The following is a 142769-nucleotide window of genomic DNA, read 5'->3' as shown; positions in this document are numbered from 1 at the left end:
TCATGCTTCGTTGCTCCTATCAGCAGCAACCAGTATTACTGTTGGGAAGCACCCACATCTGACACACTGACTGATGACAGTCTAATATCTCAAGCGTAGACATGGACCCTTTTTATTTATTACCAGATGATAAGTAATATTTGCTTGTCAGTCATAATGTTGTGGCTCAACATGCATATAAAATATTTAGTTCTCTACAGTAGAGCTCACTCAGTGTCACAACATTACCAAATTCTACCTGTTGGTCCACTCTGCCTGTTGTATTTAATGTCAGTCAAAATGTTCATGGCTAATAAATGACCAGGAGCTGCTGAGTTGATTCCTGCTGAATAAAAAAAAAAAAAAACAACCTGCATATATTCAGCTACACTCCTTCAGATGTGTTCGGGTGCAGATAATAAAGATTTCTCTTTTATTTGACAGCATGGACTCAGTGTTGAGCTTTTCTTTGCTTAGTAAAGAAGTGAAGTCTTGGTTATAACTTTACCAGCCACCTGTTGACAGACATACAGGACATCACTATTGTTGCAGCACTGAGAATATGAAAGATATTGAGGTCAGAACTGAAGGTGTGTGAGCTCCTAGGATGCTTTGAGCTCTTTGTGCAGGCTTCAGTAGTGGCTGCACACAGAGAGAAAGCAGCAGAATCTGACAGGTGGCGACGAGAATGATCCTACAGCAAATGTGTTCTACTGACTTGAGTAAAAATAAAGTTATTGTACAATGAAAGGTCTGAGGACTTGATTCAATGAGCTTTGTCGAATTGTTAATCAGATGAGAATGCATTGGCCTGAGATAGTTTTCCACAAACACGCTGGAGGGTCAGCTGTCAGTGGCAGTGCAGTCAAGTAGCTACACTTTCTTTATGCTCCACAGTAGTGGTGGAAAGTACCTAACTACAGTTCTGAGATTCATTTTTGCATGTCAGCATGGTATTCAACAACAAATCCACCCTTTGATTGTAATGTGGCTGCTCAGTGTATACTTTTACTAAATTACATTTACTTAACCTTTCATTTTAGGCTTTTTGTTTTACTTTACAGACAAATTCTACCTGGGGCTTCTATGTAAATCAGATCTGAGTCATAGGGATTGAATCAAGACTTTCAGTGATAAATCACATGAAGCTGACACTACATGTTTACTTTTGACCACTCAAACTTGTACAAGTTGTACACTTGCGTGACTAGCTTGTAAAATGTCCTGCCTGCTCATCTGTGATCATAGTAGATGTCTCTGATTAAGTCAATTCCTTTGGGAGACGGGGGACATTGGTGGTAGTAATATATAAGTATAAAGTACCTTAGGTTAAAGTGCTTCTATGGTGTAAATAAAATGATCTGCATGTGTCTTACCTGTCATATCATGTTGTTGAAATCTTTGTGCCATGCATGTACAGCAGGAGACGCCAACACAGAGAGATCATTAAGTAGATGGTGTGCCTAAACATGATGGAGGTGATGAGGAGATGATGGGTTGTGCAGCAGTAGATCTGAAAGAAAATAGGCAGAATTAAAATCTATTAGATTGTGATCCAAAGAACAGCTTCCACTGAGTGATTGGCTTGATTAACTGAGGTGATGTCGGGATTGTGGGTGGAGGGAAACCTGACATTTTTAGTTCAACAGTTAATCTTTGTTACAGTAGTTTCGTTGCAGCTTGATAGGGAAGCACAAGAGGGGATTTTATACTGAAAAGACTTGAAAGATATCCACTTAATCAGACTGCTGCTTTATATTCAGTTAAAATACACATTTTAATACATTTTGTATCACTAAACATGCCCCCCCTCCCCCCCATGAGAAGAGCTTGCAGAGAAGCCAGGCATATGCTGAGGGAGGTGTCATCACTTTTCGTGTGTGAGTATATCAGCAGCATAGTGTCTGCACACACATTAAACTGAACGTCTCTGCATTGTCAAACATTAACAAATGTGGCAACTCGAGTTTTGAGGCAATTAGCCCCCCCACTGTGTGCACAGTAAGACCCATAGCTGCACACTGGGATGAAAATGAGAGTTCAGTCGGAGGAGCGTGGTCTGCGAGGAAACAGAGACTTCACAACGACACAATGAAGCCTGATACAAGTCTGTCTTTTCTGCGTCTCCGCGCTCGGACGCTTTTCATGCTCGACACAAGCAGCTGCTGATGGTTGAAGCTGAACTTCTTATTAATGCTGCCAGTCACGATCAGCAGAATTATCTGCCCTCAGCCCACCACACTGAGGGCGGGAAACAACTCTCAATACGCAATCACTGTCCTTTATAATTTTCTTTCACAAACACAATCTTAATACTTCACCACTGATTGTCACTGGGTGGAAAACTCCCTATGCAATGGGGGGCCCCCTCATCCACTCTAATGTGTGGCTGACATGTAGGAGAAACGTGCTTCATAGCAGGCTGTGATGGTTAAGGATAGCTGGTGGACAGAGGGAATACTCTCTTACAACTTAAACATCACTGATGTATACAAACACAAACTTATACAGACATTACATTAACAAATGAAAAAAGTGAGGCAGAAGATAACTGGGAGGTCTGTGTGAAACCAGTTATCCTTTTTTTTAATAATTCAATAATTTCAATAAAGTGAATTTGGTGTGTATAATTACTTCACATAAAGACACAAAAGTTACAGGCTGAAATTCATTTAAAACAGAGAGGCAGGTCAGCTCTATACATCTGCGGTAAGAGAGCTGTATAGTGGTGAGATGACTGAGGAGTTCAAGGTGGAGGTGGGTCTGCGTCAAGGATCGGCTCTGAGCCCCTTCTTGCTTGATCTGGTGATGGACAGGCTGATAGATGAGGTTAGACAGAATACATGTGTGCAAATGGGAGGGAATCAAGAGGAACGGTGAGGTTACAGGGAGCAGAGGTAAAGAAGATGCAGGACTTTAAGTACTTTGGGTCAATGAACAACAGAGAGTGTGGAAAAAAGATGAAGGGGTGTGTGCAAGGAGGATGGAATGGGGGGAGAAAAGTGTTGGTGGGTGAAAAAAGAGTATCAGTGAGAATGAAAGGAAAGGTGTTGAAGACGGTGGTGAGACCAGCGATGTTGTACGGCTTAGAGAGAAATCTTGTTTCATGCGCAGTCTGTTGCGCTTGAGGACACGGTCAACAGTCAGAGAGGCTGACACTGTTGATACCCTAAAAATTTACATGGTCCTCAATGATCTTCTGCTGAATTTCTCTCAGTTTAATGGCATTGTTCTCACGGACCATATCAACAATTAGGGTCTCTTGGTGTGGGGAGAACATACCTGTCCTCCCACCCCCATGTGGCAGTCTTTCAATTCTACAAAAAGAGAACATGGAGTTACTAAAAATATAAATGGAATACTAGGCCTACAAACAGTTAGACCAACCCTCCATTACAATACCACAGTACATTGGTACAGTGATGTAGTGAAAGATATATTTACTTACAGTATACTGTGGTACAGTATATAGAGCTAAAATAATTATTTTCTCACATTCACTTGCATTGACGGTTTTTCAATCTAGAGGTCCACTGGGGTTTCACGGATGGATGGGACTTACCAGCTCTATAGTATGTCATGCAGTAATTGCGGTCAACATTTACATACTGTACTATAATGTCAAATAAAGGCATTTACCTGTGCTCTTCTCTAAATCTTCTCATTATGGTGGACACAGTGAATCTACTGATGTTTGGTTGTACCCTTTGTCCAGCCTCCCTCATGCTCATACCATGGACAAGAACATGGTCAATCACAGTAGCTCTGATTTCCTCAGATATTACTGTTCTTTGTCTTTGCTGACCACCTTGACCACCTCGACCTCCTCTCACGCGTACTCTTCCTCTCTGATTTCTATCCATTGTAAGGTCTGACAAACCAGTGCTCTCTGAACTGGCTTACTGGATATGTTCCCTCACATCATTATCCACAAGTGTGATCAGTTTTGAGTTGTTGTGTTCAGGTGGTGACACCTGTGCTTTAATTGTGTTTGACTTTTGTCACCTGTGCTCACCATTATGCAGCACAAAGAAAATGTGTTGGCAAGTTGTGTCTAAACAGGTAAAAAGTGCTTATTGTTTTGCCAAAAGAGTGATTGATTCAATCAGTGGGTTCAGGCAACTGAGCATTTGGTTCAGACAACAGGGTGTAGTGTTTTAGCTATTGAAAAAAACTGTAATATATTTTTAATAATTTATATTTTTTAATTGTTGTTGTGCCTTTCTGCATAATGTCCTCACAGCACGAGTGGCATCATGTAACCAGGTTTGGATATGTTTTCCAATTTTTAAGGAAGCCAAGATCCTATCACAAACAGAATTAAACTCAGTTAATTGACCATTATTAGCAAAACAGAGATCAGTGTGTACAATGGGTACAGAGGTCACATCAATCTGTCCAGGTCGTCAACATTCAGTGACAAAATGGGTAAGTCAAGAGTGAAAAGTGAGTCCAATGTGTGACCTCCAGTACGAGTTGGGTTGCACACATGCTGAATAAAGTTAAGACTCTATAGTGACAAAAAAATCCATTCGCGCTAGCATTTGACTTAAAACAACAGAGGAGACCAGCTCAGATTTTTGGCAGGCAGCACACAATGACACGTAAAACAGGAGACTCCTCACCAGTTTTGAACATAAAAACCTCAAAGCACAGTTTAAAACCAGTGAGGATGCAGGTTATATATTACCTGTAAAGTAATGCAATGCACTAAAAAATCTAAATGAGCAACAGAGATAAAATCATTTAAAATTATTTGAGACGGACCTCTCATTAAACAATGCCAGATCTTGCAGAAGGTGAAGGAGAACCTATAGCTACAGGAGGAGAACACTTTAACCTAACATGGTTCCTTCTGTCTCGTCTGTTACATTTGTAAACACCGGGCCTATTACCAAAAACTGTCTCCATGGGGAAGCAGGAAGTAGAGGGTGTAAAGACCGTTTAAGGAGAGAAACTGCACTGGAGAACTCGTGAAATTGTGGAATTGAGATCATCTGCGTGAGGTGTAAATAGTCAACCGCATGGATGGGCTTGTACCTCTACATGCTGAATGATTGCAGCCAGTAACTCAGCACCAAGTCTGTTTGGGTGGGTTCTATCTCTCCTATAATGAGAAGCACATTTCAAGTTGTCAATAAAAGCACGGTTAAACGAAGCCAAGGATCCTGATGAAACATTCTATGATGCCACGTATATGAGACAAGTATGGACTTGCCACACTGTTTGAGTGCATTAAAAACCAGGCCAGAGTCGGTTTTGGTTAGATGATAGTGCCTGTGAGTGACAGTGAAGCCCACAAAAAAAAAATTCTTTTGACAGATTCTGGGAGAGATGGCAATAAATTTTGGAGCTTGTCCAAAATGACAGCAACTGTTGCCTCTGATGCCCATAATAGCTTTGAAGAAAGACGTTGTCACACTGTCTGTGGGAGACAACAAGGGGAACACTCACCTGGAGTGACTGTGGCTCGCTGTGTAATAGCCAACTGGTTCGTGGGATTCAAACTCTGAATCAGGGAGCTTATATATTTAAGCGAGAAGTTTCGGACCTGGAAGAATATTTTCCTGGAGGCTTCTGGACTGACAGCGTTATGCACAGAGAGCCTATCCACAGAAGCGTGGAGGTCAAGTCTGGTGGACAAGGAAGCAAACAGCGAAGACTGCGCCAACAAAATGTGTTTGCCCTGGACACAGACCACAGATGCAAAGCCATAGATTTCCGTCCTAAGACAGTCGACCATTTGCATCAAATGTGAGTGAACAACTCACACTCTTCACAACAGACATAATAGCAGACCACCATGTCAGCCATCTTGAGCCATATTATACCATTTAGATGCTGTCTTTAGCTTCTAGTTTGTCATATTTGATATGGTTTGATATGATGTGGTGATAGTTTCTAGGTCCAGCGAATAATGTCACATGATAACAAGCTGCTGAGGCTGCTGGCAGGTGGTGGTCACTGAACTGAAGTGGTAACATCTGAAGCAGGTTCTCATTTTGAACATGCAAAATAAATCAATAAAGTCATTATTTACTATATAAAAGATGAAAGCGAGAGTTTAGAGCCACCAACCACTAACCAGGAATGCACAACAGTTGAGAACAGATAATATGAATACACATAGATCAAACATGGAAGTACAGTAGTAGTTTAAACATTCAGCCTAGTCTGGGGTTTTCAACATGTCAAACTTTTTTCATTAATCATTTTTCCAGTGCATCTTCACATGAAATTAAAAAGAGACACTGGTAATAAAAGTAAAAGGCCTCTATGCCATGAATCTTTACCACCACTAGCAAACTTGTAATAATTGTATGTATGGTTTCTCCTCCAAACACTATTAATACTATTGTGGTCAAACAGTTCTATCACCGTCTCTTAGTAACCTGCAGGCTTCTCTAAATGTTGTGTAGCAAGCTTCAACATGTAATAGCAGGAACACCGTAGCTCCCTTATTTTATTGTTCCACGATCCTTGATTCTCGCTCACTCTGGAATTTGTTTAAATTATTTAATCCAAAAAAGCATTTCTACAAATTGTTAGAATGATAATCTGGATTCATGTAACATTAACTTAAAAAGAGAAAACCAGTAAATGTAATGTGAATAATAACTAAACGTGCCATTAAAATCATGAGCTGATGCTTTTGAGTAATAACGTCTACATTAAAGACACTGACGACAGTAAAAATATACAAGCAGGTTGTAATAAACAAGCTGATGTTTGTATTTTTAAAAAATGGAGACTGTGGTAACTGTGCATCCTAATTATAATTTAGACAAATCTAATCTCCAAAGTCCAACTGACAAACTAACCACAGTCCATTGTCATTAGATGACGACAGTTCAGAGGGCGTCTCATGTCTCCAAAACCTTTTGAATACTTATTTCACCCACTGTGCACTACAGTGCTCATTTTCAGTTGGTTTATGTTGTAATGCATCACTGTAACTTCATCAAAGATTTGAATCTGACACTGAAGAAGTTGGTCATATTAGGTCAAGATGTCACCTTGCTGGGAGGAAATCTATTTCAGAAAGCTTTTAGGCCAGGTGATAGAGTCTCTCAGATCCCTACTACTGCCTCAGGCTAAAAGGTGCTCTTTTCACCACCATCCAAGTGGAAAATGCTTCTGCCAACTGCCCTGTCATTTCCACACACACACACACACACACACACACACACACGCACACACACTATGTCACTTAAACACTGTGGAGTTTTTTAAAAGAAGCTGCCCACCATCTATGGCTGCTTTCCTTCTTCGGAAACACCGTCATCCCTCATGAAAACATCTGCAAAGAAGAGATCCCTCCCAAATTTGGATCTACAGAGGAATAACATCAGCACACGCCTCTCTCTGATGGACTCGTGTTTGAATTATGGATGAGAAAACGTCTGGGCTCTATTCGTGAAGCAACGCTATTCTGAAAAAACATTTTCATTCACCTTAAAATAAACAGGAGTTCCTACCAACAGCACATAGCTGTTCAACGTGTAAACTGAAAGAAGTCACTGTCTAAAATGAAGTAATCAAACTATTTTCTATTTCCACATCCAGTAGAAGACTCTCTGTTTTACCCAGATAGGAAATATTGTTTAACGTGCTGAATGCAGTGCACAGCTGGGGACAATGTGAAATAGAGGCTGAATCCATTATTAACAGAAGAATGCATACATTTAATGATGGGTCAGATCAGGTCTTGTATTAACAGACTGAGCTGGGTCATAAATTGATTTAAAAGTAACTGCAGGTGACAGGTCAGTTTCATTTGTGGCTGTATGCAGGGGAGGTTATGAGGATAGGGTGATTTGCATGCTAAGCAGAGACGATGGAAGTATAAAGACAGCTGCCACCTCCCAGCTCTTCAGTGTTTTTCTGAGTGTCCACTTGTGGTACTGCAGCTAAATATCCTCCTGCAGCCTATGACTGTAGTAATAAATCTGACGTCAGTAAAACCTCAGACTACAAACATGATTATTTATCTCGCCTATATTTATATTTAATCCATGGAGGTTTCATTTCTGTAAAACTTTAAAAAGTGGGAGGAACATTTCCTGCCCACTGCCCACTGCCCACTGCCCACGATTTTGCCTTGGCATTGTGCAGCCTACCCCACATGGGTAAAAGAATTTGATGTGGCACTTTCTTTTATATGTGAACTGTGTGATTGCACGATTTTCTCCTGCACATGACAGCACATATTGATGTTATATTCCTAACTTAGCTGTATATTTCACCGGCTTACTTGTGTAAGAACGGCACCTCCAGAGTTGGATAGACTTCCTGATCCAACACCATTTAAATTCAACATGTTATCTTTTCTAGACTGACTGGGTGTAAACGTGGCCCAAAGCAGGTTTGAAGTCTAACAATATGATACATATGTACTGCAACTTTACAAGAGTTATAGTGTTAGATGTCCATGCACACATTGAGTTTATATGGATGGTTTGGAGAATCTGTGTCGAGACAAAACTACAGCTCACTACTCTGTCTCTCTAATTGAACTTAATAAAAATTGTTCTTGGAAGTTACACCCATAGTTTTGTATTGATGTTGTCAGTATTTCTATTCTCCTCCAACAGTCATTTTTGAAACTGCCAGTCAGAAAAAGTGTATATTAGTGTATGTACAGTAGCTGAAGACATCTATCTAGTGTTCCAGTACTGTTACAGCCTCGTTTAGCTCTGCACATCATTTTCTGGTAGATTCTGAAGGTTTATTTAAAAAGAAAACCTCCACCTCCACATTTTCTTTCACGCCTCCTGTTTTGTCAACTAAATGCAAATATGCTGAAAATGAAGTGCGAGATAAACTTTTCATTTGACTGCACAGACATTAAAGGGCAGCTAATGGCCAAGCCATTCACACCCATGTCCTGACAACATGAAGAAAATGAGCGCCGTGCAGCCCACGCAGCAGGAGATGAAGTGCGCGCTGTGTGGAATGTAATTCCACTGAAGAGCCGTCATGTTCGCACCAGCTGGGGAAGCAGCTTGTAGGTACGTTTTCCCTGGGTTAAAACTGACCTTTAAGTGCATTAAGCTGCTGTGCGCTCGCCACTGCAGAGGCACCATCTGTGTGGCCTTTTCCCCTGGCTAACCTTGAGTTAAGGAGAGCGGCCGTCGGGAGGGGAGCGGGCTGGCAGGGTGAGCAGGGTTTGAATGCTCACATCGTTTTAAAGAGATGACGCTCCTCACCTGAATCCACAGTGACAGCTTCCCTCCAGGGCAGAGGCATGTGCAGGCTCACTTGCCTTTCTTCTCTGAGATTTTTCTACTCATCTGACATCTCTTGTTATCTCTGCTCACATGTCAACCCTTCCACTTGTCATATTGTGCTGTCTGACTTTCAGCATGGTACACCTTATGTTAGGGTGAGTGGGCCTCCCAAAGTCTTTATGTAATCCAAGAGGATCACTGTGCTGCTGATGTTCATCCACTTACAGGCTAGGTACATCATGTAAATAAACAGCTCTACTTGGGCTTTGTTGTCAGTATATTTTATACATTTTTCAAATATATTACAAAAAGCATCACAATCACACAATTTTCACCAATTTCCTCTTCCCATTTCCTGCTTCCTGTTTTCGTCCCACTATGCCAACTGAGGCACTGCTGCCTCTTTTTTAACAGTTCATATGTATAAATACAAACTAAAAAGCAGTTGTGAAACATATATTGTGGACATCACACACATTGGCCTTTCTATAGTTATAAAACTCGTTGCCAACCAAACAAACTAAATGTCTAACCCTAACCTGATTCGAAGCTAAACTCTAAAACTAAGTCTTTTTCCAGAACTGCTTGATGTTTTGAGGACGTCACTTTTTTTATTTAATTTTTTATTTTTGGTATACACAGGTGCTTGTGTTGAACCCGCTTTCTACCCTGATTTGGAAAGTTCATTATTCAGAGGCACAGCTTTGTGCAAATTACTGTTTTTCTTATCTTTGGTTAATACAAGTTTACTTATTTCACAAAACTTCAAAGTGTCATTGGACAAGACACTGAACCCCAAAGTTGTAGCAGTTTGAATGTAGCAGGTGTCCACAACAATTTCCCCGTGAGATCAATAAAGTACACACACACACACACACACACACACACACACACACTGCTTGGAATACACAGCTCTCGTAGAGCATCCTGTCCTTCTCCCCTCCCCTCCCTGTGCTCCATGCACCTGTGTCAGATCACTTATAAGGTTTATCATTTCAACTCCACCAATGTGGAAACGTTAGGGAGAAGTTAATTAACACACACAGCTGTAGTCCATAATGATCCACTAGCACACTAGTCCATGCAATTATACACAACACACCAAAAAGATAAAACTAAACATGCAGCACAACTATTGGAATCCACGTTATCTTAATAAATCAACAGATTATGGATCATTAAGTGACAATAACTCCTCACTGACACACATGTAAAAAACTGCTAGAAGAGCCACCTGCTGTTTTCCAGTTTTGTCTTCAGACTACAGTGTAGTGGTGCAGAACCTTAGATTTAAACTGATGTGGACCAACGGTGTGTACAGATTTTAAAATGCATGTTTGGCGAGCTGAGACACATCACTATTCATATCTCCAGCAGACCACTTGTGTCCAGATTTCATTACTCCTGCATTGCTTCTGCTAACATACGCCATAAAGTCAGACTCTCAACATGCTTCATGGCCGACTGCTTGTAGCCAGCTGTGGAACTAGGGGCGGCGGGTTCACGCAGACCAGCATGCTCACAACAAAACAATAGCCACGTCTTTCATTGATATTCAGGGACACATCAGGACATATTTGACCACCTATTTTCTGTGGTGTAAATGCTAGGCCACCTCAGCAAGTGGTTTAAATGACTGGGTCACAACCCTCCGGTTGTTGGTCACATTTTAAACCAAGTGTAAGATGACAGAAACCTCTTTCAGGCAGAACTCCAAACTAACTTCCATGACACTTGAGTTGAGCCAGTGGGGCTTCATTAAGGTGACAAATAGAGTGAAACTCATGCGTAAGTTTCCCTTTTGGAAATCAGGAGGATGAGTTAGTGACAGTAATTTTCACCAGGGGGACCTGAGGCTGATGAAATGTGTGCTTTACTTCGTTTTTCACCTCAGTCTGTTTTACATTTTAATTCACAAATGGGAGAGGAGATGTCTGGAGGCAACATTGGCACTCAGTTTTCCTCTCAATATCCTTATCCACCTTTTTCAACATACATTTCCCTTGTCCTCACTGAACAGAGCCTCAACACATTTTAATGAGCCTCCTTAAAGTGTTTGTTCATTCTCAATCAATTAGTCATTAAGTCTTTATTGGTCCCATAGAGGTGAAATTTGGTTTGCAGTGAGAGGAATAAAATAAAGGCAAAAATAAAACCACAAAATAGCAACAATGGTCAGACACCCGTTATAGCTAAATACAGACAGATACTGTAGCAGATGCAATCTTATAATATCAATACAATATCTTCCCTGAACCCTTCAGACCCTACCTGCATAACTAATGTGATATGAATGTATATTTGCATCGTTCTCAACTTGCTTCTCTTCTTCATCTTTCTCATTTTACAAGTGAAAATAGATGAGACTAGTATTTTAATTAGACTGGTGCTCAAATCAAACTTCCACTGCCTTCATGTTGCCACCCACTGTGGTGCTCTGCATGTGACAATGAGGCTCTTGGTCTTTTAAGGCTGTTAAGTGAATGCCTGTTTGGAAAGCATTAATGACCTCCTCCTCATTATCACTGACCTTCCTCTATTGTTCCCAGAGCTGCCTCATCTCCTTGACGACTCAATCCATCTCCTGTTGTCTCTAGAGACTACATTTATTTAAGTCATAAATAACATCATCTAGTTGCTTTGGCAACAAACTCAGGCTGGCGACCTCTAATTGTGCCTTTTCACTGAATGCACAAAGTCATCATATCAGAACAATTCTAATTTGGTCAAAATGTTCCTGTGAAAGTTTTGCTCAGGATCAAGGCTAAATTTTTAAGTGTTGCTTTTGTCACGTTGGTCCAGGCGTCAGGTCAAAATCAGGTATTTGTACATTTTTGGGTTCTTTCACTCTTTAGTTTGTGCTAGACTTCCAGGCCTTTCAATGGATGCATTTCTTGAGGAGTTTTTGATACCAGCACACTTGTTAAAAGGCTTCATCTTGTTGATGAACTACAGATTCGTCCTGTGGGACGAGGAATGTAGAGAGGGAATCCCAAATGACCTGTGGTTTGAAGTGGAATAGACAGTATAGCGCTCACATTGAAGGGCTCATCCTCAAACTGCTGCTTTTGAATCTGTCAGCAGGGTAAACTTTCATCATATGTGATGTGTCTGCACCTGTGAGAAGATTCCCAGGTGCAGGCTGCTCCTTTAACTTCTTTCTCTGTGATTAAAGTAAGACTTTCTTTCTAAATTTAGCCCCTATTGTCATTATGTTAAGAGTTGTTTGATTACCACAGTGTACTTTTAATGTCACGCCATGCCTCCTGCAGGCTCTACCCAGTGGCCACTCCTCACTGCCAACCGAACAGACAACGAACAAACATATTTGCATGTGTGAATGCACAACTCGCAATGCCCAGACCTAATCCTCCAGACATTGTCAGAGTGAATATGTGACAATTTTCAGTACATCTGGCACAATGTGGCACAAACTGATTAGAATATGAGCCTGGACTGACATGCATATACTTGTTGTTAGAGGCATATAAAAGCAAGACAGAACCTCCAGTTTAATATAATTTCAGTTTTTGCTCTTTGCTTTTATGTTTGTTATAAAACCAAATAAACAAAGGGATGAAAATGGCCATTAAAAATCTCTTGTGGTTTCCAACCAGCACCGCACTATAAATGGGAACATTTAATGTGGACCAGCAGGCAACTGCAGTGTCCCAGTTACTCATAAGACAGTTTTATGTTGCTGTCGTGTTGTGATCGAGAATGATTGGACAGCTTAGTTTAGAACACTGAAATTTTGTTGAAGAGCACTGCTACTGCTGCTGTGTCCTGAACTGCAGGGAGCAATTGACAGCATGTGCCAGCCATCACTTGTCAGTCAGCCACTGTATTTCCATGGAAACAATCTTCAGAGGCCTGAAGCTGTCTGTTTCTATAGTTTTGTCCAGTAATAAAACTGGAACACTTGTTTGGTTTTTCCTGCAGTTTGAGGAATTGAAGGCATTTATAACACTACATTGTTCAGGTGTAAGATTTAGTCCAACACTGAGAATCCCACAGGCAGCTTCTGCCGGGACTTCATTGAATCGGCCCCCACACTGAGTACAGTGCTACGTTTACTGAAGCTTGTTAAAAGTGTGCTTTCTGCCTTCATGGACTGAGGTGTAATGAGCAGCTTGATGAATGTGAGAATGGCAAACGCAGGTGAAATGATAAGAAAGAGAGAGAGTGGGAGAGAGAGAGAGAGAGAGTGGGAGATAGGTTTCCATTATTTCCTGCAGCAGAAATAACCGCTTGTTTAACCTCTCCCTCTCCCTGTGTCCCACACAGTAATCTCAACTTCCACAGATACATTAGTGCTGCCAACGTAATCATGCAGTCATCATACGTTCACTAATAAAAGACATTTCACTTTAATAGATGTCTCGCTTCCTGTTTACTTCCCTTCTTGTTCTGTCCTTACAGCAGCAATTAATAATTTCTTGTAATATTGATGACTTTATAGGGTTGAATGCTGTTGGGACTCCACGGTGCAGCTGTTTTTTTTACTTTTAGGTCCATAATTATTTTTAAAAACTCTAATAAAAGTGTGAGTAAGTAGTCACTTGTAACTAATGTTATTTTAATCCTGCCTGTGTCCAACCCCACACTGTACTGGTATTTAACTATCAACATAGATGACTAAAAAAGCAAGTGTGAACCATTTCTGTCATTATGTGCTCATCAGTCTTCTCTCCTCTGCAGAGCAGCTCATGGAAACTGATTATACTGATGTGCCAGCATAGTGCACTGACTGAGGAATGAGTTCATTACATGTGTTGTAATACATCTTGCAAAGAGATGACACAGGGACGTGTGTGCTCTCCATCCCAGAAGCATAGCAGCTCATCATGGCTCTCATTAGAGCTGCCGTGTCGTGAAGCCGAGAGAGGTTACTTCCTGTGGAACAGCCAGCAGGATGGTTATAATGGTCTGAGGAATGAAGCCCTAATGGGTTTGACTTAACTATTCAGAAGGTGTTAATAGTATTCATGCCCTCAGTGCATGTTAGTGGAGATCATTCCAACCAAAACCAGATCTGATCCTATTTTTCCTGTTCTGTGGATGTGGTTTTTGGTGATCAGCCACTGTTATGTCTCATTTTAAAGCCAGCTTATGAATTATGTATGATTTAATGAATGGCTGCACCTTGTGAAGTATTGTAGAATAATTGCAGTAACCTCACAATGTCCTTCACCCTCCTGTGAGAGTCCAAAGTCTTGCATTAAGACCCAGAGCTCCACCTCTCTGCCACATCACAGAAACAAATGCTTGGAATGAAATAGACTGAATGCCACTGAATGTTCTCCCGTGTGGGCTCTGCAATAATTAGAGGAGTGCAGACCTTGTGCAGAGACTGCATTCAATTGTGTTCGTGCCCCGGCTCCACAGGAGCCTGGCTGCTCATAGAGAGGTGAAGGACCCCCAGCTGAAGGATTGATAGGATAATGGAGCCCTAACTCTCACTTGGCCAGTCTCAGCAGGGGTCTGAACAGTCCATTTTGGATTGCTGCAGTATGTGCTGCATTGAGCTTATTAACTGGGCCACTCACACACACTCCTGACAGATTTATATGGATCTGAATTGGCCTCCGGGCCTGTTTTGGGTTCTACTAATCAGCTTATTTCCTCCAGATTTCAGCAGTGCTAACCTATCACTGGAACAATCTTTCCCTGTGATGCTGGTGCACAATGTAGAAACAAACCAATCTATTTTTTTCTCATACACTATGGTTTTTAGAAGGAGAGTTTTCCAAATCTTGCCATTTGGGTTTATTTTCATAGCTGTGGCCATCATTTCTATGTGTCATGATAACACTCTGAACTTTGTGGGTTTGCTAAAATAGTTCCAACAGAGCTGCAGACATGAGCAGTCAGACTATCTGAAATATCAGATGTGTGTAGACAAGAGAACAAATGCTACTATAAATCACAGTTTGCAGGGTTTCTGCTTGTGTAGACTTGACCGTAGTTCTGACCGTAGTTTTTTTTTCACTGCAGTTTTTATTAACAGTAACAATAATGATAACATTATGCATTGTTAGATTTCCAAATGAAGTGGTTTAGATAATCTGGCTGAAACATGTTTCATAGTCTCACCTTTTATGTGGCTAAGATATCAACATAAGTACAACGTTATTTTATTGTATCTTTTCACCTTATCTGTATGCTCTTCTCATCTGTTTCTTTCTGGAGTCTTATGTGTGAGGACTGATCCTCCCTCTATTGTCCCCAACTTAAAATGACAATTTACCATTTAAACTACATTTACTTTGGCTTAATCAGTGCTCAAATGTTTTTCTCAGTAGCACTGTGGGGTGTCAAGTTGCTGTTAGGCGAACTTCAGTCAAACGGGATACAATAAAATCATCCCTTGGATTATTTCCTACTGTAGTTTCTGTGGTTACTATGGTTGTTCAGAGAGCTATGTTGTGAAAGGTAGCGTGAATTCATCATCAAACACATACAATAGCACAGAATTGTGTTTTGCTGCCACAGACATGAGCGAGTTCCGTGTGCGAGTTCAGTCGCAAAACAGTGGAGGTGGCGGAAGCAACTGCTTGCTGTCGGAACACACCTTTAGTTTGGTGATTTTGACTTTGCAGTGCCAAGGTCAGCAAGATTCATTGTCAGGGAATCGTGAATAACTGTACAAAATGCCATATTAATGTTTAATGGACTTTGTTTTATTTCATCGTGAACCACAGCGAACATTACTTTCATGACATTTGTGGGGATCATGAATCTAAGAAACGTTATTACAATCAAAGAGCATTTGGAGATAAGCACTTACCGCTGATCAGATATAATTAAAGAATTTTGAGTGAAAGAAGAGGCTTCTCCCTTTTTCTCTGTATTTCTGCACCTTTCTGCAGCTCAGGGAATCCATGCAGCACCCATTAGTCATGTAACAAGCTGGCAGCTGATAAAAAAAAAAGGAGATGTGGCATGGGAAGAAGAGAGACGGAAATCACAGAGAGAAAAGCTGCCATGATAGTAAATTTCAGAAAAGTGTAATTTGAGAAAGAGGCAAATAACTCCACTCATCCACTCATTCTGAGACGTCTTCCCCTCATCAAAGTGCATCTGGCATTGCCAGGCGCTGGAAAGAAATTGGTTTTCTGCTCTGGGACTGATAGTGTCACTGCTGGGCCTCATCCTGCCTGATCATATGATGAAGCTGAAATTGAGGGGTTGCTGAAGTTCATTTTGGTCAACAGGTGTTCAGACAATCATCTTTTCCAATGAAACATGGTGACAGTAAGAACTTCAAATGATGCAAATGCAGGACACTAGATCTGGGAGGAATGGTTTAATAATAATTTACAGATGTTTTTTACTTCCACAGATGCATATTTTAACCATGAAAACCACCGCTAACCCAGGAGAACATTAGACTCACCTGCATATTGCCACAGCACACTCAGTCAACCCTCAAAGCTTTTGGGTGAATGTTCCATGTACTGATGAGTCAGAAACTGTTTATCCTAAGCAAAACAACGTCTCTCTGGGCTTAATAAAGTTTTTTTAATCTTGAATCTTGAATCTTTTCTCTTCTCTTGCAGAGAATACAACCCTAGATCCGGTCTCTTCAGCTGAGGCTCATGGTTGCTCTCTCTACCCACATATCTGTGAAGATTTAGTCAGTCATTAAGTTAATGGCTATAGGACTTCCTTTAAGTTCTTGAAGATGTTTCACCTGTCATCTGAAAGACGCATCATTTCTGAACTCTGTGGTGTCATTAAGTTCGTAACACTTTGATGGGCAACATTGGTTGTTGTTATATCTGGCCTTCATGTGTTTCATTGGGACCACCTGAAGCAAATTGTGAAACTGCCTGGATAGAGACAAAAGAACCGCATCGTGAGTTGGTGATATGTCTTAGGCCACATCTTCTGTCCCACCTTCATGAATGGCAACCTTCTCATCTTTCTTGTACTATCTGTCTTCTCTGTCCAGAACAACCACAGGTGGTCATCAAAGTGTCAGCAACTTTATAAAAGAGTCCATAGGCCTGCTACTCTAGCCAGTCAGGCAGAACCAATACAAGTCTGTCAACATTTTCTAGAGAAACCAAAATGATTGCATTTGTATTTCCTAATGCCAGGTTCCCCAGGTCGGTGAAGAAAATGTATTTGGCCTATATGGTCCTCTGTTATTTGTCAGGATAAATACATTGCAACTACCATTTCCTGGGAATCACAATTTAATTGACTTAATACTATGATCCATTTTGTATTTTTATGATGCATATTGTCACAAATTTCTAAATATTGTTATTTTATTGAATATTGTTACACACCTACACATCATAGACATTGTATTACCTGCAGTATGGTAATATTTCTTATGGAATAATTACATGTAATTGTTTAGCAATTAAACTACCAGCAGTGACACATCATTGCAGTTTGAACATAAATTAATATTTTGTCAGATGGTCTCCCTCTTAGTGAAATGAATATCTTAAATTAATTGCAGAGTAACTCTTTAAGTAGCTGTGTGAACATTGTCAAACTATTTTCAGTAAATCGTTTAGTCAATGTCGGCTTTGTTGAAGTAAACAAGCCAAAGTTCAAACTGCTCTATTGATTATCCCCTGTTTGACATTAACATAACATTTTACTGTACATAATACTGCATTTAAGCTAGTCAGTTTTATTTTTACTTATAGCTTACCTAGCACAACCAATCTAAAATTCAAACAATGAGGTTATGTGCATCTTGTTGATGACGATATGTTTGTTTTAGAAAGAAAATGAGTTTCTGAGTGAACTATGTCTCCATGCCAAATTAAAATCGCACCCCCAGGCGCTCAGCAGCCTGAGCAAACTGAGCACTGCAATAGTTTCAAATCCCATTAACCTTTCTTCCATCTCAGCTCCATTATGTACAAAGACCAGCTCATGTTTAAATATTGACTCAGTATATTTCATCCAAATGATCACATTCCAGTTTTCCCTGGATGAAGAAGATGCTCCATTTCTCAGTGGATTTTACTTGGTCCACTAAAGATTAAATAAACTCAAGGAAAAAAAACGTTCAGTGTTGTTTTACAAGGAGATACTGTATGTAATGAACATGGGAAGGAGGGAAGCAGTAACCAAAATGTAATCCAAACAGATTTAATACATAAGAAAAGCCAAACCCTCTTTTGTCTGTTATTAAAAAAATACCTGCAATTTTAAATATTTACCATGATTTTAAATAAGTATGTCAGTCGTGCTCTACTCTTCATCCTGGCTGCTCAATCTGATAATACTGTCAGGGGTGAGTCTAGAATTTTTTTAAATGGGTGGCCAGAATTTGGCTCACACAAAAAGATGGGTGGAAAAATGGGACTAATTCGGAAATTAGTCCAAAAAGATGTACAAAAAGTGGAATATGTGTGTAGTTAAGTGAAAGAGATGATAATTACACTGCTTTGTTTTCTAAAATAATAGCAAATAGTCATAACTAGTACAAAAATCTAGTGGGACAAACATAAGAATACACTTGAATTATAATTTTACTTATTTTATTTTCTCTTTGTGCTGAATGTTCTGCACTGATTTATAATCATAAGCCAAATACATAGGTTCAGTAAAGACGTATGACACCAAGAGAGACAGTCAAACTAGTAAGTAATGGTATCTGGTTAATTATTATTAAAATAATCATCAGATGATGCCTTAAATAGATCATTACATAGAGCAGATTACTGTCTCTGCTGTTATAACTTTTCGTGTGCTACTGTGTACTGTGTTGTATCTAATTTTAGCAGCTCTTTTCTATGTGACAGTGTTGTACAGACATTGAAAACATTGGTGGTAGCCATCTGTTAAAGAAAGAAAAACTGACCTTGGTCACTGAGAAATGTAATGATATAAATGTAATAAACATAGTTCAAATCAGGCATAGCTTTTGAGTTGTGGTTCAACAGAAAAAAAAAAAAAAAAAACGAATGAAACTGGCCTGGCCAACCCTCCTCTGTGACTGAAGCTGTATGAGTCAAATGTAGTGAATTATTTTCGAATTTTAGAATGACAGTGAAGAAACTTTTACATTTACATCCTGCTCTGTAGCCAGGGTGGGATCAGCCGCAGCTTTGCGCATGGACGATCCATTGGCAATGTGGGTGCAGAGTGGTGTGGGTCTCCACTCTGCTCTGAATGCAGCTGCAGGAGGCTAATGTGACACTAACCGCCTGAGGTGCAGGACAAGTTCATGGCCATCTCGATCAAATAATGAGAAACAACGGGAGGGGGGATTCTTGTTTATATTTTCTGGACTTGTTTATTTTTTATTGCCAAGACAGAGCTTGGGGAAAGAGTGTCAGTCGGAGCTGCAAATTATTACTATTATTTATTTAACTTAATTATTTTTTTCATTTGAGGGCTTGCAGCAGCACCCTCCAAGACTTTGACACTGAACATGGACCACAGAAAACTAAGGAGAGAGTTGAATGGATTGAATGGAGGACAACCAAGGAGGACTCCACTGTTAATAATATTTTAAAAAAAATGCCAAAATGCATATTGACAAGCCACAAAGCTTCTGGGAGAATGTCCTATGGACAGATGAAACAAAACTGCAACTTTTAGTTTTAAGTCACATTAGCTCTATGTTCACACACGCAAAAAATTGAGCATACGAAGAAAAGAACACTGTACCTACTGTGTCCCATGGGGGGAGGCTTGGTTATGTTCTGGGGCTGCTTTGCTGCATCTGGCACAGGGTGTCCTAAATCTGTGCAGGGTGCAATGAAATCTCAAGACCACAAAGGCATTCTGGAGAAATACGTGCTGCATAGTGTGTGAGTGTTGAATCATATTTTAAATCATATTGAACATTTGTGGAAAAAGCTGAAACATACAGTGTGGAGAAGACATCCTTCAAAACTGAGACAGTTGCAGCAGTTTGCTTGTGAGCAGTGGGCCAAAATACCTGTCAACACTAGCAGTCTCATTAAGAGTTATAGAAATAACTCGACTGCAGTGATTGCTTCAAAAGGTTGTGCAAGAAGATGTTATAAATAAGGGGACCATCATTTTTGTCCAGGTCAGTTTTATTAGTTTGTTTTTTTTGATGCTTCTGCTAAACCAACTAATACATTTTTTGTAAATTTGGATTAATTATTCAATTTTTCAGTTTTACGTTAAACAGTATGTAGCCAATACCCAGCTAATACTCATAGTTAAAGCTATTGTTTTTTTGTGGTTTGTGTGTTTGTTTTTATCAGAATAATGCACCAAATTATTTCTTAATGTGTAGAGGTGCTGTCAAAGGCTCATGTGATCCAGACCTATTGAACAGTCTGACAGCAGAGCAGAGATATTTGCCTATAAAGTTTTTTAAGTGAGACTCACTCTTTTGACCAATTAGAGAAGCTGAAGGGCTGAAGTGAAGTGTAGCAAAACAGGGAGGGGAAGAGTAAGCAGAGCAGAGTGGATTGATTTCGAGTCTACTGCTAGCCTTATTTCTGCTAACTGTGATACCCTGACACTTCATTTGTTATCCATATAACAATTATAATTTAATGCTGGTTGAATGCCAACTATTTATTCTGTTAATAGCAGAAGCATCAGTATGTTGCTATGGTATCACGCTAACAACAAAACAGAACATGGAAACAATCCATTATATTTTGCCTGTTATATAAGTGAAGTCTTGATCATTATGTCACAGCCACAGGAGATGGCTAAACCAAGGTTTCGCATCCAAACAAGCACAAAAAAAAAAACACAATTTAGCCGTAAACATTTCTAGATAAGATCTGATTTTTATTGGAAACATTTCCTGTATCCTTCTGTAGTGGCCTGTCATATGACAATAAAACTCTGTTATGTGAACAGTAAAAAACACACTAACCTTTAAAGCTCTCTGAAAAACTGGTATTAAGTTTTGTGTTTCTTGTAAAAGACCACAATAAGTGAAGTAATACAAATGTCAGTGTCATTGAAGACATGTCCTTCAAGAAGTTTTTATGCTTTACAGAGCACAGTCTCAAGGAGCCTCTATGATCTCTACATCATTGGGAGAAGTGACAGCAGGACAAATTAAGAGATAAAACAGCAAGACGTTATGTCTCCTCCCATGTCTCCTTGTTACCTTTCAAATGGCGGCAGCTGTCTCGTGGGTCGGTTGTCTCTGATGAGTTGAGGTATGTGTGACATGTCTAAGAGTTGACTCGTAATTGACCCCAGCGTTCTTTATTGTTCTCTGGTCTCATTATAAAACAGGTGAGATGAAGGAGTGGCTGATGAGGAGCTTCTCCACTGAATCTTCTCAAGGAGAGGGTAATTGTCTGACCCTCACTAATAAAGAGCCCAGAAGGCAGAGAGATGGGAGTGATGAAGCCACAAATGAACTGAGAAGCAATGTCACCTCTGGGTTCATTTTGCAAAAGTTCACATTATGTAGTCTTAATAAGAAATGATACGTGGTGCTGTTGGTTAAACAAATACAGCAATGTATCAACTCATAAGTCTAATAAGTCAGTAAAGTCTTGTTAAACATATATTTAGAGTCAAATACAGGGTCAACGTTACCCCATTTCACAATTTCCACAATCTAGAGCAGCAGCTTCTGCCTTTTCCTAAATGAATGATTTGTCCTGCAGCTGACTGATGACCGGCAAGAGTTAGCATTAAGCAGACGTCAATGTAAGGCCCATGGCACTCTAAGCCTTTGGTCGGCTGTCAGTGAACAGCCTCCAAAGTGTGTCCCATACCATCAACTCTTGTCACCCTGGCTGTTTGGCTGTTCAGTTTAGCACAGTGACAAAAGCAAGCAAACAACGTAGGAGGAGGAAACACAAAGAAGACTCTTCTCTTTTTTCATCTGAATCTGTATCTAAACGTTCCAACATTAGAATTTTTTTTCTCATGGCCATCTGGAGTGAAGGAAATGAGAGTGTGGTGACTGAGAGTGGTGTGAAAAAGGTAAGAAAAAGGACCTTTGTCTTTGTCAAGAATCCAGACTAAATTAAATGTAATTTTCCAAACATCAGCTTCTGTCTTTCAACATGACCCCTGACACCTAGAGCTGCCACACATGCTCCATAATCTAAACTTGTGGCAAACTGAGCTGAGATCTTGACACATCGCAATTTATTCATGAGCTGCGCTTTACAGAGCTGTGTGCAGGGAAAGGGAAAAGCCATTAAATAGAAATGTGGCATAAAAAGCAGAGATGGTGAGAGCTGGCAGAATCACATTAGGAGGGGAGAATCTCTGCGGAGCACTGCTCTGTGAAGACTTTGGAGCTGAGTCTTGTATATCATTTGGGGGGGGGGGTGCTGTGTTTGGGAGTGGGCAGGCCACATCTTATGACATATTTTGCAACACAGCAGAGAAGGCGAGAGATACGGGGGGGGAGGGGGGCATGTGATGGAAGTGGAGGTGATGAAAGTGCAGAGAGAGAAAAAGAAAACATGAAGAGAAGATTAAAGTGATGACAGAGGGAGACCTAGGAGAGTGAGATCTACTATATTCCTGTAAGAACTGCCACCTTCTTCATCTTAATGTCAGCAAATAGCAGAGATACTGTCTTCTGTAAACATCTGCAGCAAATCTAAAGCTAAACCTCATTTAATAATAACCTCAACCTCATCATTATTCTTCCTTGATCCACGCTGCAAACAAAGGACCTCATAACAACACTGATAAAACACTGCAGGCATTTTCTTAAAAGCCCGTTCACATCAACATGAAAAGCAAAACCTCGGCTGAATGAGTTATTTTCACTGGAATTGCACTATGGTGAACTTTAACTTAGTCAGTTAGGTCAGTGCTGACCTTTGAGTGGATGGGGGGCTGGAGAGTGAATTTAAGCTGTCATACCTTATTGTCTTTGCACCGTCAAGTCTAATGAAGTCAGAGCTGGAAAAGATGTCACACAATACACTAGCCACATCAACCGGAAGCTTATGGATATTTTACTACAGCTTCCACAGTGTGGGTACACAGAGCAGCCATCTTGGATTTCCAGGTCAAGTTCGGTGAGGTTTTTCCCCATTTTTATTGCATGATGGTACTTTCTACTTTCCACACACAAACTGAAACTCAGCAAATGTAATATTTAAGGGCCATTTGTCAGAATTTGTCAATTCTTGCAAAGGGTTTATGCAGCACATTTATAATCCAGAGTGGTGATTCTTTTTTCCAAAGTGAAACCAGTTCGAGCACATACAGTGCATCGTGTATGCTGTATCATAAATAGGTTAGTTTTATGAATACATGAATTAGAAACAGTGTTACTGCAGAGGTTTTATCTTTACATTCTGTGTTTACTTACACACACACACACACACAGATAATAGTGTGTCGGGAGCTTTCCATCAGACTCCATCTGCAGCTCTGTTACACTGAAACACATTTCTTCCTATGGGATTTCATTCTCTGCCTGAGCGTTGTAAATAATTTATTTCTCCAATAAGAGAGAGAGTCATTAATATACGTGACACACAGAGCAGCTGTGATTTATTATAGCTGCTTGTTAATTGCACATGATAAAAGGTTGTTTACACCTTTGGCCCATTTCCTTTTGGCCCCAAAGCCATATTTTTAGAGATGATATTTTTCATCTGCCACCAGTTGCCGCTAAATTCAAATTAAATGCTCGACTCATTGTGCTTGGAAATCATAGAATATGTTACTGTTTGACCTTAGAGAGAGAGAACGAAGCTCGGGTATGTTGCAGCCAGTTGTTCACAGCAGCCACAGCAGTATTTACTGCACAGGGTTAGCTCAGGAAAGCAGAAGGCAACCAGTGCATCAGTTAACTTGAGCTGTGCTGCACAGTCTGCTAATGATTTAGAAAGCATCTTTCCTGTTGTAAATGCCATTGTTAATGCAGTGTGGTTGGGCTGGCTTTGTAGCAACAACCTTTTGAAGGAACATTTCATTTAACCTCCTTGGTGAATAGTCTGTTTTTTAAAAAGTGGGACAAAGCTAATGCAGAAGAAATTGAGGCCATTAAGCCCAAGGAGAGACAACACAAACTCATAACGGAAGCACAGTAAAATAGAGAAAGACTATTACAATTAAATGTTTTTCTTAAACAAAAAGGAAAAAAAACAGTTGAACCTTTACAGGTTGAGAATGAGGTGCTGAAAGATTCAACTACATACAACAGAAAGTGTGTGTGTGTGTGTGTGTGTGTGTGTGTGTGTGTGTGTGTGTGTGTGTGTGTGTGTGTGTCTCTGTGTGTGTGTGTGTGTGTGTGTGTGTGTGTGTGTGTGTGTGTGTGTCTCTGTGTGTGTGTGTGTGTGTGTGTGTGTGTGTGTGTGTGTGTGTGCATTTGTAGTGCCTTAAGACTAATATTTAGAACCTGGGGCAGGTGCAAAGATGACTGGAGAGCAAAGGAACGTTGTGCCTGGAAGGTCTCCACGCACCCAATCAATTAATTACTCCTGCTTGTTTTGAAATTAGCATAACAAATATAGCTGCTGCTCGGCACCAAGAAACCGAGCATGCATTCTGGCTGCAAGAGATATACTGTATATGTGTGTGGAATATAAAAAATGCAATGAAAAGGAAAATTAATGAGTTTCCCTTCAAATCCTCTGATTACGTAAAGGAGATGAACATGTTGCGCCACTACACAGCAACACAGCAGCAGTCAGGATTCAGAGCTTTAGCCAAACACGTCTGTTATGGTCTGGACCAAAACGTAAACAGAAACAGAGGAGACAGAACGTCTGAGAAGGCTAATAAAAGCTAGTGCCTCGTAACCTAGGGTGGGCAAATTACGGCTCATGGGCCTCATGGCTGTTTAATCCGGCTCCTTGAGCATTTACAAAATTGTCTTCCAAAGAATGACATCTAATCTAAAGACTGCATTCATTTATCCTTTTCCCTGCTATCCCCTGCGATTCCACTAGGCAATGCACGCCAAGACATTTCTTTGGTAATGAGTTTCACTCAGTATTTAGATAATTCACCCCCAATGCCAACAAGAAAAAAAATCGCGTTCATTGTTCAAGTTTCACTTCTTCTCCTCAGACGTCTCTCCAAGCAGTTAGAAGACATTGGGAAATGGCAAGATTGTTTCAAGATGAAGGTTTGTAAATGCTAAACAACTGGTAGATAGGTGAACATGTGGTCTGGACTCCACAGACAGACCCAGCAGTCAGTCATCTCTAAGGAAACTGGCTCTGGCTTTTGGACACAAACCTCTGGCACTGAAGATCTGGACTTGGATTTGGAAGTTAAAGAGGATTGTGTTTTAGATTTGAAGAGGGATCACTTTACTGGAGTTAGCTTTTTGCATTGTTTTGGCCTCTGTGCGTATTTTCCCTTCAGTTTTCAGTGTTCAGAGTTGCTGGTGGTTAAATTATTTGTTTTGCAGTTAATAAATGTGGGGACAATTACTTAAAATGAACCAGCAGCACTGACTCAAAGAGTCCAGCAGAGGGGGCTACAATGCTGATCACTGAAAGTCTTTGTTCAGACGATGCAGAATGCAGGACACACTGCGCATGTTGTGTGTGCATTTATCATGACCTCTGTTTTACACATTGTTCACTTTAGCACCTACTGTTTAAAACAATTGCATTGATACACCCACCGTGTTGACACAGAGGTCCTTCACCTCTCCACACCTCTACTAAAAAAATAAAATCTTTTAACAACCTCATTTAAAACGTGTGTGTATAAGTGTGTGTGTGTGTGTGTGTGTGTGTAGGCAAGTGATCGATGAGTCACTTAGCTGGAAGGTTGTCACCGCAAGGCTGTCTAAACAGTAACTAATCCACAGGGTCAAAGACCTGAAATGTCACCGTGTGAGCTCAGTTCTAAAGGCTCTGCAGTTTTGTAAAATTCAATCTCAACTTAAATCTCAACCTAATAAATAAAAAGTCTGATCATCTCACAGAGCTCTACACGGCTTCTTTCAGCATGCACACAATGTCAGACTGTTTATCCAGTACATTACTGGTGCTTGTGACGCCAGCGTTCAGTTTGGCACACTCAAATACTCAAATCACCCCTTCAGACTCCTCCCTGTGAACTTTGGATTTTTTTTTTTTTTTTTTTAATCTGTTGTCTGTCTCTCTGTACCATCTCAGACTGCCCATTTTATCCTTCTCATCTCAACCACAGACAGACCATCACAGAAGTGAGTGACCCTAATTTTGCAATAGAACAAGTGGTCAAGTGCTAAATGTAGGTTAGTACTTGATTTTTAAATTATATTTATTTTAGATAATTGAAGTGAGTTTTTCTATTTTGTGTAGGCTTCACTGTTATGTATGTAAGTAACAATGTGTCAGCTTTGAGTTCATTACCTGTGTAGGGTTATGTGATTAGTGTGCAATGCATTCTTTCAGTATGGTACAGTATGTTATGATGTGCTGTGCTGTACTGCCATTGGTACATTTTTTATTAGAATTAATTTCACTGCAGCATGCACTGGGATGTGGACATGTGACAGGAGAAACTGCAGACACTACTTAGGGCTGCAGATACAGGAAAGTGTGTGATTAGATGAGAGCTGTTGAGGTTTAACAAGCACAACTTTTACATCCTACCCGCCAAAATAGATCATTAGGTTCGGCGTCTACCAGGTGTTTGCCTGGTGGACATCTTAAGTAATCTTTCTATTGTCCACCTGTCGAGTCTATTTGGGTCAGGTAAGAAGTGAAACCACCCTGGAGGAAAGATTTGAACTAAAGAGGCTTCTTGGTTGAGCAGTGAAACATTTCAATCTAACAAGGAAGAAGTCCAGCTACCTGAGACATCTTCTACATTGCCTAAATCAATTTTATATAAATACCCCCAGAGAGAGAGTGTGACCATGAAAATGTTCTTCAAGACTTAAAAGGCTGATTAGCTGGTTCTCTATTTTGGATGTTACCCAATAAACAAATTGCCAGATTGTGGACAGAACTTAGGTCACATAGTGAAGCAAAGGTATAGAGTTGAGTGTCATCCACATAGTGAGTGATTGAGTCTAATTGCAACGTGTACAGACCGAAGTTCCAGGACCACAATAAACATTTACAGCAGTTCCTACTGTGGAGTATAACAAAAAATTCAATGTATTTCAGAGAAAATAATGTATTTCAGAAACTTGCACTGATTCTGCAGAGCACAAATGAGTCACTGTGTTCAGGACTTACATTATTATAATTGCTCTGATTTCTAACAACAATGCTCCATGCTCTTTAGATATGTTTTGTGCCTGGATCACACTGATTCTCTTCCTGTCAGGTAAGGTAACGCTTCCTTATTTATAATTGATACTTATAATCTGTCTGGCACATCACACATGCTAATATTTTGGGTATCACCTTTTGCTCTGGTTATAGCACACATTCAGTGTGACTTCATTTTTATAAGCTTATGCAGTGTCACCACCACTTCTAATGGTGTTTTAATTTCTCGCCAATGTTGATTTCTAATGGGGTCAGACCAATGAATCCCGGCATAGTCATTTTAATCCCATCAGGGGAAAATAAATTGATGGAAAAATCTGGTCATTCAATGCATTAAGTTAGTGAGTAGTCAGCTGACCTTATTGTTTTGGCAGCTGTCACCGTAGTCATTATTACAGTAATTATCCAGTGGAAGGCTTTTACATATTTGCTTAGTGCTAACTTTGTTTTGGCCAGGACATGTATTAGCATCAGTTTATTTCAACTTGTCACTCTCATGACACCGGCAGGGGGGAGGGCATTTATGATCCACAACACAGAGTGCAGCCTGTGCCTGGAGGACTCAGCAACTACAGGTGAAGTCCTGCTGAGGGAATGTAACTTGGATTCAGAGTTTCAACAGTGGGTCTGGATTGACCAGGGCATGCTGATGTGCATAGCATCATCCAGGTGTTTGTCAGCCAAGCAGACAGAGGGAATCCGAACCCAGTCTTGTAAGGAGCCAGATGTGGATTCTAAAAGGTTGATGTGGGACTGTGACAAGAACAGACTGATTAGCAGGAACACTTCAATGTTCCTGTCAGCAGATGGCCAACGTCTTATTCTGACTCGTGTCAGTAAACACTCAAAGTGGAGATCTCTGGATAAGGGAGACATCTGCCAGGAAAAACTCAGTAAGTCAAGAACTGAATGACTTTTAAAGACTTTTAAGAGCTAAAGAACCAGATAGTTTAGCCCTTTACATTAGTATAATAGTAAAATGTTTGTCTTTCCAAAAACAAACTGGAGTAGTTTTCTATAGTCGGTAACAAACAGAGCTGCTGTGGGATGTCTAAATGTCTCATCGTCTCCAGGAATCAGGAGGGCGTCTGATGAGCCAGATGAGTTTGAGGCTGTAGAGGAGCCAACAGACGAGCTGGCAACCATGACGCAGGAAGAGAAAGACTATCTTCGCTGGTTCTATCGCACAGAGGATTGTAAGTGCTGCTGCTGTGCCTAAAATACTTAATCCAATTTAGAATCATAATTATGTGCTAGAAATCCCTGAATGAATGTTATAGCTTGTGTCTTAAAATCAGCCACCTGATGTCTGTTAGTCACCTGCTAGTATGACCTGTTTCCTCTGAGGCCGAGCATGGATCAGATTCTCTGAGGCAATTGAAAAGGATTCTTGTCTTCTTACGTGAATAACTACTGTTTCTGGATATTCTTCATCCAAAAGTGGTTCTTTTTCACTCTGGGTCAGTTTGGCCAGTCCTTTCCCAGTATGGATCAGTTAGACTATGTCTTTTCCGGGCAGTTGGACAAATTTGTCTAATTCTGGATCAGCTGAACAAGGAGCTGACGGATCGGATGGACACAGAAAGAATACATTAATCAAATTATTTCCGTTGTATTTATTACCTGAACGATGTTTTATTTTGAATACCGGATTCTCTCCTCCACATCAGTCTATGACTCACTCTTGATGCATGCCAAGATGCTTGCCTCGGTCACATATCTTACCTACATCCACTACCTTCTTAAAGGGGCAGCTCCGGCCGGTGACACATTACAGCGAAATTGAAACCCCCAAATTAGCAAAATGAACACGTATCATTTTATTTTCTTGTATTTATCCGCTACACCTTAAAGGCCGGGTCGTGAAAATATTGTCTCACATTAAACAGGTCCGTGGCGCAAAAAAGGTTGGAGACCACTGTTGTAAAGCACTGCTGTACTATTTTACTGCTATTATATACTGTAGGTATGAATTGTGTGTTTACCAGAGTGTTGTATTCTTCCTCTTGCAGCAACCACATGGAACTTTGTGCTGCTGGGACTGTCCTTCATCTGCCTGCTTGTTGGTTTCCTGCTTCTGGGAATGGGAGCCATGGCCAACAAGTATGAGCTGAATTCCATTACATTATCATAACAACACTTGTAAAAATGTGTCAGACTGACATTGTTTTCTGTCTTTTTTTCCCCATAGGAGCAGAAAGAAGATAGCAAAGTACAAAGCAGCAGCATCTCTGGCTCAGAAGAGTGAAGGCGAGATGCTGAGGACCAGTTCACCGTTCACAGACAAGAAATGCTGCAAGGCATCGTCTTCATACTCACCTCACGGGCAAGGAAACAGCTTCCCAATGTGTGACAGAGACATGAGCGAGCTCAGAGCAGGAGATATTGTGGTTACATGGAAAGACGGCAACACGTCCTGCCTGTACTCTGAGCCTGAGGTTCAGAAAGAGAATGAAACGGAGGAACAGAAAGAGAAACAGGAGGTGGAGCAGGAGGAGGTGGCAGCTGCTGAGCTGGAGGTCCAGGATGGAGTGAAGACGATAGAGTGAAGAGTCCAGATTAAAGTTTACTGATTGACAACAGCTGTGAATAATTTCAGTAGCTGCTCTTCCAGCAGACTGCTAATATTACATACAGCTGTAATTACTGATACTGTAGTGTATTAATCTGTAAAACAGACTGTTTACTTACATGCACATCAGTGTGACAATTCAATAAAGCCTTGAAAACGTTATGCCCGAATGTGTTAGTTTAACTTCCAGCACTATATTAAAGGAGTGACTACTGTTTGTAGGTTGATTATTGCTATGTTGGACACTCTAGGATGACTTGTCTGAGGATACTGTCCCATTCAAATGTGCTTCAGCTGCTTATGTATTGCAGAGTGACACAATCACATGTCCACTAATCATCTTCCTTTCCCTTCTACCTGCCTGAATTCAGGAGTCACCTGTGTCTGTATTGAGATTTAACATGAATATATTTTTTTACATATTACATTTTATTTTTGCGGATTACCTACCAGGTGCAGAACTCTGCTACAGGGTAGTACCACATAATACTGACTAAAACAGACTCTAGGACGCTATAGGACAGTGGTTCTTCAACTTTACACCAAGTACCTCCTCAGAAATGTGTGGCTCTCCAAGTATCACCATCATAGTAGACCTAACTATTCAGCTACAGCTATGCACAGTTTAAAAACAGGGCAGTTTTGTTCCTAATAACGATTTTTATTATTGTCAGCCACTTCAAACCTTTTAAATACAGAGTTTAAACATTAACACTGCACTTACACACTTACATGCAGGCAAATGAAAAATAAGGATTCATGAATGATGAAGAGTTAAATAAAAACTGTACAGCACTTAAATAAAAACCTGTGCTTAAAGATTAAATGAAAACGTATTTAAAAATTAAATAAAAACTGTATCGTACTGAAATGTTAAGTCACAAATGGCTAAATGTGTAGCTGCAAGTAAGAAGTTTTGTTGAACTTTCCATCCACCTCTTACCATTGCACGTCCATTCCACTCTGGCTTATCACCTATCACTTCCAAATCAAATCAATGCGGTTAATTTTTCTATTAATGGGGTGTCAAAAGATCTTGAAGCCTTTGAGGAGAGTGAGCGTGGGGGCCCTCCGTTTGCTCTGAGCTCTGGATGTCTTCACAGTCACCAGCTTGGCTGTCGCCGGTGTAGGCAGCTCCTTGTAACAGGGAGTGGTGAACGAGGGCACGTCGAGTAGTGCTTTGTCTTCCTTGATGTAGACGGCCGGAACCAGGCAACTGCGGCCCCGTCCCTGCCTTGCCCTCCGCACTGCCTCATAGAAGACATGCTGCACAGACAGGAAGTCTAGACAGGCGGACACTTCGAAGAACAAACAACCAAAACGAGATGCCACAGCCTCTGCATCGCACTGACTCACCTGTCTGAGAGCAGAAATGAGCCTCTTGTCACAACTCAGCATTAAGTTTACATTGTTTAAATTCCCAAAAGGGCATGTTTTACACATTTTACTTTGTTGTAAGTTTATTCCAAAAATATGCTATTTTTCCCATCAATGCACACAATAACCTATAATACCAAATAACAAAAGAATCAATAACTGAACCTCTCATTAGCAAATCTATGCAGACCCTTTTCTGCAGCACACTTGAGTCGACTCAACAGGCACACAACAGAGCATCAGTCAGAAGACAGTTTTTATTTGCTTTGCATCCATTGTGAGGATCTGTCTCACCTGTTCCAGCTTTACAAAGCTTTCTAAGACTAAAGCTTTTTATTATTATTCATCATTATTTTATGATGACTGTATTTGCTAGAACTTTCTATCAGCAGAGTGATCAGAATAACTATTGCAGCGCTTCCATAGCTTCATATTGTGAGATACACAGTATGTATCTCTCCAGACCAGAGTGCAGTTACTGGTCCTACAAACGTGCCCAGTGTTTTTCCTGCTTGTTGTTCTTTTCTCTCTCCTCTTTCCACTCACCCCAACCGGTGGAGGCAGATGGCCGCCCACCCTGAGCCTGGTTCTGCTAAAGGTGTCTTTGTTAAAGAGATTTTTTCCTTTCCACTGTTGTCTGCTGTTCAACTAACAGTTATAGTTTGTCTAATATTAAGTCTTAAATCTTACACTGTAAAGTGCCTTCAGATCAGTATCAACTTGTAATTCTGTACAGAGAATTCTTCACATCCAGCTGCATTAATACCTAAACCATCAGAGTATGCTCATTGTCATTGAGAGCACATTTGTATCTTTTTTATATTGTGATAAATGTACATGGAAGTGAAGAATCAGAAAACAAAGACTCATTTTAATCTCCAAGACCCACACAATTTATATGAATATAATATGAATTAATATAAATATCAAATATATTCATATAGTTATTGAAATTAAGTCTAATGTAATCTTAATTATTAAACCCATTGGGGGTTTTTTATTACACCTTTTGACACCACCAGTGAACATCAACTAGTCCAAACACAACATTACTCTACAACTGAACAGACCCCTGAGTCCCCACACTCATGAAGAGTAAGCAGTCATTTCACTTGGGTCCTTACAATATATTTTTTGATCAACCAATCGCAGCTTTGAAAACAATGTCTTTTCCCTAGCAACGGGGTCAAACACACCTCCTCACTAAGATAACAGTTTTTGTCCTTTTTCAGCCCAGAGTTGCTCTGAGAAACGTCCTAAATCACTCTTGGGCCAGGACTCTAGGAAGTTAGGAGATCTCTGAAATGTTTGTGAATACGGCCCCAGAATACTTTAAAAATTACTTCCTATATTTTTTTTACCCTGTTAATCTGGGTTATTGTGTGTGGATTGATGACATTTCCTTATTTTGAAATAAATTGACAAAGCAACAAGGTAAGTTAAACAAAGTAAGTAAAGGTGTTTGAATATTTTCTGAAGCACCTGTTTAGCGTCTAAACATCATGTTGTTAAGTCAACCTTTCTCCAAAAAACACATCTGCACCTGCCACATTTTAAAAAAGTAGATTTACTCAAATGAAATCTGGTGTCACGTACAGAACCGTAAAGATTACAGCTCCTGGTCATTAAATTGACCACATTTGGCTTATCAGAGATGAATAGAGATGGACAGAATCAGAGTTATGCAACAAGTTGTAGTTTAACTAATGTTACTGCTTTTAGCCAACAGAACTATTTTTACACACTGATGCAGTTCTCTCAAGGATGTGAAGCCCCAGCTCACTGAGGGAGGTCGTCATCTGTTTGTTTCTGGTCTGGATTTAAGGGGTTTGACCTGTCTTGTTGAACTTGCAGATCTGTCATCTTGCAGACCACATTGGAAATAAGCTTTGTTGTATTTTTACCTTAGGAATTTAATTAACAGTGGGTCCAAACTTGCTGACTATAGTCTTGTTTGTCCTAACAAAATGTTTTTACATCTAGTACTAATACTGACAATATCGGTTCTGCAAAATCTGTGCATGGTAACTAGTAAAGTTCTGGTTAGAGAGAGACAAATAACACTGTTATGTGTATAATCATGAGTGTGTTCTGAGTATAATCATGGCTAGGTGATTAAAATATTTGGAGATAGGCAGTAAACAGGTAACTAATAACTGCATATATCTGACTGGATGTCTCTGTCTACTTTTAAAAATCTTTGTTAACCAATGTGCACATTACAAAATAAAGAAATTCAAAATGGTAACATTTGCTGGGCAAATTCATATGTTCAGTAACATTTTCAGGAGCATTGCTACTGTTTTTTTTTTTTTTTTAGATTAATTAAAGATACAGACACTGATAGTATGCTGAACTTCAACGGGAAAGCCTTCCTCAGTCTGCGAGTTAGTGGAGGTACTGTCATTGCGTCTTATATTTTTAAGACAGCAACAGAGCGTTCAGAAACTGCCCAGACATCCTGCAGTGGCTCTGAACAAACCTGGATGTTTATCCTGCTGTAGGGTTAATGGACTGAGCTTGCTCATTAGAGACAGGCTTTGATAGTGTATAATCAAATGGAAAGACAGTCCACTGTCCTTTTTTAATCTTTTTGGTAGTAGTAGTGAAATGAAGAGATCTATTGCCCTGAGGATCAAACCAAACTACTGAGACTGGACTCAACCAAAATGACTAATTTCTCATTTCCTTTGGCTACAAGCAAAAACATTCATACTCACAGACACAAATGGTCATGACAAGGGCTTTCCTACTAAACAAACAACATGAGTCTAGCTATATGAAGATACTGGCCTGTATCTGTCCATGTCCAGCTTATTGCCCACCAGGATGATGGGAGTTCTAGGCCTGAAGGTTTTGTTGTGCAGGGCAAGGGTCTGTAGGTACAGCTGGCTGCCTTTGAAGCTCTCCATGTTGTTGATGCTGTAGACAACGAGGAAGGCGTTGGCCCACGACAGATAACGCTCACTGTTCACTGGACCTTCCTACACACACACAAATACAAAATGCACCACAAATGTGCACTTGTATGAATGTGGTAGATCAAGCATTATCAGTTATGTCATAAACAACCACAAAAGTGTTCATCCTAAACATAACTCCTACTGTCAACAGTACTTTTTACTACTTAGGAAGTAGTAAGTAATACTGTAAGTGTAGATTACTACTTACTACTTAGTAAGTAGTAACAGGTCCTGTAAGTGTCAGCATTTTAAAATAACAAATATGTGATCCTCATTAAACAACATGTAGCTCTTCTGTTGATCTGTTCTGTCAGTGATGACACAGAGGGGCTGGATCTTATCTGGATCCTCTGTCTCTTTTCACATTGGCTGTGATTCTCCAGCAGAGGTCAGGCCTCACTCAGAAATGGGTCAAACTAAGTTAACACACCTGTAACAATCGTTGCTTTCCGTTAAGACAACTTATCCTGTATGTAGACCCCTCTGTTCAACCCACTGCCACGTGGTGAAAAGGTTCGTCAGCGCTCACAACATGGGACTACACAACTGCAGGACTGCAAACAGCACCACCGAACATACGTTGTGTTATTCCCCTCACTACCGAGTGGGATGGGAAGAATAAAAATACATACTGCCTTTTACAGATTAAGCATGCAGGTGATTTTAGTGTAAGCATAATGTATAATATTTGTTCGTGTTATGTGTTAGCTTGAAAAGTCATGTAAGAAGTGCATGGGCTGTATGTCACACTGTCTTTCTACTGCCACATTCCCACAGTCTGCCTTATTACTATCACAACCACAGGCAAAAATGCCAAAAGACGTTGTGTATTGTAATAACAAACACAAAAGTACCAGATACAGATCAATTTCTTTTTTCTATTTTTAAATTATTTTTATTAGATATTTCATATTAAAAACATTTGGAGTCAACTCTCCTTTTCCTCACGATACTTCTTCTTGTTACTTTAATTACTTGTTGTTACTTTTACATACCAGACACAGTTACCTTCTACTGACAAGTAATATTTTCCATGACAGTAGCAGTGTATTTGTTTCTATTCTTTACTCGGAAAATGAAGCATCATATATGGAAACCACAAATTTATGTTTCTTCTCACACCTGGGTGCGAGGTTTTTAGTTGAACCCTTCTCCATTTCTGTGTTCCTGGTTCCAAGTGGAAAAGGTTCAGCTGGACATAAGCTGCAGCTCTAGACTTCAAACAAGCTACAGTGTAAATCCCTGGGTGAATACAACAGACTGTTTATTGTTTATACCTGGTCACAAGTGTCCATTACTCTGACTGTTACTGGCTGTTGGTCCACAATCTCCTCTGATGTGTAGATATCTTCTACAAGACAGGACACAAGCAAGACTATTATTTTGTTACAGATTCAGATACAACACAACATTTTCTACAGTGGTGGACAGAGTACTCTAGAAGGAGAGATCCTTTCCTCGAGTAAAAGTACATAATGATACAGTGGCAAAAAGTATGTGAACCTGTTGGAATTTCATTGTTTTCTGCATTAATTTGTAATAAAATGTGATCTGATCTTCATCTAGGTTAGACCTTACAGAGTATAATTATACAAAAAAAATGATGTAGAAAACCCACAATCCCATTTGAGCAAGCTTTAGGCAACAGTGGAGAAGAAAAACTCCCTTCAAAGTGATGTCAAATACTTTAGAAATTCACCAGTCTACAGTTGGCAAATAATCTACAAATGGAGACACTTTGGGAGTGTGAATACTCTACCAAGAAGGGGCGGCCAGTCGAAATGACCCTAAGAGCACAGCAAACACTCATCAATGAGGTAAAGTAACACCACAGAGAGACAGCCAAAGGTTTGAAGGTATCATTGGAACTGGAATCTGTGTTCATGAGTAAAACACTGAACAAGCAGGGTGTCTATGGAAGGACACGCTCTCAATAAAGACATAAAAGATCACAGTGTTTTTTGTGTTTTTATTTTGGGCACATTATGTTAATACTCTTAACTTAGATAAAGATCAGATCATTATTATTATAACATTCTATTATAAATTAATGCAGAAAACCATAAAATTCCAAAGGGTTCACATCTTTCTAAACATACTTCATTACAAGTAAAAGTCCTGCTCAAGTCAAAGTACAGGGGGATTTGTGTAGTTAAAGTATCAGGCATATAACTATGTGAATATCTGATACTGATATTATTAGCTCCTGAGTCATCACTGCTTTAACAATATTTTACTAAGGGAGCTGCTCAAAGTGGAGCTAATCTGAACTATTTCATAAAGAGTTTACTAGCCAACTGGTTCCTATGCAGCAAGAACCACGTAACCTGGCATAAGTGACAGTGTTACACAATATATGATAATAGTTCCCAGTGATTCTATATTGAATAAGAGGAGACAAGATGTACTTTATTGTCCCTAAGGAGAAATTGTTTCAGGAACATCAAAAACAACACATCTACCATCTGAAAGTAGCATCAAAAGCGAAACCCCAAATACGGAACAAATTGATTGATTTTCCATAACATATTCTTGTTAAAATGAGAGAACAGGGGGCTCACCAAGATACGGGTCGTATTCACAAATGAAGCGCTTTGTGAGGAATTTCACCGTCAGAGCTGTAAAGATGGAATAAACACATACAGTAAAGCACTCTGGCTGGTTGTCTGACCTTGGACCCTCAGGGGACTGGGGGGAGAGAGGGCCCTGAGAAAACCACCAGCTACATAAACAGTCACATTTAACATCAAAACTCATGAAATGTTCCTGGATAGTTTTTTTTTTTTCTAAATAAAGTTCACAGAGGGTCAGAGAATTAATGAATCTGACACACGACCACAAGCTCCACTGAAAAGCCAACAGAATCAGTTTTCACCTAGATAATGATTTATGAGTTTTAATCTTTAGAGCAAGAAGACACAAGTCCTGGAACTGAACACTTTAATCAAATGTGACTATATGTGCAGTTTACATGGTTTGTGTTAGTGCAGTTAGCTTACTGTTAAGAAAGTTGACTAAGTGTTACATAAGTTAAATGTTAAATGTAAGACAAACGTCTTACATTTAAAGTCAGACCTGATTTTCCAGAGCCCATGGCCCCAAGGAGCACGAGGTTACACTCAGCAGGACTTCTGTCAGCAGAGTTACCAGCCTTCACCTTCCCAAACATCGATGACATGATTGTATTTTCCGACAAGCTGTTTCAGTTTCTTAAGCAATGATCCAAACTCTCATTCCATAATAAAAATGGGCACAAAAACAGATCTCCATACAGAAAAGCTGTGGTGAAAAAAATCCATGTTTGATAGTTTCTTTGCTTCTCCTCACAGACAAGCGGTGGAAAAGGAAAAAGAAAAGAGTCCTCGGCAGAGCCAAGAGGGCTGATAATGTTACAGTATATTCCAGATCGTGCGCTGTGGTGACTGTGTGATTCAACTGCTCCCGGGAGAGAGGAGAAAAACAGTCCCGTATGCAACTGATGCTCTGACCCTCTCCATTTTAGGAAAAAGACTTCAAACTCAGGCTGTAAGACCTGAAATGAAACATCCACTTAGCTGGAAATCTGCACATGTACACATCCAGCTGGATGTTTGTCCTTTTCCACTCATTAAAGGTTACAGAAGCTGGGTGTAACAGCACGGCTACAGTTTGAATGTTAGCAAATAAATAATGTTACTGCAGTAAATGTCAAGGAAATGTTTGAAGCCACTTAGATACCGCTTTTCTACAGCACTGACTTTCTTGAACGCTGTTACAATGGAACTGACTTTGTCCATCATCCTCCTCTCTGCAGTGATTTTGCCTACAGCTGGTTTAGGCTACTGTCATCACCATCCACCTAAACAAAAAAGAGCAGCAAAGCAAAGAACAGTGTTACAAACTGCAAAACAAACAAAAAAAGTTTCTAATAAGGACAGTGTTAATTTGATAAATACAATCACCATAAAAATAGACCAACAGACTAGTAAAGTACAGGCATTAGTATGGGGTGTAGTAAGGATAAGGGCTGTTTGTGCAGTTACCACCAACGTGTGTGTCCAGAAAAGAAGGATTTATAAATAAAAAACAAAGCTCAATTCTCTGGAGTGATACTGATTAAAACAAACAGTTAAAACCTAGAGATAACCAACTAAAAGATAATATAAAACACTATAAAACCCAGGAAACAGCTTGGGACAATCAAAGATTAACAGGGAACAAGAGGACAATAAAACCTCCTTTAAGCTGTGCTGCAAAAACCAGACTGCAGGCAAAAGGGCAGTTTTCATTTTCTGTCAAAACTAAGCATTAGCGCAAGACCTGCAGCAGAACAATTGCTTCCAGGTGGGAAGGAAACCGAGCAAGAGAGGAAGGGGAGCTAATGTCTATGACTGTCTGGAAACCTAGTTGCATTGAGGAGCCATCACTGTGTTTTTATATGAGTGGATTCATCAATGAATCATCTAGTAATCTAGTAAAATAGTAAAGTACAGAACTTTGATCATCAACAGTTTTTACTGTGCTCCACTGAAATGAAATATAATTTTGTTTAATTCTTTGTTCTCCTGGTATGCACAGATGGGGTCATGCATGCATGTTGTATCCTCAGGTTAGAAACTAAAAGTATGAATGAAAACAGGTGTTCAGATTCTTATCTACAGAGTTGTCAGAACATGACAGCACAGTTTTAAAGATGAATATCATTTGATTTATATGTGTACACTACAGGATCACTGCCAGAGGAAAAGACATAATACCCAAATGGAAATGCACTCAGTTCCAAGTCCTGCACTTAGATGTTCAATGACTTCTCAAATCCTGGCACGTACAACATATCAGCACGAGGAACAGTCCATTGTTGTGTGACTCTTCTGCTCAAGGACAAATCTTCAGCTGTCACAAACAAAGAACATTAGGAATCATCAGCACATTTACAGCTACCCTGTCATCTTCCAGCTCCTCTTTCTGTACTGGCTCTGTTTCATCATTCATCATTCAATGTACTTGAACTGTGTCACACGTCCAACTGCTATGTATAGTGTCTGTTGTCAGAGCTGTGAAAACAAATAGTGAATCCCCAGCCGGTTGCCATGTGCTGTGAGACAGGAGGCAGTCGGTGATTGTGCTGTGTGTGGGTCTGTGTTAAACTTGAATCAAACCTTTCTTCTAGCGCGTGTGTGCAGTTCAGCTGGACATGTGATGAAGCTCCGTTGATGATGATGATGATGGAGTCCAGCAGCTCTAAGTCACCACACATCTTGAGGGTCAACATTAATGGCAGCTCTTTTTTTGTGGATAAATCGTCTCTGGCTGAAAACTGTGAGTACTTCAGAGCATTATTTGAGTCGGGAATGAGAGAGTGCAGACAGGACGAGATCCAGTTGCAGTCTGTGGGGGTTCTAGGATTCCTGGTCTTGCTGCAGGTCCTGGACGGGGAAAGACCGGTGCTCAACAGTGACCAGATTGTGGAAGCAATCGAATGCACAGCTTTTCTCCAGGTGCAAGCTCTTACAAAGCATTTGATGAATATCATTAATTCTGAGAACTGTTTACTCATGTACCACACAGCTGTAACCTATGGTGTGTGGGAGCTGTCCCACAGGTCAGCCTTATTCATCAGAGATATGTACACTGATCTGAGGGAGGACCTGCACGCTTTACCCAACAAGCTGGTCAACTACATCGACTCTCTCCTTCCGAGCACTTATATGGCAATGTGCAGTCACTCCCCGTCCACTGAGCTGCTGCAGGATGTCCAAAGGACTGTCTGCTATCTGGACGAAAAGCATGGAGATTGGAGGGTCCTGACGCATCTACCAGGGAGCACCAGCACCGCCATGGCAGGCGTAGCCGTTCTCAACAACAAACTTTACATCGTAGGAGGTGTGTATGATGTGAGTAAGAGGGTAGTGGAGACTGGTTTCTGTTACGATCCCACATCAAACACGTGGTCGTCCTTCTGTGGCCCCCAGCAGCTCCGTTACAACATCACTCTGACAGGACACGAGGGCTGCCTGTACGCTGTAGGAGGGGAGTATAACACGGAGGCCCTCTCAACTGTAGAGAGATATAATGTGTCTGATGGGAGTTGGAGTTTTGTCTCTCCCCTCCCCATCCCTGCAGCCTCGGTGGCTTTAGCCATAGCCATGAACAGGATGTTCATCTGTCTCTGGAAAGGGAAGGGGGTCACAGAGCTCCACGAGTACGTGTTTGAAAAGGATCGGTGGCTTCTGGTCACCACACTCATCCGCCAACACAGTTATGGTCTTCATATGGTGGCCCACAGAGACAACCTGTATGTGATGCGAAATGGACCATGTGAGGACTTTTTATTGTGTGTGATGGACTGCTACAACCTCACCTCAGGTCTATGGACAACCATGACCGGTCAATACGGCAACAGTAAAGGCTCTCTGTTGACTGCTGTGGTCAGGGCAGACTCTGTGTTCACACTCAGTAGGCATGTGACCACAGAGTACACTGTGGAGGATTGTAAGTGGAGAGTGAAGCGGGAGATGAAAGGTTTCGGAAGGATTGGCTCCATTTATACGTTTCTGATGAGACTGCCCAAAGCTACTGTGCCCCTGGTGGAAAACTGTTTGCATCTGAGTCAGGACCAGAACCTCAGGGAGCTTGGGCACTGTCCCAAATTATCCCCACAATGCTCTAACCACATGTAAAAGCTTTAGCCCACAAATTACAGCTTTATTAAACAGAATGATTCTAATACCTGGTACGATTGAGATCTGCATCCTACACAACAATCTTGTGTTTGGGAGGAACTTGTGTTGTATGTTGTTGGAAGTATTTTTGTAACTAGCTACCTAACCACTCTGCACTTACAGAATAAGAAAGAACATTACTGTATAACAAAACTCTGAAACTTGTGAAGGGTGGTCTAACGAGTTTCTGCTACAATTGTATTTCCCAGTTACCTTACAGGTGAATTATCATCATTGGACATTTACAAATGTTAGATGATTTAGTGGTAAAACATTACATTATACATTTAGTCATTTGATGGAAGCTTTTATCAAAAAAAGACATCCACCACAATAGCAAGTGTCTAAAGGTCAAAGACACTTGGGGTTCTGTGTTTTGCCTAAGGAAACTTCAACATGTGGATCACAGGAGCCAGGGATCGGGATTTACCTCTGGAGCCACAGAGAAAGGGGCAACGATCACCGATATAAATTTACAGTGCACAAATTTTTCACTTACCTTGTGACTACATAGGGTTTCTGCTATGATTCAATTTCCAAAAGACCATATCAGTTACTTAAAATCACTGGAGGGTGACGGGATGATGCAGGCAAACTATATCATTAATTTCTTTGGCAGGCATGAATAACCAGAGCATTTCATGTTACAAAGAGGGGAAGCAGTATTAAGATGCCAGCTTCACTTGAAGAGCAAATGTCAGTAGTAGTTTGTTTAATAATCTGTGTGTGGTTCTCATCTTAATCACTCTCAGGTGGCCACCTCCACCAGTGGGGGACAAAATTTAACCACAATGTAAGAATGTAAACTGCTATACGGTAATAATTTTGTTAAAGTTTTGGACAATGCACATGTAGAAAATCAACAATTTAGTTTTCTAACAACTCTATTCAATATGCACTGCAGTGCATTGCATCCCATCGAAGTGCACTGCAGTGTAAAACTAGGTACCCATTTGTCCTCCATTTGTTTCTTTGGATGTATCATATAAATATCACTTCATTTTAAAATAGATACTGTATGTACTGTATAGGTAGACTCAGTTTAATTTACGTGGTAAGTTGTTTATCCTGAAGCTTCGCTGATCAGCCTGTTTTTACTTTTAATATTGTATTCTCAGGAATTTGGACGTGGTTTAAAAAAGTCCAAAGAGGCAAGAAACATGAGAGAGTTTAAACAAACCTCCACGTCACACAAACTTAGAGAAACACAACTTGACTTCCTGTTTCAGCTCTGTCTTTGGGCAGCTGTGTTCACATGGATTTTTATTCACTGTCTAACCTCCACCGTTTTCACAGAACACTTAACACCGTTTCCCAGGCGGATTCATTCTAGGAAGTGAGGTTAAATCAGGTCACAATGTCGAGGAGAAAAAAAAACTAATCAAAGTAGAAACCTGTACAAAGCACTCACTTATCCAGCTGAAGAAAAACACAACTTTAATAAATCAGCTACAGTCCAGCTAATCACAATCATCACATCAGACTCTTACACAGACTATATATTTTCATACCAAAACAAAGTGTGAGCATAATAAACAAGTCATGAAGAACATGTCAACAAACACATGAAATGTCTGTTAGGTAGTAAGTGCATCATCGTCATCCTCATTATTTATTTCAACAATGTGTCAGCATTGTGAAGGCCACCTTTCATATTCAGCTATGAATTACGGTTCTTAAATCTCTCCATCACGCCACGCGCATCATCAGTTCCTCGAGTGCTCGTTCTCGGTGGTTCTCGTGGACCAGCAACACCTCTTTGATGGCGTTCTGCTGGAAGCCCATCTCATTAAACTGACTCAGCAGGTGAAGGAACTCCTCTGCCTGAAAAAGAACAACAGGAAGAAGAAGTTTTTTTTCACTTTACACAAATTGATTCTATTATTATTTAATGCTATTATCTAGCATTAATGTTTGGTGGTTGTAGCTCTCTGCACGTCTTACCTTTGTTTCGCAGTTCTGAAACATCTCCAGAGCCTCTTCTACCTGAGCCATGTCATAACCAAGCTGGCACAGGTGATCACATGCCACCAGGTAATTCAAGATCTGCAGACCATGCAGGTGCACACACACAAATTAGTACTGGAAACGTATACATCAATCATTAAACCTTAACATACTTTAAGTACAAACAAACTCACTCAAACAATCTTGAAATCCAGTCAAATACCAAGTCTGTACCAGTCTGTACAACAATGTAATTAAGTACATTTACTTGAGTGAATGTACATAATTACTTTCCACCATTAACCATCTGGTTAATCTCATGTTATCTGCCTGTGATCATCATCACACTGCAGGCTTATTATAAAAGATTAGAGCTGCGGAGCTGCAAACATTTCATGCAGCCATAACTCTTTGTCCTAATGCACTGAAAGACAAACTGGCTTTGTTTGTGATGTATTCAGAGCAGACATGAGATGTCATGGGAAAACACATACTACAGAGCAGGCTGTGGAAACTCTCAGGATCTATTTTTACACTAGCTTACAGTGGCTTACTATACTGTACTTCTCTTTCATTCTCCAGTTGGCTCATTGTTACATTTATAGTGCTATTTGAAAAAAGGGTGGAGAGTGGTCCGAGCTGATGGTATAAATACAGAATGTGTGATTTGTGTTTCATAAACTATTTCTTATATTAATTTCTCCATCATATTTAGTGTATAATGTAAAACATAGAAAGACTGTAACAGACAAAAGTAGAGTATTTGCAAATAATGTCAAGGCCATTATTGTGATTGCTACAACTTGAAACATCACTAATCCTTATTCATTATAAAACTTATACTAGTAGCAGGAAACTTGAATTCAGGAATATTTTTCATCTGCTAACTTACACAGAAATTAACTCCCAATTACGTGGGAGGAGCTTTATCGTGTAGCAAGACAATGATCCAAAACAAACTGCCAGCTCAACAAATGGCTTCGTCACAGGACCAAGTGAAAAACCAGATCAGGGGAGATTAAGAGCTCCTTGCCATTTCAATACTTTTCTATGGGACAATATATCTAGATATAAAGATATGATAGATAGATCGGCTGGTTGGTGTAGTTTTAAGATCACCGCCTCCAGTTTGGGTCCTTAAGCAAGACCTCCTTACCCTTACCCTGCCTACCCATGTAAGTTGCTTTGGATAAAAGCGTCTGCCAAATGACTAAATGTAAATGTAAATCACAGTCAGTATCAGAGACAGAGTATTGGTACCTGATCTGGGGTCTGCCGGCCCGTCTTTTGCAGGGCAATGATGGCAGTCCGGAGGGAGTAACCCTGGGCTGTGATGGCCCCCAGCAGCTCTCTCTCCTCCGGGGTCAGAGCTGACAAGAGCTCTGCTGATGAGTCCGAAGCAGACAAGGGGAGTGAGGTCACAGGGGGGCTGCACTGTAGAATCAGACAGAAACATCTTATTGTGATGATGATTCTTTGTGTTACACTGACAGCAGGTTGCAGCAGGATAAGAGGCAGCTTTGCTGAGAAAGACATTTCCAGAGGACTCCCACTTGCTAATCCTGATGCATGTCTAATAATAACCTGGCTGGATTCAAGGAGCAGACTTTACACAGTTTATTTTTAGTGTGCATATCCCTGAAAACATTTTAGAAATGTGACATGAAAAATAACGAGGATAGATTTCTTCTTCCAGCAAACAAGAGTTCAAGAACATCTAAAGACTTGAGAGTTACTGAGCCTTCATGAATCAAATCTTTACCAACCCGATGATAAAGAGCCAGTCATTCTGCTGCGTTGTGCAGTGAGGACATTCAGAGGGAGGCTTGTGTGTTCCTGACTTATGTGAGGAGATTTATAGCATGGCTTAGGAAAAGTTAATACTCTGAGCTTTGGTCTGTATTCATTGACAGAGTAAAGGCGCACTGCACAGCAATAGCCCTGCCTCTGCCACACTACACACCCTCAGTCAGACACAGGCCACATGGTTGAGACAGCACAAGATTTTTTTTAAGCACTATGACATGTTCTGGGTAGAAATGATAAAAATCTGTTGTTATCGTAAGCTTGTCATTACAATACTATCCTGTGTCGCACTTTGAACAGTGAGATTTGGGTCTATATTCCAGCACGATGGATTTGAAACAATCACTGAGGTTAAAGTGTTGCCTTTATAATGTATGAGTTGGAGAACCCACAGAGAATTATCTCCCTCTGCAGTTCACCTCGAGCTTTGTGGCAGTCGAGGATTTTACTATTATAGATTATTCTTGGCTGCTTTTCACCTTTGTCTTGTTTCTAACGCGTGTAACAAAAAACAACAAAACCTGGACAAATTAAGTGTCCCACACTGGATCTGTGGCCTGCAGCAAAGCCTTTAATTTAAGCTATGAGATCCCAGTAATAACTCTATCATAACTATTATCATACCTGAAAGTACTGATGTTTCGGTGCAACAAAAAGAAAAGTCACATTTTACCAACCTGTATGGAAACACATTCACATTTAAATGTACAGTAGAGGTAGCACTTTGATCTCAGTAAATAATAGAAAAGTGTATCACTGCTGATTATGGGCTATATTGAGGATCAGTTGGATTGTATTGGTTATATGTGGGAATCTAGTTGTATTAAAATTAGAAAGGCACTCACAAAGGTTCCTCAGTACACAGCTGTTTTTGATCTCTTGTCTGTTACTGCTCATTTCTAAGCGGTGTTAAAACATCCTGGACCTCAGTTAACATTTTAACTCTTACCATACTTGGGAGCCTGCTGACTGTATTGGCTCTGGTTTGGGGAACTCTATTGTTCCTGCTGTTAGAGCTTCTGTGTGAGGATGGGCTCTGGTCTTGGCTGTCTGTGTTGCAATCATGCTGCATGCACATCTCAAGCACGGAGAGGGAGCTCTGTCGCAGGTTCTTCCTGCGCTGATGTGGCAGGCTGCTCAGGCAGGCCGGAGGGTTCAGCAGGTCTGGGATGAAGGCTTTCTGTGCTTTCCTTTGGTCACGTTGACATATAGCAGCAGGGGACTCTCCCACCAAACGGCCTGTCACCGGCTCACACATCTGAGCTTTCTGTGCTGTACTCTCTTCTTCGTCCTCAGAGTCAGAGATGGTGAACTTAGTGCGCAGCACAGCAGAGTTGAGGCTGTGGGACCTCTGTCTGGGGTTGGGCTCCCAGAAGTCGGAGCTGTGACGACTGGCCAGGCGGCTCTGCTGAGGGCTGCTGAACATCATCCAGTATGGAGGACAAGATGGCTGCAGTCCTGATGAAGAGGGGGAGCGCTGTGGCCGCTGCTGGCTGGTGAAGCCGCTCTGCAGTCCAGTTAGGACCCAGTTTTCCACACTGAACTCATACTGTCACATGGAGACAACATGTTAGTGATAGGATCATTTCTCTACATTGTGAATAAACAGCCTACTGCTGTGGAACTCTCTCTGGTCACTGTTCAACCACACTCACCCCTGTCTCCTGCAGTATGGTGAGATAATCAGGGACAATCACTTCGACGTGTTGTTTGACTTCCTGTGAGACAGCCTGTGGCATCTTCAAAGGGACGCCGTCCATACTGCTCAGTCACTGACACACACACACAGACAGTTTGACATTCATTTTTTTTTATAATTTTTCCAAACACATCATTACCAAGCATTTTCAAACTGAGTTAAAGCAGACGGCTGAAACATGACGTGCAATTTATGTCAAAAATCTCTCCCTCGCTCTCTCCCTCTAGTGATAGCTGTCTGTACATCAGATAAAAGCTTCTAATGGATAAACTGGCTCATTTTAATTGGGATATTTTGATTAAATACAAACACATACTGCTAAAAAATGGGTTTTAGCTTTAGTTGTAGCTAATTGTAACTTGTTTACTAATCACAACCTTTACACATTATAATGAAATTGTGGGAACTGGAGTTTAAAAACTCACATAGGAGGCATCTGGGAGGTGCTGTTTAACAACTAAAGACTGGGACAGTGAAACACTGCTGCACACCATGCAGACACATCACTGCAGTGTAGTTTCAGGTGGTTTAGTGATGCTGCACTGATGCTATTAACAACAGTTTCTATAGTAAATGTAGTGATTCTACGTCTACAAATGCAAATCCAATGAGCCACTGTTAACCCCACAGGCATATTCTCTCCTGCTGATGTAAATATCACTTTTCAACAGGACGTGCCCAAGCTGCAACTCTCATCACTGTTCCCATAGTTTAACAGCAGTTCTACCGCACATGACTGTTTAAACGAGTACAATGAAAACCATGAAGCACACAACATTAGTCCATGAACACAGTGAGACGTTCAGACAGTACTGGGTAAAACTGCTAAGTCAAATTTGCTTTCCTGTCTGATCCCACTGTTGTCTTTCTATATCTGTGAAAAGCGTTACACAATGGAGAGTGAATCATGGGCAGGAATCAGATTACTAATTACAACACTGTGTTTGTGGCAATAACCAGGCTGCATGATGATCACCTCATGTAACAGATATTCTCCTCTATGAAATACTGTGTGTTTTTAAAATCAAGTGAGATTTATTTTCCTCACTTTAGATGAGTGAATTTTTGGTTTCTCTCAAACTGTCACACAAAAACACACATGCATGTCTGTATGACAGTGAGTGAATAACAAGGCAGAAGCAGGCGTGTGATGATGTCAGTGTGGTCGGTGTCACCTGCTGTCCTGTGAACGTTAATCAGGTATTTGTTCCGGAACATCAAAACACCAACTAAGACATATGGTACAGGACTTAAAGCAGCAGGGAGGACAGATGCTACATAAGCTCATCGTGTGTCTCTGACGTGGTAACATTAATGCTACAGGGGAAATAACATCAAGTGTACACATAAGATCTGTACAACCAGCTCCAGACTTCACTTAAGAAAAGTCCAAAATGAAAAGATCTGGTGAACAAATACTGGATAATCTTCTCTTGTATGCCCATTTAAGTTTAGGTAAGACTTGAAACTGTTGTATATGTTCTCACAGGCAGTGCTGACATGAGGTCAAATAACACACAGTAAAAAAACTGATGACTGTTTCCATCTCAATTTTCTGATAACGTAAGTTTTGTAACACAGCTACAAAGTACTATATAAATAGAGCTTATTTTTACAATATCAAAGTAGTTACAGTTAACTCTCACAGATGACTTTTTATTGCAAATGTTTGACATTTTGCAAATGTCGGTTTAACCTAATAGTCTCAAGCTTAAATTAATAAACAGAAATATGTGTAAAAGGTTGAAGCAGCATTTTTCACGTTTCTGTTTACTTTACGGAAGGATACCCTTTAAAATAAATATAAAATACAGTTCAACCTTTAAACATTGCTGTTGAAACTTAACTGTTTCTTTTTTTCGAATTAACTGTAGAGCCTACCTGTTTTTTTTGTCAGCGCTGCAGTCAGACTCTGTGTATCCTCTCCGGTGTGTGTGTCTCTCTGTGAGAGTGAAGCTTGTCTTGATGGTAACTTAAATCAGAGGTGGTGCTTTAAGAACTACCCTAACACTAATCTACTAAACTACAGTAACCCCCGTCAGCTGTTTACTGTCCATACACACACACACAACTACACAAGATGTCAACAGAGAGAGAAATAAAAACATCACATCGGCTGACAACCGATGATCTGAACCAAATCCTAAACACTTCAAGAACATTATTTAGTTATTGTGTGCTAGAGCCCTCAACACACATTTTGAGTTTAAATGTTTGGGGTCACTGTTTCTGAAAGAAAAGCTGATTTTATAACATCAAATTGATCCTAAATGCAGTGTAGATATTGTTCATGTTGTAAATGGTTTAATTATAACCTCCATATCCACCACTGACATACAATCAAACCTATTCAGGTACATAAATCTGTACCTAGCCATAGTGTACAGCAAAACTAAATATATATCCTTGATTGAATGATTTGTATCATATTACCAAAATTCTGTTATTTTTAAGTTGAAGAAAATTAATCAGAAAGACAGTGTAGACATGTTTAATGTTGTGAATGATGATCGATCATCAGCAAATGAGACTAGAAAGAGGAGTGGGAGGCACCAGTTCACAGCAAGAGGATAATGCATTAGTGTCTAGTTTGATAAACTAAACACAACAATTAAATAGTTAGGATGAGTATTATGAGTATTATGTATTTTTAATGAGTAATACACGTTTCTCAAATAGGCTAAAGACTAGATTTATTGTTACTTTAATCAGCACAGCAAGTCTAGTTTCTGCTCTACTAGACTTTTTTCTAATGCTCAGTTAATCTCTTAAATTGATCAACTTGCATTAGAAAACGCTATGTATTGGGACATGGTACTACTGTTTGCTGGTGATGGACCTCTGAACATTTTACATTTTCATTGTGATTCCATAAGAAAATGCAGTTCCCAGCTACAATAGCCATTTACTGCATGAATAATGTCTAGTACTTTAGATTACTTTAATTCCTACATGACACCGACTACTGAACAGGAGTGTGCGTTTATCTATTAGTCCAGCTCGTTCACTAGACAGATTCCACCTTACATAATTTGTTTTTGTTTATTGCAAACATTTCTGACCTGTGAGGATTTTCGTGGCTTCCTGGCTTTCCAATTAGTCACTTCAAATTTTGATTCATGAAAATCTCATTAATAAATGGATTCTAAAATATGCATCCTCATATGTTACAGATATCTGTTCAGGCCTTCCCCTCATAGAAAGTAGGACAGCCTGAACAGATCAATAATGCTGTGACTTTTCCCTGTTTATTTGTTGTCTATTCTATTTTATTATGTCTTCTATTTGCTTTTATTTGTATGGTGACCTGCATGGTTTACTAAACTCATCATATTGTATTTCCTCTCTTTGTAATTCCTCCTTTTTGCTTTTATCTGTACAGTGACCTTGAGTGCCATGAAAGACACCCATGAATCAAATGAACTATTATTACTTTTGTTTGGGCCTTCTTACTTTTCTTTCATTATCTTAACAAACATCCAATTACAGTGAAAACAAAGATGCAATAATCAATATTTTTATTATTTACAAAATGGATCAAATGACAGTGAAGATGTGAAAGATGTCTGTGGTACTGATGAACCTGCAGTTCCACTCAGATTTATGGAGCTTTATTGTGCATTTTCAGTTCACAGTTTATTGACCGGACCCCAACTTTACTGTTTTAGTTAACTCTCACCAATGCAGGAAGCAGATGCTTTCTGATACAAAGCTCTAAAAATTTACTGTTCACCAACTGATCAGCAGCAAACAGCAGACAGGAACAAGCTGCTTTCACAAACACACTGACACCCTGAATATCTCTGAACTTTACCCGGAAGAGCTCAATGTGAGAACAAGTACGTTATTCAGCTTGGAGATTAATACAGACTTAATCCTGCGAGCCTTGTACTACAAAGTCCGTGCAATGTCTGAGTGAGCCCAGGTGGGAATAGAGCAGGTAATAGTTGCAACAAGTTAGAGACGAGCTGGTGAACACAGTGGAGAGACTCCAGAATTAACAATTCATTTGTTAAAAATAATAATAAAATGCATGACTTTATCTTTTGTTTCTCTTCTATGTTCTCTTCTATGTATAAAGTACAAAGCAGATGGAACCCATTAAAAAGGACCATGAAGAGGTATTTACCAGAACCAAATGTATCCTGACAAAAATATGTATGAACTGATTTGCGAAATTTTAACTGTTAGATATTGCTGTTCAAATGACCTGAGTCTAGTCAAAATTTCAAAAACTAATCTTATTAAATATGTTACATCCTGAGAAGAGGGTTTTTACATTTATATATCTTGCAGGTCTAGCTGAGACCTCCAGTACCAAAACCACTAAAACTGTCTCAATTCCACGTCTTCTTGAGCTGGGTCCCTCCACACATACCTGCAGCAGGACTTTTGACTGACAGCTCAGTGAAGGCGGTATAGCAAGTCAAACAGGGTCTCCATCAGTGTCAGCAGATTGCAGAGCACAGGCCCAGTCTTGGTCCGAGGGGGGGTCTGGCAGGACCCAGCTCTGAGGAACTGGTGTTGCATCAGGATGATCTGCTGCAACCACAAACACATCCCACTCTCTCCTGAAAGAAAAACACATTAAAAGTGTTACAGCTGGGAGCAGGAGTGTTACCCAACGAACATGTCAGTCTCAATACAACCAGCAGATGGTGCTAGAGTTATAAAAAAAACTCACACAGCTCACAGAGACAATAGCTGCTCTGCTGTAAACCTGTTCTTTGTTCTACATTCTACAACACTAATGTTTCTGCATGTATATACACATTTATTTATTTTCAAAAGATCTGTGTAATTAAATATGTGAAAGCAGTAGTCCTGTAGTCAAAAAAATACATATGGAAAAGAAAAACCTTGAAACTAGCTTTATTTTTTTATTAATCTTGCCCATTTCTTTATTTCTTGAGGCATTACTGTGAAACAATGTTGACTAACCTGATCTGTATTAAAGCATGCAGAGAACGTTGAGCCTGGGTGTAATACTCTCTGAAAGGCAGCAAGACGGGATCAACAGGAAGATCGTCTGGAAAAAGAATGAACAGCACAATAAACACACACAGACACACGCACAGACAAGTGATTCATTTACACTGTTGTTAATCTGCAGCATTACCTCCAAAAAGCATGGCGTCCACTCTGCGTTTCCTCTGCAGCTGTCTCTCTCTCTCCTTCTTCAGTCGTTTCTCCTGCTCCCTCCTCCTCTCCTCCTCCTGCTCTCCTTCCAGCATCACCATCAGAGCCTTCTCCTCTGCTGAGTAAACCACCATCCTCTTCTTCATCACGCTCCTCAGCTGCTCCAGTTGACTGCTGAACGCCGTGTCGCATTCCTGCTCTGTGACGATTCCTGAAACACACACAAACACACACAGTCATACATCTTCAGCTGGATGGGTCTGATTCTATAGTGGAAGCTCACACTAAAGTACAAAAAACAAGCAGCGGAATTCACTTTCTCCCCATCTTAATTTTGACTCTCACTGCATCTCCACCACTTTAACATAAAGTTACAGCGATGTTCTGAGAAAGAACAAGGGAACTCTCACCTTTCCTGGATGCTGCCTCTTTCCTTAATCTGCGCAGTTTCTCCAGAGACCTCATGATATCCTGCATACGCTTGACATCTGCCTGTTTCTTTCTCACTTCACAGAGAACCGAGTCTGCAGCGAGCTTCAACTCTTGCTCCTGGTACACAAACACACACCCATCTTAACATTCATTATCATCCTCCCACACCACGACACAATAGAGCTAATGTGGACCACTTTCCGATTCTGCAAAACAAAAATATAATTGAGGATATGGGCTATATATTCTCATTGTATGAATAACAATACTAAGATGGACTATTTCTACCTTAGACACCACAGTTCTGTCTCACACATTCTGGATGCATGAACATGAGGATCACAGAAGAATTGAGTTCTCACCCTCTTCTTTTCCTCTACTTCATGGATCTTCTTCATCCTCCATTTGTCTATTGCAGCTTCCTTCTCCAACATGTCTTCCTGTCTCTGTTTCTCCTCCATCTGCAGCACTTTGCTGGCTCTCAGTCTCTGCGCCCTCCTCCTAGAAACACGGCTCAGTTTAGTTTTTAGTTGTTTTAAACACTCGCCGTCGCCGAGGAGAGTCAGTTTCTCCTGTAGCTCCTTCTTCATATTTAAAGCAGTCAGATAAGAGTCCGTCCACACACAGTCGTTCTCCACGTTGTGTTTCAGAGATTCGCAGGACTCCTCCAGCGCTGAGACGAGCACAGCTGCCCCGTACAGAGCATCTCTCACGGCGGGAACACCGCTGCGGTCGGACGGCTGTCGCTGAGTTTGCGGGCTCTTCGACGTTTTGGCTCTTTTCTGTAAGAACCGTGTGATCCACTCCGTGTCCTGCCTCCTCTGAACGGTTGCTTCATCCTCTGGCAGCGTCGTTGTTCCCGGTCTCCGGCCATCGTCCTGACCCGCAGGATGAGGAAGGAGGGGAGCTCCGCGCTCCCAGATGTCCCCGTAGTCCTGTTGTCTGGTCTGACCCGAGTCTGAGACTGACTGAAAGTCACGTCCCGGAGCACCTGCTCTAAAAGACGGGGGAAACGCTCCCGTGATGCCGTATGTGTTAACCGGAGCGGGGGGCATCATATGTCCCGGTGGAGGACCACCGAAATGAGGCGGAGGGACGGAGGGGTCAAACCCATACGGTGGGACGAAGCGAGGCCCTCCAAACCCCCCTGCTCCGGGAGGCGGCGAGGCGAAGTTGTATCCGTAGCCTTGGTGGCCATAGTATGCCGGTGAAGGAGTCCAGCCTGGACCAACGTGGTCTGGCTGTGCTGGTCCCGGTGCAGGAGTCCACTGTGTCGGTTCAGGAGCTGCGCTGCTCAAGGGTGCTCTGTTAGCGGTGTACGGGGAGTCCACATAGCTGCCGGAATGACCAAGAGGCCGCTGTTCTTCTGCCAGGCCCTGATAATGATATGTGTTGTCCATGTTACACACCCCCGGTCTAGTAGTTTGGCGACAGATACAACTTGTTTTGCAGTAAACCTTTAGTACAGCACTAAATAATATCATGCACTCTACCCAAGGAAGAAGCCATGTTTATGTGACGTCGAGGGTTCTTCTTCACTTTCAGCGTTTCAGCCACCTTACGACCTTCACCGCCAGAAATCCGTAGTGGACAGGGTGGGTACTGCAGCCGGCAGGCTTTACTATAACAATACTTTAAAGAATGGCTGCCAATATTGACTGAACCGCTTTAATTCAGGACACTTTACTCGGCCCAATATTCACTTAAATATAACGCATAAGCACGTGGAAGGACTTCATCATATGATGCTGCATTAGCTGAGGCTGCTGTGGCTCCACCAGGTGGCTCCACCAGGTGGCGGTAAAGGCCGCTGAACTGGCTGCAGATGTGGAAAACGAAGAAGAAGAAAATATACCGTTGGAGTAGAACAAGACCACAATCACCATGAGCACTACAAACTACAGCTGGTGTTACCGTGAGCACACGTCAGCGTGTATCTAGAGATAACAACAGCTGTGTGTAACCGCTGGCTGGAGTTAGACTTGAGACAAGCACGCTGTTTAAGCGGTGTGTGTGTGTATTTGTGTGTTTTATTTTAACTGCCGCGGCCCGTGGGCGGCGCCAGGAGCTTTGCGGAAGTGTGTGAAGCAGGAGTCATATGACCGGACAGCAGCTGCCGGAGAACATGGTGCCGAGATATGGATAAAATCATCCGAACACGGAATTAAAATCTACAACCAGCACAGCAGCCGCATCGTTAAATCGTTTTATACATAGGTATGATATATACTTAGCGCATCCCTATGCCAACTGTTCAATATGTGTAGTGTAGCTGTTGACTACTAGCTAAGCGTTAATAAATTAGCGCAGCAGAGAGCTAGAGGTTTGTTTTACTCTGTTAGTCTGTGACTGAATGTTGGTAACTGTGAGTCGAGAATCTGTGGTATTGAACTGTAGTGAAATGTTGTCTTTGCTGTTCTGTGACTGCTTCTGTCTGTGTCTGCCTTTGTCTGTTCATCTGTCACTGTCTCTTAATGTAACCGTCACTGACCTATTGTAATTGTCAGTCTCTGACTGTTTGTGACTATGTCTGTCTTCAGATGGACGAGATTAAAGTGTCTCCTGACTATAACTGGTTCAGAAGCACAGTGCCTCTAAAAAGAGTAAGTACCTTATCATTTCAAATGGTGGTGGTGGTGGACTGTAGTGAGTGGACATAATGCTATGTGCAGATACAACAACACTATACTTACTATATAATGTATATATACACACTACACTGGTGGCCCCAGATTGACTGGTAGGTAATGCTTAAGGACAATTTACTCTTGTCAGTGTTTAATTTACAGTATCTGTCATTAATGTGTTATCTGGTGGATGATGAGCACAGATGTTGTCTGTTGAAATGTCATGGCGGTCATCATATTTTTTTCTTACTTCTTTGTGAATAAGCTGACAAACCAAATTCAGGTTTTTAAATGTTAGACCAGGCATTTAAACAGTAATCTAAATTCTACTTTGAAACAATACGCTCACTTTTAATATATTTAAATTCACTACGTCTTGACTAAGGAAATCACATTTGAGAGAGAGACAGGAGAGGAGAAAACAGCAAGACAAATAAAATCCCCACTCAGTGCATTTACATGCAATCAAATAACCAGGATACTTAGCAAAACCAGGTTTCTCAGGTAATTGGGGATCAAGGAAAATTTGAAAGCAGGGTTAACAGATTTTAGCTGTACGGAGACAAAAAATATGCTGACCACTTTTTTCTTTATATTTATATATATATATATATATAATGTGTGTGTGTGTGTGTTGGCGGAGGTGACTGACAGCACTGTGAAAGACATCACTATGCATTGTGGTTTCAGTTTTAGTTGGATTCTAGTTGGACTTGAAGCCTTAAAAACAAGTACGTTAGCTTCATCGCTCTGTGTAATGACCTCTCCGTTCATCCAGACACACTTCTCAGCTGAAAGTAGAGTGGCGAGTTTCTGTAGTCTTTCTTATGCACACTTGCACACTTGTAAAAAGCTTTAAGATTAAGAAACTTTGTTACACGTTTACAAGGCAGATCAATCAAAGTTCTCTGGGGAAATCAGGTTTTCTCTAACCCCCCTCTGATAACGGTAACCAGGTTTCCAGTTTACATGATACTTAAGAAATCAGCTAAAGAAAGACCAGTGTAGCCTGGTTATTTTAGTGCATGTAAGCACACTAACTTCCTGCTGCAAATGGTTCTTCTTTGGTAAACAAAACTTAAGAGTAAGTGACAGTATTTGCATTTGCATCCCTGTAGACCCACATTGTACATTGCATTGAATGCCATTGTAGACGTGTAAAATAACATGCACTTGCATCACACTCTCGATTTTTGGACAATATATTCTGCTATGCAAATACACATCACATCAAGCACAACGGAAACCATTCACTGCTGCATAGTTTTTGTAGAGTATGAGAAAACACAATTTCAGGGTAAGAATATTTCTTTTTCCTTAAATGCATGATTTTAGTTTTACTGCTGAAGTGAAATCCTAATTAAAGTACTGGAACATCAGTGGAACATTTATCATAACACTTATCATAAATCTTCTGATTTGAAACCAAATGTCTTCAGTGTACAGCAAACACAAATGGATTGGCCTTGCTGTTCTAATACTGTATATTTGAAAGAGATGTCCCATTTAACCAAGTGTTCCGAGTAGGGCGGTAGATGGTATTAATGAGGATATAGCTTGTTGTTTTAATAATAGTAATATAATACATTTAAACAGTTTACTTTATCTGAAATCACTCTAGGGAATAAAACATCAGTGTTTTAAATCTTATTAATGTGTTTATTTCATGTGTTTGGTTAAACATTAAAGTAGAGTGCTAATGGTCACAGCATGATTAGATTGACATATTTGTCTGATAAAAACAGTCTCCCTACATTTATCTCAAGTTCTGTGGGTTCAGAATTGACTGACACCTGTGTCGCAGTCAGAACTTCAGATCTACTCAGGCATTCTAAAGGTCTTATTTCCATTTAGCAGTGGGGTGTTGTGACAGTCCTGTGTTAATAAGACATGAAAAAAAATTTGGGTTTGATTAGTGTATTTACACAAATCCAGCACCACAGTTATAGAAGTTAAAGCTGTGACCACAGAGGTGCTTGGACCAATGTAAATGCAATTTATAAGGCCAGAAATCACAGTGTCGTGACTCTTTAAGTCACTACTGATTTTAATAGACCAGAGGTTAGTTGTAGGCTGTTTCACTGTAACTGTACACGATCTGTAACTTTGTAAAGGCATAAAGAGTAATGGATCAAATTACAACAAGACCCAAAACACCTTAGTATTAACCTGATGTCTTTAAGAGGTGGAAAGACCTTTGTACATACATACTACTTGGGTATTGTACATAATACTTGCTGCATTTTGAAAACTACTGTAGGAAAAGAACAAGTGTTGGGTTTCATGAGATGATGTGGATCAAATTGTAACGGGGCTTACAGGGTTGGAGGATTAAATGGTGATATTGAGCCTGTATTTCCTGGTGCTGTTCTGTCCTGGAGGGAGACCTGAGCAGGAATCACTGGATCCTCAGGTTTAAGCTAAGTGTGAGCATCTGTTTGTGACCAAACTGTCGCACTGTTGTTTTACTGGATGTTTGTGAATATCTACTGTCAGTTGGAAGAAAGGTTGACCCAGTTACTTGTTCATAATAACCGCAGTTTGATGAAATTCATAAAGGGTGTCTTTATTCTTCAGTTCTATGCTAAAAACACCAGAAGCCCACAGGTTTTTTCCTGCAAAACAGGAGTGGGAAAGTTTCCTGGGAAACAGCAGGATCTCAGTCCTACTTATTTAACCCTACTGGCTTCTGAACTCCTGACACTGGAATAATGTCCAGTTACGAACCTGTTATACCAGCCAATTTGTTTCCTATTTCAAGCCTTTCACAGCCAAATGAAAATCCTGAGTGTGGATGGAAAAACTTAGTCACATTAGCTACTCAGCCTTTTGAAAAATGTGGGATTACAGTAGCTGTATAAACCAGATTATGACAGAATAGAGAGGCTCATGACTTAGCTGCTGAACCACAGTACTCTCCACTCCTGAATGTGTTTGGATTTTACAGCTCGCATTGTGTCACATTGCTGCAAATGCAGACTGGTTGTCGGTTAGTTTGGGACTTTTCCCACTGGGCCAGGCCGAAGTATGTCAACGAGCAAGAGACAGCCTGCGTTTTCTATCCCTTCAAATCCAGGCTGGGGCTGTAGAGGTACTCTGTATAACCATCTTGGCTGTGGGAACACAAGTAGTACACTCTGTAACAGCAGTGAGAGCTTTTTTACTGCATAGTTTGTGACACTTTGAACAGAAAGAGGAAACAAACATGCAGCTGCTACAACAGAGAAAGAAAGGTTTGTTGGTTGATGCTACAAAACATGCAAAAATAACACACACACAGGTATGATGTGTAAAAGCACAACTGAAGTTTAAAATAGTTTCCACAGTGCAACCTGTGTTTTGAAGCGCTCCCTGTTTTATAAAGAGGATTCAGTGACTGCCAGTGGTCACAGTGCATCGTTAGTGTGCAGGCAGATCAAATGTTTGAAAAATGTTTGGTGGTATGACCTTTGTGGAAAGATTATTTCCTCTTCCCTTCATCAGGAGACATGGCCACACAATGGTTTCACAGCCAGTCATCAATCACATGTTAACGCAGTGTGACACAGTGAGCAGAATGTTGACTGGCATTGTTGGTTCATCACAGGATGTGTTTAATATAAACCTTATAAAATATAATATAAACCTATAAGCCGTTTAATATAAACTTAATATAAAAGCAGTTTGAGCTTTCTCTGAGTTCTCTTGAGTTTAATGCCAGTTAAATTATCAGACTCATGTCGTGCATGTAGACGTTTAGCAAATAGGATAAATTAACATCTTGACTATGGAAACGTGAACAAGAATTGCTGTGTTTTACTGTCAAACCTTATGATAACGTTTGCAGATCACAGTATTTATGACACAGAGTTAACCATAGAAATAATTGAAAGCTTTGACCGACTTTTCAAAGCATACAAGTGAAACGATCCAATTACTCTGAAGTATGGGTACAGCACGGTGTTCATAGTTGCTGGAGATACTTTGATCATCTGGTTTTCTACCTTCAATTATGCGACCATAGTCCAAAATATAGTTGGACATGTTTCTTCACGTGGGGCTTCCTTATGAGAATAAGTACACTAAGTACTAGAACAGTGGTTACTGTTACTGGAATAATCTTTCTACATTTATTATTTGCCTTTTTATCAGAAACGGTGACTTCACTACTACTTTGTTGTGACCTATCATTAGTACTGCACATCCTGAAAGTTACTGAAAGTGTTGACATTACAAATACCTGACTTACTGCTAACATTTCTCCTCGTCTCAACAAATGCTTCTCTGGACTCTCTGCACTTTCCTCATAAATCCTCATAAATAAAAAGAGGAACAGCTGAGGTTTGTGCCGTTGGTTTAAAGAGGTTTTTGCATAAATAGCATGTGAGAAATATAAGTAGTATTTACCTGAAGAAAAAACATTAGAGAAACGTGTAATCTTGGTTACCAATGTTGTTGTGATGTCTGCATATCTGCAGTTGTTTAGTGCCTGGTTTATTACTTGACTTCGGCTAAACTTGGTTGAAAGTGTTTACGATAGCAGGAATGGAACAATAAGAGGGAAATCATGAGTTTTCTGACAAGACACAAACCTGAATTTACATTTCTCATTTTGTCCAACCAGTATTCCAGATATCCAGCTCACTGTTAAGAGTATAAAGCACATCAATCAATCACAATAGCATTGCTGTCTATCACAAACTATATATAGTATAAAAAGTTATTTCAATATCTATACTACTTACTTACTATACTTTCCTCACTGCGTTGTTTTTGTCTCCTCCAGATTATTGTTGATGATGATGACAGTAAGGTGTGGTCGCTGTATGATGCAGGTCCAAAGAACATCAGGTGTCCCATCATCTTCCTGCCACCAGTCAGTGGGACAGCTGAGGTGTTCTTCCAGCAAGTGTTGGCTCTGACAGGCTGGGGCTACAGAGTCATCTCAGTAAGTTCAAGACTGAAAACACACTGCACTGTAGCTTCAACATGATGCAGGAATTCACATTTTACATCAATTAATTCGTTATTTATGTTATTATTATATAGTAGTTGTGTCTGCAATGTAAATTAAAAAGTAAACCAGATCAAACTTCAGTATATGCCAATATTGCAATCACAGATTTGTCTTAAGAGGCTTTACAATCTGTACAGCACTGAAACAATCTGTGCTTGGTCCTTTTGAATTGGATAAGAAAAGAGCAACAGCAACAATAGCAAAAAAATAAAAAGATGCAGTGTTACATGGTACGTTAATCCAGCCTGCTGGCAAGAGACAGGTTGTATGTACAAGAATCTGACATAATCCAAAAAAGAAAAAGCTAAGGCATGTGGTTGAGTTTTAAGTTTGGATTTAAAAACCTATTCATGGTCAGACTGTCCTTTGATAGCAGGAGGGCAGAATACTAATCCATCCACCTGACTATTTTTACTCTTGAGACAGAGGGGAACCCTGAATTCAGGGCACAGGATGTTTTATCTTATCAGAAGCTCTGTACAGCTACTGTACAGTGATAGTCTGTCACCTGCTTCCTCTCTACATATACTGTATTTGATCTCTGTCCAATCAGTCAACACGTGTTAGACATTACATACACTGCCTGACATACACTGCCTGTCCAAAAAAAAGTTACCTTCTGGATTAAACTAACCTCCCACTGAACAATTACTGCATGCATGATTAATTTTCAGCTGCCAACAAGTTGTTTACCCTGATGCAGTGAGTAGCTTCTCATTTCTTAAGCAACCATGTCGGAAGATGTGGTCATGAAAAATATGTTAACCTGTTTCAGAAGTTCTGGGTTAAGAACTGTCCAATAGAAGAAGGTCATGTGGTCTGATGAGTCCAGATTTACCCTGTTCCAGAGTGATCTGGGTAAGAAGTGAGGCAGGTGAAGTGATGCACCCATCTGGCCTTGTGCCTAGCGTACAAGCCTGTGGGGGCAGTGCTATGATCTGGGGTTGCTGTTGTTCGTCAGGTCGAAGTTCAGCAACGTTATGTGCTGATTTGTTGTGTTTGATTTTATGAATGACTGAACAAATGAAAGATTTTTGAAAGCTGTCCCCACCAACACCGTGATTCTTTCATCTGCGTGTTCTTAGCTGCAGTATCCAGTGTACTGGGATCTCGCTGAGTTCTGCGACGGCTTCAGGAAGCTTCTGGATCACCTGCAGCTGGATAAAGTAAGACTGTCTGAGCCTGATCTTTCTGTAAACTAGCTTTAGGTATATGCTTACAAAGGTCCAAATAGAGATAATGGAGCTACAATGTCTCTGTCTGTGTATCTTTCTATTGATCCTCTGTCTCTGTATCTAATCATGACCTTCTCCCGTCATTTGAACCTTCAGGTCCATCTGTTTGGGGCATCTCTGGGTGGATTCTTGGCTCAAAAGTTTGCAGAGTACACACACAAGTCTCCCAGAGTTCACTCACTCATCCTGTGTAACTCATTCAGTGACACCTCTATCTTCAACCAGACGTGGACAGCTAACAGGTTGTGTTTTATGACTCCATCACAAATGCTCCACCTGCATGTTTACATTCATCAATAATGTCTTCCTTTCACATTCCTCTTTAGTTTCTGGCTGATGCCAGCATTCATGTTGAAAAAGATTGTTCTGGGGAACTTTGCTAAAGGACCTGTGGACCCTAAAATGGCAGATGCTATTGACTTCATGGTTGACAGGGTAAGTGGGCTGAACATAAAATCTACAGAAGCTTCCCGGGCAGTCGCAACCTACAAGAGAATCTACAAGAATCCGATTTGTCATTGTTTTCTTATATTTTACAGACCAGACCAGAAAGATGCAGAGTTTATGTTTATTCCAGTATAAATATTTTGTCTATCTACCTTATCTCTTTATTAACCTGTCCTCCATGTGCCTGTGTCCTGTAGTTGGAGAGTCTGAACCAAAGCGAGTTAGCATCAAGGCTAACACTCAACTGTCAGAACTCTTATGTGGAGCCACATAAAATAAAAGATGTTGCTGTCACCATTATAGATGTAAGTAAGATGAAGTATGCCAGTATGCATTGGCATCTGTTTGTACTACATAACCCGATTTATAGTTTTTTTTTCTATGGATGTTGTTCAGGTGTTTGATCAGAGTGCTCTGTCACTGGAGGCCAAGGAGGAGATGTATAAACTGTATCCTAACGCCAGACGAGCTCATCTGAAAACAGGAGGAAACTTCCCATACCTGTGTAGGAGCGCTGAAGTAAACCTTTACATACAGGTAGTCACACCCCCTCAGCATGTTTTTTTTTTTTTTTTTTTTTTTATTGATAAGATTTCATCATGGGTCACTGTTGTGCAGTGGTTCAGCAGAGTGAGAGATGGTAAGAATTTACTAAATTCTGGTGCAGTGAGTGACACTAGAGACAGAATTAGATAAGTATTTAGCCAGCAAGCTGGTGGGCTTCAGTATATAATGTAAATGTATACTGTATAATGACTTAGAGGGCAACAAGCAGGTGTAATAATATTCAGACTTGTCATAGTGTATGTATTAGAGGGCCAGAATTAAGACTCCTGGAAAAATGTTATCCATTGGTGTTAGCATCTAGTGGCTGTCTTTAGCAGTAGACTTTAAGGTCAGAATCAAGCAGCTCAATAAGACTGCAAAGACGTTACCCTGCAAGCCCCCTAGGAAAAAGTCCCTGTATTGTCCAAGTGAGCTCACGTGTGAACACAGCAGAAAATAGTGACGGGGTATTCCCTTTAAGTTGATCTGTTCAGCACAACATCAGAAAGTTAAAGAGTTAGAAACTGGCTTTCTGCTGCTGGATCACTCTTCATTCCTTCAGGAAGAGTTAGAAACATAAAGTGTTATATCTACACACGTGATTCAATCAGGTCCTTGCTTTTCCAGGAGATTAGGGAAGTTTCTTGCCATGATCCCCCAAACCAAGGCCTGGTATGGCGTTTGTGGTGTGAACAAATATGACGTTATCATGCTACCATCCAGTAAGGTTGTGCCTAGGTGTGGGTGAGGTGGCATAAACCAGACTGATTAGAGAGTTTACATAAGAACTGTTTATTTAGCAGAAAGTAGCTAGCTCTAGTGAAAACAGTACGTCTGTAATCTGATGTGAATTGTCAATAATGACACATTTTGTTTTTAATGCTTTGGTGCCATTGTGTTGATAAAAGTGATTTATCAGAGAACTCAAATTTAATCTCTCTAATGACAATAAATCACTGTAGGGAACATGAACACTTTCATTTTGTTGTAGTAATGCCACTGTTACATTTACAAATCCAAACTAAAAACATCCTGGAATTATCAAATTCACATGTCCGATATCTCCAGAGGAAATTATATTTATGTAGCAAAAGCTTTGATGGAGCTGGATCCTGAGCACAGGCTGATTTTACAACCTGGACTATGTTTGCTGTGCAGAAAAGCATTTAGATTAATGGATCTACTGTCAATAATTAATGAGGTTACTGCTGCTGTGCCTCATGGGTAAACTACATGCAATGCCTCTCTCTCAGTCTGGACAAACAGAACTCCAGTCTAAATGATGCTGGTGCTGGTTAAATACCGGTCCAGTATGAGAACGATTTAGTGTCTGATGTGTTTGCTTTACTTTGTTTCCCCACAGATCCACCTGAGGCAGTTCCACGGGACACGATACTCCGCCATTAGTCCTGACATGGTCAGCGCCGAGGAGCTGGAGGTCCAGGAGAGTCACCAGTACACTGAAGACGACCAATGAGACGTTTGCCTGACAACCACTTCCTCTGTACTTCTTCAACATTTCCATTCACAGGACGTTCTCCAGTTTTTCTTTGGAGCTCATCAGCCAATCAGTCACCTGAGATGATTTGTATTTGACAGATGAAGCAATATTTTCCTAATGACCTGTACATAAATGTTACTCTGCCGCTTTGCTTTAAAAACGTACACTTTGCCTTAATGTGGAATGACTCAGATAATAGCTGCACTCATAAATTGCCTGAACTGTGTTCATGTCTGCGTGTAAAATATTTAATGTGGTTAACAGTGCCACCAGAAAGATGAACACACATGGTTGAAGTGGTGACAGAGAGATGTATATCTGAAAATGTGTAATTCAAAGAGATCACTTTTTTCCATTTGTTTTGGAGCCTTTACAGTAAAGTTTTTGGATTTCTCATTGTGCAGTTATTATTTCCACCCATATGTCACAGACAAGAGAACAGCTTTGACCCAGCAGCATTTCAAAATAGAAGCTTCTTTTCAACCACCAAAGCTTCAGCTAATTCACTAAATCCACTAAATGTTCTTTATCCTCTTCCATTTATTCTCCTGCAGATGTCAAGTGACTTTGCACTTCTACTGTGAAATTTACTGTGTAATCATGAGTCATTGGGGACAAAGTTTACTTTTGTGTCTCGAGTTCTCCACTTATTCACGCACCACACAATCTGACACCGTGTGAGTGTAGGTGTCAGTTGAATTACGGGACAACACACACAGTGAGGTTTCAACAGGCACTTTTAATCTGCAGGAAATTCATTACGTTAACAATTTCCATAAGAAGCTCTTCAAACCAAATACTAACTTACTGGCATCAGTCTAAATGTTTATTTTCGCTGGGCTACTACTCTCGGAGCACTTCAACCTCGAGACTTCCCCTAGCATAAAATACATTATTAAGAATAAAACCATGTGAGGCACTGTGTGGGAAAAACTAACTCGTGATGAACAGGGTTTGTGTGAACATTAACAGTGCTCTGCTTTTCAACAAGCCACCACCTTGAGGATAACAACATTTATTAGATCTGAAGTCAAAACCACCAAAATAAATTGAAAGTGACGAGTGAATTTCAAAGTAATGCATTAAAAAAAAAAAAAAAGAATTAAAACACTTAACAGAGCCCAGAGGAATAAATAAGATAAAAGCAAACGTGTTGATCCATTCATCCATTTGTTGCTATACTTTAAGAAGGTGGAAGGGCTGTTGTAACAACACACCACCTGTGTCATCATCTCTGTACAGCACCTCATGGATGGATGTGAAGCAGCGTTTTTTCATTTCACTACTAACAAATCAGCTAAAATATGAACAGCCGCTCAGAAATACTGGATGGACGTTTAAGAGTTTGTTCAGTAGAAAAAGGTGCCAAAGTCGCCCATGCCGTTGCGTCTGAACTGATTTCCCTGAATCGAGACAAAGACCGGGTGATCCAGCAGGTCCTCGACGGGTCGGCTGCTGCAGGACGTCTCCTTGTTTCTGCTCAGCTGACGGCTGAACTGCCACTTCCTGCATGAGGTAGAGGCTGCACCACCATCCGTGCCGTTGTTGTCCTCTGTGGACCCGGGCTCAGCAGCTGCTGAGCTGCTGGGGACGGGGGTTCTTGCTGATCCTGATGCTGATGCTGCTGAGAAAGTGGCAAGGTCAGACGCTCCTTCCTGCTGTTTGTCTTCAGCAGCAGCCTCTGCAGGGAAAACAAGTTCCATTAAACAGGGATATGTAGTTTATCTACAGTGGTGCTTGAAAGTGTGTGAACAATTCTGAATTTTCTATTTCTATATAAATACCTAGATTATCATTTAAATTAAACCATCTGAAATATTTGTGTGGCAAAATGTGAATCTGCTTCTTTTGGGACCTTTCAGAGTAGAACTCTTATCAGCCCTCCACATCATCTTGGAGGGATTTTAGCCCATTTCAACAGCTTCAACTCAGGGATGTTAGTTGGCTTCCTTGCATGAACTGCCTGATACCGTTTCTTCCACAGTATGTCTACACCTCCACAGTACTACATAGTTTGCAGACTGCTCAAATATTTTCAGCAAATTTTCTTTAACATGGGCAATGTGCTAAATCACTAATTTTACTTTGCCACACACAAAAACTTAACATTGGATGGTTTTCCACAAGAATATGTAGGTTGTTTTCCTTATTTGTCATTACAAACTTTTCAGCAACACCAAACTTGCTCTTTTCTTTACCGTTGTTTTGTGCTTACCTTCACAGTCCAGAGGAACCCTGGTGTTAGGCTTCACCAGAATCACTCCGTAGCCTTCATTATTGTGGATCACATTGTTCTCCATGGTGATGGATGGCATCACAACATTCAGCTCGTCAATAAAGTCCTTCATCACAAACAGAGCTTTAATACACACTGGTTTATCAAGAATCAGAACTACTTCAGCTGTTCATGGAATCGTACAAACATTTAGTTGTTTCTGCCAAGCTGCTGTGTCTCATTACATTACACAGCTTACTTGTGTTTGATTTGCATGTGAAGCAGCAGTGATTATTAAATATGTGTAGCAAAAGGTTTTCAGCCTCACCTTGACAAGTATCCCGTCCTTACAGTGATGGATGCCATTACTAACCAGACAGCAAACGCTGCCTGGGTAAATCTCCACACCGGCACCCTGAGTGCAATACACAAGAATGTGATCACACACAACCACGTACACAGTCACATAAACAAACCACACCAGCAGTGGAAGAATGATCAACAACTAACCCAAAGAAACAGACTTATCACCCTGAACATAGTGTGTCAAGTTTGTACCTGTGCAGCACTCACCTTGGATCCATACAGGTCGCACATGTTCATGTTGAGACAGGCAGATGTACGGACGATAACTCCAGTGGTCTGGCACTGCAGCACACAGTTCTCCATGTTCAGAGTCCCCTGACGGACACCTGAGAGCCAGGGGACAGGAGAGAGTCAGCATATTATTCTGTTTTACCCATTTATTTTTATAAAAGTACATCTGTTGGAACAGACAGTACAGTATAAGCTTTAAACTTTGATCGGTGCTCACAAAGGATGCCTTCGATGGCGTCATGTTGGATAAACTTGATGTTGGACAGTTTGACATCGGCTCCTGTGCTCTCCACAAATGAGTCACCCTTGGTTTTCTTCTCAATCACCACGTCATCGGGAAACCCAAAGCCTGGTGCGCAAGTGCGCAAGACACACAAAAAACAAAAATAAACTGTTAATAAACAGCAGCTCTACAGTAAAAGTCAAACACGTATTGTTAGACTGCACATTTAAACCCTGACAAATATGTTTTTTAAGTCGCTTCTTCTACTGCATTAATTACATTTGAGGACCTGAATGTTTTGTACACTGAGCTTTGGTAACAACAGTCAGAACTTGAGTCACTTGCACTGGTAAATTATTTGTCATCTTTACAAAATATAAATGACTTGCAAACTCAAGTCTGTAAATTAAAGAAGACAATTTTGCACTACACTACTACTACACTACATTTTCATCTGCAGCTTAATTGAGCAGTGAACCTGTGGAGGTACAAGCTGAAAGTTTGTTTTACCTTCTATGGTGATGGAGTCTGGTATAAAGATGGAGCTGGTGACACTGTAGACCCCAGGGAGAACAATGACCACGTCACCCTCACGGCATGACTCCACCGCTGAAACTGGCTCTGTATGGAACTAAACACACACACACAGGACACACAGGTCAGGACAGTCATGCAGTCTGTTCCCAGTGTAATGTAAATGTAAATCATTTTCTTCATGGCTGTTTTAACACTATACAACAAACTAAAATCATTCAGCTCCACCGTATCAGTGAAGCTGTAGAGGATGATTTGTCACCTGGGTATTTCACAGACTGAGCAGACTTAACTCTGGCCATACTATAGAATGAACACTGTTATACTGACCTGGATCTCAGTTTCTCCAGAAGAGCACAAAGGCAGCAGTTTAGCATTGAGGAGGGACTGGAGCTGGATGGTGCTGCAGGAGGTTGTGACCACGTGGACCACCTTCACACCAGACTCTCTGGGTCCGCGGCTCTCCACACTCTGCTGACTGGAGTTACCTTTGTAGCTCAACACATATCTGGACAGTAGGTGATCGAGACAGGCAGTTAAAGATGATGGTTCAGGGCTTTGTGGGATGAAGGTTAAAGGAAGGACAGAAGGACGGACAGACAGACAGACAGACAGACAGACAGACAGACAGACAGACAGACAGACAGACAGACAGACAGACAGACAGACAGACAGACCCTACCTCAACACAGGATTCTCAATGATGTGCAGTTTCCGTTTGAAAGTCTCCAGCTGGTCGTGGAGCTTCAGGCCTTCCACCATTGATACGTTGTCCAGCTCAGAGTCTGAGTCGATGCTTAGGCCATTGCGCAGCGTAGAGAACTCCTGGAAGCACTGGGAGCAGTTCTGCAGTAATGACTGGTATTCTGCCACCAGGCCTGCTGGGACTCTGTCCTCCAATATGTCATAGTAGCTGGGATAACACACATTTTCAAGAAGGATTTATGGGGATGACCCCTTACTTATTAATTAAAGATCAATACAAAGACTCTGTGTGTACTCACACTCGGAGACGAGGTTCCACACAACGAACAAAATAGTCAAAGTCATCATCTTCATCTTCCTCATCCCACTCCCTCCAGATGTGCTTATAAAAAAACCTGCAGATAGGAGAGGAGATCTTAGAAGAGGAAGGAATGGCACAGCTGGACAGTGAACTAAAATAAATGGGCAAACACTGCGTGGTACAAGATAATTTCAGAGCCCCACCTGAGGTGCTCTAGAGCAAGGGCAGTCATATCAAAGTCCCCAGATTCATCGTATACCACTTGCAGCTCATCCAGTGATATTTTGTGCCGAGTGGCCTCCAGCAGACTCTTCATTGCCTCCTCAGTGAGATCATAGCCTCTGGTGTCACACTGCAGAGGCAGAACCAGACTCACACAAGCCTTCAGTTCCTTGTAGTCTACATCCTGCACCTGAAATAATAAGTAGTTCAATATGGAGTGGGACTTATGACTGGTAATGGGGCACAGCTATGCATACATAAATACGGTAAATACTCATTTTCTTGTGTGCAGATGCAGGCTCCTTCTCAAAAAACATCAAGTTAAAGAATCTCTAGGAATTTTGGAATGGTTTCAGTAGAAAGAGGCCAATAAATTCACCTGAAGCCTTTATGTTAACTCAAAACTATAGAAACCATCAAGTGTAGTGAAAATAAAAGATAATTGAATCACCAAAAACATGCGTTCAAGGTCATCTCACCTCCACCAGAACATCGAAGACACGAGTAGACCACACAGCCCGCCAATCACACGGCTCCACCACCTTCTCCAGGTAGTCTGCTATGAAGGACTTCACCTCTGAGGGCTTACAGTCTCCTATATACAGATATGCATAAATACACATAATAACCGATCTGAAATCTACAGATTCTTACTGATATTTATTGTTACATTTGTGTCTATGTGACTAAGTGTGACTGCTGTTACCGAGCATGTAGTCCTGGTATGCCTTAAACCTCTCATAGAACAGCAGGTGGTTGGTCTGAAAGGTGTCAGGAAGACTCGAGGTCACTCCTGCATGACGCTCAATTCTCTGTAGCCGCGTGCCCAACTTCTGAGTGTTAAAGTGGTCTGTGCCACTGTCATCATCATCACTTTTGTCTTCATCATCATCACTCTTGTCTTCATCATCCTCCTCCTCATCATTATCATCCTCGGCATTCTGGAATAGGGCTGTAGGGGTAAAGCATATGATTAAAAAAAAATTGGAGAATTTTTGATTTGGATAAGATCATTCCTTATTCTAATGGGGCTGCTTCACTGACACCAATGCTGCCACATTCAGTCGTATGTGGACACTGCTTAGTACGACTTCCATCTGCTCTGACCTGTTCGTAAATCTAGTACACGTATACATTAAATGGAAAAAATCCCATTAGTCTCACTAACATATGATGACAACATAGTACTATGTTGTTGTACCTTTTGAGCAGCTGAGTGAATTAGTTGCATTATAGTAGGAAACCTTGGAGGAACAAAATGATAATTTCATAACGTAAAACAGCTACAGCTGAAGTATATGGCAGACTAAACCTTTAAGCTCTTTCCAGAGATGTTAAATATAATTTTATTCAGGACTCATAAAAGGCCACTTGAAGCAATCCCAGTCAGGAGGTTCCTCAGGAGCAGGACCCAGTGGCTGACCCCTTAACCTTTGGCCACGCAGATTAGTCCAATGATCCTGGGGATTGACTTGGATGTTAAGCAGGCAGCAAGTTGAACTGTTGTTGAACAAGTCAGTGTTTTTTTTTCATTGAGGGAGAAAAGTCTCACGATTTGGGAAAGAGCAATGCAAAACAGTCTCGAGTTTCAGTTGCCAGCGCGTTTCTTACCCAGTTGACATGGGCAAGAAACGCCATGTTAGTTTTAAAGTAGTGATGTTAAAGTAGCATTGTTTTAGAAGTGGTGATACCAAATTTCACATCTAATCTAATTTTTCATCCATTACCCACTGTTAGGTCACCAAATATTGTAATGTATCTGCATCTTTCACATTTCTTGCTGTCAAGGTGCAAAACCTGCCAAGCACAGATATCAGTGACGGGCAGAGTCAAGGATGCCCTCCATCCACACCAATTCCCTAAATATACACCTTATGGAACATCCATCCGATTAGGAGTCAATCAACGAGAGAAGCTTGTCAGGCTGGATTTTCCAGAGGTTGGGTGTGCAAAGGAATTTCCTCAGTGCTAGTGTCCTGTGGAGATACACCTGGCTTGCATTGATTTCTTCATCCCCAACAGTTCACATCATACAAAGTACACCCATTTAGCCAGTAAACATTGCTACCCTTCTAATCTGTCTGACACCTACTGATCACATTGGGACAAAATATTATTGGAGTTCACACATGCATTTGCCACATGTCTGATTGTGAACACACATCATGCAATGTCCAATAATTTGCTCTTAGCCATTCCTGGGTGTTTTTAGCTGTGTTTTGGATTTTTATCCTATTGGAGGACCATGACCTGTGACTGAGACCAAGCTTTCTGAAAGTTTGCATTTTTGCTCCAGAATGTCTTTATGGTCTTGAGATTGTACCCTACACAGATTCAAGACAATCCGTGCCTGTGCAGCAAAGCAGCCCCAGAACATAACCGAACCTCCTACATGTTTCACAGTAGGTACAGTGTAATTTTGTTTGTGTGCTTGATTTTTGCATCTGTGAACATTAAGCTGATGTAACTTGCCCAAAAGTTCCAAAAAGTGCCACTTCTAGTTCCTGGGTGTGGAGGTGGATTTTCTGGTGGCAGTTTCAGACAGGAGGATACTGCTCGAACTGTTTGAGCAATACCTCGGTCTGCACATGTGCTATTGCTCAGTTACTTTACTATTCTAGTACGTTTTCTTGTGTGTACTCTCAATCTCTCTCTCTCTGTCCGTCTGTGTGTTTCATGACAAGTTGGACACAAATGTAAGCAGGCGGCCAGCGGAGACGTTTCAAATATTCCAAAGCATTGTCAACCCATTCGCTTCATGTTGATTCAGAGGTTCGGTAAGGTTAATTTTCTCCATTTAGCTATGTTAATCTTAGAAGTTGACGTAACGTTATTTCTGAATGTTTGGCTGCCTTTTTCCATATCAACCTAGCCTAGCTAAAGTCAACGAGTAAAGCAAACCATGTTAGCGATCACGCTTGTATTTTAACAATGAACGCGTTACTACATGACACATACTTTGGGTGATGGCGGGGTCATGATGTCCGTCAGGAGAACCACTGTCATTGCTGTTGCTGTTGTTGTTGCTGTTGTTGTTGTTGTTGCTGCTGCTGTTGTTGTTGTTGCTGTTGCTGTTGCTGCTGTCGTCGTCGTCTTCCGTGCTTAGTTCAACGTTAACGAACGACTCCACTTCAACCACCACTACGTTCGACATCTCGTCTGCAGGTCCCCCCCTTTCAACAAACGGCATTTTTCGTGAATCCTGCTCCATTACGGATTTAAAAGAATTACCTAATCTCTAGACAAGCGACCTAAAAGCCAAAAGCGAGTGAGTACTAAGACACTTTGAGAAACAAACACAAACGGCACAGCAAACAGCCAAACACCCTGCCCCAGCTACATTCAAACAGTTCCCGGTCTGCACAGTCGCAGCCAATCACAACTGAACAACCACAGGATGTCCCGCCCTCATGTATCTGAGCCAATGAGGAAAGGGTATGTGAGCATGCGCGGCACGTTTTTCCAGCAGTCGCTCTCATTTTAAAGACATTGACAATGACAAATAGGCTCTGGACGTTATGGAGAGAAAAAGTTAATGTGCTGTAAAACATAAACAAGGACACAAAAAACGAACAATTATGAAAGAGTAAAGACACTAATACGACCAAATAAAAGTACAAAATTACAAGGAAAGCCCAGCATTTAGTCTAGAGAAAAATGTCTATGTATTAGAAAAATGTAGGCCTTCTTTATAAATATTTAATGTACCTGTGCTTTTGCTTTACTTTATATTTACTTTACTTTATATTATTGAAGTACTGTAGCCCAACTCACAGGAAGTACAATTTTGTTTGCTACTGAAGTATTTCCATTTAAGGTAAGAAAAGAATGCTTTAATTTAATTTCATTAAACATAGACATAACGAAATTTCTCTTGGGTAGCTCTCGTCAAAAAATTAAAACATACATAATAATATTAGTAATAAACAATAAATAGAGTACACAAATTTGTGCGAACAATATGCACAATGAACAGCAGCAGTAGCGATGTAGGTGGGTGTTCAGGAGGGGAGGTGAGTATGAAAGGAGGGTGAGGAGACACAGCTCTGGGAAAGAAGTTTCCCTCAGTGTTTCCATTTTATGTAACTTTTATACTTACTCCACTACAGTTATTTTGCAGCGTCGGTTACTAGTTACTTTTTGCAGATATGGTACAAAGTCTACCCTAATAAATGATGACGTATTATAATAATTAACCACGGCTCTGTACATAATCTTAATAAAATTGCACGACCACCTTTACAAGCTGTGCTGTTTAACTTTGGCCTTTATTTTTAATCATTGTAACATTTTTTAATCACAATTTGCAAGTTTGAAAGTGTGCCAGACAGCATCAAATTGTTAACTGCTTAAATACACTGCTTTCTCAGTAGAGTACTTGTACTTTTGAACTTTTAAGTACATTTTAGAGCATGTACTTTTCAGCCTGAGTTTAATTTTAAAACACCTCAAGGAACCATCATTCTTACATTTTAAACTTGATGTAGCTAAAATGTCATGGCTACAAACAACATATAACATTATGAGAGCATGAGGTGATTTTCTGTACGTCACTGAATATGAATCTCTGAATCTCTATGATTTTATAAAGGTCATGATTTGAAAGTATTGTGGGGACTTTGCATCAATCTGTGTCTGCCTTTGTTAAAACGCTCAATCCATCAAAATTTTATAAAGGGATTTAGTTTTTACATAATGTTTTGTTGGCTAGCACCAATGGAGTTTCTAAAATAGACATCTTCTATTTCTCTTTCCTGCTCAATATTTAAGACAGTGATGGCTTGAGATAGCAACAGTGGTTTTCTGACAGAGGAACCTGCTTCTTCTGAGTTGAAGACATTGATAAAACAATTTTTTTTCAGGTTACATTTCTATCAGTAGATTTACAGACAGGGGAATTAAAAGCTAAAGAAAGTGTGAGCCTGGAGATATTGAAAATAAGTGACTTAAAGTCGGGACTCTCGAGCCACATATAAAATATGGTCTTCTTTTAATTTTATAAGTGATGATGTAAGTTCAAATTACACTTTTTAACCTTGGTTTTAGATATCACTATACAAAAAAATGTTAACTCTAAATAGGCCAACATAATAATAATAGATATGAGTTCACATGCTATATGTTATTTTGACTTGTCACCGCTGGGAGGCAGCAGTCGTCAGGGCGAAACCTGAACAAGCAGTAGAAGAAGAACGGGTTCCGCTGGTGGAGCGTTAGCTCGAGTCGTGGCGCCATCGGTGAGCCGAGAGGTAAGCAGCGCCAGAAATAGTTCCGCTGAAAGTTAAATTAAAAGACAGCATGTCTTCAACGAGACGTGGGCTAATGTAGCCCATACCGATGCAAAAAAGAAGTTTAATATTCGATTATGAATATGATTGTGTGACGCCCAGTTAAAGCGGTTTAAATATGACGCATCACATAAAGACGTGCCCACTTACGTTGTCTGAGAGTAACCTGCTCATAATATCAGTTAAGCTAACATGTAGCTTTAAGTTAGCTTTGTGGACTACACACGTTTATACGTGTACATTTGTAACATTACAAGAACAACTAGCCTTCATCACACGCAAGTAGGGGAAACTACTATCCTGAATGTGTTTTTGTAATGATCATCACTATGCTGTGTAATGTTCAAGAGGATTCACACATTTTCTGATGACACATTTGCCTACAGCTGCATTATTGTGGTGTGCTAGTGTACACCAGGACAGAGGATGATTTAAAAACCATGAATGTAGTAAAAGATCTAATAGTGGAAGAGCTAGATTATCGTTGACAGTGTGATCAGCATGAGTAAACACGTTTCTGCTCACTCATTAGTTTTAGTAGTACTATGTAACTGAAACCTTCTCTGGTGCTCTTTGAATGAGGTTTATCTGTTGACAAAACAAGCAATGCCAAAGTTTCACTTGCCCCCCCCCACGCCGCCACTGGCTTTGTGTATTTCAGCTGGAACTCGCCTTTCCATCTCTTCAGTTCTTTCTTGAAGCAGTTACAGGTTTTTAGTTGGAGACAATTGTTGTTGTTGCTATAACTTATTAAAGCAACTCATTTTAGACTTTTATTAATGACAAGCCGAAAGCTCACCCTATCTCACACTAACATTGATTTTGTTTGACCTCTTCCTTTTTCGCCTTTACTAGGTAGTTCACTGAGGCGAGCTGCTGAGCATCTTTGTGAGGATGTGTGACCCAAGTGATGATGTGGACGAGTTGTCAGCCAGTGATGACTCTGAGCCTGAAGAGGAGCCCAACAGAGCTCCCTTTGACCCAGAACTGGACAGTGATGATGACGACGACAACAACGTCGAGGAGGCTGTGGTCTCTACTGTAGCTGCTCAGACACCATTCAGTCTGCGAGGAGGGAGCTTAGCTTTCTCTGATCGCAGCCACAGCATCTTCGACTGCCTGGATACCCAGCTGAGCTCTTCGTCTCTGAAGCAGGATCACATTACAAACAAGGTGTTTGTCCAGCCTCATTCTTCACACCCCAGCAGGAAGACGAGCCTGCCTCCATCCACCAGCCCCACACCACCAAAGAAGCGGGGAGTGCCAGACTACTTGGTGCATCCTGAGCGCTGGACCTGCTACAGCCTGGAGGACGTGCCTGAGACCAGCGATCAGGACAACCGCAGGGCTGCTCACCAGTTCCTGTCCGGTCTGCAGCATGAGAAAGAGAGTGATTCACCCTGTAACATCCAGCAGAGGATGGTCTTCTCCAGACCGAAGCGACCTCTGAAGGAAAAGACGACAGATCAGGTGTCAGCTGTCAAAGGGCAGGAGAAAGGAATGCACCTCAGTCATCTGGAGCAGGAGGAAGAGGAGGGGAGTGAACGAGAGAAGGCAGGGGGAGGAAGAACAGACGAGAGAGAAGACGGGATGGTAGAGCGAAACGAGAAGGAAGACACAAGGAGAAAAACAGAAAGACCAGAGGAGGAGAAACAGAAACAGGTGCAAAAAGAAAAAGAGGAGGAGGAAAAGATAGAGGAGGTCAGCTGCGGCTTTGCCTCCTTCAGGAAGACAAAGAGTAAAAACTACAGGAAGAATGCAGAGCAAGAGGACAACTGAGCAGAACATAACTCATTAGTGTTTTAATAAACAAAAGCAAAAAAAGCAGCCAAGTTCATTAAAGTTAAAACAGCTGCTGTTGTAACTTTTCTCAGACCCGTTTCACTTTCACCAAAACTCCAGCTGTTAAACTGTGTCTGACCACACCCAGTAACACTCCTCGCTGTGTGCTCTGTTGCACATCCCTGACAGTGATGTCACAGTGTATTGTAGTACACCTGTACAGTACATCACTGCAGCCAGGTGAGAAATGGTTGGTGGTTAAAATATCTGGCTAGTTGCAGTAGGTGTGTAGTTGTTAATAAAAGACTCCTTTTGTTTCTAGTTCTAAGACCAAATCAACAGTAAACGTTTAAAAAGTTTGGCTCCTGTAGCTGTGTTAATTCACTACTTAGAGCTCAGAGGGCTGGTTATTTCATATGTTACAGTGAACTCTGATGGCATATTTATTACTAGAAACTGAACATAATGAAAGTGAAAGATCCACAGGTTAGCAACAGTAACCAGGTGGGGGCGGGGCTCAGTGAATAGTAGGCTGAATCCAAATCAGCCTGAGAGACGTAATGTTGACTGAAGGCTGAGACAGAACTGTGGGGAAATTGATCGTACAGTATGTTAATTTTTGAAAACTCTGAACGTGTACACTCAGCTGGGCCCCCACTGAGCTGAGGTATATATCTTTTTTAATATTGTGGATTAAATGTTGCTTTGCATTCTGTCACCTGACACCCAAAAATGTTCAAAGTTGTTTGTAATTTGGAAACAAGAACAGAAAAATGTGCTTCACTGAAAACGAGAACAATGTGAATATTTAGTTTTATAAAAAAGTTGAGTGATGAAATAAACAATTTCAACTTATGAAACATACCATTTGTAATAATTTGAACAGCAGTGATATTCTGCTGTGGGATATTGTCGAAGGATTCGTTTTAATAAAGTGGTGAATAGGTTTATGGAGGAACAGTTGGATTGAATTGCAGTAGATTGTACGGATGTACCCACTGTAAAAAAAGTCGACACTGAGTGTTGGTGAGTCTGAGAGCTAGTTGCTAAGTAGTCAGATCCTGCCATAGGAATTGAAAGCACCGCAGGTCTACGAAATTATGTCATGCGGCTGATTTTATTAAAGTGTTTTACAGTCTGTAGTTTGCATATGACAGTGTGAACTGAATGCTCACATTGTTCATTCTGCAGCTCATGGCTGTTTTTGCATGTGGGTTTCAGGGGACGACGAAGTCACAGACACTGTAAAACCTGTCTTGTTCAAGTCTTTAACCTTTTTTCTGCTTCCTGGTCAGAAGCAGCAGAACATGACAGTCATGACTAATTTAAAGAGGACTGTATGTTTAAAGAAATAAATGTTGTGTGGCTCTCTGTTTACCGAGTCAATGTGTGAGGTGTACTCGGGTATTTGTTCCAAGAAGGCAGATTGCTGCGTAAAAGCTGGAGCACACCTTAGCTAACCGACTTAACCACACCTGCTTCAGGTTCGTCTGATCCAAGATCACTGAGTGAATCTGCTTCGTGGAACAGAGCCTTGTTCTCAGTAAATGGTGCTGACATGTTTTCTATCTGTCTCCTGATTTCTTGTGTGAGGCGTTCACTGCAGAAGAGCGTTGTAGAAAATCCAGACAGCGACAGTCCCAGTCTGTTGCTGTCACAGTGTGAAGGTATATCACTCTGCTGTGTGATTACTTCTGTGCTGTGTAAACATTAGCTCTGTTGTAAACTGAAGTGACGTTCAGTGGTACATGAACCTATAAGCATTACTTCAAATCCAGCCCTGCTGTATTTCACAACACTCAGACTACTGTAATAACTTGTTTGTACCCCTATAATAAACTAAAACAAGCTACTCAAGTGCTCTTAGTGACTGATACTACACTTGTTAGACCACTTGAAAATTCGTTCCAAAACATTTCCTTTGTGCAAACCGGGCTCACCATTGTATATCACAGCAATTTCCCGTGCCTCATCTTTCCCGGGTGAACGCAAACGCCCCCTCCCCCGCGTGGGTTTCAGGTGAAATACATTACCTGTGCACGCGCGCGCGCGCAAACCACAAAGCGCTCGCTTATAAATATGCGGAAGTGAGGAGGCGAGCAGGTGAGGTACAAGGTTAGGTGTTTAATAATGATATGTCACAGTCGCTCAGGTAAATGATGGAAACGTGAGGGAGCCCGGAGCTTCATGAAACGGACACAGCAGAGCTGGAAGTAGTTTTTACTTCTGAGCGAACTTCGCGTCAAGTCTGAGAGAACCTCCGACATGTTCTTCAAGAACCAGGAGGTAAACACTCTTTGTTTTCCGCTAATTGAACTTTGTTTGCTCTGTAACGCTTCTGTTAAATCAGGTTGGACTTAGCTGAAGACTTTGACCCGCTATCACGTTTCATTTCCCTCCCAGCACTGTCACTCAGCTTTTCTTTTACATTTAACACCATTTATTACTGCACTGGTTCAAACACTGCTTCACTTCACACTCCTCAAATCTTTGGAGACACTAAACATGACAGTCTGCAATCTGGGGGGATCTACACATGAACAGACATGTCAGGGTAGATGGCTGTCACATTATGGTTAACTTATTTTTTCTGTCTGACTCTTGCAAAGTTTTCCCATGAACGAAGATTTGTTGTAATATGAATAATAGTATTAATATGTTTCTTACTGAAACAACAGTTTTTGTCCTATAAAATGGTGAAATGTGTTACTGTACGTCTCTCTGGGGGGTGGCAGAGGCAGATGTTGAACCTGTTTATACCTGGGACAAGCTGAGGTCACACCCATGTAAAAGGTTCACTGCAGTATCTATTGTTGATCCAGTATATCTTGCTGCTGTCCCGGAATAGAAATGCCACTGTAAAGGTGTGAGTCAGTTAATGGTGTCAGAAGATTAAACGCTGTACAACTGAGATGAAGCAGTTTGTTGTGCAGGTCCGGACCTGCAGCCTGCTGGTGTCTTTTGAAATAAACGGTATAATCCTGAGCGTCGACAATTACTCCATTAATTGATTTGGGAATTGAAATAAAAATAATCAGCATTTATTTTGATAGTTTATGATCATAAATACCCACATGTGATGGTCCAGACTTTTCAAACATGATCATTTGCTGCTCTTCTTAGCCTTGTTTGCATGTATTCACACTGAGGGGAATCATGTCTTTCTCTGTAAACTCGGTCATCACATATCATCACTATTTCTGAACAGGCATGTGCAGAAAGGGTGGCTCCGGGGGCTCAAGCCCCTGTTCTTTTTCAAACTAATTAAATGTGCCTCTCTGAACATGAACTAACCGTTTATGGTCTCGGCTTATTTTTTAATTAGTTGTAACTGTAAGTTGTATTGTAAAATTTCATTTATGCTTCTGTGTTAAATCTACATGTCAAATGTTTGCTGTATGCCATAGCCCCCCCTTCAACCAGAGTGAAACAAACCCACCACTGCAGAAGTTTAAATGCTTACATAGGGCACATGTCCAGTCTATGGCGTATGCTTGGCATAGATTCACAAGCATAAATCAACTTTGAGGAACTAGTAAGGAACTGCTAGATTCCAAGTGTCAAAAGATAAGGGGAATTCTGTGATTTCTGACAACTACATATGTTTACTGTCTTCACATGTGCAGTCCAAGGCCCCAGGTGGAAATCAGCAGCAGCATGCTCTAAGCATAGTTGCATTTTTTCGTTGTAATTTTTGTTTTGTCATGGTAAAAATACAGAGCCAGTAGGTTATAAAATTGTCACTGTGGACTGTCCCCCAGGGGGAAAGTGATGTTTGAGTAGTAACTAATAGTGTTAAAACAGGGGGTTGAGCTCAATGACATGACATTTGCCTGTAGATGTTTTCAGATGACCATATCCAAAAAGAAAAGTGGACAGACTGTTGTAATGTCAACCATGTTTGCTTGTGTTTATGTTGAAGGATGACTTTGAGCTGCAGGAGAGACAGAAGGATGCTTATGGCACTGAGCCTTTACTTCCTTTAACAGTAAGAAAATGCTAATCGCCTCTGTCCTTATTTCACTTGGGCTTGTCATGCATTAACAAGATAACTATATACAGACTGTAGACAGTTCAGCTGATATGAAAGGCCGCTTTGACTCTGGCTTAACAGATGAAACTGTGTAACATGAGACATGAACAGACAGTGTTTTATCCTATTTTACTGTCCAAGATAAAACGCACATTTACATGTTCTAATCTGTTTATTGAAATGTGTGATGTGAATGTCTATGTATGTGTATGTTTGTGTATGTCTATGTTTTATCCAACATCCTATCCTTAATTGGTCTGTCAGCTTTCACGGAGTATAATGATGGCTTATAAATTTGAGTGGCATATGTACAAGTCAAGCCAGTGTATGTCTTGTTGTTTCAGTTATAAGTGTACATTGTGACAGGGTGTGCTTTGTTTTAACAGTCCTCTCTTAGGACATTTGATTATGTCCTGGTAGCCCATATAGAGGACCATGAGAAAGAACACAAGGCTCAGAAACGGAAAGCCTTCATTGAGCAGCTTGAGAAGAAAAACATCTTTGTCGCAGTGAGTCTCTTCATACACTTTGACCTGTCAAATGTGATGCTGTGTGAATGACTGTAGGAATCAAATATGGTAATGAGTGTGTTCTTGTGTATGTTAGAACATTTTCCATGATGACAAAGTGTTCTTCGGCCTGCGTGGTCCTATTCAGATGTTGGAAGACTACCATTATCTGCTAAAAGTCTCAGACTCCTGCAACTCATGTGGAGAAGCTGACACGCAGGCTACCAGGTAACTTAAAAACATGCTCAATAAGGCTCCACTTATGACAAGAAGACAGACAATCCATTTCCAATATCTGGGAAATTGTGTACGACATTAGGGAGCATCAGAAGATTCGTGAAAAAGAAAGAAAAAGAACGTCTAACAGAAGTGAAATTGAAGTCAAGTGTTTCTGTAAATAGAATGATAATCAGTCACAGTCGAGTTTGGACTCCTCCAGTCGAGTGACTAGCATAAAGGTGTACAAAATGTAGAACATTCAGCAACAATGTTACTATCCCTATGAGTGGTGGGCCAACACAGGTCACACCAATAGCAAGGTGTGTAAGAGTCCAGGAAGTCAAAGAGTGGTGTTTAACAACAATCAGACACTGTATTCTAGCATAAGGATCATTCAAGATTCAAAAAAACTTTATTCATCCCAGAGGGAAATTGTTTTGCCTCATTACCATTGTTCTCAAAACAGACAGAAAGAAAAGGAACCACAACCAGGAAAGATCCAACACCAACATAAATACACAAACATAAATACACAATAACATCAACACAGAAAAACTCAATATATAAACAGAATACGTAAATAGATAAATGAAATTGGGTCAATATTTATGCAAGTTTATGACAGTATCACTTCCCCCACCCCTTACAGAGGGGGGAGGAATTGTACAGATTGATTGCCACAGGTAGAAAGGATCTCCTGTGGCGCTCTGTGGAACATTTAATGTTAATAAGTCTTTGACTGAACGTGCTCCTCTGTCCAACCAACACATTGTGCAGTGGGTGGGAGGGATTGTCCAAGATTGAGAGGAGTTTGGACAGCATCCTCCTCTCAGCCACAACATGTAAAGGGTCCAGCTCCACCCCCAGAACAGAGCCAGCCCTCCTAATCAGTTTGTTTAGTCTGTTAGTGTCTGCCACCTTAATGTTGCTGCCCCAGCAGACCACAGCATAGAAGATGACACTGGAACCACAGACTCATTAAACATCCTCAGCATGGTGCTGCAGACGTTGAAGGACCTGAGTCTCCTCAGGAAGTACATCCGGCTCTGAGCCTTCCTGTACAATGCTGAAGAGTTTTTGGTCCAGTCCAGTTTGTTGTCCAAGTACACTCCCAGGTATTTGTACTCGGACACAACCTCCACCTCCTCCCCCTGTATAGAGAGAGGGATGACAGGACTCCCAGATTTCCTGAAGTCCATCACCAGCTCCTTTGTTTTGTTGATGTTCAGTTGAAGTTGGTTGAGTCCACACCAGTCAACAAAACTGTCCACCACTCCACGGTACTCCGTGACATCACCACCCTCAATACATCCTACAACTGCAGAGTCATCAGAGAACTTCTGAAGATGACAGGACTCTGAGTTGTACCTGAAGTCTAAGGTGTACAGGGTGAAGAGGAAGGGAGACAGAACTGTCCCCTGTGGAGCACTTGTGCTACAGATCAGAGTGTCAGACACACAGTTTTGCAGGCGGACGTACTGTGGGCGGTTGGTGAGGTAGTCCATGAGTCCATGAATGCACTGGAGAAATCAAAAAACATGATCCTCACTAAGCCCCCAGGCTTGTCCAGGTGGGTGTAGGTGCGATGGAGAAGGTGTATGATGTCATCATCCACTCCAATATGGGGTTGGTAAGCAAACTGGAGGGGGTCAAGTGAGGGTTTAACCAGAGGTCGGAGGGAGTCCAGGATCAGCCTCTCAAAAGCCTTCATGATGTGTGATGTCAGAGCCACTGGTCTGAAGTCATTGAGGACTCTGGGACGTGGCGTCTTATTCACTGGAACAAGGCACGACTTTTTCCACCCTAGAGGAACTCTCTCCAGTTGCAGGCTGAGGTTGAAGGTGTGTTGGAGAATAACACATAGCTGAGGAGCACAGGCTTTCAGCACCCTTGGGCTGACTCCATCAGGACCTGCCGCTTTTGTGGGGTGAAGCCTGTTCAGCTCTCTTCTCACCTGCTCAGCTGAGATTGTTAGGGTGGTGGCTGAGTTGTGTGGGGGAGGAACTGAGGAGCGGATAGTGAACTGAAGTGGGCTCTGTGGATCAGCCTGGAATCGATTGAAGAAATTATTCAATTCGTTGGCTCGGTCCACAGTCCCCACAGACTCCTGGCTGCTGGACTTGTAGCCAGTGATGGTCATCATGCCCCTCCAAATCTCCCTGGTGTTGTTCTGTTGAAGGCGTTGTTCCAGTTTTTTCCTGTAAACCTCCTTCCCCTCCCTGATCCTGACAGACAGAAGTCTCTGGACCCTCTTTGCTGCCTCCCTGTCTCCTGATCTGAATGCCTTCTTTTTGTCATTCAGGATGGCTTTGATGTCCTTAGTGACCCAGGGCTTATTGTTTGGGAAGCCGCAAATGGTTGTTGTGGGTACCTGGGTGTCCACACAGAAATTAATGTAGTCAGAGATGCAGTCTGTCAGTCCATCAATGTCCTCACCATGAGGTTCACAGAGAGTCTTACAGTCTGTCTCTTCAAAGCATCCCTGCAGGGCATCATATCCCATATGTGAAACATAGTGGTGGCAGGACCATGGTTGGGGCCTGCTTTGTTGCTTTTGGGCTAGAGCAACATGCCGTCATTTATGGGACTGTGCAAATGTTTTGTTTTTTTTTGTTTGTTTGTTTGTTTTGTTTTTTTCTACACAAAACTCAAAGATATCCACTCGTGAACTGAGGTGCAACAGAGAGTGGATCATGCAGCAAAACAATAGTAAATTGGATTCGTATCTTACTCAAAAACACATCAACATGGACACAGAAGTAGCCAGGCTCTGCAACTGCTGTATTATTTCTTGAGGCACACACAGTAAAATGGCCACAGGTTGAAGCTTTGGATGAAGATGCATTCAAGCACCACAGAAACCCAAAACAGCATCAGTTTATGTGGAAGTTGAGTCATGGCAACTGGACTTCTTTTTGTTAGGTTGAAACGTTTCCCTACTCATCCAAATTGCTTCTTCAGTCTGAAGACAGTTGGTTAGAGGCTACAAATGTATGCTCCAGGTTTGGTTTCACTCCACTCCCTTGGCCTGAAAAGGCTCATTAGGTGAAACAAAGGACTCAACTCAACTTCCAGATAACTTCACCTGGATAAGTAAGAATCTTCACCGACAGCTTCAGTTTATATTTGAAAACACCAAAAGTATGGGATTGTAAGGGGAGCAAAGATGCACTGTAAGCCTGCTCAGCTAGACCCTGCAGATTCACTTACTCTTGTTATTGTTTCTCCAGAATCCGAATTGTCCATTACATCATATATCATACCTTCCTCAACACAGGAGGTGAGTGTGATTATTTAATAATGTTTGATATTATAACCTGTGTGGTGCTGTCCAGCACCAGAAAACAAAACAATATCTTATCACACAGACTTGCTATACCACGACTACACCATGAATATTGATTATAGTAATAAGTGTAAAACATACAGTAGTAGCAGCCTTTCATGCCAACATATTGTTTTCTTCTGTCAGAAAACCTGAATGCACTGTTGGAGAAAAATGTGTTTGAAACCGTGTTCTGCCTCCATGAGGTGAGTCCTGATTGAAGTCTTTTTCTGATAACGTTCTGTTTCCTAAATGACACAAGTGTTCAGTGCTCACTCAAGTACAACCTGAACATGAGGTCAGATATAGAACCTGTTGAATAAATAATTGTCTAATACATTTATTTCGAGATGCACTGATGGCATTTTTTTAGACCAATAAAAAGTATTTACATTTAGATATGTGCTGACACTGGGTACTGATATGTGTATTTAATAATGTATTCTTTTTACAATTACAATTACAAATACAAGTAGCATAACAATACAGTGACTTTGGGGACAGTTTGTATTTTCATGTGATGTTGTTTTGCTTAGCAAGAGTGATTGAATTAAAGATAGAACAAGAGGCCGAATCCAAAAATTAACACAAAACCAATTAAATTTAATGATTAGGTGAAAAAAAATTGGTACATAATCATAGTAAAACATCTAAAACCGATAGTGTTATTGTTAAGTGCATATTTAAAAACAATTGTAAGTGTTGTTTTGATGCTGCAAAATGATTGATTAATGGATTTTTTTTTCTTTCTTTCTTTTTCATGAATCTCAGAAAAAGCAGCAGAAACAGCTGACGAAGGATTGGGCAAGATGGTCACGTCTGTTTTCAAGACAACCATTCCACGATGTGAAGTCAGTGAATAAATACATGGCAGCATTATCTTTTCTTTTTTGAAAGGGGGTGAGAGCACATATACCTTGATTTCGTCTCATGTGGGACCCACATTGTCTAGTTCAAAAACCTGTGGTCGCCAAGCTAAAACCACCAATGTTGGGCCATCAGTAAGCATCTGTAGCGATAATATTTGTAGATTGTCCTGCACCGTTGGCTACATTGGGGGCCCTGTCAACAGCTTTTCACGACAATTCTGTATTCTGAATTAGTAGGGGGCGCCATCACTGAGAATAACCACTCAAATTGGTTGTTCAGATTAGTAAATCAGTGCAGCAACTTCTTATCTAATGTCTTATCAGATATTCGTAACCCTGCTCTGTGTACAGTCTGTATTGTTTATCTGCAGTCCTAGCTCTGCTGCTTTCCCTTTTTGAATGATGCCGTTATGGAGGTTTATTTATTCTTATGCAGGGGCAGAATGCTTGCTAGTAGTTACATGCTAGTTGGCTGTTGGCTTTGCAGTGTGTTCAGTGCTACTTTTTGTCCCAGGCAAAGTTAACATAGGGTTAGGGTTAGCATTCACACACAAAGCATTCACTCTTTGTTACTGCTAGTTAATGTTGGCTTGGTGTGAATCTGTGTAGAATCCATGTAGTTTGTAAGAATGTCTTTTCACAATATGTCGAACTAGAGAATTCCAAATCGTAATGTGCAGCTGTGTTTAGTTGTCTCTCCTTTCCTCATTGATGTCAAAAGAAGAAACCAATCTTGGTGTATAGAACAGTATAGATTGTATCCTGTGTGTTAATGTGTTTGTCCTCCCCCCATCAGGTGTTACTTTGGAGAGAAGGTGGCTCTGTACTACCTGTGGCTGGGCTGGTACACACAGTTGCTGGTTCCAGCTGCTGTCTTGGGTGTTGTAGTGTTCCTGTATGGACTCGCCTTTTTCAACACCAGTCCTCTCATGTGAGCCAAATATACAGTTCGTTTGAATTAACATTTCTTTATGTCTCAAAGCCTTTCTTGGTAATCATGTTTGTTCAAACAAAACAGCACCTGAGTAATTAGAGAGAATGAATGACCTTTTTATTTCTGTTAAGTCTTTATTATCTGTCTTTCTGTTTCCACAGTACGGAAGTATGTACTTCCAATATCATCATGTGCCCTCGCTGTGATAACAAGTGTAAAGTGTGGAAGCTCTCAGACACCTGCGCCTACTCTAAGGTGAACTCCCCTTACCTCTCATTACCTTACTCTGTCCTTCTGTTTTGTTCAGCCAGTTTCTGTCAGGTGACAAGGAAAGAGAAACACTTAATAATATGAATGGAGAAACATGATGAATGCACATGTTTCTGAATGTTACCATTGAATAATTAACCCCCTAGGGTCACATGACCAATTTAAGATGACGTAGCAGCAAGACAACGGCGACTGTGATACGTGATTCAAATTGTGTTAAAAGAAGGAAAAAAACTTTCTGTATCTAAATAAATTGGTGTTGATAGCCAACTAAGACTGGAGTTCTGATAAATGTTTCACACATCTATTAAATAGCAATAAATGGTATGTATCCGGAAATGCCTTTCTTCGTATATATCTGTCATTTCTTGTTGCCCGGAGAAACAAAAAAAGAAAAAAAAAGTCCATTCAACATGTTTGTGGTTTTCACATTGAACAGTATATACTATTTCTATTCGGATTTTATGTTTCTTGTGTGCTTTTTAGGTTCAATGTTTAATACAGCATCAGAATCCAGTTGACCTACCCAATGTTTTGCTGCTTGTTGTTTTTTTTTTGTTTTTTTTTTTCCCCTCTCCTCTTTCTACTCTAACCGATCGAGGCAGATGGCCGCCCACCCTAAGCTTGGTTCTGCTGGAGATTTCTTCCTCTAAAGGGAGTTCCTCTCCACTGTTGCCTAAAGCTTGCTCAAATAGGATTGTTGGGTTTTCTATATAATTCTTTATACAATTATACTCTGTAAGGTCTTAAACCTTACACTGTAAAGTGCCTTGAGATGACTTCTGTTGTGATTTGGTGCTATAAAAATAAAATTGAATTGACAGTATGTCAAAATGAAAAATAACAGGAGATTTTGCTGAATAAATTAATACCAAACATGACAAACAGTTTTTAGTTGAATTATAAAGCACAAATCAAAAGTAGTCAAAAACAATAATACCCTGGATCCCACAGGGTTAAAACCCAGTCAAGTCTGTGGCATGTGTAAAAATGCTGAGCTGGCACAAGAGCTTTAGTGACAGAAATTGCACAACTGGCTAGTGTTTCAGTAGGAACTGTCATGAAATTACATCCCCATTTATATCTATGGCAAAGACATCAGTAAACAGACTTGGACATTATGGTTGACAGTGCACATTTGATGATATGAGTGTTATGGTGATGCACTTCTATCCTGATCAGTGATCTCTTCCAGGACGACAATGTCCCAATTCAAAAGTCACGAGTGGTCACCAAATTGTTTTAATGTTTGTGGACATGATGGGAACATATGTTATGGACTTCTCAGGACTTCACCCATGGGAGATTTCAGACTATCGTGTGCAATTTTGGGCTGTCCTACATGCCCTGGTTCAAAAGCCACAACGTGACTGCTGCTGCAACCTATATCTACTAACTAACCAATTGGAAAACTACATGCTAATCTTAGCAGTCTGAAACTGGATGGGCCTGCAGTGTGAAATTACAGCTGCTAATATACCTTGCATTGCAAGGTGTATTAGCAAGACTGTGGCAAGTGAACAGTTGGTTTGAACAAACCACACACAAACGGGCTGCTACACAAGTATTTCTATTGTGTGTTAAAAGATTTTTAGTCTTCCCCCCTTGTGTCATAAATAATGTGTTTATATCCACACAGATCAGCCATCTGTTTGACAATGAGGGCACTGTGGCTTTTGCTATGTTCATGGCAATCTGGGGTGAGTCTTTGATCTGGCCTACTGTGTTCTTTAATCTGATCTATAGTAAGTTACTCATTAACTGCTCCTTTCTGCCTGTTTTCAGCCACTGTGTTCCTGGAGCTGTGGAAGAGACATAGAGCCACATATGTTTCTCGGTGGAAGGTATATGACTGGTCTGAACTTGAGGTACTGCTGTCTGCTTACTACTTTCACTTAATAACTTTTATGCATTTTTTTTCTTATTAATATCTTTTATGTTTACATCTCAACCCACTGAGCTTCATTTGATGTCATGGCTCTAGACCTTGTGAAAAATCTTTCTGCAGCTTTACCTACATCTCATTTTCTTTGCATATGGTCACTCACCCTAACCATGCTGGAAAGGAGTGTAGTAGCCTGTATCACTGTGACCGAGTCACAGTGATACTATACTATACTATAATATACTATACTATACTATACTATATAAGTAACTTATACAAGCCAGTGTCTGATTTGCTCAGATCAGCTGATGAGCATGTTTAACATTCACCTTTCAAAGGTCCCCTGTTGTGCAAAATCCACTTATTTGGACATGTTGGTGCATTTATATGACTCTAGGGTGCATATAGACACACACAGAGTATGTCAGAATTTCACTTCCTCCTTTTTTCACAATTAGCTGTTTAGTCCGATGTTCTCAATGAGGGGTACAATCAGAATTCTCCCCTTGTTGACTTAGACGAGGGTTTGTTGTCACATAGTCCCACCTCAGGCTCAGTCCAAACACCACTTATGGAAAGTGCACATCAGGACAGTCAGAATGTCATAAAGAAGTCATGTGGAATATTTATGGGATTAGTAATTTGGACAGTGTTAAAGTATCATGTTTATGTATCATTGTTATAAAATGGAGAATTACCACAGAAATAATCTCTGTAATCCACACAGATTACAGACATATATAGGCCCTGATGGTACTCCTGGGACAGCACAGCAACCCACAGTTACTAATAAGAGTGAAGATACTTACAGAGAACAGAATCACTGTCTCAGTTTTCTCTCAAACTTTAGTTTTTCCTTTAGAACTAAGTTAGTATGAATGATTAAAGTACACTGTGTTTCTGTGTCTGTCATTGCCCTGCAGCTTCCTCTAGTTTCCAAACAGAACTAACTTCTGTCCATAAAACGGTTAGTTACATAAACATGTTCACTAAATACTCATAAATGTCCTGTTCTGTTCAAATGTTTGTCTATGCAAACATTATTTACAGACATCAGGTCTATGTTTTCAGACGGGTCAGTGGAGGCGATCTACATGGTCTTTCAGCATGAAAACGTACTTGGGACGTCCAGGTCCAATATTCTTTAGCCTGAAAAGCATAATAGGAGAGCTTTAACAAACTAACTTTACAAGACATAGTCTTCTTGTCACAACTCTTCTTAAAGCACTTGGCTTTTGGATTCTTTGTAATATACATTGCCACTTAAAACTTTCTGAACCCTTTAATTTTAGATTTGGAGGGAGGGATTTTAGTCCGTTCCTCATCACAGAACAGCTTCAACTCAGGGATGCTGACTGACTTTTGTGCATGAACAGCCTGCTTCATGTCCTTCCACTGTGTTTCTTTAGGATTAAGGTCATGAGGTTAATCAGGTCATTCACTTGCCATTGCTTTTGCTTTACCCGTCTTTTAGTAGATTAAGTTGTGTGTTCGGGGTTATTTATTCTCCTGCTGCATGATCCACTTTCTGTTGAGGTCCGTTCAAGTCACAATTTCCTATTACAGAACAATCTTCCAGTGGCCTTCTGGCTCTTCCACATAGCCTTGAGCAATCTGTAGACACATGGAAAAGTTCTTTTCCGCAAAGTAGAGGCTTCCTCCTTCCTTATTTCAGCTCTTTGACAGTAAAGACCCAGATTTGTCTTCTTTCAATAGGACAGGGCCTCCCAGACTCCCGATCTCATTGATTGAAACACAGGACTCTAATTTCCTCTTAAAATCTATTGATAACCACACATAAAGTTTATGATTTTACCTTTATACACCATCACAATCGATTTGAAATAAAACAATCATTTGTGAATGTGTTGTTTAACAAACTTGTATTTCAGAGGTGTCAAACTCAGGCCAATTGGCCCACGAGATCATATCAAATGTGTATTAGAGCTGGCCCCCCAGTATATAGCGCATACACCGCTGATACTACAATCCCAGAATGTTTTGTCGGCGTCAGTCCAGACTACCAAGCGCCCCGTCCTTTTCTGTTGACAATCTTTAGCATCCATGCAACCAGTCTCATCGGACAAACTTAATCCACCCCTCCCCAAAAATGGCCAAATGAAAGAGGCCAAGTGCACAGTTCGCTGAAAAACTCTGCGCCGAGTTTACCCGATGATTTGCCGACTTTGAAGCCCAGAAATGCAGATTTGAACTGCTCAGTAATCAGTTTGCTTTGACATGGAAAGCGCAACAACCAACCTCCAAATAGAGCTGATTGAACTCCACTGTAGTAACACACTCAAGTCAAAGTATGACTCTGTGGGTGCTGCACAGTTTTCATGTTTCCTCCCCGACTCCGTGCCCAAGCTGCTCAAATGCTCTGTGTGTTCGGCACGACATATCTATGCTGACGAAGAAGAACAAAACACCACTCAGGAATCGTCTCCTTCACTTAATCTTGAGGATTTCCTCAGCTCAGAGCCTAACCCCAGACGTTGATGCACTTGCATCTAAGAAGAGATGCCAGGTATCTGAGTTGAACCAATGTGCATCAGAGTAAATCAGAGTGTAGCAAACTGAGTTTGAATGAATGCTGTCTTTATGCACTTTTTCTACTCCAAGGCATGGACTGTTAATAGTTGAAAGATTGCATTTTCATTATTCATTTCATTTCTTTCATTTTTGGGTTGTTTTGTTTTTGGCCTGTGAGAAAAGATTTTCATTAAAAAGGAACTCAAAAGACTACAGATAGAGACATAATAATAATTTTATTCATTTAAATAAGAAAACAATACCACTGATGTGTTTTATTTCACATGCAATTTTTCATTTGTTTATAAAGTTAATCTTTATTGGCTCCAGATTCAATGTTTAAACAAAACTAAAGTTTGTTTCCATAAGAAAAGGTTCAACACTACATATCTGGAGAGATGGGAAAACATTCACAATTGCACTTAATTTTTCAATAAAGATTGAGTTTGGCCCACGACTTCATCCCAGTTTTTAATTTTGGCCCACTGAATTTTAGTTTGACACCCCTGGTGTATTTTATTTTATTTAATTTTCATAGATTGTCATGTAGTCTTGACATGTTTCAGGTCATTTAGGCACAAATAGGAAATTTTAAAGAGTTTTCAAACTTTCAAATGCCACCTTAATGTGTGACTTCATTGGCCTCTGACTCTGTGTATATTTTGACAGGAAGAACTGATTCTGGACATAGTCAACGATCCAAACTGTAGGATAAAACGGTACAATCACTCCTACCTGCAAAGCACTATAGTCCTCGTTCTGGTGACGGTCATGGTAAGAGATGCACACATACACAGTACAGGGTGAATGTGTTGTTTTGTGTGTCTATGTACCAACATGTTTTGAAGCACTACCCATTAAAAATGTTTCTCAGGAAAACATTTTCGTGGGAGGGTGCAGAGATCACTGAACATAACAGGAATGTTGACAATGTTTACTGCAGAAACGAAACTACATCACAGCAAAAAGACCTGTTCAATTTCTCTGGAATGAAAATTCTGACATCATGTTATTAAACAGACAACGAGTTTAGTTTCTTCATTTACATAAAGTAACATGTCCGTTTGGGCTTGTGTTTCAGCTGATGCTGATCATTGGACTAGCTCAAGCTCTGGTGGTATTCCGAGTGGTGGCTGCGCCCTGGCTGTCCGAGTGCAGCTGGGAATTTATCCATGACAACGCCAACACTGTGGCTGTGATGCTTGGAGCTGTGCTGCACTATGTCACCATTCAGATCATGACCCGGGTATGTTTTCTCTATTTATAGATGAGACTGTGAACATTGTCCTGGAAGCTTTCTGTTGGTTAGTGATTTAAACAAAGATCCACTGCTGGTAGCTCTAATTTGTGTCTTATGAACTTTTAGCATACTTGTTAGTAGGTCAGCTCTCAGGATTGTTGCTAGGTGTTTATTATGACTGAAGAAAGAAACTAACTGCCTCCAGGTTTTATCTATTGACATGCAATTTGGAGTCACTAAAATAATAAAATTGGATGCTGTTGAGTCTCATTATGAGACCAGTATGAAACACAACCTGACTGTACTGTCAAACATCTCAGTGTTGGAAAGCTTGTTTGACTTTTACCATCCTGTTCAATATAAAAGCACACAACAGATACTCAAAGTATACACAAGTGTAACACAAGCCAACACGGAAGGGGAAGAAAGATGCAAAAATGAAATGAATGAGGAAATAAAAATAAATAAATCAAAAAGAAAGTCATATGTGAAACACAATTTTCTAGTTTTGTGGAAATATTTGGGTTGGCTCAGATGTCAGATACTTAACATGTGAGTCCAGTGTGCACACTGAAACAGTAGAAGTGCTGTTTTTGTGGTTGGTATAAACTGTTGGGTGTAAAAGAAGATCATTGATAAGAGAATGTAAATGAGCTGGTTAGCAAGCATGGATGTATTATGAGAACTGGATACTGGACTAAAACACAGTGGCCACACACCTAACTGGAGACTAAGCCAAAGGCGTTTTCTGGCTAATAAATGAAATAATTTTAATTTCTTTCTGTCTCTTTCCTCTAATACCACATGTAGGTGAACAGATGGGTTTCCCTCAAGCTCTGTGATATAGGTGGGAATCAAGTTGTATGCATCTTACATACTTTTTTAGACCAAACCAAATATTCCAAGATATTACAAGATTCCACTAGTTATTATTACTATAAGTTAAATTGTGTTTGTTTTTTCTATGTGCTTGCTCTCTGCATGCATTCAGAGGAGACAAACTCATCTGCAGCCACAGAAAGGAGTTTCACAGTCAAGATGTTTACCTTCCAATTCTTCACTCTCTTCTCTTCACTCTTCTATGTGGCCTTCTTCCTGGGCAGGTACTGTATCTGTATTACTGTATGTACTTTCTTCTTTTAGAATGAACTTAAATCATAAAACTCTATTAAATACCATTCATGTCATTTAAAAGTGTCTAAATCATGATAAAATTGGATGTTGGTCTGCTCCCAGAAGTCTATGATGAGATGCATTATGAGTTGACTTACTTTTTGTCAGTGTGACCGCTTCACATAGTTTAACTGCATCATTGTATGTGGTGCAGTTCAGGGGCAACTGTCAGGTGGTAACATTTAAAAACTGAACAACAATGCTGTGATGTCAATAATTCATTTTCACTATGTTGTTTATGTGTTTATATGTGTACAGCCTTACAGTGTTCCAGCTTTCAGCTCAATACAAACATGAAGATAACAGCCTAAGAAATTATTAACATTTTAATTTATATGTAGCATTAGAAATGACTCACCTTGGGAAATTAAACTCACAGATTGCTCTTCTTAGCTTCTGAGCTGTATCATGGGAATGTGAACTTGATGTTCTTTTCTCACAGGATAAACGGACACCCAGGAAATTATGCTCGTATTGCTCGGTGGAGACTGGAGGAGGTGATGAGATGAGATATGAGATACTTGATGTTCAGAACTTTATTTTGCATATCTTTACTACAGCACTAACCCTAAGGTTTGTTCTGTCTGTCTTGTAGTGTCATCCTAGTGGCTGTTTGACGGACCTCTTCATTCAGATGGCTGTGATTATGCTACTCAAACAGACTCTCAATAACATCGTGGAATTTACTGGGCCGTAAGTGTTTCCATTAAACATCTTTGTGTAAGGCAGCTTCTGCTGCTGAGCTAGTGCTCAAGCTAGTGTCAACATAGACGTCATAGTTGCAACTATTTGTCTCACAGTGTTTTCTTTTACAGCTGGATGAAGAGCTTCCTGGGAAGTAGGTCGTCAAAGAAGCTACAAAGGAAGTGTGGTCAGTGTAACAGGAAAGCCTGCCGTGACGAAGATCGAGGTGTTGAACCATGTGACATCTGTAAACTTCAAGACTGGCTGCGTAATTACAAACTGGCCAAAACTGACGCTTTCAGCCTGTTCAACGAGTTCCTTGAGATGGGTAAGTCCACAGTAATGACTTGGTATGAATATTCCAGTCACTGTTTTGCTGACCAAGGGGATTTGACTATTTCCTTACATGCACGGTTTTGTTATCGTGCGTTTGGTTATCCTTCTGTTACTGCCAGAAATCTTGGCATTGTGGTGTAGAGACTACTTGGCCCCTGAGACCACTACTAGACAGTCCTTTTTTGCCTATCTTCCTTTTTTTGTAATGCAAATTCAATGTCACAACATTTACTCGCGTCCAGAGTTGCAATATTTATTGCCAGTATCTTAACAAGAAAGATGACTAAAGTGTTTGGTATCAGAATTGTATTTTTTACTGGTAATGCTCTTTCTACCTGAGGAGGACAGAATAAAGCATTAAATCTGAAGTTGTTGCAAAGAATGAAATGTCCATGTTACTGACCAATTGTCTGTGCACTCCAGTGGTCCAGTTCAGTTTCACCACCATATTTGTGGCAGCCTTCCCCCTCGCCCCTTTGCTGGCTCTAATTAACAACATCTTTGAGATCCGCTTAGACGCTATCAAGATGGTCCGCTTGGAACGACGACTGGTTCCCAGGAAGACCAACGACATCGGTGAGCTCTGTAGTCCCCTCCACACAATAATATATAAAACAGAAAATCATTGCTTGTAATGAGTAATTCAGTGTCTGATGGGTTCTGTTCAGCTTAACATTTATCTTGATTCTTTATGAATCCACTGTGTGGCTGAATGTGAAGATAGTAAAGATTGCTTATTACAGTTTCTAGCCACCACTTCTTCTAAAAACAAATATTTTGGGGTTTAATAGTGCCACCATGTGGCCATTTCACCACAGTGACTATGTTGTTAACTGTACGGTACCATCTTCTCTCTACAGGTGTGTGGACGAAAGTTTTGGAAGCAGTTGGGGTGTTAGCAGTGATTGCTAACGGGCTGGTTATTGGAGTTTCGTCAGACTTTATCCCACGCCTCGTCTATCGTTACCGTTATGGCCCATGTGCTAATGGGACCACTGACACACAGTAATTTTTCAGCTAATAGAGGCAACTCACATCACATCGCCAGTGTTTTTCCTGTGCCAGATCTCACAGTGTGTGGTGTTTGATGTTGTTACAGCTGCATGGAGGGCTATATTAATGACACTCTGTCCACCGCCTACCTGACTCACCCGGGAATTCGGAACGACTTTAATGAAACTCAAATGAAATTAGACAATGGCTTGATCTTCACATCGTGCAGGTGAGATGAGACATACTTTTCTGCTCTGTCCAATGCTACATTCACATCATGACATTTAAACTTATTATAAAAGGGAAATTGGGGTATACCGGTCACGTCAACCCCCAGAGTTGTCACTCGTAGATGTGATAAACATGACAAACTGTGTCATGTCTGCAGCTACCGAGACTACAGGAATTCTGAGGACCACAGTCTGACTTCTCAGTTCTGGTTGGTTCTGGCAGTGCGATTTGCCTTCATTATCCTGTTTGAGGTTTGTAATTCAAATGTTGGTCAGACATTATTAAATTGTTGTTAATTTAAATGTGATGAAGCCAGTTAAATAGTTGTGTCACATGTGTTTCTGCAGCATGTTATGGTGGTGTGTAAGTTTATAGTGGCCTGGTTCGTCCCCGACAATCCCACACAGGTGAAGAATGATCGTCTGGAAGACAAACTTGATCGGCTCAAAGAGGAGTTCCAGTAAGTCATATTTCTTGAGAGATATAAGAGATGAAGCTGTTGCCCACCACATCACACTATGTTTTTACAACAACACAGTTTCATAATAACACCCTTGTGACTCAACCCTTTTCTAATTTTAAGTTTTATATATATATTGTGTTTTTTTTATTTCAGAGAAGTGAAACGGAACAGATCAACAGATGTCTGAGCCCCCACAGCTGCCCTCAGATCTGCCTCCCCTGATGATTGTGAAATCAACGTTGATGGATTCATGTTATTTTTTTATTATATTTATATCTGCTGTTTGACCATGAGCCTGAACTGTAAATTCTAACTGTAAAGCTACAATAAAAAAAAAAAAGTTTGTTACAGTCACACTGCATACACACACCAGTTGAAAAATCATGTGATCCTTTTATACACTGCCTGTTTTTCGTTGCAGTGCCTTTAGCTTTGATTAAAGCACACATTTGCCGTAGCATTGTTTCTACAACCTTCTGCGAAGTCACAATATTTATTCCCGTCCAGAGTTGCATTAATTTCTCAGAAAGATCTTGTATTGACGATGGGAGAGTCGGACCACTGCACAATGCAAAGGTAACTTAAGGGATTTGACCTAAACGGCAGATTTACCTGGTTCTAGAGTGGGTGCATCCACCTCCCTTCTTACCCTGATGGACCCATCATGACTTGTGCCTACTGTACAAGTCTGTGGAAGCAGTGCTGTTATCTTCTTCAGCACATGCCAAAGATTCTCAATAGGATTAAGGTCTGGACTCGGTGTTAGCCAATCTATGTGTGAAAATGATGTTTCATGCTCCCTGAACCACTCTGTCACTATTTGAGCCTAATGAATCCTGGAATTGTCATCTCAGAATATGTCTGTGTCATCAGGGAAGGAAAAAAAATCCACTCATGGAAGAACCAGGTCATTCAGTATATTCAGGTAGTCATCAGACCTCTTTCTTTGCGCAAATAATATTGCTGAACCTAGACCTGACCAACTGTAGCAACCTCAGATAAAAGCACTGCTTCCACAGACTTGTACAGTAGGCACAAGTCATGATGGGTCCATCAGGGTAAGAAGGGAGGTGGATGCACCCACTCTAGAACCAGGTAAAGCTGGACTAGTCAGACCACATGACATTTTGTACTTTTACAGAGTCCAATCTTTATGCTCCCTAGCAGATTGAAGCCTTTTTTTCAAATTGGCCTCACTGACAAGTGGTTTTCTTAAGGCTACATAGCCGTTTAGGTCAAATCCCTTAAGTTACCTTTGCATTGTGCATGTGGAAAAGCGCCTAAATTAGCCTAAGAAGTCCCAGCCGAGAGTCCTAGCCCAAAAATTATTCAATAAACATATCAGAGCAACTCTGAGTTTGGAAAGTAACAAAAATAACTTGTATATTAGTGAGGAGGTGTGGGTACATTGTTTTAACATACATATGTCATACAAGGCCGAGCCACAGAGCCCACTTGAGTTACACTATCCGCTCCTCAGTTCCTCCCCCACACAACTCAGCCACCACCCTAACAATCTCAGCTGAGCAGGTGAGAAGAGAGCTGAACAGTTTTCACCCCACAAAAGCGGCGGGTCCTGATGGAGTCAGCCCAAGGTGCTGAAAGCCTGTGCTCCTCAGCTATGTGTTATTCTCCAACACATCTTCAACCTCAGCCTGCAACTGGAGAGAGTTCCTCTTGGGTGGAAAAAGTCGTGCCTTGTTCCAGTGAATAAGACGCCACGTCCCAGAGTCCTCAATGACTTCAGACCAGTGGCTCTGACATCACACATCATGAAGCTTTTGAGAGGCTGATCCTGGAGTCCCTCCGACCTCTGGTTAAACCCTCACTTGATCCCCTCCTGTTTGCCTATCAACCCCATATTGGAGTAGATGACACCATCATACACCTGCTCCATCGCACCTACACCCACCTGGACAAGCCTGGGGGCTTAGTGAGGATCATGTTTTTTGATTTCTCCAGTGCATTCAACACCTAGGAGAGAAATTAAAAAACATGCAGGTCAACACTCCCCTGATTTCCTGGATAATGGACTACCTCACTAACCGCCCACAGTACGTCCGCCTGCAGAACTGTGTGTCTGAAACTGTGGTCTGTAGCACAAGTGCTCCACAGGGGACAGTTCTGTCTCCATTCCTCTTCACCCTGTACACCTCAGACTTTAGGTACAACTCAGAGTCCTGTCATCTTCAGAAGTTCTCTGATGACTCTGCAGTTGTAGGATGTATTAAGGGTGGAGATGTCACAGAGTACCGTGGAGTGGTGGACAGTTTTGACAACCATCTGCAACTCAACATCAATAAAACAAAGGAGCTAGTGATGGACTTCAGGAAATCTGGGAGTCCTGTCATCCCTCTGTTTATACAGGGGGAGGTGGAGCTGGACCCTCTACATGATGTAGCTGAGAGGAGGATGCTGTCTAAATTCCACTCAATCCTGGACAATCCCTCCCACCCACTGCACAGTGTGTTGGCTGGACAGAGGAGCACTTTCAACCAAAGATTTATTAATTAAATGCTCCACAGAGTGCCACAGGAGATCCTTTCTACCTGTGGCCATTAATCTGTACAATTCCTCTCCTCTATAAGGGGTAGGGGAAGTGATAGTTGGGTCTTATACTTGCTGTCTTTATTTTTATTCATTTAAAGGTCTTTGTAACTGATATAGCTAGCACATTAATACCATATATGCAAGACAATACTGTGTCCTGGACAAGAACAATAACAAGAGGATCATGTTTTTTGACTTCCGACAAAAAATTTGTGTGACTTTTTTTGGCGGTCAGTATATATATATATATATATATATATATATATATATATATACTTTTGCCACCCTGCACTGTGAATGTTTACATGTTATGTTCAATAAAAACATGAAAACATATAATGTTTGCGTACTATTATTTTAAACAGACTGTTTTTCTATTGTTGTGACTTAGATGAAGATCGGAGCACATTTTATGACCAATTCCTGCAAAACTCCATGTTTTCTTGCCACTGTGTTTCACAGTATTCATTATAAAAGACAGTATGTCACACTAAAGCACAGTAGCATGTGGCAGAGCCATTTAGGGTAGTTGGACACACCTGTGCCTAATACTAAATGACTGCCTTTTGAATGCTTAGGATAAATATCAAAGCTAAAAAATATATTGATGAAGAGGTTCACATCACAACATAATGTTCAGTTACAAGTTGGTGTTTTGGTCAAAACTCAAGAGCTGATCCGGAAGATCAATATTGAATCAGTACTTGTTCAAATAAACTCTGTTGTTGATCATCAGTTGATCTATCACAGACCTTCACAGGTTAAATATATTTGTATTTGTATAAGGAAAGTTTATGTTTGGTTAAACAAATAGGACAGGAAAATTAGGTCCAGAAAGACAAATTTGCTTTGCTTTGCTTGACAGATTATGACAACTTCACAGTCAAAGAGCCTTCACAGGTCATTTCATCTGCTTATGTCAGATAGTGTCTAAGTGCTGGAAGGAAAGCAGTAGTTACCAGGATTTCTCATATAACAGGTTTTTCTTTTGGACATAACCCACTAACAGTTCATCCGTAAAACCCCATATAAATAGAGTTTGAGAGGGTCTCACTGAAACCACGATGTTAAGAATTTGCAACAGAGCTCTGGTAAGTAAAGTCTGCAGCTACTTCTGATTGTGACTTCCAAAATATACTGTAGCTTACTGAAACCCCACAAGCTAGATAATATCAGATATGTGTTGATAGTTGTGTAAAGCTGTTTCTTATCCAGTATTTTTATACAGCTTAGCTTTTACTGTCTTTTTGTTCTTGTACTACAAAACTACTGTAACTACAAAAATGTGTGTTTTAAAGTGTTTACTCTTACCCTTTACTTTAAGGGTTTACTCATCATCTGTGTTGTTGTAGGCCGTTTGAGAAAGTGACACGGTTGGAAAAAAATCACATGGGCTGGCAAGTCTAACCTTAGACCTGTCAGATGTAAACTATGAGGACATTTGCCAACAGCCACAACTGTAAAATAAGTAGGCCTAATACAATAATTAACAATTAATTAGTGTTTATAATGCATTCCTGTAATATTTTAGAGTTTTGAGTATAAAATTATTACCAAGATGGCAGCGTGTACACAACCTGATTGATGAGAATTTCCTGCATAAGAATTTTTTCATCTTCTCCTTCTTTGGTAGCATCCAAGTATGTTAATTTCATAAAAACATAACTGCCCTGATGGATTGAGTGAGATGAAACAAAGCATGACTGACCATCATACAAAATATACTTTATTTAAAAGAGGCTTTTATCCAAAGCTGTCTGTATACAAATATAAACTGTGCCAGATGCCAGAGGAAGTCAACCCCTGTGAAAATGTTTGCATCTACCGAAGTGACATTGCTTATGATGACGTCTACACCCTGTGCATCTCATAGTAGAAAATGGCTTTGATGTTCCTGTGAATGCTTATAAGTCAATTAGTCTCTACTTTCGCCTACAAAAAGATTTATCAGGTGTTTTAGACAGTGAACGATAAAGACTGTGTGAATATGGATTAATGTGTAAGATTGCCACCCTCCATGCTGGATACTTGGGTCCAAATCCCAACGGTAGCCCACCTCCAGTATGGTTCCTTAGGCAAGACCTCCTTATAGTTAAACAGCCTGCCTTCGTACCTTGTACCTCACTCGTAAGTTGCTTTGGATAAAAGCCTCTGCCAAATGACTGAATGTAAAATGTATATGTGTTCATACATGCAGTGCACAGATAAAGCCCAATTCATTTTAGAAAAAGAAATTTGATATTTGAACTCAAACGTCCTGACCTGAAGTGTAGTGACTTAAGCTTTTTTGTAATCCTGCTAAGTTGCCCTTATTTTGAACAATATTTTACTGAGTAGGAAATAAAAATATACTTAATTGTAGCATCCCAGTATAGGGGATCATCTATACGCACAGCAATCAGGCTCTACAACCCCCAAGCCAATGGCAGATGATTATTCAATTATTTCATGGTCTTTCTATCTACAAGTCTACCTGAATTACCCTTCAGGGATTAATAACGTTTATCTTATCTAATTGTATCTTATTGAGTTCTGTTAAAGCTAAACGTCTCTGAAAGATCAGCATGGAGTTACATAAACAAGGCAGGGCACTTTGGACCCTTCACAAGCTGAGAGGGTTCTTCTACTGCCTAGTGTGCTGTTACTACATAGAGATTTTTGTCCATCGTAATGACTCCTGTGCCACACCAAAGTGCCCCACTCGCCGATCACACCTTCCCTTGCAGCAGTATCAGACGAGGGTGCTGCTGGAACTGGTGGGGGTTGGCATTCAGGAGGTGTTTCAGGTGTTAAACTGGCTGTTCGCTGTACTGACGTATTATTGAATTCATAGATAAATGTGACACTATGAATCAAATGAGTTGCAGAGAGAGACCTCCTCAGTTTGGATTACATAAGGTGGTTTGAGTTCTGTCAAAGAAGAAATAAGCTGCCCCTTTTTTCAAGACTACCTCCAACCATCCTGCACGTCACAGGATGCATGTAGGCCGAACTTGTTTGCCCTAATGAAGTGGTCTCAAAAAGTAATGATTACTTTTTAGGTAATGTATAGTTTAAGATTTTCTCAGAAAAACCAAACCTGTCTCTTTTTTTATTAATTCTGATTAATTAATTAATTATTAATTATTATTAATTCAGATATTAGAGTACCTTTTTTTCAGAAAATGATTAATACTGTGTATTCCAAATGTTTTTTAATGTCACACTGTTAATGTACATCAATGTGATGATGTTTCCATTTTAACCTATATTCAGTATTAATCTTGAGCATAGTAATAGTTTACTATTGTATGTTCTACTTTGACATTAGTATGATTTGAGACTCTATTGGCAATTCATTTTTCAGTCAGTGATAGGAAAATGTCATGTTTGTACAGGAATGTGCAGCAGAATCTATGTTCACAGACAAAGTAATTTCAAACTATAGTCCTTGTAATATACTTCTACTCTATTTGCTATGTTTTCACCAACTCTAAAAAAATTAATGCAGCTTTTTGTGTGCTTAAGAGGTCTTGTCATAATGACAATGAATGCAATATATTTAACTGTGCATTATAACTTATATAACATGTATTTAATATGCATAGAGAAATTGACACTAATCTGTTGGCTAATCACAACATTACCAACTATTACAGGTAAAGGTGGACATGGTGAATCCCTGTGGCTTGATGAAATTGGTGAAACCTGTATCAGTGACTCTGGTTGCTGGTAGAGATTTGTCTCAACTGAAGACACTGCCCAAACCAACCGTTCCTCCTCTGAAGAGGACGTGTAAGCTCTATCTCAGCTTTTTAGAAACATTTTTACAGCCTGAGGAACTGAACCACACAAAAAAGCTAGTGGAAGAGTTTCTGATACCAGGAGGGGTCGGAGAGACACTTCAGAAAGGCCTGGAGAGGAGAGCATGCAACACTGAGAACTGGGTGAGCTCAACAACTTGACCAGTTACAGACACGTTTACTGGGACTTTATCTGTTTGGCTGCAGTTAAGACAAAATAAGGTTATTGTCATATTGCAACCTTTAGGACCATCAAGCTAAAAGGAAACAAAACTTATTTGAGTAATGAAAGAAATAGCAACGTAAGGATGGAGCCAAAGTGGAAGTTGCTGCATGGTACAAATGTTATGGAGATTTAGAATTTAGAGACTTGATCAAAAAAGCCACTCATTCTCTTCTTTTAAAGATGTAACAACATAGGGTTTACATGTGCGGTAGAAAACCTATTATGTGAAGAATGCTCATTAGCCATATCATCCACTCACATTGTTCCTGTAATCTTTAAAGGGTCACAACCTCACACTTTATGCAGGGGTCTATATATTTTTTACACACAATGTTTTGTGCTTCACTCTGCAGACTGCTCCAACTGTGGGCCAATGTTTGCAAGGAAACAAACTTTCAAAAGACAGATCTATGATTGAGTGTCAGTTGTAGCTCTCACCAGAGTAAATTTATCTTGTCATCTTTCTATAACACTGATACAGTTGAATACATAGTATAGTGATATAAATGCAATGCTGTTAAATGTATATTCCTAATTTGTCAGTATGGATCTGTGTCACCTATTAACATTTTGCAGATAACAGATGCCTATTTGAAGTATGAATGTCTTAAACGGAAGCCTCTGGTGATTCTTTTAAATTTTGCAATTCTTTGCACCAGAAAAGACATCAGGGATAAACAAGGACAAATAAGGTAAACACACAAAATAACACACACACTGGGATCATCCCAAACATTATTGCCGTTACATTTGCTGACATGTTCTAGCCTGATACTTTGTTCCCCTCAAGACCACTGTAATCTCACCATCACACTGGGGGGGCTCATTGGCTAACTGATATGAAATTTACAATAGGTATGTAGGTAGGTTGCATAATATGTGCATAAGGTTGGATAGCTCCTGTATAAATTACTGGTGTGTTTGCTGATAAGTTCCAGTTAGTAGTTCAAAAAACATTTCATCAAGCATCAATGATATAAAACATCCACAAAGTAAAACAAGAAACAATAAAAGATCCTTAGAACAAAGCTCACATTTTTAGTACCTTCCACGTTTTTACAGTTTGTACTATTGTGTGAACACACACAGCAGAAAAAGAAAGTTAAAAAACTTGCAATCTGTAAATTATGCTTTCAAAAAAAAGTCCAAGATGCTGTAGAAAAGATCTTACTAAAGTGTATGTAAACTTGCTCACAATTACTGGCATAAGCTGATTTCCTGGTAACCTGGTTACTTATTGTTACACAGTTTAAATGTGACCAGCAGCAGGTATGTATTTAGCATCAAATCTTTTTACAGTACTGTGCTCTGAGTCAACACATACATACACACAAACATCAGCATAAACAGCAACTCCGTACACTCAGGACAGGTTTCCAGTTTGACCTATATTCTATATTATTATATAATGACCACTGTGCCTCTCAAGGTCACTTTCTAAACATTGAGAAACTAACATGATAACCATCTGGGATAGGCCTCAAGACTTCTGATTTGGGTTTTTTGATTCCTGTGAGAGACTAAAAATGTTATTTTGTTGTTTTTTTTTAGATGTGCTGCTGAATTCACAGCAAGTGTATTGGATATAAAGACAATGGTTGACAAGTGAGTACTAAACACAAAGTGTTTAGACAAGCTGTATTATTTTTGTCATCTGTGTGTGTTTTGAATTGTTCCTACGCCAGTGTGGTAATAAATATGAATATAAAAATGAAAAAAGGGGCCACAATAGCAGCAGAAGCTAATCGACTTAGTTCATATGTTAACCTACCAACATTTAATACGAGAGGAAATAGGTGCATTGAAGGTTTTTGCATCAAATTCTATTCACACACTTTTTTCTTCCAACAGTATTGGAACTCCAAGGATAATTTAGTTTTTTTCTGTACACTGAAGCCATTTGGGTTTAAGACTAGTAGATGGATATGCTCGACTCGACCGTTTTGTACAATTTTCATGCTATGGCTATCTGACTACTCTTAGTGTTAGTCTTTTTTTTTATTCTCTTGGTTTTTCCTCAGTCTTGGTACAGTCCACTCATCACAGCTTATTGTCTGTACCTTCACTGTTCTTTTAGCCTGCTTAGGTCTACTCACTCTTTGCCAGATTTGGAATTTGGACAGGTATTGGGGATCTGGATATTGGATGTGTGATTTACTATGGAGAGGAATTTAGATACTGTATTAAAATGTTTTTATGTACATTTATGAAAAGGGTTTGTCAGATTACTCTGTGCGTGAACTGGGAACGGTTTCTTTAGAATGGATTTCTGAAACCCCACTCTATGACGTTTGTTTGAACCATACAAAATCATATGTGAAGCATGCTGGAGGTAGCGTCATGGCCTGGACTTGCTCATCATGTTAGCTGCAGGATGATTTTAGAGAGGTACAGAAACATTTTGTCTACATATTTACAGAACAATGCATACATTGTTCATACAGCAATTATGATCCAAAACATTCAGCCTGGAAAGACATATTTATTTAAAACGAAACAACCAACAATTTGGTGACATCATGACATTACAGGCTTGATGTGACCAAGAGTAGTCCAATTTCCACTGGCACCCTGTAGGTTAACAGCATCGGTGGCGGTTGTTGTTAACCCAGGCCTCGGCCGATCCGGTATGAAATTCTTATGAACGATTTGCATGGTTGTTTTTGGCAAGTTTTACAACAGATGCCCGTCCTGACCCAACCCTCTTGGCTTAGAACCGGCACAGAAGTCACTGGCTTGCAACCCCTGTGGCTAGATTATCATCAGATGCCTCCATAATGATATTTTATTATGCAGGTGAGGAGGCTGGATTTTAGTCAAACATTGAGGCAGCATTATATTCCTCAAAGCAGTCTTAAACCTTCTTAAACCTTCAACACCAGTGAATATGACATCCATAGCCAAATATGTAAATGATGCCGATTGACTGAGTTAGTGTCTAACCCTTATTTGGACAGGGAGCCATATTTGGTAACTTCTTTGTCATCACGTGTCATTAACTGGGGTCGCTGGAGAAGCCTATAATAAGAATAAGTTTCAAAACTGTTCTGATAATTGGGTAAATAAGGTTTTTAATGGGTTATTACACCAAGTGTTTCAGGGCTCAAGATTGCCTGAACTAACGCGTTTTAATTGAAGCAGACCAGCCTTTAAAATGTGTGTGATATTTGTTACCACTACCATCATCAGTACCTCAGGAAAGATCACATTTTTTGAAAATAAAGTATTCTGCTAATTTCTATTAAACTATTGGTATATCCTCCAATAATGAACTATTGGTCCATTTTTTGGTCAAGTATTTCAATGAGTGTCTTATAAAGGTTTCATGTTTGTATGTTTTGCAGTGGCACACTTCCAGTTGAGTATATGAGAGGGAAGCCGTTGTGTATGAAGCAGTACGAGCAAGTGTTTTCATCGTGTCGTATCCCTGGTGCAAAGACAGACTTCTTGCTCTTCGACAAGAGCTCCAATCCCCCCAAAAACATCACTGTTGTACACAATGGTCAGGTGAGCAGCACCACACTTGTGTCAATCATCTGTGTCTGAGCTCTTCTGGGGCTGGTGCTTGTAATTAGCAAACTTCTACATGTTACTTCCTGCAAAATATTTCTAAAATAAATATTATTTATCAACTTTTGAACATAGTGGAGAGTTGTCTTCCAGTTCATCAGGTGCTTCACTTTGATTTTCAGCATTCTCTTCATGGTACAACTGTTAGATTAGGATGTGACAGGCTGTGATTGGTTAAAAACTAGTTTTAGTCTGTAGAGTCTTGGGTGTGGTGAAGGCGCTCCGAAGAAACAGGAACAACAGGGTGGAACTGAACAGGTTCAGGATCTAAAAGAGAGTCAGAATTAGAGATGGTAGATAAAAGGGGAATTTGCAAACTGGTCAGATAGTAATTCACTATTGGCAATGCAACTGCAGGTTGGAAGATGCTGGAGAAAGTGCAAGAAGTTAGGCCAGGGATTCTGGGTATTTAGGGATATGCCAAGTAGTGGAGAAAGAGATCAGGTTGAATGAGGAGGGCACTGTGGGTGCAGTAGTCTGAAGCCACGAGTGAGTTGGTAAAATGCTGTGAGTGGACTTCGTAGCAAAACAATCCAAAAGCCAAAACAGCTGGTGAGTGGCTTTGGTGCTGAAGTGGCACAATCTGGCAAGTGAGAGCTGCAGACCAGATAATGAAGGGAGATGTGAACACAGGTGAATCAGATCAGAAACACACTGACAACCTCATGCTGTGTCCTACTCAATTTATGTGAAGAACAGTTCATTTATTAGCAGTTTATTCATTTGAGTAAAAACAAATGTATTAATCACATTGTCACAGTAATTCCACAGAGGGAAACCTGGTTTTTTGGAGGCCACATAGTGTCTCTGATGCCTTGGAATTACAGAGTTACCTTATCCTCCTATTCTTTCGTCTGCATGTTGATCCCCTTGAATTTAGTTCTTCTTGCTGGACATATACAACAGTGATGGGACCCTGCTGACGGTTGATCAGCTCTGTGTTCAGCTGGAGAGGATCTGTAATTCCTCACTGCAGACCAACGTGGATCCTGTCGGGATTCTCACCACCCAGAGACGTGACGTGTGGAGTAAAAGCTACATCAGCCTCATGCAGGGTGAGCACAACTCTGCTTTCATGCACACAGCACTAACTACCTATGAGAAAGGGTGGTAAACTACTTTGTAGCCTCTTGTCCTGGTGCCTTGTCCTAATAAACATATTAACCTATAGGGTTGATGTGCTTTTTCACTTCACCCAAATTTAATCCTGCGAGTTCAGGGATTGAACCATTTCTTCTCTTAAATCAACATAGGACATGTTAATGTGTTGCAGTCTGTTTTCATAATATCCTGATGTTTGCTCTGTGTACTGTCACTGATGTGTCCAGACGAGACCAACAAAGAATCACTGTCAGCTATTGAAAGCAGCATCCTCACACTGTGCTTGGATGGACCAATGTCCCCAGTGTCTGATGAGAGGATGTGTCGCAAGGCTGCTTTTTTCCAGATGCTTCATGGAGGCGGCAGCCAGTGGTACAGTGGAAACCGCTGGTTTGACAAAGGTTTACAGGTGATATGACAGGTTCAAAGTACACACACACCAACCGGAACCTACATCACTAATCAGAAAATCACACTCAAGATGTTGCGACATCAAGCAAGAAGCTATATTGTAGCCATATATTTCTCTCTCACTTACTGCCACTACATAAAAGCATAGATCTAAAAATCTAAGTCTAAAAATAGCATGATCTCAAACCGGACATGAAGAATCTTCAACACAAAAATCTTGTGAAGCTAAAGAGACATTTACCTGCTCAGTATTCCAAGCACATATGTTCCAGACAGGTTGTTTGTCTGTATATAAAAACACTTTATGCACTGTTATGTGTGTTGGTGGATAAACAACCAAAATTAAATTAAAGATCTGTCACACATATTTCCCAACTCCTCATGGGTTTGTTACTGTAAAGGTAAGGCTTGGTTTGTGTATTTTATGTTTTTGTCAGGTAATTATTGGAGAAGATGGACACCGAGGTATAAACTGTGGGCATACTGTTGCTGATGGTACAGTGTTTATGGCCATTTGCGACCATGCTGTTGCTAACACGTGAGTAGACTGAAAACAAATGATTGAATTGTATAAAAGTCTATTAGCTAAAGGCTGTTTAGTGTTCAGGCTGTTGGCCCAATCTGGGTTTTGTTCCATCCCATGTAACATGTCTGTTTTTTTGTAAAGAAATCAGGAAACGCCAAATGTGATCCAAACTCCCAGTGACCCACTGCCTATGCCTCAGAAACTACACTTTAACATCACACCTGAGATCAAACAGGACATCGAGGAGGCCAAACAGCATTTGGACACGTGAGAGTAACTATTAGCTGTGATAGAGTTGCATAGACACAAAGTGACAGCAAATATATAAATACTGTAGGAATTAACATTATATGGGGGCAAAATACAGCAGTAACTAAATTTTCACATTTGAATTTCACAGACTACAGATTAAGGGCTTCAGATGTGACTTTGATTTAAAAAGACCAGTGAGAATCCTATTGCCAGCCAAGACTATTGATATTGGACAGTCCTGCATAACCTTGGATTATGTGCAGAAGTTCCCAGAGTAGCTGAAACTCAAGAAATGTGTCATTGTGCAGACATTTCTCCCATTTCTTCCATCACAGAGTGGTCCAGAATGTGGATGTGGAAATTACTGTTTTTGACCACTTTGGAAAAAATGCCATTAAAGCCCGTAAGATGAGTCCTGATGCTTTTGTACAGATGGCGATCCAGCTGGCCTACTACAGGTGAGGAGCTGTACAATCATCACATCAGTGTTAAAAGTAGTATTAATGTTCTCTGGTACTGTGCTGGAATTTCAGCACAGAGCCCAGAGGCATTTTAGATTTGAACACAGATAAGTATATGTCCATGAAAAATATTGATTAAATTGATTATTTTAATATTTTTTATTTGTGTTATTTGTAAGAATATGGCTAAATCTAGAGCAACTCAGTGGTTGTTTGTGCTTGGATCTGTTAAACGTTAATACACAGTACCCATAATTGTCTTGTACATCTACTACACAAACACACTTCTGCCCTAGTGATTTTCAAGATTTATTTTTATTTTATGTCATTGCTTATGAGTTGTGAAATGCAAGAAGAGTACTAAAGCAGAAAACCTGTATCCACTCATGTGGTCCTATGTTTATCCTTCAAATTTAACATATTATTCATACCTGAACCACAGCATTTCAAATAATTATTTATCCAATTCTATATATTCTTATCATAAGTTACAAAAAGAGAAGAGACCACATGAGTTTGTCCACTGCTTTTCTATTCCACTTTAGTGGGACTGAATGTGGTTCTTCAGGGACTACATGTGAAAACACTCTAATGTTGTAACAACTCACAAAGTTCAGTTGTTACAACATGACATCACATTAACTGAATATTTTCTATTTACTGATTTAAAAACAAAAAATAGTTACAGAAAAATCTTAGGGCTTTCGCCTCAAGCAGATTAAATAGTTAATCTATTTTCTGATTTTAAGTTAGTGTTCTTGCTTTAATTCAGTAAGAGTTTTCTCCTTTCTTTTGTCAGGGTGTACCAGCAGTGCTGTGTAACAGTGGAACCTGCCTCCCTGCGTACATTCAGACTCGGCCGTCTAGCTGTGATCCGTCCAACTTCAAGTGCTTCAGTTGCCTTTGTCAAAGCCTTTGATGATCCCAACAAACAGGTCTGATTAAAATAATTCAATTTAATTTGTATAGCGCTTTTTACAATTGTCATTGTCACAAAGCGGCTTTACAGAAGCAAAGAAACTATGGAGGTTTACATGAACAGTGAATGTGTATGAATCAATAATAATCATATTGTCCCTGATGAGCAAGCCGGTGCGACGGTGGAAAGGAAAAACTCCCGGAGAAGGCAACAGGAAGAAACCTTGAGAGAAACCAGACTCAACATGGAACCCATCCTCATATGCGTGATCACATACTATGTGTTAGACAGCAGGCAGTCCAGTATAACAGTTAATGTCTATAAACTATTGTGGAGTCCAGTTAGTTATTGCAGGCTCTGGTAGACTTGTTCCAGTGCTGGACTATCGAGCGTTGAGTCGAAAACAAAGCTTCTAATGCAACAAACAACTGATGCTGGAGATTATGCAGTTTTAAATCTGTTTGATTTTAGCTCAGTTTTTGGCACACGTGCCTCAGGAAGACTGGGTTGACAGAAATACTGCATTAGGCTCTTGAGATCATACTAATGAACACTAAGTGACTACAAGTGATGAACTGTAACATTTGTTTTCTTCCTGTTTACACAGAACCTAGAGAAGGTTGATTTATTGGAAAAAACTTTAAAAGAACACAAAAAAAGCACAGAGATGGTGAGTATCCATCATCACACCACTTAGTACTTTAATGTACAGCAGAAAAAGATTAGTATGATGGTAAAGATGCCATTTACTGTATGAAATTCCACCGTACATATACTGTACAACAGGTTTGACAAGTAAATACAAGACCTTCAAGAAATACATTAATAACATATGCCTTTATTCAAATATTGGATTAGAAAATGTTTCCAAAGGTCAACAACAGAAAAATACTTTGTGATGTGCAAAAGAGGGAAGAATGGTTCCACTAAATCCAGTATAAAATCTGTCATCAACTATGTTTGGCTTTGGGCTGTTGAAAGAGTTTTGTCACCAACCAGTTCCTTCACTGGACAATATTGAAAATCTAGGGAACAACTTAAGCATGCTGCATGGTAGATGGTCAAGGTTAGTTTTTCCTTTGACACAAATGTAGAGATGGAGGTGGCTTATACTGTACTGCAGTCAACAATAGAAACACAGTAACTACTCAACAACAACCAAATCACTCACCGTTAAAGTCAAAAGGTTTTTTCAACACTTCATTATGTGCTCATTTTTAGGCTGAACATCATAGGGGACTTGTATTTGGTGACAATATACATATTACACAGATGGTCTCTTTTAGGCTTACTGACTCCACTACTCAGACAAACTAACCTAACTTTAAGCCATGTTTATGAAAGCTACTTAAATGTCCCATCTTAATGTCAGTGATGAACAATGAAGCCGGAACACTAGCAGTGTCTACAATTATGAGTTGTGAAGGGAAATGCAAGACGAGTACTCAAGCAGAAAGCCAGTATCCAGTCATGTGGTCCTGTGTTTATCCTTTAAATTTAACATATTGTTCATACCTGAACCACAGCAGAATAATGCACCCTCAGCATTTCAAATAAATATTTATCCAATTCTATATATTCTTATCATAAGATGATTACAAAAAGGGGAGAGGCCACATGAGTTTTTCCTCTGTTTGACACTAGCCAAATGGTAAGCTGCAGCCCCATACAGCACTAATGAACTGTAGTGTGAACAGTAAAAGAAATGTCTTTATGTGAGGTGGACTGGACCAGAAGAAATATATTTCAAATGAAAATATGAATTGTCCCCTTTCTAACAGGCGATGAGTGGCCAGGACATAGCAGAACATTTAATTGGTCTAATGTGTCAGGCTTCTGAGAAAAACATCCCTGAGCCAGATGTGTTCACTGACACCTCAGGCGTCTTTCATGTCACTACAAGTCAGGTAAGGAGTTAGGTTGATTTAGGTTTCTGGTTATACCAGCATAAATGAATGAATTGTTTACTAAGGTAACATTTTATAGTAAGACTATATGAATTATGAATTCTTTAGTGAATTCATGCATGATCAATACATTAATTAATATAACTAATAATAATAATTATTATTAATAATAACAAAAAGCTATGATATAAATAAAAATGCTAATCTGATGTTTTATCACATTTTAACATATTCTAATACTGCTGACCGGTAAACTGCAGAGTTTCTCTGATTTCCTTAAAAAAAAAAATAGGGGAAATATTGCCCATGACTCTACTTACTCTAAGCCTAAGTCATGGAAGAGAGAGTCCACTAGAATTATTATTGTTATTATTAACTCAGCATTACTTTATCATGACTTCTCAATGTTTGTGGCCCACCTAATAAAGCGGTGACATGCTCATTCATTCTTGCTATTTTATATTTCATGTACCATATGCTTCAGAAAATACTTATTTCCAAAAGACTGACTCTATCTCTCAGCCACATGTTAGCGCTACTACAACTATAACTAACGACAGCATTCTCCCTTGTGTTCCTGTTTCTAAGTTATCTTCAAAGACCGGGTGTCTCACATGTAATACCCTCGATCAACCTGGGACATATGATGTGTCCTACAGTATCATGGACAGTCACATTGACTGTAGAGTGTCCTCAATAGAAGCTTCTAATACCTGCAAAGAAAAAGATCCAGCACGACTGAGCCGAGCCCTGGAGGACGCACTGTTGGACATGATGACCCTGCTAGAAGAAACTCCAAGAGTCAAACCATAAAGCCAATACAGACTTAAAGGAATAGTTGGACATTTTGTAAAACCTATTGGATTTTTAATAGGTTCTTAGCTTATGTTATCACAGAGACTGGAAAACGAGAAACAAGTCAAACAAAACTCCAAGTTTCCACTTTAAGGTCTATGAAAAAAAAAGGCATGACAACTGTGTTGCATTTCTTTCTGATCAGGATAGAAGGGTTCATGTTTAAAATTATTTTTCTTTGTTGATTTTAATCAGTTGGTTTAACTGTAAGCTCATTGACCGTAATGGTTACTCAAGATAGAAATACTGTTATACATTTGTAATTTGATAAAATAACAATGTTTATTTTCAAATTTACTTTAGCAAAGTTATCATGATGCCAATTTTTAAAATGACCAAATCATTTCTTTGATAGGTCTACTGTTAATTTTCCCTGACAAAATGTGCTTAGTCTGGATCTATAAGTGAAACTAACCTGGTCCAGAGCAGGACAGCTACATGTTTTTACAGTCATTCCATGGTCTCTTGCTTTGAATTATCCTGCAATAAAATACTGCAGATATATTATTAAGTATGCTTACATTTCTTTGTCACAATCATTTTCATAATTATTTATGTAGTATTAATTATTAATGTCAGGTTTGTTTAATACATAAGCTGAAATTGCAGAAATTGTAAAAAAGAAAGGTTTGTGACCATATGTAAGACACCTGATCTGTACATTATGGTTTTTGCCAGACATATTTAAAGGATACATCTGTAATATTAATACAATTAATTTAAAACAATTAGGATGATGATAAAATAGATAAAGTGATCAGATTACCATATTAAAGACTAGATAACATCAAACAGATACATGTATCTTCTATCTGATTGATGTTTAAAGAGAGATAAAGGAGGTGATAGAATAAATGAAATAGATGCTATGGTTAAGTGTATGTGAATCATGTTCCTGTTATCTTCACTTCAAGTGTACAACTGTTATTGAAAATGACAAGTAACCCCTTCAACTGTAGGTCCTATTTACTGGATATTCATTATTTCTGGACTGCTTTCACATTGAGCTTGTCACATTTTGACAAGCCAGTGATGTAGCATCCGTCATATACTGTTGTATTGTTTGGCAACATTACAGTGTAAAGCCGGACAGGTTTAATTTACTTGAGAAATCTGAGGAAACTGGTGCCCTTTTAAGTTATGTATATTGAAAACCTGAGTGAAATGAAAACTTGAAGGGGTAGAATTGTTTTTTTCAAGTTCAAGTTCAATACACTAAATTCCAAGTTCTTTTAATTTAAAATAATTTTTAATAAAAAATTCTTTATCCAGTCACTCTACTTAACACTTTAGGTTAAAGTGGGTAAAACTCTAACCAGCTTGCTGAAGAAAATCATCTCCACAACAAGATGCAACAAGATGCATCACATTTTACAGTGGAGCACCTAACTCTACACGTTTTGCATTTTTTGACTGGAAATAGCATTCTGTGTCTGGGTCACTCTTCAGGCTTGTGGTCTGAGCAGTATCAGAGCAAAATTAGAGTGAGACATAGGACATAGCGGCTGCTCTCGCTCCGCGGTGCTTGTGAGATCTGACCCTGACCCCACAGGTCAATTTAATTCAATTTTATTTGTATAGTCACAACAGAGGTCATCTCAAGGGACATTATAATGTAAGGTTTAAGACCTTACAGAGTATAATTGCATAAGAAATTATATAGAAAACCCAACAATGCCATATGAGCAAGCTTTAGGCAACAGTGGAGAGGAAAAACTCCCTATAGAGGAAGAAACCTCCAGCAGAACCAGGCTCATGGTGGGCGTCCACCTGCCTCGACCGGTTGGGGTGATTGAAAAGAAGAGAAAGAAAAGAACAGCAGGCAACAAGAAACACCAAAAACACTGGGCAGGTCAACTGGATTCTGGAGATGTACAGCACCAGGTCAAGATACCTGCAGAAAAGTACAGAGAGAGGGAGACGGAGAGGAGGAAACACAACTATGGGAGATGCATTGGTAGCATTCGAATGGATAGAGAAGAGGAGAGAGGAGCTCAGTTTATCGATAGAGTTCCCTCAGCAGACTTAGCAACTTATAGCAGCGTAACTAAGAGATAGTCCAGAATCACCTGATCCATCTCTAACTATAAGCTTTATAAAAAAGGAAAGTTTTAAGTCTAGTCTTAAAATGTAGAGGGTGTCTGCCTCCCAAACCTGAACTGGGAGCTGGTTTCACAGGAGAGGGGCTTGATAGCTAAAGGCTCTGCCTCCCATTCTACATTTGGAAACTCTAGGAACCACAAGTAAACCTGCAGCCTGAGAACAAAGTGTTGGGAAAATATGGAACTACAAGGTATTTAAGATAAAATGAAGATTGATCATTGAGTGCTTTATATGTGAGGAGAAGGATGTTAAACTCAATTCTGGATTTTACAGGGAGCCAATGGAAACAAGCTAAGGTAGGAGAACCATGGTCTGTCTTGCTAATTCCAGTCAGAACTCTGGCTGCAGCATTTTAGATTAACTGGAGGCTTTTTTGGGGGGGTGGCTGTGGCTCAATAGGTAGAGCAGTCGTCTGCCAATCACAGGATTGGTGTTTTGATTCCCAGCTGCCATGTCACATGCCAAAGTGTCCTTGGGCAAGATACTGAACCCCAAGTTGCCCCCGGTGAGTCAGATCAGCTGTATAGCAGCTCTGCCATCGGTTTGTGAATGTGTGTGTGCTTGTGCGTGTGAATGGATCAATGAGACGCAGTGTAAGGCACTTTAGGTAGAAAAGCGCTACATAAGTGCAGACTATTTACCATTTTTAAGCAACTATTGAGACCTCCTATCAGTAGTGAATTCCAATAGTCCAGTCTGGAAGTAAGAAATGCATGGACTAGTCCAGCCTCAGGTGAAAAAAGGCAATTCTAGAGATTTCTTTGATGTGTGACCTAAAGGAGATATCCTAGTCAAAGATAACTCAGCCATTTCTCACAGTGCTACTTGGGGCCAATGCATCATCTAGGTTAGGAATGTGATTAGACATAGTGTCTCTGAGATTTTTAGCACCAAACAAAATAACCTCTGTCTTGTCTGGATTTAGGAGAAGGAAATTAGAGGACATCCAGGCCTTTGTGTCTTTTAAGCATGCTTAAACTGTGATTGATTGATTAGTTTCTTCTGGTTTCATAAATTTATATAAGCTGGGTATCATCTGCATAGAAATGGAGTGTTTTCTAATAATATTGCCTAAGGGAGGCATATATAGAATAAAATAAATCAGACCAAGCACAGAACCTTGTGGAACACAGGGAAGACTCATCATTAACTTGCACAAACTGCTGTTTCTTCAACTCTAATGACATTTTCCAGTCTTTTTAATATATTGTTGTGATCTATAGTGTCAAATGCAGCACTAAGTTCTAACAAAAGGATTATAGAGAGTTTATTATCTGATGCTAATAGAAGATTGTTATTGACCATCACCAGCCTTATTTCTTTACTATGATGTACTCTAAATCCTGACTGGAAATCTTCATAGTTTTTCAAGTTTTTCCTGCACAGGTGGTGACTTAATTGGTTTGAAACTATCTTTTCAAGGATTTTAGAGATAAAGGGCAGATTGGATATTGGTCTATAATTCACTAAAACCCCTGAGTCCAGAGTAGGCTTTTTGAGTAGGAGCTTGACTACAGCAACCTTAAAAGCCTGTGGTACGTAGCCTATGTGTATTGATAGATTGATCTAATCTAATATGGTCGTGCTGATCAAAGGTAAGATATCTTTGAGCAGTGTATTTGGGATGGTGTCTAAGAGACATGTTGATGGTTTAGATGTATTAATTACTGATATTAATTCAGAATGATCTATGGGGAAGAAGCAGTCTAGAAGTGAGGTCTTACAAATAAATCTAGAGCTGTTGAACATAGTCCACACATGCCGTTTGCAGGAAGGATCTGATCATTTTTCTCTAATAATTACGATTTTATTTGTAAAGAAGTACATAAAATCAGTAATGCTGAGGTAACGGGATACAAGGTTTGATAGAGTTATGCCTATTTGTCAGCCTGGCTACAGTGCTGAAAGGAAAGGATGTTCTAATTTGCTTCTATTATTGAGGAATAATAGTTCTAGCTTTATAGAGGGCTTTTTTATATATATTATTAATCTGTGTTTCAATTCTAGTCAAGATTCAGGTCTTCTATACCTACATGCTACAGAAGTGGAAGGCCCCTAGCTATGGGGAAATAGTATTTGGACAGACTAAGATATTTCTGTAGTATTTATGGGAGATACAGATTCAGACCAATTTGTTTGATATTAAGATTTCTTCAGGGAGCTTCATTATCATAATGAAATGGCTGGTTACAGGCACCACATTGAGCAAGTTGGGTCCCTTTTAATGGTCTGCAAATACTATACAGGGTCCCTCTTTCTGTTGCTCATCGTCTTCTAGGGAAGGGGCCTGTGGATTGATCTTTTAGCATTGATGTATGTATTTCCAAATGCAAATTCTACACAGAAAGGCACTTGGTCGCCCCATTGATTCAAGCCTGTTAGTGCTAACCATTAGACCAACATGCCACACTATGAAGTTAAAAATGCTCCCCACCAAAGAATAGCCAGTGCCTGTTTTTTCTATCATGCCATACAGTGCTGTGAAAAAAATATTTGCCCGCCTCCTGTTTTTTTTTGTTTTGTTTTGTTTATTTATTTACTATTGGATGATCAGTTACATGTTGGTGTTTTGGTCAAAAGTCAAGAGCTGACGCGGACGATCAATATTGGCTCAGCTGTCACAGACCTCGACAGGTTAAATAAATTTGTGTTTGTATAAGGGTAGTTTGTGTTTTTGGTTAAACAAATAGGACAGGGCAAGTAGGTCCAGAAAGACAAATTTGTTTTGCTTCGCTTGACAGTTTATGACAACCTCACAGTCTTCACTAGTCATTTCTTCTGCTAGTGTCAGATAGATGTCTTAAGTTCTGGAAGGAATGCAGTTGCCAAGATCTGTCATATAATAGGTTTTTCTTTTAGACATGACATGACCATAACAGTTTTTCCATAGAAGAGCTTGAGGGGGTCTCACTGAAAACACAATGTTGAGAATTTGCAGAAGAGCTCTGGTAAGTAAACGTCTGCAGTTACTTCTGATTGTGACTTCCAAAATATACTGTAGCTTACTGAAACCCCACAAGCTAGATAATATCAGATATGTGTTGATAGTTGTGTAAAGCTGTTTCCTATCCAGTATTTTTATGCATCTTAGATTTTACTGACTTTTTGTTCTTTTATTCTAATTGTAGTTGTTTTTGTACATGAATTATGAGTAGGTGAATAACACACACATGGATAGAGCAATATAAGTGACATGGTGTGAAAAAAATCACATGGGCTGGCAAATCTAACCTTAGACCTGTCAAATGTAAACCAAGAGGATATTGGCCAACAGCCATAACTGTAAAATAATACAATAATAACAATGTTTATAATGCATACCTGTAATATTTTAAACTTTTGGGTATAAAAGTTTTACCAAGATGACAGTGCTGCGGCTTCCCTCTGCTGCTGAGATCAACCTGGTAGTGAGCAGTGTGTGAGTCAGTTCAGTTTATAAGTGCTTGGATACTGGTGGATGCACTGTAAGTGTAAAGAGAATGAATTGCATATATGAAAAGAAGATGTTGTTTGGACCAACCAGGCACAGATTTGAGATGAAAGCGGAGACTCAACTAAAAAGATTATTTAAGAGCTAAGTTTGTATGAAATGGTGATTGATCTGACAAATTGAAGCATTTTGGCATATAAATGGAGCCATAGATGGATTCTCAAGAAAGATTTGTGGCTCAATGCATACAACACAAGCAGTGATCCAAAAGTTATTGGAGTACATTTTTAGGAAACATTCAGAGAAACTGTGGCTGTCATGGGGACAGAGAACAGCTGTATGTGAGACATTCAGAGGTTCATGCATCAAAATAATGGAAACTTAATGTCTGAAGCACAAGCAATTCAATAATTGAAGACCTTATGAGAACTTAAACTAAATTAGTGTGTGAAGTTTTGACTGGAGCATCTGCATAGCTTGAAAAAGTGTGTGTTTTATGAGGAATTTCTGCATAAGGATTTTTTCATCTTCTCCTACCGTAGTAGAACCCAAGTATGTTAATTTTATAACAACATGTCAACAACGTGTGCCTGATTCCAGAAGAAGAAGTCAACCCCTGTGAAAATATTTGCATCCACTGAAGTGGTTGCTTATGATGATTTCTACACCCTGTGCACCTCTGTCATAGTAGAAAATGGCTTTGATGTTAACTGCTTTTACCTACGAAGAGATTTATCAGGTCTTTCAGACAGTGAACGATAAACACTGTGTGAATATGGATTCATGTGTAGTAGTAAGATTGCCGCCCTCCATGCTGAAGACAGAAGCCCAACTCCCACCTGTGACCCACCTCCAGTAGGGGTCCTTAGGCAAGACCTCCTTATGCTTAACCTGTGTCTGCCTATGTACCTTGCACCTCACTCGTAAGTCGCTTTGGATAAAAGCCTCTGCCAAATGACTAAATGTAAAATATATATGTGTTATATTCCTCTACTCAAACGTTTGGGCACGACCAGTAGTGTAGTGACATTGCTTTTTTGTAATCCTGTAGTCCTAAGTTGCCCTCATTTTGAAAAATATTTGACGGAGTAGTGTCCCAGGTGGGCGTGGCAACCTATAAATACCGATGATTTGTCAGAACTGTCTGTGATCATGTAGAATTTTTACCAAAGTTATGATTGTGTGTGTGTGTGTGTGTGTGTGTGCAGAGCGGCTGGTTAGTGTAGTGGGAAGATCACTGCCTTCTGTGTGGGAGACTGGGATTTGAACCCAGCTGTGGCCTACCTCCAGTATGGGTCCTTAGGCAAGACCTCCGTGTGTTGAAGTGTTAAACTGGCTGTCTGCTGTTCTGATGTATTATTGAATGCATGGACAAATGTGACACTGTGAATCACATGAGTTCCCTCCGTTTGGATTAGATAAGATGGTTTGAGTTCTGTAAAAGAAGAAATTAGCTGCCTCATTTTTCAAGAGTACATCAGAACCTGTTTGCCCTCAGTATGTGGTCTCGAAAAGTAATGGTTAAAATTACCTAATGGTTTTTAGGTAATTTATTGTTTTAGACATTCAGATTTTCTCAGTAAAACCAAAATGAAACTATTTATTAAGAATTCGAAATTAAATGTCATATTTCCACTGTCTTGTCTGTCTATAGATATCAGAGTACCTATTTTCAGAAAATGATTAATCCTGTGTATTACAAATGTTTTTTAATGTTGCACTGTTAACTTACATTAACGTGATGGGTTTTCCATTTTAATTCATATTTAATCTATTAATCTTCAGCATAGTAAGAGTTTTTACAATTGTATGTTCTACTTTGAAATGTCTTGCACAAGAGAGCGTGTGTACATCAACATACAACAGACAGAAACATTCTCAAAGTATCTAACACATGACAGGAGGAAGATGTTTTTCTATGGGAGTAACAAATGTCAGAGTGACATTGCAAGAGTCACTTTAAGTTATACAGTCTCATTAGAAACAAATGTAAAAGGATAACTCTGTACTATTTAAGTCAGTAATTGTAAATGTTTGTACATGAATGTGCAGCAGAGTCTATGTTCACAGACAATGTAATTTGAAACTATAGTTCCTGTAATATACTTCTACTTTGATTGCTATGTCTTTTACCAACATTTGTGTGTCTAAGAGGTCTTGTCATAATAACATAAATGACTGCAATATACTTAAATAACTGTGCATTATAACTTATGTAATATGTATTTAATATACAAAGAAATTGATGACTAATCACAATATTTCCCAACTATTACAGGTAAAGGTGGACATGGTGAATCCCTGTGGCTTGATGAAATTATGTCACTTGGTGAAACCTGTATCAGTGACTCTGGTTGCTGGTAGAAATTTGTCTCAACTGAAGACACTGCCCAAACCAACCGTCCCTCCTCTGAAGCGGACGTGTGAGCTCTATCTGAGCTCTTTAGAAACATTTTTGCAACCTGAGGAGCTGAACCACACAAAAAAGCTAGTGGAAGAGTTTCTGATACCGGGAGGGGTCGGAGAGACACTTCAGAAAGGCCTGGAGAGGAGAGCATGCAACACTGAGAACTGGGTGAGCTCAACAACTTGACCAGTTACAGACACATTTACTGGGACTTTATCTGTTTGGCTGCAGTTAGGACAAAATAAGGTTATTGTCATATTGCAACCTTTAGGACCATCAAGCTAAAAGGAAACAAAACTTATTTGAGTAATGAAAGAAATAGCAACGTAAGGATGGAGCCAAAGTGGAAGTTGCTGCATGGTACAAATGTTATGGAGATTTAGAATTTAGAGACTTATCATTGTTCCATAACACTGACACAACTGAGTACTCATTTGAATGCTTTTAAATGTTGTTCTCAATTTGTCAGTATGGATTTGTGTCACTTACTAACATTTTGCAGATAACAGACAGTCTTTTGAAGCTTGAATGTCTTAAACGGAAGCCTCTGGTGGTTCTTTTAAATTTTGGGATTCTTTGCACCAGAAAAGACATCAGGGATAAACAAGGACAAATAAGGTAAACACACAAAATAACACACACACTGGGATCATCCCAAACATTATTGCCGTTACATTTGCTGACATGTTCTAGCCTGATACTTTGTTCCCCTCAAGACCACTGTAATCTCACCATCACACTGGGGGGGCTCATTGGCAAACCTATTTAGCATAGGTATGTAGGTAGGTTGCATAATATGTGCATTATGGTTGGATACATGTGTGGTTGGCTGAATCTCGTACAGTAAATAACCCGATTATTATTAATGTGCCTATGATGATTGTATTGATAGCTCCTGTTTAAATTACTGGTGTGTTTGCTGACTGACTAGATGTCATGTCTACACTGCACTGTCAACACTGTGTCTATGTAAGAATATACCTTACTTGATATGTAGTTCCAGTTAGTAGTTCAAAAAACATTTTGTTAAGCATCAATGATATAAAACATCCACAAAGTAAAAGCTCACAATCTGTAAATTATGCTTTAATAAAAAGTCCAACATACTGTAGAAGAGATCTTACTGAAGTGTATATAAATTTGCTCGCAATTACTGGCATAAGCTGATTTCTCTGAGTGACCTGGTTACTTAATGTTACACAGTTTAAATCTCACCAGTAGCTACCTATCTAAACTAGCAGCAAGTATGTATTTAGCATCAAATCTTTTCACAACAAAAAAGATCTGTACTCATGAAAAGAGGTATGTATTTGTAGAAAGGATTAGTATTCATAAACGTAATTTGGGCTGTACAAATACTGTACTGTGTACACTTACAGAAAACTGTGTGACTGATCTCCCACAGTGTGTGTGACTATGAAGTTCAATCCATCTGTTATCCTAACCCCTTTAATGATAAGGGTTGTGGGCGCTCGAGCTTATACCAGCCGCATTGGGTGAGAGGCAGAGTACACTTTGGACAGGTTTCCAGTCTGAGTCATGTTCTATATTGTTATATAATGACCACTGTGCCTCTCAAGGTCACTTTCTAAACACCAAGATGACAAACTAACAATGAAATCATGATATGTGGGATAGGCCTCAAGACTGACTGGGTTTTATGACTCCTATGAGAGACTAAAAGAGACTTCTTTTTTTTTTTTAGATGTGCTGCTGAATTCACAGCAAGTGTATTGGATATAAAGACAATGATTGACAAGTGAGTACTAAACACAAAGTGTTTAGACAAATTGTATTATTGTCGTCTTTGTGGGACACAGAATGAATGTAGGCTGCAGTAAAAACCTGGAGAGGCATATAACAACGAAACAAACAACAATTTGGTAACATCATGATATTGCCTGAGATGTGGTTATTGCAAATTGTCTTTTGATTTTGAAAACCAAATATCTGCAGTGTACATTAAACACAAATTATTTGCCCTTGGTGTTTCAATGCTTTTAGAGGATGCTGTTGAGAGGCAGTGCTGTCCGCAGTAGATTCCTCCATAATGATATTTATTATGCAGGCGAGGAGGCTGGATTTTAGTCGAACACTGAGGCAGCATTATATTCCTCAAAGTAATCTTAAACCTTCAGTGCCCAAATTTGGCAGGTTCTTGGACATCCATAGCCAAATCTGTAAATGATGCTGAATGTTCAGTTGGTGTCTAACCCTTATTTGGACAAGGAGCCACATTTGGTAACTTCTTTGTCATCACGTAATTACCTAACAGGTTATTCCATAAGTGTTTCAGGATTCAAGGTTGCGTGAAGTAACTTATTTGAATTGAAGCAGACCAGCTTTTAATATGTATGTTATATTTGTTACCAGTATCAACATCAGTACCTCAGGAAAGATCACATTTTTGGAAAATAAAATATTTTGCAACATTCTATGTAATTATTGGTATATCATCCAATAATAGTCTAGGGTTGAAATGTTTAATTTCAAGGTATAGTCAATTGTAGTATTTCAATGAGTACCCTATAAAGGTTTCACCTTTGCATGTTTTGCAGTGACACACTTCCAGTTGAGTATATGAAAGGGAAGCCGTTGTGTATGAAACAGTACGAGCAAGTGTTTTCATCCTGTCGTATCCCTGGTGCAAAAAGAGACTCGTTGTTGTTCCTCGCCAAGAGCTCCAACCCCCCCAAACACATCACTGTTGTACACAATGGTCAGGTATGCAGCACCACACCTGTGTCAATCATCTGTGTCTGAGCTCTTCTGGGGCTGGTACTTGAAATTAGCAAACTTGTTGTACATGTTACATTTATCAACTTTTGAACATAGTGGAGAGTTGTCTTCCAGTTCATCAGGTGCTTCACTTTGATTTTCAGCATTCTCTTCATGGTCCAACTGTTAGATTAGGATGTGACAAGCTGTGATTGGTTAAAAACTAGTTTTAGTCTGTAGAGTATTGGGTGTGGTGAAGGAGCTCTGGGGAAACTGGAACAACAGGGATGGATCTTGACAGGTTCGGGATCTAAAAGAGAAAGATTGGAGATAAAAGGGGAATTTGCAACCAGGACACTGTGGGTGCAGTAGTCTGAAGCCATGAGTGAGTTGGTAGAAGGCTGTGAGTGGACTTCATAGCAACACAATCAAAAAGCTAAAACAGCTGGTGAGTGGCTTTGGTGCTGAAGTGGCACAATCTGGCAAGTGAGAGCTGCAGACCAGATAATGAAGGGAGATGTGAACACAGAATAATTAGTGATGTGGCACTAATCCACCCATCAAACTCATGCTCTCAACCCAGGTGATCTTAGCTGGCCTCACTTTCAACAAGAGAAAGCTCTTGTTGACGTAGTGTTTGTGCAGAAACAGACTGACAGCCTCATGCTGTGTCCTACTCAATTTATGTTAGAAACAGTTTGTTTATTAGCAGTTTATTTATTTGATTAAAAACAAATTTAATAGTCACATTGTCACAGTAATTCTATAGAGGGAAACCTGGTTTTTTGGGGGCCACATAGTGTCTCTGATGCCTTGGAATTACAGAGTTACTTTATCCTCCTATTCTTTCGTCTGCATGTTGATCCCCTTGAATTTAGTTCTTCTTGCTGGACATATACAACAGTGATGGGACCCTGCTGACGGTTGATCAGCTCTGTGTTCAGCTGGACAGGATCTGCAATTCCTCACTGCAGACCAGCATGGATCCTGTCGGGATTCTCACCACCCAGAGACGTGACGTGTGGAATAAAAGCTACATCAGCCTCATGCAGGGTGAGCACAACTCTGCTTTCATGCACACAGCACTAACTTGATACCTGATGAGAAAGGGTGGTAAACTACTTTGTAGCCTCTTGTCCTGGTGCCTTGTCCTAATAAACATATTAACCTATAGGGTTGATGTGCTTTTTCACTTCAGCCAAATTTAATCCTGCGAGTTCAGGGATTGAACCATTTCTTCTCTTAAATAAACATAGTGTTAAGGTGTTGCAGTCTGTTTTCATAGTATGATGTTTGCTCTGTGTACTGTCACTGATGTGTCCAGATGAGACCAACAAAGAATCACTGTCAGCTATTGAAAGCAGCATCCTCACACTGTGCTTGGATGGACCAATGCCCCCAGTGTCTGATGAGAGGATGCATCGCAAGGCTGCTTTCTTCCAGATGTTTCATGGAGGCGGCAGCCAGTGGTACAGTGGAAACCGCTGGTTTGACAAAGGTTTACAGGTGAAATGACAGGTTCAAAGTACACACACACCAACCGGAACCTACATCACTAATCAAAATCACACTCAAGATGTTGCGACATCAAGCAAGAAGCTATATTGTAGCCATATATTTCTCTCTCACTTACTGCCACTACATAAAAGCATTAATCTAAAAATCCAAATCTACATTTACATTTAGTCATTTAGCAGATGCTTTTATCCAAAGCGACTTACAAGTGAAGAACAAGACAAGTAAACAAAATCTAAGTAAAGGAGAAAAATCATTAAAGCAAAGTGCTATCGAAAAAGTGTTTCTGTTTCAAGAGATGTGAGAACAAGAGAGCAGAGGAAGATGCGGAAGAGTTCTGTCTTCAGCAGTTTTTTAAAGACCACATCACTTGCAAGTGATGTGGCTGAGCGTGCAGATTTAGGCAGCTCATTCCACCATCGTGGGATCACTGAGCTAAAGAGTTTTCCTTGGTGTCGACTTCGTGGTGCTGGTACCACCAGACGACGTTCACCAGTTAAACGCAGTGAACAGGAGGGGATGTAGACCTGAATGACTGAACTGAGATAAGATGGAGCTGTAGGCAAGAGACAGAGCTTTGAACTTGATCCTTGCAACCACAGGAAGCTATTGCAAAGATCTGAAGAGCGGTGTGACATGAGACCTTTTTGATCTAAATCTAAAAATAGCATGATCTCAAACCGGACATGAAGAATCTTCAACACAAAAATCTTGTGAAGCTAAAGAGACCTTTGCCTGCTCAGTATTCCAAGCACATATGTTCCACACAGGTTGTTTGTCTGTATATAAAAACACTTTATGCACTGTTATGTGTGTTGGTGGATAAACAACCAAAATTAAATTAAAGATCTGTCACACATATTTCCCAACTCCTCATGGGTTTGTTACTGTAAAGGTAAGGCTTGGTTTGTGTATTTTATGTTTTTGTCAGGTAATTATTGGAGAAGATGGACACCGAGGTATAAACTGTGGGCATACTGTTGCTGATGGTACAGTGTTTTTGGCCATTTGCGACCATGCTGTTGCTAACACGTGAGTAGACTGAAAACAAATGATCACATGACAATTGTATAAAAGTCTATTAGCTAAAGGCTGTTTAGTGTTCAGGCTGTTGGCCCAATCTGGGTCATTAATTCCAATTTTGTTCCATCCAAAGTATCATGTCTTTTATTTTGTGTATAGAAACAAGGAAACACCACACATGATCCAAACTCCCAGTGACCCACTGCCTATGCCTCAGAAACTACACTTCAACATCACACCTGAGATCAAACAGGACATCGAGGAGGCCAAACAGCATTTGGACACGTGAGAGCAACTATTAGCTGTGATAGAGTTGCATAGACACAAAGTGACAGCAAATATATAAATACTGTAGGAATTAACATTTTATGGGGGCAAAATACAGCAGTAACTAAATTTTCACATTTAAATTTCACAGACTACAGATTAAGGGCTTCAGATGTGACTTTGATTTAAAAAGACCAGTGAGAATCCTATTGCCAGCCAAGACTATTGATATTGGACAGTCCTGCATAACCTTGGATTATGTGCAGAAGTTCCCAGAGTAGCTGAAACTCAAGAAATGTGTCATTGTGCAGACATTTCTCCCATTTCTTCCATCACAGAGTGGTCCAGAATGTGGATGTGGAAATTACTGTTTTTAACCACTTTGGAAAAAATGCCATTAAAGCCCGTAAGATGAGTCCTGATGCTTTTGTACAGATGGCGATCCAGCTGGCCTACTACAGGTGAGGAGCTGTACAATCATCACTTAGTGTTAAAAGTAATATTAATGTTCTCTGGGACTGTGCTGGAATTTCAGCACAGAGCCCAGAGATATTTAAGATTTGAAGGTTTGCATTGAGGTCACAAAACGCACCAGACTCACCTTTTGCTATTGTACTACATGTTCCACGTGAACTATTTATAATCCAATGCAAGAAAAGGTCTGACAACTTCAGAGTATGTGGGATTGACATGGCTATGTATTTTTAGTAGTGGGTTGCCCAAGAAATGTCTACGCCTGGTGGGTTACATGCACATGAACATTTAAAAAAAAGAACACCTTCGTAAAACTGTGAATTATGTTTAATGTACATATAAGCACTTCTTTGTTTCTTTGTGGTTCTCCAAAAGTCTAGTGCAGGGTTCAACCAGCAGATCTTCTGTGTGTAATTGGGCTTGTAGCAATGGTGCATAACATCATTCCTTCTGCCCTAGTGATTTTCAAGATTCATTTTTTTAAGTGAGTGCTTATGAGTTGTGAAATGCAACATACTGTTCATACCTGAACCACAGCATTTCAAATAATTATTTATCCAATTCTATATATTCTTATCTTAAGTTACAAAAAGAGAAGAGACCACATGAGTTTGTCCACTGTTTGACACTAGCTAACTGGTAGGCTGCAGCCCCATACATCATGAATAACTGTATGGTAAACAGTAAAGAAAAAGAAATATCTTTTTATCTTTTGTTTAAAATAATTACAGAAAAAAATGAGGGTTGTCTGTCACCTTAAGCAGCCATTAAATAATTATAGTTTAATAGCTGATTTTAAATTAGTGTGAATGTAAAATATCAAAGTAAACTGCAGAAACTGCTACTTGACGTTATAGAAGTCTATAAATATGTGTGTTTTCTTGTTTTACTCCAGAGTTGTCTCCTTTCTTTTGTCAGGGTGTACCAGCAGTGCTGTGTAACAGTGGAACCTGCCTCCCTGCGTACATTCAGGCTCGGCCGTCTAGCTCTGATCCATCCAACCTCGAATGCTTCAGTTGCCTTTGTCAAGGCCTTTGATGATCCCAACAAACAGGTCTGATCAAAATAAAGCTTCTAATGAAACAAACAACTGATGCTGGAGATTATGCAGTTTTAAATCTGTTTGATTTTAGCGCAGTTTTTGGCACACGTGCCTCAGGAAGACTGGGTTGACAGAAATACTGCATTAGGCTCTTGAGATCATACTAATGAACACTAAGTGACTACAAGTGATGAGCTGTAACATTTGTTTTCTTCCTGTTTACACAGAACCTAGAGAAGGTTGATTTATTGGAAAAAGCTTTAAAAGAACACAAAAAGAGCACAGAGATGGTGAGTATCCATCATCACACCACTTAGTACTTTAATGTACAGCAGAAAAAGATTAGTATGATGGTAAAGATGCCATTTACTGTATGAAATTCCACCGTACATATACTGTACAACACGTTTGACAAGTAAATACAAGCCCTGCAAGAAATACATTGAAAACATGTGCCTCTATTCAAATATTGGATTAGAAAATGTTTCCAAAGGTCAACAACAGAAAAATACTTTGTGATGTGCAAAAGAGGGAAGAATGGTTCCACTAAGTCCAGTATAAAATCTGTCATCAACTATGTTTGGCTTTGGGCTGTTGAAAGAGTTTTGTCACCAACCAGTTCCTTCACTGGACAATATTGAAAATCTAGGGAACAACTTAAGCATGGCGACAATAGACATACAGTAATTTACTTAAAAGTCAAAAGGTTTTCTCAACACTTCATTATGTGCTCATTTTTAGGCTGAACATCATAGGGGACTTGTATTTGGTGACAATATACATATTACACAGATGGTCTCTTTTAGGCTTACTGACTCCACTACTCAGACAAACTAACCTAACTTTAAGCCATGTTTATGAAAGCTACTTACAGTGCCTATAAAAAGTAATCACCTCCTTGGATGTTTCATCCTTTTATTGACATTATGAATCAGTCATTCTCAATAAAAGTTGGCAACTTTGACAAGAATAATGTCAGAAAAATACCTCATTGATTTCAAAGTGAAAACAGGTGAAATCAGTGTTTGCATTAATATTCATCTCCTTGAAAATGACTGATCTAATTCAACAGAGATCCAGATATTTGGTGCTAGTAGTCCCACAATCATTGAAATGGGGATCACCTAAATGCAAGCGATAGCAGTATAAAGAAACTTGTGTCTGGAAGGTCCAGTCACTGGTTATTCAGTATTCCTGGCTACCATTACACCATGAAGACAAAAGAACACTCCCAGCAACTCAGAGAACAGGTCACTAAAAAGCACAAGTTAGGACATGGATACAAAAAATATCCTGGAGTTCAGAGACAAGTACAGTACATGCAACAACTGTTACATAGGTTCTTCACCAGTCAAGGCTTTATGGGAGTGGCAAAGAGAAAGCCACTGTTGAAGAAAACTCAAGTTAAATCCCTAATTGAGTTTGCCAATAGGTATGTGAAACACTCTATGGTCCAGTGGAAGAGGGTTTTTTGTTGCCTTTTGTCCATCAGACAAGACGGTATGTTTGGCACACACCACAGACTGTGCATCACCACAAACACACCATCTCCACTGTGAAACACGGTGGTGGCAGCATCATGCTGTGGGGGTGCTTCTTGGCAGCAGGCCCTGTAAAGCTTGTTAAGGTAGAGGGTAAGATGAATGCGGCAAAATATAGGACAATCGTCAAGGACAATCCTATTCAGTCTGCAAGACAACTACAGTTTGGGAGAAGATTTGTTTTCCAGCAAGACAATGACCTGAAGCATACAGCGAAAGCTACACAGAAATGGTTTATAGACAACAAGGTGAATGTTCTGGAGTGGCCAAGTCAAAGCCCAGACCTCAATTCAATAGAGAATTTGTGGACGGACTTGAAAAGGGCTGTTCACACCCGATCTCCACCCAACCGGAAGAAATAAACTGGAAAAATTGCATAAAATTCCAGTGTCCAGATGTGCAAGCCTAATTGAGACCTATCCACACAGACTCCATGCTGTTATTGCAGTCAAAGGTGCATCTACTAAATACTGACCTGAAGGGGGTGAATATTAATGCAAACACTGATTTCACCTCATATATTTTTATTTAATGGTAATTTAATTACTTTGTACTGAAAACCATCATCCAGTCATGTGGTCCTATGTTTGTCCTTCAAATTAAACATATTGTTTATGAACCAAAGCATTTCAAATAAATATTTGTCCAATTCTTTATCTTCTATATCTTATCATAAGTTACAAAAAGAGAAGAGACCACGAGTTTGTCCACTGCTTGACACTAGTCAGTGGCTAGGTACTCGAAGCGCTTTACACTGCGTCTCATTCACCCATTCACACACCGATGGCAGAGCTGCTATGCAGCTGACCTGACTCACTGGGGGCAACTTGGGGTTCAGTATCTTGCCCAAGGACACTTCGGCATGTGACATGGCAGCTGGGAATCAAACCACCAATCCTGTGACTGGCAGACAACTGCTCTACCTATTGAGCCACCCCTGCTAGTTCACTAGCGTGAACAGTAAAAGAAATGTCTTCTTATCAGAGGTGAACTGGACCAGATGAGACAAGAGTCTTTTTTCTATTCCACTTTAGTGGGACTGAATGTAGTTCTACAAGGATTTCATGTGAAAACACTCTAATGTAACAAATAAAGGTTGAGGTCATGAGGTCATGTTAACTGAATATTTTCCATTTACTGATTTTATTATTTTTAATACTAGCAGAAACCAAACAATAGCAGACTCCTGTGTCCTGTGTGCTGGGTGCAGGTTTGGGTGCACTGACAAATTAGGGCTTGAGAACTCTACATTACATCTACAGTGAAGGTCTTTGAAGTAATAAGTATGAACTGCATACTTCTAACAGCATGAGTCAGACGTGACTCATACAAATTCAAAGTAAAAAAAAAAAAAGAAGTCCAATGCCTATAAAAAAGATAATTAACAATGCTACAATATTTCAAATGAATATTGAATATTGAAATAAAATTGTCCCCTTTCTAACAGGTGATGAGTGGCCAGGCCGTAGCAGAACATTTAATGGGTCTCATGTGTCAGGCTTCTGAGGAAAACATCCCTATGCCAGATGTGTTCACTGACACCTCCTTCTGTAAAACCTTAGACTTCTTTCATGTCACTACAAGTCAGGTAAGGATTTAGGTTGGAACAACACACAGCCCATTTCTTCATGTAAAAAAAAACCAAAACATTTTAATTGGTAAATTCTTCTCTATGTCTTTACCAATTATTCTCTTTTGTGTCTTTACTACTGTGCTGCAAAGCAATCTAAGATATATTTTTGGTCATGCACATTTCTATTGTACAAAAAAAGTGTTTTTGTTATAAGAAAATAATTTGGCATATTTTTAAGCTTTTAGCTTCTGAGTGATGAACTGAGTTTTTAGGATTATCTTTAAAAAAAAAAGAGAAACATGGCTCTAATAACCGTAAGCCTAAGCCATGCATATACAAGAGAACAGCTGTTGCATAGCTGTCCACTGTAGTGACCACTATGCAAGAGAGGGTTCATTTTGTTTAATTGTCCCTGGACAAGACACTGAAGCATTCTCCCTTGTGTTCCTGTTTCTAAGTTATCTTCAAACACCGGGTGTCTCACATGTAATACCCTCGATCAACCTGGGACATATGATGTGGGCTACAGTATCATGGACAGTCACATTGACTGTAGAGTGTCCTCACTAGAAGCTTCTAATACCTGCAAAGAAAAAGATCCAGCACGACTGAGCCGAGCCCTGGAGGACGCACTGTTGGACATGATGACCCTGCTAGAAGAAACTCCAAGAGTCGATCCATAAAGCCAATACAGACTTAAAGGAATAGTTGGACATTTTGTAAAACCTATTGGATTTTTAATAGGTTCTTAGCTTGTGTTATCACAGAGACTGGAAAATGAGAAACAGCCAGACTAGCTGATGGTTTTCTCTATTTATCTCCAAGTGTCCACCTAAGGTCTATGAAAATAAAAGGCATGACAACTGTGTTGCATTTCTTTCTGATCAGGATAGAAGGGTTCATGTTTAAAATTATTTTTCTTTGTTGATTTTAATCAGTTGGTTTTACTGTAAGCTCATTGACCGTAATGGTTACTCAAGATAGAAATACTGTTTATGTACTATTTGTAATTTGATAAAATAACAGTGTTGGAATAAAATATGCACGTTTTTTTTTATTTTTTACCAAAGTTATCATGATGCAAATTTTTATAAATGGTCAAAATCATGTCTTTGATAGTTTGAAGGTAATTTTCCATCCCAAATTGTGCTTAGTCTGGATCTATAAGTAATTTAGTGAAGAGTAAAGTTTTAACTTCATATAGAGGAGAAAATATGCTGCCAGGTCTGTTGTATCTCACAGCTCCTCAGCACATGAAATAACAACTAATAACAACTCCTAATACACTAGTATTTTATTCCTTACAAAATCAACTAGGTTTGTCTTTTGTAGCACTAACCTCTGAAATTGCTCCTCTGTGTATTAATTTGTTTCAGTTCTGATGTTTTGGAGCCCAGAGGGCTATCGCACAAAACCAAGATGAGGGATTAAGTCATTATTTTTCTGTTATCTAGGCTGAATTTAGCCCGGACTTGGTTTTACAAAACCACAATAAGTCAAACTCCATCAATTTTTGATTCTGTGCATCCAGACCAGGTTTTTCCAGTTATCCCAGCCTAATTTACTCACTTCTGTCTCACTCAGCTAAATGAAAGCAGCTTAAATGAAAGTGAATTAAGTTACAATGGAGGTTTATTCTTAGAAACTAACCTGGTCCAGAGCAGGACAGCTACACGTGTTTACAGTCATTCCATGGTCTCCCACTTTAAATGATCCTGCATTAAAATACTGCAGATATATTATGTAATATATTGTGATATATTGTATGTAAGTATGCTTACATTTTTTTGTGTCACAATCATTTTCATAATCATTTATGTAAAATGATATAAGTATATATTGTAGTATAAGGGTTTGACCAGAGATTGGAGACACTCCAGGATCAGCCTTTAAAAAAAAAAAAAAAAAGAAATGTGTGAGTTCAGAGCCACTGGTCTGTAGTCGTTGAGGACATCTGGGCGTGGCTTCTTATTAACTGGAACTACAAACAACTTTTGTTGTGTTGGAGAACACCACATAACTGGGGAGCACAGGCTTTCAGCACCCTTGGCCTGACTCCATCTGGCCCTCCAGCCTTTGTGGGGTGAAGCCTGTGCAGCTCTCTTCTCACCTGATCTGCTAAGATCATTTGGGTGGAGGCTGAGTTGCGTGGGGGAGGAACTGCGGAGCCTGGAGTGAACTGCAGGGGGTTCAGAGGGGTCAGCCTGGAATCTATTGAAAAAATCATTAAATTCATTGGCCTGGCACTGGCTGGACTTGTAGCCAGTCACGGTCCTCCACACCTTTCTCCTGTAAGCCTCGTTCCTGTCCCTGATCCTGAGAGACAGCACAGACCGGGACAGAAAGAGGCTCAACAAGCTGGTCAGGAGGGCCAGTTCTGTCCTGGGCTGTCCACTGGACTCTTTGGAGGAAGTGGGTGAAAGGAGGATGTTGGCCAAGCTAACATCCATCATGGACAACACCTCTCACCCACTACATCGGACAGTGGAGGCACTGAGCAGCTCCTTCAGTTGCAGACTGTTACACCCTCCATGTAGGAAGGAGCGGTTCCGCAGGTCATTCATTCCAACAGCTGTTAGACTGTACAATGCCACAGTTTAAATATACATGTACAAAACCGGTTATCATGCATCCATAGCCCACCTGACTGTATTGTTTTTTACTTTATTTATTTTATTATTACGTATAACATATTATATATGTTAAGTCGTAATAGTGTATATAGTTGTAGATTCTCGTAAAATGTTTATTACTTTTGTATTTTTGCACACCCTCTCATTCTTTTTGCACATTGCTGTTGTTCTTTTTGCACTGACCTGCTGTAGCAATTGAATTTCCCCAATGTGGGATCAATAAAGAATATCTTATCTTATCTTATCTTATCTTATCTTATCTTATCTTATCTTATCTTATCTTATCTTATCTTATCTTATCTTATCTTATCTTATCTTATCTTATCTTATCTTATCTTATCTCTGGACCCTCCCAGCTGTCTTCCTTTCTCTTAACCTGAATGCCTTCTTTTTGTCATTCATGGTGGCTTTGATGTCTTGAGTGACCCAGGGCTTGTTGTTTGGAAAGAACCAAATAGTTTCAGTCAGTACGTGGCTGTCCACACAGAAATTAATCTAATGCAGTCTGTCAGTCCATCAATGTCCTCACCGTGAGGATCACAAAGAGTCTTCCAATCTGTATCTTCAAAGCATCCCTGCTGGGCAACATGTGCCCCCTCTATCAACCTTTTTACAGTTTACAGCGGTGGAAGGCTGCCTCTGAACAAACAGTGAGTACTGTAAGAGGAGATGTACCAGGTTGTGATCTGACTTTTACAGAGGTGGAAGGGATGATATGTGTGTCTGACACTGTGGTCTGTAGCACATGTGCTCCACAGGGGACAGTACTGTCTTCATTCCTCCTGTTCCAATTATTTGTACTCAGATACAACCTCCACCTCTTCCCCAATCAATTCCTGTATACCTCAGACTTCAGGTACAGTCCTGCCATCTGATTAGGAGGGCTGGCTCTGTTCTGGGGGTGGAGCTGGACCCTCTACATGATGTAGCTGAGAGGACGATGCAGTCCAAACTCCTCTCAATCCTGGACAATCCCTCCCACCCACTGCACAGTGTGCTGGCTGGACAGAGGAGCACGTTCAGCCAGAGACTGATCAACATGTTGTGGCCATCAATCTTTACAATTCCTGTGTGACCAAAGTGACAATTTTGTCATATAACTGCTGTCATTCCACCCTGAACTACAATTATTGATCTATTTTCATTCATCTATTCTCATCCATCACACATATTCTGTATGTATATTATATATTGAGTTTTCTGTATTGATGCTATTCTCTATTCTGGTTGTGATTCCCTTTCTTTCTGTCTGTGTTAAGAATAACTGTAACAAGGCAAAACATCTTCCCTGTGGGATTGATAAAGTTTTTTAATCTTGAATCTTGAATCTCAGTATCACAATTTTTAGTAGTAGTAGCGAAACAGGAAAAGACTGGAGTGAAATCAGTGATGCAAATACCCAAATTGGCTTTTAGTTCAAATTAGTTTGGCCATAAAATAAGAGTCCAAGTCTGGGAAACATTAAAATAATAATTCAATTGTTCTAAAAATTAGTAGGAGGCAGTCCTCATTGATGGTTTAAATTGAGGGAAAAAGTTTGTGCACAATGCACCTGCAACATCTAAACAGATTAAAAAAATGTTTTTAAACTAAACTGTATTTTTAGTTATATTGTTTGTGTATTTGTTACAATAAAATCCTTGTTTATTTTGCCTCTTGACTCTGTTTTCCTCTCTTTTCTCATGGTTTCAGAGCTTGGTTTTGAGACAGGTTTGTTCCCTCTTAAGTACACACGATTTGATCTGTTAACTACTAGAAGGCACAGAAAAGATGCAAACTATATCCTGTAGGGCTTGACATTAAGCTTTCTCAGTCAATTAGCCTTTAGGCAGTGGATAAGATGCTTTACTTGCATCTGGCTTAGCGCTCCAAAACCCTTGGAATCGGTCTTGTATATTCTTATTTATAACAGTTACAGTAAATATAATGGATTGCCATGTGAATGTTTAGTTTTATTTATTCATATGTTTATTATACTGCTGAAAAATGAGGAATGTGTACAGTGGATGTTTATCAGGAGCAGTAATGACGCAGATCCAAGGATTACTTAAAGCAACACTGTGTTTACTCGTTCTCTTCAACTGTCACAGCAGATGACAAATTTGCTCTGTCAAATGTCAAATAGAGCGAACATCTCCACAGTCAAAAAGCTGTCACCGGTCTTTACTTCTGCTAATGTGAGGTACTGTCTGGAGTAAAGCAGTGGTTAACACAATCTTTATTATTAATGTTTTTCCTTTTTTAGTCTGAGGGAGTTTCTCTGAAAACACAATGTTAAGAATTTGCAGCAGAACTCTGGTAAGTAAGCAGTTTTCAATTACTTCTGCTGAAACTACACCAGCTAGATGTAGGCATCTATATAACTTGATTGTGGCACAAAGCAATTTCCCATCCAGTATTTTTATGTCTTTTTGTTCTTGTAATTTTATTGTAATTGTGCATAAGTGTTCAGTTCAACCTAATTCATCATGTGTGTTAATGCAACTGAAAACTGCTTGTTAATATTGACATACTGTACATGTATTTGAGTACATTCTCGTATCTGTCAGGTAAAGGTGGACATGGTGAATCCCTGTGGCTTGATGAAATTATGTCACTTGGTGAAACCTGTATCAGTGACTCTGGTTGCTGGTAGAAATTTGTCTCAACTGAAGACACTGCCCAAACCAACCGTTCCTCCTCTGAAGCAGACGTGTGAGCTCTATCTGAGCTTTTTAGAAACATTTTTACAGCCTGAGGAACTGAACCACACAAAGAAGCTTGTGGAAGAGTTTCTGATACCGGGAGGGGTCGGAGAGACACTTCAGAAAGGCCTGGAGAGGAGAGCATGCAACACTGAGAACTGGGTGAGCTCAACAACTTGACCAGTTACAGACACATTTACTGGGACTTTATCTGTTTGGCTGCAGTTAGGACAAAATAAGGTTATTGTCATAGTGCAACCTTTAGGACCAACAAGCTAAAAGGAAACAAAACTTATGTGAGTAATGAAAAAAATAGGCCTATATAGGCCTCTACATACAGTGGAAAGAGGACGTGGAACCAGAGTGGAAGTTGCAGCATTGTATAAATACAGCTGATATTCCAGTACTCAAATGTATTTTGATGTAATGTCTATTCTTTATCTGTTTGTCTGTCTTTGTGACACTTATTAGTACTGTTTTACAGATAACAGATGACTATTTGAAGCATGAATGTCTTGTTAGACAGACGCCTGTGGTGGTAAATTTAAATTTTGGGATTCTCTGTCCCAGAAAAGACATCAGAGATAAGCAGGGACAAATAAGGTAAACACACACACAATAAAACACACATAGTGTGATCATACCAAACATGGTTGGCATCATACTCTTGCTGAAATTACACGACTTACAGCCTGATTATTTCTAAAATAAAATCAAGGTAGAAGATAAATCAGATTACCTGGTTACATCTGCCACATGTAGTAACCAGGTTACTATAGTGTACTGAAACATGAGCATATGTCAAGCAAAATCTATTTAAGACACTGTGTTCTGAGTTCACTTCCTGTTATCCATCCATCCAGCTTTAAATTTGTTTTACGGAGGCGAGAAGAAGCCTTTCTCACACAGACAGGATTCTCTTTGAATTCTCTTTAGAAGACACAGCTGATCTCCGACTGTGTGTGGCTTCCCTGCTTTCCCTAGGATGTCGCCATAATGCTTGTCCTTTGACTTACTACAACTTATGAATAGAATGATACTAAAACGTGGATGGATCAAAAAACCCAAAAATATTCAAAATTGAGTGTCATTGATCTAGTTGTTAACACGTTTTTTATATTTACAGTAGTGCCAAAAGTTTTTAATGTCAATATTTAATTTTCCAATAATATCTCAGATGTTCCTGTAAACCACTAGAGGGAGCCTGCATAGTGCATATATCATATCTTCAGTGTGACATAATGCAGAACATGCTATTAATGTGCATATAATATAATATTTAGTGATGATACAGTTTCACATAAAAAATAAGAAATTTTAATAGTTTTAAAATATTGTAATGGAAAAAACAGTCCAACATCAAACAGTCAGCCAATCACCAATGTCCCATATCAAAAACAAATAGTTATTATTCTGTTAGAATAATCTATTTATTCTGGGACTAAGGACAAGGAGTCAGTATAGATATATATGTACAGTATAAATCAGACTCGGGTTGTAGGGTTTTGGGGAGACTGTCTCTTGCAAGAGGCTTAAACTGTTTTTAAATCTGTTTGTTTTTTGTGTTTTTTTATTAAGGTGTGCTGCCGAATTCACAGCAAGGGTATTGGATATAAAGACAATGGTTGATAAGTGAGTACTAAAAGGTGTTCCAGACACCTTGTATCAGGATTGAAATGCTGGCCTGTATATATTTCTATATATTCTATTCACACGCTTTGTCACATCTTGTAGTTTTCTCCAACAGTTTTATTTTATTAGTCATTTGTTTTAGCTGTACACTGAAGACATGAGGGTTTAAGACCTAAACATGAGCCTGAGATGAAAGTTTGGTTACATGACATCAAATCAGGGGTGTCCTGTCAGATTTTCAATCTATGTATATCTCTAAATAATCTTGGTTTTAGTCTTGGTTTATGATAGATTGTTTTATTCGTCATTCTCTTGGTTTCCCTACTGTCGTGGTACAGTCAGCTCATCACAGTCGATTATCTGCACCTTCACTGTTCTATTTAGTGTGCATCAACTCTACAGCCTGACTAGCTGCCTATATACTAAGTATGTATGCCCTCTAATGCTTGTGTTCTGGGCTTTGGACTGGAAAGGACTGGGATATCGGATATTTGGCATATTGTGGGGAAGAATTTTGGATACGGATTTGATTAATGTTTTTCATATGAGAATATTGGATCACAGATTTATAAAAGCATTATTCAGATTACTGAGGTGGGAACAGTTTCTGTATTGTGCTTTTGCAAAGCAACCTTCTGTCTTGGTGTGTCTCTATAGAGAGTAGGTAATGTCTTTTCAGATTCCAAGAGACATGGTTAAATGACACAACCATCACTTTGCAGTAGATCTCCCACTTGTCGTTCTCTGATCTAACTCGTCACCACATTCCCCACTCTTGATCTCTCCGTTAGAAAGATCACCACAATTGTCTGAGAAATTCTTGCTCTTGAAAAACTGTTTCATCTTTGCCCCAATCTATCTAGGCAGTCCAAAGTGTAGGACCTCTGTCTCCATCCAGGCTAGATGTAGTTATTGCAAATGTCTCCTATGATCTTAAACCCAAATGCCTGCAGTGTACAGCCAACACAGATCAAATTACCTTCTCGGATATTGCATATCATTTGTAAAAATGTGTTTAATTTAAAATCACATTCAAAATATTGTGTGTGAACTGAACAGTGCATATTGTCTGATATGATTGTGCTTACACAATCTTCTGCTGTTGGCCTCCATATTTTAATATGCAGGTGAGCAGGCTAAATTTAAGTCAAACATGGAGGCAGCATTACTTTAATCATTATATTCTTAACCTTTCAATTGAATTTGACATTTTCTGGGATGTTCATAGCCAAATCGGTAAATGAAGCTGAGTTAGTGTTTAATGTTTGCATGTTTTGCAGTGACACGCTCCCAGTTGAGTATATGAAAGGGAAGCCGTTGTGTATGAAACAGTACGAGCAAGTGTTTTCATCCTGTCGTACCCCTGGTGCAAAAAGAGACTCGTTGTTGCTCCTCGCCAAGAGCTCCAACCCCCCCAAACACATCACTGTTGTACACAATGGTCAGGTATGCAGCACCACAACTGTGTCAATCATCTGTGTCTGAGCTCTTCTGGGGCTGGTGCATGAAATTAGCAAACTTCTACATGTTACAAAATATTTCTAAAATATTTCTAAAATCAATATTACTACTCACAATTTTGGAGCATCGTGGAAAATCTATTTTTTAGTGTTGCCTTGACTTGATCCAATCTATCTTTCTTTCGTGTGTGTGATCCCCGTGGGTTTAGTTCTTCTTGCTGGACATATACAACAGTGATGGGACCCTGCTGACGGTTGATCAGCTCTGTGTTCAGCTGGAGAGGATCTGTAATTCCTCACTGCAGACCAGCGTGGATCCTGTCGGGATTCTCACCACCCAGAGACGTGACGTGTGGAATAAAAGCTACATCAGCCTCATGCAGGGTGAGCACAACTCTGCTTTCATGCAGCACAGCACTGACTTGATAGATGATGAGAAAGGGTGGTAAACTACTTTGTAGCCTCTTGTCCTGGTGCCTTTAGGGTTAATGTGGTTATTCACATGTCCACCTAAATTTAATCCTGCAAGTTCAGGGATTGAACCATTTCTTCTCTTAAATAAACATAGTGTTAAGGTGTTGCAGTCTGTTTTCATTGTATCCTGATGTTTGCTCTGTGTACTGTCACTGATGTGTCCAGATGAGACCAACAAAGAATCACTGTCAGCTATTGAAAGCAGCATCCTCACACTGTGCTTGGATGGACCAATGCCCCCAGTGTCTGATGAGAGGATGCATCGCAAGGCTGCTTTCTTCCAGATGTTTCATGGAGGCGGCAGCCAGTGGTACAGTGGAAACCGCTGGTTTGACAAAGGTTTACAGGTGAAATGACAGGTTCAAAGTACACACACACCAACCGGAACCTACATCACTACTTAGAAAATCACACTCAAGATGTTGCAACACCAAGCAAGAAGCTATATTGTAGCCATATATTTCTCTCTCACTTACTGCCACTACATGAAAGCATTAATCTAAAAATCCAAATTAACAAACTACAAAACGACCCTGTACACTGTTGTGTTAGTGGGCACAAAAAAAGAAAATCTGTCACATATACAGGTACAGTAAAATCTCAGGACTAGTTGGGAAATAATGTTAATGCTCAGCATGTGTATCCCACCTTTTTGTCACATAATTATTGGAGAAGACGGGGCCCGGGGAATTCATGGTGCACATACTGTTGCTGATGGTGCGGTGTTTTTGGCCATTTGTGACTATGCTGTTGCTAACACGTGAGTAGACTGACAATAAATAGGACTTAAGATCTTTCACCACCAAGAGAAGCAGTGCAGATTTAATTGTACTCAACCCATACTATGAGCTATTGTATACAAAGCAGCAAGAGAGGTTTCAGTCAATATATGTTACCTTCAGCACACTCAGTCACGTTACTTTGTTCCATCCAATGAATCATGTTTATTGTGTCATTTATTTTGTGTCTAGAAACAAGGAAACACCACATGTGATCCAAACTCCCAGTGACCCACTGCCTATGCCTCAGAAACTACACTTCAACATCACACCTGAGATCAAACAGGACATCGAGGAGGCCAAACAGCATTTGGACACGTGAGAGCAACTATTAGCTGTGATAGAGTTGCATAGACACAAAGTGACAGCAAATATATAAATACTGTAGGAATTAACATTGTATGGGGGCAAAATACAGCAGTAACTAAATTTTCACATTTGAATTTCACAGACTACAGATAAAGGGCTTCAGATGTGACTTTGATTTAAAAAGACCAGTGAGAATCCTATTGCCAGCCAAGACTATTGATATTGGACAGTCCTGCATAACCTTGGATTATGTGCAGAAGTTCCCAGAGTAGCTGAAACTCAAGAAATGTGTCATTGTGCAGACATTTCTCCCATTTCTTCCATCATAGAATAGTCCAGAATGTGGATGTGGAAATTACTGTTTTTGACCACTTTGGAAAAAATGCCATTAAAGCCCGTAAGATGAGTCCTGATGCTTTTGTACAGATGGCGATCCAGCTGGCCTACTACAGGTGAGGAGCTGTACAATCATCACTTTGAGTTAAAAATATAAAGTTTTAATTTTCTTTAGTACTGTGCTGGAATTTCAGCATGAAGGGAGACATTTTAGATTTAAAAATAAATATAATATATAGCACTTTTCTACCTAACTGGTACTCAAAGCACTTTACACAGCATCTCACCCATTCACACACACAAGTGTACCGATGTCAGAGCTGCTATGCAGCTGATCTGATTCACCGGGGACAATTTGGGGTTCAGTATCTTGCTCAAGGACATTCTGAATTTTTTTAACTGACATGTAGTAAGAATATCATTATATATGTGTGACTCACTTCAAGCAGCCATTAAATAGTTAGCTATTTTCACATTTTAAGTTAGCGTGAATTACACTAAAGTAAACTGAAGAAACACCTACTAAATGTTATAGAAGTCTATAAATATTTGCAATCTCTTGCTTTTTCTCCTTTCTTTTGTCAGGGTGTACCAGCAGTGCTGTGTAACAGTGGAACCTGCCTCCCTGTGTACATTCAGACTGGGGCGTCTAACTCTGATCCGTCCAACCTCGAGTGCTTCAGTTGCCTTTGTCAAGGCCTTTGATGATGCCAACAAACAGGTCTGATTAAAATAAAGCTTCTAATGAAACAGACAACTGATGCTGGAGATTATGCAGTTTTAAATCTGTTTGATTTTAGCTCAGGATTTGGCACACGTGCCTCAGGAAGACTGGGTTGACAGAAATACTGCATTAGGCTCTAGAGATCATACTAATGAACACGAAGTGACTACAAGTGATGAGCTGTAACATTTGTTTTCTTCCTGTTTACACAGAACCTAGAGAAGGTTGATTTATTGGAAAAAGCTTTAAAAGAACACAAAAAACGCACAGAGATGGTGAGTATCCATCATCACACCACTTAGTACTTTAATGTACAGAGGGAAAAGATTATTATGATGCTAAAGATGCCATTTACTGTAGGAAATTCCACCGTACATATACTGTACAAGAAGTTTGACAAGTAAATACAAGACCTGCAAGAAATACACTAAAAAACATGTGTCTATTCAAATACTGGATTAGATAATGTTATTTCCAAAGGTGAAAAACATAAAAAGATTCTCTGATGTGCATAAGAGGGAAGAATGGTTCCACTAAATACAGTATGAACACATTCTGGATGCAAATGTCTCGCAGTCATTTGAGAAATGTAAAGGGAAAAGAGCAAGGCTTCTAAAATGGAGAAATGCACCTCAAAATGTTCCATCAGTATTGGTGGATAGTTCCAGTTCTCTCATTGAACAGAATTGAAATTTTAGGGGAAGGAAAACAAAAAATATTTTGATACATTTTCATTTTATATTCTAAGTAAAATAAAACTGTCCCCTTTCCAACAGGTGATGAGTGGCCAGAACTTAGCAGAACATCTAATTGGCCTCATGTGTCAGGCTTTTGAGGATAACATGTGTGTACCAGATATCTTCACTGACACCTCCTTCAATAAAGCCTTTTACTTTGTACAGGTCACTACAAGTCAGGTAAGGACATGGCTTGAAACAGCAACATGCTTTGTTCATTACTTTATATTCAGCAAACAACATGAATTGGTTGATTACAGTATGTGTTCTACCTTCAGGAAAGTACAATTATATTCTCACTTTATTTTAACTAGATATACATGTACACATACATTAATACCACCACCTGGTGGTTTTAATGTTGTGGTTGGGGGACAACTGAATGTTTGCAATGATTGACACATGCCAAAGAACAGAGTTTTACTTTTTATACTGATATCTTCATCCTTATTCACCCATACTGTTCTATTATTTTTATAAATCTCAAACAGCTTTGTTTACCACCTTGCCACCTGCAATTTAACTCACACATCGTCATGAAACAAGGTTGTTTTGCTCCCATTTAGCTTTTCATGCAGTCTATAAAATTTTTAATCTTTTTCTATGCTATGATGTTTAAAATGAAAGGACACGTTTGTTAAGGTTGTCAGGAATAGGATTTTCTATGTCCAAAAGAAACTACAACATTTTCTCTTTTGTTCCTTTTTCTTAGTTATCTTCAAAGACCGGGTGTCTGACATGTAATACCCTTGACAGACCTGGAATATATGATGTGGGCTACAGTATCATGGACAATCACATTGACTGTAGAGTGTCCTCTCTAGAAGCTTCCAATACCTTCAAAGAAAAAGATCCAGCACGACTGAGCCGAGCCCTGGAGGACGCACTGTTGGACATGATGACTCTGCTAGAAGAAACTCCAAGAGTCAAACCAGAAGCAAATTAAGACTTGAATGAGCAGTTATGATACACACAGTATGTCAGATGACTGGTTTACAGAGGAGGATTATAGATAGATAGATAGATAGATAGATAGATAGATAGATAGATAGATAGATAGATAGATAGATAGATAGATAGATAGATAGATAGATAGATAGATAGATAGATAGATATCTCAATTAAATTAAGAAGGGGAGACCCTTGCTGTGCCTTTTACGAGATTTTTACCAGCCCATAGCGATTTTTGCGCTCTGGCCCCATGATGTCAAAAGTGTCAAACTCCATAGGTCCTCCTACCCGCACCGTTACCATAGGTGCTTGCAGTGTCTTATCTCTAATCTCTTCTCTTCTCTTCTCTTCTCTTCTCTTCTCTTATCTTATCTTATCTTATCTTATCTTATCTTATCTCATCTTCTCTTCTCTTCTCTTCTCTTCTCTTCTCTTCTCTTATCTTATCTTATCTTATCTCATCTTCTCTTCTCTTCTCTTCTCTTCTCTTCTCTTCTCTT

The 142769-nt window shown here is 39.9% G+C and overlaps 12 protein-coding genes across 13 annotated transcripts in view; 8 read left to right on the top strand and 4 right to left on the bottom strand.

Moving 5' to 3' along the window:
• LOC113174839 (cytochrome b-c1 complex subunit Rieske, mitochondrial) overlaps nt 1-729 on the top strand; it is a 2897-nt gene extending 2168 nt beyond the window's left edge. The window contains exon 2 of the mRNA XM_026378995.1: nt 1-729. This exon is cut by the window's left edge and continues 883 nt beyond it. The gene's annotated coding sequence lies outside the window, so the exon portion shown is untranslated.
• A 25518-nt stretch (nt 730-26247) lies between these two features.
• si:cabz01068815.1 lies at nt 26248-30102 on the top strand. The gene is made up of 6 exons (XM_026378571.1): nt 26248-26307; nt 27360-27401; nt 27856-28239; nt 28420-28542; nt 29359-29449; nt 29538-30102. Exons 2-6 carry the CDS (start codon nt 27362-27364, stop codon nt 29893-29895), a joined length of 996 nt encoding a protein of 331 aa, XP_026234356.1. The 5' UTR covers nt 26248-26307; nt 27360-27361; the 3' UTR covers nt 29896-30102.
• A 470-nt stretch (nt 30103-30572) lies between these two features.
• rasl12 (RAS-like, family 12) lies at nt 30573-37665 on the bottom strand. Its single transcript, XM_026377764.1, has 5 exons — nt 37334-37665; nt 36820-36876; nt 35536-35609; nt 34089-34279; nt 30573-31278 (listed from the first exon to the last, which is right to left on the bottom strand). The coding sequence occupies exons 1-5, from the start codon at nt 37434-37436 to the stop codon at nt 30945-30947; spliced, it is 759 nt and encodes a 252-aa protein (XP_026233549.1). The 5' UTR covers nt 37437-37665; the 3' UTR covers nt 30573-30944.
• A 1788-nt stretch (nt 37666-39453) lies between these two features.
• Nucleotides 39454-40917, top strand: kbtbd13 (kelch repeat and BTB (POZ) domain containing 13). Its single transcript, XM_026378721.1, has one exon. The coding sequence runs from the start codon at nt 39454-39456 to the stop codon at nt 40915-40917; it is 1464 nt and encodes a 487-aa protein (XP_026234506.1).
• Nucleotides 40918-42379: 1462 nt separating this feature from the next.
• On the bottom strand, nt 42380-50904 carry ubap1lb (ubiquitin associated protein 1-like b). Its single transcript, XM_026378966.1, has 6 exons — nt 50790-50904; nt 46368-46484; nt 45662-46261; nt 44167-44340; nt 42904-43005; nt 42380-42783 (listed from the first exon to the last, which is right to left on the bottom strand). The coding sequence occupies exons 2-6, from the start codon at nt 46470-46472 to the stop codon at nt 42649-42651; spliced, it is 1116 nt and encodes a 371-aa protein (XP_026234751.1). The 5' UTR covers nt 46473-46484; nt 50790-50904; the 3' UTR covers nt 42380-42648.
• pdcd7 (programmed cell death 7) lies at nt 50007-53492 on the bottom strand. Its single transcript, XM_026378965.1, has 5 exons — nt 52345-53492; nt 51961-52099; nt 51531-51761; nt 51353-51440; nt 50007-50982 (listed from the first exon to the last, which is right to left on the bottom strand). Exons 1-5 carry the CDS (start codon nt 53464-53466, stop codon nt 50838-50840), a joined length of 1725 nt encoding a protein of 574 aa, XP_026234750.1. The 5' UTR covers nt 53467-53492; the 3' UTR covers nt 50007-50837.
• Nucleotides 53493-53825: 333 nt separating this feature from the next.
• Nucleotides 53826-63730, top strand: spg21 (SPG21 abhydrolase domain containing, maspardin). The gene is made up of 9 exons (XM_026378708.1): nt 53826-54199; nt 54523-54585; nt 59375-59536; nt 60691-60771; nt 60937-61082; nt 61167-61275; nt 61485-61592; nt 61684-61824; nt 63197-63730. The coding sequence occupies exons 2-9, from the start codon at nt 54523-54525 to the stop codon at nt 63308-63310; spliced, it is 924 nt and encodes a 307-aa protein (XP_026234493.1). The 5' UTR covers nt 53826-54199; the 3' UTR covers nt 63311-63730.
• shcbp1 (SHC SH2-domain binding protein 1) lies at nt 63450-71480 on the bottom strand. Its single transcript, XM_026378707.1, has 13 exons — nt 71090-71480; nt 68838-69083; nt 68611-68726; nt 68113-68321; nt 67908-68003; nt 67586-67816; nt 67234-67411; nt 66880-67000; nt 66364-66495; nt 66123-66241; nt 65878-65964; nt 65550-65676; nt 63450-65015 (listed from the first exon to the last, which is right to left on the bottom strand). The coding sequence occupies exons 1-13, from the start codon at nt 71340-71342 to the stop codon at nt 64684-64686; spliced, it is 2247 nt and encodes a 748-aa protein (XP_026234492.1). The 5' UTR covers nt 71343-71480; the 3' UTR covers nt 63450-64683.
• Nucleotides 71481-73317: 1837 nt separating this feature from the next.
• tssc4 (tumor suppressing subtransferable candidate 4) lies at nt 73318-76056 on the top strand. Of its 2 annotated transcripts, XR_003299895.1 has the most exons (3): nt 73318-73380; nt 74275-75281; nt 75348-76056. XR_003299895.1 is itself a non-coding variant. In XM_026378120.1 (2 exons), exon 2 carries the CDS (start codon nt 74314-74316, stop codon nt 75196-75198), a length of 885 nt encoding a protein of 294 aa, XP_026233905.1. In that variant the 5' UTR covers nt 73318-73380; nt 74275-74313; the 3' UTR covers nt 75199-76056. The 2 variants fall into 2 exon arrangements, 1 of the variants encoding a protein (XP_026233905.1); XM_026378120.1 differs by having other exon boundaries at nt 74275-76056.
• Nucleotides 76057-77272: 1216 nt separating this feature from the next.
• On the top strand, nt 77273-95251 carry LOC113174267 (anoctamin-9-like). The gene is made up of 24 exons (XM_026378119.1): nt 77273-77487; nt 79124-79189; nt 79621-79743; nt 79841-79971; nt 83193-83242; nt 83435-83493; nt 84059-84138; nt 84953-85087; nt 85252-85345; nt 87000-87060; nt 87146-87228; nt 90447-90551; nt 90859-91023; nt 91828-91864; nt 92009-92120; nt 92633-92687; nt 92786-92883; nt 93006-93202; nt 93634-93786; nt 94071-94215; nt 94310-94432; nt 94592-94685; nt 94782-94894; nt 95051-95251. Exons 1-24 carry the CDS (start codon nt 77467-77469, stop codon nt 95082-95084), a joined length of 2334 nt encoding a protein of 777 aa, XP_026233904.1. The 5' UTR covers nt 77273-77466; the 3' UTR covers nt 95085-95251.
• A 4760-nt stretch (nt 95252-100011) lies between these two features.
• Nucleotides 100012-111415, top strand: LOC113174640 (carnitine O-acetyltransferase-like). Its single transcript, XM_026378720.1, has 13 exons — nt 100012-100262; nt 102115-102147; nt 103007-103060; nt 104800-104962; nt 105906-106080; nt 106354-106535; nt 106975-107075; nt 107205-107330; nt 107651-107773; nt 108576-108711; nt 109303-109365; nt 110477-110602; nt 111191-111415. Exons 1-13 carry the CDS (start codon nt 100012-100014, stop codon nt 111413-111415), a joined length of 1758 nt encoding a protein of 585 aa, XP_026234505.1.
• Nucleotides 111416-119280: 7865 nt separating this feature from the next.
• On the top strand, nt 119281-142264 carry LOC113174639 (carnitine O-acetyltransferase-like). Its single transcript, XM_026378719.1, has 13 exons — nt 119281-119565; nt 119900-120015; nt 121103-121156; nt 121956-122121; nt 122994-123168; nt 123440-123621; nt 124562-124662; nt 124813-124938; nt 125259-125381; nt 126313-126448; nt 126664-126726; nt 129425-129565; nt 142031-142264. The coding sequence occupies exons 1-13, from the start codon at nt 119281-119283 to the stop codon at nt 142262-142264; spliced, it is 1902 nt and encodes a 633-aa protein (XP_026234504.1).
• The last annotated feature ends 505 nt before the right edge of the window (nt 142265-142769 follow it).

The sequence above is a fragment of the Anabas testudineus genome, chromosome 3, assembly GCF_900324465.2.
Source record: "Anabas testudineus chromosome 3, fAnaTes1.2, whole genome shotgun sequence".
NCBI lineage: Eukaryota > Metazoa > Chordata > Actinopteri > Anabantiformes > Anabantidae > Anabas > Anabas testudineus.
This window is presented reverse-complemented; position numbering and strand designations above follow the sequence as displayed.

Excerpts from the sequence above, each read along its gene's own strand:
- kbtbd13 (XM_026378721.1), top strand. The coding sequence starts at position 39,454 with ATGATGATGATGGAGTCCAGCAGCTCTAAGTCACCACACATCTTGAGG.
- shcbp1 (XM_026378707.1), bottom strand. The coding sequence starts at position 71,342 with ATGGAGCAGGATTCACGAAAAATGCCGTTTGTTGAAAGGGGGGGACCT. Across the intron at positions 67,817-67,907 it reads GTGGAACCTCGTCTCCGAGT|CTACTATGACATATTGGAGG; the intron begins GTGAGTACACAC and ends GTGTTATCCCAG. Across the intron at positions 66,496-66,879 it reads AGACTCCATCACCATAGAAG|GCTTTGGGTTTCCCGATGAC; the intron begins GTAAAACAAACT and ends CTTGCGCACCAG.
- ubap1lb (XM_026378966.1), bottom strand. The coding sequence starts at position 46,472 with ATGGACGGCGTCCCTTTGAAGATGCCACAGGCTGTCTCACAGGAAGTC. Across the intron at positions 46,262-46,367 it reads CCATACTGCAGGAGACAGGG|TATGAGTTCAGTGTGGAAAA; the intron begins GTGAGTGTGGTT and ends TCCATGTGACAG. Across the intron at positions 42,784-42,903 it reads TTCAGAACTGCGAAACAAAG|GCAGAGGAGTTCCTTCACCT; the intron begins GTAAGACGTGCA and ends GTTCTTTTTCAG.
- spg21 (XM_026378708.1), top strand. The coding sequence starts at position 54,523 with ATGGACGAGATTAAAGTGTCTCCTGACTATAACTGGTTCAGAAGCACA. Across the intron at positions 61,593-61,683 it reads TTGCTGTCACCATTATAGAT|GTGTTTGATCAGAGTGCTCT; the intron begins GTAAGTAAGATG and ends GATGTTGTTCAG. Across the intron at positions 61,825-63,196 it reads AAGTAAACCTTTACATACAG|ATCCACCTGAGGCAGTTCCA; the intron begins GTAGTCACACCC and ends GTTTCCCCACAG.
- pdcd7 (XM_026378965.1), bottom strand. The coding sequence starts at position 53,466 with ATGATATTATTTAGTGCTGTACTAAAGGTTTACTGCAAAACAAGTTGT. Across the intron at positions 51,762-51,960 it reads AGAGGCAGCATCCAGGAAAG|GAATCGTCACAGAGCAGGAA; the intron begins GTGAGAGTTCCC and ends TGTGTGTTTCAG. Across the intron at positions 51,441-51,530 it reads GGACGCCATGCTTTTTGGAG|ACGATCTTCCTGTTGATCCC; the intron begins GTAATGCTGCAG and ends TTCTTTTTCCAG.
- tssc4 (XM_026378120.1), top strand. The coding sequence starts at position 74,314 with ATGTGTGACCCAAGTGATGATGTGGACGAGTTGTCAGCCAGTGATGAC.
- LOC113174639 (XM_026378719.1), top strand. The coding sequence starts at position 119,281 with ATGGTGAATCCCTGTGGCTTGATGAAATTATGTCACTTGGTGAAACCT. Across the intron at positions 121,157-121,955 it reads ATAAAGACAATGATTGACAA|TGACACACTTCCAGTTGAGT; the intron begins GTGAGTACTAAA and ends CATGTTTTGCAG. Across the intron at positions 129,566-142,030 it reads TTCATGTCACTACAAGTCAG|TTATCTTCAAAGACCGGGTG; the intron begins GTAAGGATTTAG and ends CCTTTTTCTTAG.
- LOC113174640 (XM_026378720.1), top strand. The coding sequence starts at position 100,012 with ATGGAGTTACATAAACAAGGCAGGGCACTTTGGACCCTTCACAAGCTG. Across the intron at positions 108,712-109,302 it reads TTGATGATCCCAACAAACAG|AACCTAGAGAAGGTTGATTT; the intron begins GTCTGATTAAAA and ends CTGTTTACACAG. Across the intron at positions 109,366-110,476 it reads ACAAAAAAAGCACAGAGATG|GCGATGAGTGGCCAGGACAT; the intron begins GTGAGTATCCAT and ends CCTTTCTAACAG.
- si:cabz01068815.1 (XM_026378571.1), top strand. The coding sequence starts at position 27,362 with ATGTTTTGTGCCTGGATCACACTGATTCTCTTCCTGTCAG. Across the intron at positions 28,240-28,419 it reads CATCTGCCAGGAAAAACTCA|GAATCAGGAGGGCGTCTGAT; the intron begins GTAAGTCAAGAA and ends CATCGTCTCCAG. Across the intron at positions 29,450-29,537 it reads ATGGGAGCCATGGCCAACAA|GAGCAGAAAGAAGATAGCAA; the intron begins GTATGAGCTGAA and ends TTTTCCCCATAG.
- rasl12 (XM_026377764.1), bottom strand. The coding sequence starts at position 37,436 with ATGTCATCGATGTTTGGGAAGGTGAAGGCTGGTAACTCTGCTGACAGA. Across the intron at positions 36,877-37,333 it reads CATGGGCTCTGGAAAATCAG|CTCTGACGGTGAAATTCCTC; the intron begins GTCTGACTTTAA and ends CCATCTTTACAG. Across the intron at positions 34,280-35,535 it reads TAATGGACACTTGTGACCAG|GAAGGTCCAGTGAACAGTGA; the intron begins GTATAAACAATA and ends GTGTGTGTGTAG.
- LOC113174267 (XM_026378119.1), top strand. The coding sequence starts at position 77,467 with ATGTTCTTCAAGAACCAGGAG. Across the intron at positions 79,972-83,192 it reads GCTGACACGCAGGCTACCAG|AATCCGAATTGTCCATTACA; the intron begins GTAACTTAAAAA and ends TTGTTTCTCCAG. Across the intron at positions 93,203-93,633 it reads CAACGAGTTCCTTGAGATGG|TGGTCCAGTTCAGTTTCACC; the intron begins GTAAGTCCACAG and ends TGTGCACTCCAG.